The sequence below is a fragment of the Toxotes jaculatrix genome, chromosome 8, assembly GCF_017976425.1.
Source record: "Toxotes jaculatrix isolate fToxJac2 chromosome 8, fToxJac2.pri, whole genome shotgun sequence".
Classification (NCBI taxonomy): Eukaryota; Metazoa; Chordata; class Actinopteri; family Toxotidae; genus Toxotes; species Toxotes jaculatrix.
In genome coordinates this window covers 6,740,020-6,881,970 of record NC_054401.1, presented here as the reverse complement: position 1 = coordinate 6,881,970, position 141,951 = coordinate 6,740,020, and the positions used below count along the sequence as shown (strand labels likewise).

Sequence of the window (141,951 nt, the reverse complement as noted above, 5' to 3'; positions counted from 1 at the left end):
CCCAAAACAAGAATACTGCATTCAGTCTTTAATCTGACACAAGAAGTCGCACTGTCAATAACAAAGGTGATCAAATTAAGTTTTTGATTTGAAAATTCAATATTACCCGACGAAGGTAAAATTCTCATTAGACTGAACCGAAATGATTTTAAAATAATCACATCTTTGACCCATCGCAAGTGGAATAAACTTCTGAGATTTGGTAGCCTTTTTAAAAGTTGATTCCTTTTCAAAACAGTGTATGCAATGAAAATGGAAAAGCCTCTAAGGATATATGCAGCGCTGCACTTCCCGTCAACAGTCCACGGGAAGAGACAAGAGACTCGGTAAAGTGTGTTTTCCAATAACTTTTTCTTTTGAGTCAGGTAAAAACCAAATCCATTTAGCTTGTAGATAACAGTCAATCTTATATGAATGACTCTCCTAAGTCAACCTGGGGTATATGATTTTAGGAAATCGCTATTTGCAAATAACTTTCAATTCCTTTCCAGCTTAAATCAAGTTTTTCAGGAAATTCTCTTTGTGGTTTATTGCATCTGGCTGAGTGGCCTTTATTGTGCTGGCTCTCAGGTGGGCTTTTATATGGGAAGGCCGGACCCCGGGGTCCTGTGTCGCCTCCGGCTTATATTGAGACAGACACCGAAGTGACGATCTCCCCCAATAGCCTGACTCCCTCACTCAGCGAATCCTCTAAGTGAGTTACCTGTCTAGGAGGGTGGCTTAGATAGAATGAAACACTCACTTGTCACTTTTATTAACCCTCTTATTCCCCCTTTCCCCCCAACATCCCCCCACAAACCCCACAACCTAGTACTACTGCTCTAACCCTGTCTTCCTGCCCACCAAAATTCCCATCTTTCTTTTCTTTTCTCCCCTACATTAACCCGCAATTCTCCCTATCACACCCCCTGAAGCCAAAATCATCTCCATTTTGCATAATGCTCCATTTAAACTGATAGCGGTGACATGAGCGGGAGGGCGCTCGGAGTGAGTTGGAGAGAATGGGGAAGGGATGAAGCTTCGTCCTCTCTCTCTCTCACTCATTCTCTGTCTCCCTCCCTTTGCGGCGGGCTGTGACCCCTGGTGGCAGTTATTATCCACAAGGTCACAGTTGGTCCCTTGTCCCATGAGCAGGACACAGCCCCTTCCTAATGTAGTCCCCCACAAGGGCTGCTCCTGTGAAGCCATATACTCACTGCAGAACCCCTCCTCCTCCTCTTCAGCACACATACGTAACACACACAGTACACAGTATACCCTGCCCATCCATCTAGCAAGCTTTACTCTGTTCAGCCACTGCCTAGTGCTAGTCAAGTGTGGTTCCTGGAAGCAGGAGAAGTGATTTAGGGTGGGAGGTCTATTATGTTATCAATGTGATACCGATTCATCACATAACACATCATGCATGCATTACAAGGCAGTGTTTCATCTTTATTGAGTACTTAGGGGTTATTTACATAAAATAGCACTAAAAAGTGGAAATAAACATAATAATACTCTGACTCTAAGAGGCCACAAAATTGTTAGTCAGGGGTCACATTTAGTAATTCCTTTAGTATATTTAAGTCCAACTCCCTAGAAGTACATTTTAAAAAAAACTCCTTCTTTTGTGCCACCTGTATATATGGTCAGCCTTTCACTTGAAGGCAGTGACTGCTGCTGCTACTGATGGTGTTGCCATAACTATGATTATTAAGCATTATGTAAGCTGCTCTGGGTTAGAGCATGTGCCAGGTGCCATAAATGTGATTACAAACTTCAACAAGATTCTGGATATAAGTTTTACACCAAGCTGAAGTATTTTGTAAATGTACAAAATACACAGTTCATCCTAAATCAACTCATCCTAACTGTCAACACTCATTCTGTTTGTGTATCAGATATTACAAAGAACCAGAGCAAAAACCCAGAAAGAGACTTTTAGAAGATTTCAGACAGAAAACAATTACAGAAAGAAGCTCTGTGGACTATCTATCTATCTTTCCTCGTGTGACACATTCTTAAATATTCCAATCGAGAAGTGGGCAGAGACACAACACAACCTCATGAATTCAAATGGCAGATGCCCTGAATGCCAATGGTTTCAGTCTTTCCTGCTGCTACCAATTTATATTTTCCATATGGGTCCTTAAACGGCAAATGGAAGTCAGTCCGTGCCCTTCTATCCCTCCCTGCTTTCCCCCTGGGGACAAAGGCGGTCAAAAGTCAAGGAAATTCTAATTCCTCAGCACAGCACACCAAGGGCACCTAAACACAAACCAAATAGCTCCCACAATGCCTCAGTGTTGGCAAACTTGGGCTCCCTCCCTCTGAGATCTACTAGTATTCTAAATGGTAATTATTATATACACAACCCCCCCCCCACACACACACACACACACAGGCAGGTATGCATACACACTACCTGGACTGTACAGATGAAATGCAAAAGACAAAGAGGAAAAGGGAGGAGTTCAGCAAAAAGAAAATGAAGTGTAGTAAGAAAAAAATGGAAGAAGTGTAACAAACCAGAAAGAGAGAGAAAGTAGAAAAAAAGTAGCGGTATGTAAATGTGGAGTCAGAGAGTTCAGGAGGAGAGGGGAGGTATAATGTGCTGAGCTGACCTGGGGGCCGCGGGGCTGAGTGTCCAGGGGCCAGTGGGGGACGGTGGCCAGATCTCAGCGGTTATCATTATGTTGAGGGGGGAGGTATACACCCTCCTTCGCTCAATCCCTCCCCCACATCTACCTCAGACTCTATTTCTCTCCCAGGGCAACGGTGAGGTGGCCTGGGGAGCGGCGGAAGGTTAAGGGTAACACAGGGCAAGCTCGGGGTCGGCGGCTGTCGTTAGCGATGCAGCTTGACCTGCTCACCCATAACTTGAAGTTTTACTCCCCAAGTTTTTTTTTTCCCATCCTTTTTGTCACGCACTGCTGTTCTCTCACCGCTGCCAGACCAAGCTGGGATAGATGAAATGTCCCCTACTGAATTTTAATAGGTCAAATGTTTCATTGAGGAAACTTGCTGGGGGAAGTTTGCCAAAAAAAAAAAAAAGTCTTGAATAGAATCAAAAAGATAGAAATTTTCTTTTCTAAGGATTTCTTACAAAGGAAATGATGACTTTAATCTGATTAATTTGGAGGGGCAATGTTATGCATGTTTGTTTATAAATCGCTGCATCTATATGTGTCTGCTATAAAGAGAATATAAAAACACAGTATAGTTCTGTCTATGCACAGAATATATAATGTATGCTATGACTTTTTGCTGTGCTTGAAGATCAGCATCTATATCAGCAGCTGAAATGAAACTTGATGAAACTTCTCATTTTATCTCATCTCATTTACAGTTCTAGTGCTGATTGATTTTACAGATTCTGAATTGTAAAAAAAAAAGAAGAAGAAGATACTGAAGCAAGGAGTTCAAGTGGGAGATGAGAAGGGAGAAGGACCCATACACCTTAGATCTATGAGATCAAACACACACACACACGCATGCATGCATGCACACATGCCCATCTAAAACACATGGCACTTACCACAGATTAGAAATCATCTCAGTTTACAAAAGCCTTTACAAAAGGTGTTCTTTTCACAGAGACGAGGCCATCGGCGCAAAGAAGAGCCCCAGGCCCTTTCATTGTCAAGCTCTTTCTTTTCTCTTCTTTGCCGCCAACAACACCACCCTCTTTATCAGTGCAATTACAGCACAAACAGACTCATCATTGGCCCAACTGTCCTCTCCTATCGCCTCCATTTCCACAAGCAACCTAATTAGTCCTAAAGAGAGAAAAGCCTATGAGCAGAGGAGAGTAGAGAGGCAGAGAGAGAAAAGACCAGCCATCATGTCCATTTGTGTGGGTTTGGAACAGCAATTGTACGTGTTTATGTGCGTCTGTGTACGGCTGTATTTTTTCCCCTTTCCTCCTCTTTTTGTTGTTGTTGTCCTCACTCTTTCTATCTCCTTTTTTTTTTCCAGAGAAAGAAAGCCTTCAAAGGAGCGATTGTGCAGAGCGGCTCAAGTGGTCTGTTGGTAAGCGGACAGCAGAGCAACACAACAAACATGGCTGGCACTAATCAGGGCCCCGGCTAATGTAAACAATGTCATTTTTTGCCCTTAATGAGCCAATTTTCCGCAGATACGAGAGGGCTAACAATTGGGGCAGCGCCTTTGATGTGATTCATCTGAAGGTTTGTTTGTGATCGCTTGGCACTTTTTGTTGGAAGCCCTGCGCCCAGCTGCTTTCATCTATCCCTGAAAAGGGAGAGCCACGACTCACTTGGGTACAGAGGGAGGGGGGAATAAAAATAATAATTTTCTTTTCTTTCCTTTTTTTTTTTTTTTTTTTTTTTTTTTTTTTTTTTTTAAAGACAACCATCCTCCTCCTTTTATTAGAAACTAGTCCTAATCAGCTGACCAGCCCCCTCCTTCTTGTCTCCCTCCCCTTTAGCCCCACACAAACACAGTGCTGTAAACACACATACATATACAACACCGAAGGCGCGTCGTCCACGAGGGATTGGAAAGAGGAAAAAAAAAAAAAAAAAAAAAAAAAAACAAGCATCGTTCATGCCGGGTGTCTATAGCGATCAAATAGCAAACTCATTAAAAGGCACCCCAGTGTGCGAGCGGTGGACACTGACAGGGCCTTCATTAACATGGTGCTGACAAAAGGTGAGGCAGACCAAAGAGGCAGCCGGCGGGCCAGGTGTGAGTGCCGCGGCGCCTTTCAAGATGGCACCATAGCCAGAGGCAGGCAGGCTGGCAAGCACACTCCGTCAAATGGCATACTGACCAAAAACAAGCTGGTTCTGGTAAGAGAGAGAGAAATAAAGAAAGAGAGAGACAGAGAGATATAGAGTTTTTCCAATGTGCACTAAATCTTTAAAACTTCCCATCTACAGTATGTTCAAGTCAAGCTAATCCTATCATTCTGCTCACAAGCTCTGATCTATTTTATAAAGAAGATTACAAAAGTCTCTTTATGACATTCCTGGACCAGTAGAACAGGTCTTGTGCTGATTATCATAATAAAGTGAAGTCTTCAAAGTTCAGTGAAAGGCCACAGGAACACACAAATAACAGAAACTAAACAGAAAAGAGGAGAGAGAGTGATATTGATGTAATGAAGGTAGTCAAAGGTAGTGACCACAGGCAATACATCGCCCCATGTCCAGGCCAATTCCAATCAATCACTGGAGCTGAAGTGAAGTCAACTCCAGGCAAGTCAGTCAGCAAGGCCCCCCATTACATCCACATCCACATATACATACATACACACACACACACCTCTGCCTGCCTCTCTGGCCATGAGTCAGTGGCCCTCTGGGGCCAACCACACACACATACACACACTGCACCTGCTGGACCCTGCAGTTACCAGCTGTCAACTCCACGTGTTCTGTGCCGTCTGTTTAGTGTGTGTGTGTGTGTGTGTGTGTGTGTGTGTGTGTGTGTGTGTGTGTGTGTGTGTGTGTGTGTGTGTGTGTGTGTGTGTGTGTATAAAGGGTAGGGTTGCAGCAAAGTTACATACCGCAGCTGGGCCATTAAGAGAGAGGAATAAAATGATGAGGGTCCTTCAAGGACATTTACCTGCATTCAACACATGTTCAAATAAAATTGGCCATCAACAGCGACTTATGGTTTATAACAATTCATTTTTGTGTTCATTTTATGTGTCTACTGGATAAAAGAAAAATAAAATGAAGATACATGTTTTTCACTGACAATGGCAGCCTCTATTTTTTTTAAACAAGAATGTTCCAGGAAAGTTTCCAAAGAACATGGCTCAGGTATATAATTTGCTTCCCTGGCAATCAGTTCTTCACAACAGCGTGCTGCTGATCTAATTAAATGAATCAGATAATTAACAGAAAATCAATTGAGTAAACTGAGAAACTCTGGGTTTTGGGCTGTTAATTGGAACTAAAAGCAATTTAAAGGTACCGCCTTAGTCCCCCTATGATGTAGAGTGCCCTGGTGGCTTGGGGGTTTAACACACTGACCGTGAACTGCAAAGCCCCCAGTTGTTAGTCCAGTCATGACCTTTGTTGCCTGTCGTACCTCATCTTTCTTTCCCCTCAATTCCTGTCACCTCTCTATTACTGACTATATGATAAAAGGAAAAAGGCTTTAAAAATGTGTTGTATGTATGAACAATTAACTAATTAATTAATTGAAAAAAAAGATTTAAAAAAAAATAATAACTTGCAGTCTTACATCAGTGAGCGAAAAATCACCACGGCTGTTAGAACATGAAACACAACAAAAAAATCGCACAGCTGATGCACCCTGTAACAGTACAAATAGTCATTAAGCAGTACAACGGATAGTTTTGGTAGAAAAATAAGACACATTACAGTGTTTACCTCTAGGGCATGACCTTAATCCTGAGCTCCCTCCACCCCTCTGTAAGGGACAGAGAGATAGGAAGTCAGGCTCAGACAACAATGAAAAACATGTCTGTTTTGGGGGGGAAAATCAATAATGTGTTGTGATGTGAAACTGATTCCCCACTGGATTTCGCTCTGCTCTGTGCAAGCCTATTCTCTGTGTGGCCCTGAGGTAAATAGTGTACTTTGTTACAGTGTGTAGCAGTAAGCCTTAGAGACCTGTGCAGCGATTAAGCCGTACTGGAGCACATTAGCCCAGGCCATGTCATGGCAGGCTGAAACAGGCCTGGCATGGAGGGGAAAAGGGATGAAGAGAGGGCTACACCAGAGGGAAAGAGGGGGGGGGGGGGGGGGGGGGGTTTCAAAAGAAAATAAAATGACAGAAAAACAGGATGGGAGGGCAGGGAGAGGAGAGAAATGTAGGAGCTGAAGGGACAGAGATAAAACCAAAAAGAAAATGTGACAGAGAAAAACGCGCGACAGAGACATGACATTTGTGAAACTTCATGTCATACAGCTTGTGCGTGCATCATCATACACGGCTTCATTCCTACACAGATGCATTCTCACGCCCAGAGAAAGACAAGATGTATAGCAAACCCCAGACGCTTCATGGAGTCACTGCTGACAGTAAAGACAGTAGGGATGGCAAGCTGGAGCGATGGAAGGGTGGAGCAAGGATGGGAAGAGGAAAACAGAGGCAGGACAGGGATGGAGAAAGTGACAAATTCCCTGCTGATGGCTATTTACAGGCTATTCCCTCTAACCACAGAAACCCGAGGTCTGAAGCCCCTTTCTCATTTTCTGCTCTTTATTTATCCCTCTCTTTTCTTCTGTGGTAAATTTGTCACTTTTGCATAATGGTGCTATACACTGATGTAGAGTGGTGTGAGGCGCTGGTGGAAGTGGGATGGCAAGATGAGCAACCCAAGGTGTGATGGAGAAAGTGGGGATGGTAATGGAAGAGAGGACAGAGAGGAGTTGATAGCAGCAATTCCTTCTTCAATCTCAGAGGGGAGAAAAAAAAAATCTCTGACCATCTTCCTGAACCCCCACCCCCTCTCTTTTTCTGTCCCCTTTTGCCCCCGTCACCAACCTCTCCCCTCCATCGCTCCCTCTCATACACCACCCCTCCTCTCTTTCTCTCTCTCCTTTCTCTCCTCTGCCTCTGCCCACCCCTCCACCCCCCCCCGCCCTCCATCTCTCCAGGAGGCAGTTGTCAATCAAGCGCGTCTCCCACAATCCCTCTGGAGCTCATTGTGCCCGCGGTCGCTGGCGGAGGCAGGCGTTGCGAGGCGGCGGAGAGCCGCAGATGGAGGGAGCACTGTCAATCATTGTCACTAATTATTAATTTCTGTCACTCAGGCCCCCGTGGCAGCCACGTAGCGGGGGCCTATCACTCTCTCTCTCTCTGTCTCTCCCTCCCTTCTTTCTCCATCCTCCTCCTCTCCACTCATTCAGCGAGTCGGTCTGCATCCCTCTGTCCCTCCCATGTTCAGTCCCTCTCCACCTCCCTTGTCCCTCGTTAGAGTCTCTGCCTCTCCTTCGCCTTTGCCTCTTCCATTCGGGTCGCCTGTTGTTTCCATTTCTCCTTTCCCTCTCTCAGGCTGCAGTCCGCTCGCTCTCCCCTCTTTCCCTGCTCTGTCTCACTCGACACTCCCCGGGTGAGTTGATTTGGTATGCCACCCCGGCCACAAAAAGTTCAACCTTTCATTATGTGGTGCACGTGCACTCAGAACTGCCCCCTCTCCCCTCCTCTCCTCTCCCATCACCAGGTCAGTCCCCTTGACTCCCTGCTCCCTTTTAATTGTATTCTGCCCTCCACCCGACTCTGCCTCTCATTTTCCCCCATCTGACCCCACCAACAGATCACATCAGACTCCTCCTCTAATTCCACAAGAATCCCAAAAAGACATTAAAAAGACCTGCTAAGCTTTTTTTTTTTTTTTTTTTTTAAGCTTGGACTCGGCGGGTCTCTGCCAGGGTTCTGATTTGATTCGGTGAACTTGGTGTTTTCAATTTGCAAACCGGCGCTTTCGCCTGTGATGTCACCGTGATGGCGGCTAATGAGGGAGTCCTGACCCGCATGTAGTTGCAACTGAGGACGGGGCCCGTCCACTCCGCTAAGGGTTCTGATCCGCTCCCACCCTCACCTCATTACCAGAAGTGGTGGGCTGGGAGGCAAAGGAGAGAGAGAAAGATAGAGAGAGAACGAGAGTGTGAGAGAGAGTTGGTATTATGAGTAAGAGTGCGTGCACACACACACACACACACTCACACGTCATTCACATATATTCATGATAACACACTACATTCACACAGGCCCACAACTAAATATTCCAATACCACATATGCACACACAAATGCCACACACACATCACATTGTTATACACACTCAGGTGCATTCATACTAAACACACACACATTTTCAACCATGCTGTATATATGCATACATTCATTTTATAATGTGCCCACACAAGCGTTTTCAGTCACACACGTGCATACGTAAACACACGAATATAGTGTCTTTTATCACATACCCACTCAAATAACACATGCACACTCATGTTTTTTTTTTTTTGCAGTCACATTTATACTAAGTGGATTCACTCCCCCTTACAGTCAAATTTACACAAACACACATAATATCATATGCACATAGTCAGGTGTGCTGACTCTTTTGAAACATGCAGACACACTATATACATCTTCTCCCCCGTCTCCTCCAGGATTGCGATTCATGACAGACCTATGCTGCTCTAATGAGGGGCCGAGGAAGAGGCCAGCTGGACACCACTGATCCTTCACCTCCCTCCTCCCCTCCACCTATCCCTCTCTCCATCTATCTATCCACCCACGCACACACACCCGTCCCTCTGTCCCTGCAAGCGCTTGCCTGCCCCACAGTCCTGCTCTGCATACAGCCATTAGCACCCTTCTACCCCTAACCTTCTGTCTCCCTGCACCCTGCACCACCACCTCCTCCTCCTCCCTCTCTCTCCCTCTCTCTCGTGCTTGTCTGCCTCTTTTCCTCCATCTCCTCTCCTTCTTTTCTCGGCACATGTCAATTTTCCTTGTCTTCACATCTCTGCTGTTTCCCCCCCCCTTTCCCTTCCTCCATCTCATCCTTCTCATCTCGTCTTACCTGTCACGGTCTTTCTCTTCCCATCTGATTGTCTCTTTACTCCTTTTATCTATCCATCCCTCTCTCTGTCGCCAACCTCCTTTCTCTCGTTTCCTCAGTGTGAGCGTGTTTGTTTGTTTGTGTGTGTGTGTATGTGTGTGCGTGTGTGTCAGCATTCAGCACCTCAGCGGAGACGGGGTTTATTGGGGTAATGCATTTATCACTGTTGCAAGCCAGGGCCTCACCTCCTTCTTTGAGCCAGTGAGTAATGAAAATGGGATCACTTCTGACAACACTCTGCAACACACACGCACAAACTCACACAGAGGCACTCCTGCGCTCACACACACACACAAAACACTAAAACACATATCCCTGCCTGTCGCTACAAAATGCTCAGATTTAACACACAAGCTCATGCACAACGACACCAATGCAACCCAAACCTCCAAAAACAAGCAGAACTAAACGACACTTGTGTGCACACACTCAGAGACACACACAGTATCTCTTTCACATCAGTTGGGTATTTCACATACGGCCTTTTGTTCTCTGTATTACATAATATACCTGATTGTTTGTGTTTGAGAAACTGCAGTAAAAACAGGTGCTTTGTAGTTAATTGATTACTCTGGGCAGCTAATTAACAGTGTTGCTTTAATTACACAGAGATGAAAGGCTCACAAGCAGGAGACTATCCATGTTAAATTGAAAATAATATGTTCTAAAATCCTCCTAAGCTATATTATCTTCTCATCTATCAAGTGTTTAATAGCATTTATTATGGCTTTAGATGGCAGAATAAAACATATAATATGGAACATTTTCAGGTGTGGTTAGATGCTAAACATTTCAACAAATTTAACCCTTTAAAATGCACCATCCCATCCGTGGGACACTGTGGTCTTGGTAGCAGGTGTGTTTTGTTCTGTGTCTGTCGGTTTAGTCTTCATAAAGCCTTGACAAATTACACATTGTTTGAAAGCTCTATATCTCCTGTTTCTGTCTGTGCAAAGCATCTGTGCAAAAGGATCCCTGAATCACTGTAACACAGAAGTGGTTCAGACTTGCGGCTATGGCTCTAAAGTGTTTTCCACACAGAAGGTCCCACTACAGGCCTCATATTCCCTTTATATGCCACAAAGAAAATAGACAAGCAAAAAAAAAAGTGCTGCATATGATATCTTCATATTGTTTCTACAGTATTATAAAGTTTGGGTGTGAAAACTGAATGAAAAATCCAAATGCCACTGGCTAACTTCTATATCCCCCAAGTCATAATACTGGAACTACTACTGTCCAAGAATATTAACCAACTAAATTAAAAACTACACATTTTATGCAGAATTGAGAGGCAACGTTTCCAACTATTTCAGGTGTGGTTTTCTAGGCAGAAACAAATCAGGTAAGGATCAAGTGTTAATGGCCAGGGGTGCCTGTCTAATCCCATTTGGTCTGGCGGCGTCGGGAGGGTGGGGGAGGTCTTCACCAGTTTAAAACGATACCATCAGCACAGGTATTCCAGCTAGGCTCTGATTGGCCTTGACAGAACAAAACATCGCCGCAGCAAACGACTCAAGCACCTCCCACTACATCAGACTGGAGAGGACAAGGTCAGATCAGCAGCGACATAAAGTTTAATCTTAGAAAACAAACTTCTCCTCAAACTGCACCCTTAAACGCAGTGTATCGTAGCAGAGGAGAGCATTGCTAATACACCAAGTGGTGCGTGGAGAGCTTAAGTCTGCAGTCAAAAAGACTGCTGACTAATGTGCCGAAATGGTTGAAAATACTCTATGGTATTGCAGATGGCAGAGATATTTGTTATTCATATGGCCCTCAAGGTGCATCCACAAGGCTTGCGTGAAAGTGTGCGTCTGCATGTGCAGAATGTCTATGTGTGTATGCTTTTGTGTGTGTAGGTGTGTGTGTCCTGCGCTGCATCCGCAGTGCTGAGGATGCCATTAATGCTTGCTGCTGATCGCCCTTCCACATTTAAATAACAATAGTGCAGTCAGAGAAAGCATCGGTGTGAATCCAACCCGCAAAACACCCAGGGGCTGCAGGCCCCACTCCTGCTGTGTGTGTGTATGTGCGTGCTTGTGTATGTGTGTGAGTTTAGGCACACTCGCTTGTGCTCAAACATCCACATACATGTGACTCTGAGAAAAGATAGTGAGAGCGAGAAAGACAGCAAGAGAGAGGAAGGCAGGCTACAGCAGAGTTTAAAAGACACAGAGTCACTGTGTTGTGCAGACAGGTTGTGCACGAGGTGGACAGAATATTGTATGTAGAGTTTCAGTCTTAATTTTCTCCACAGAAGTAATAGATAATTCAACTTTTCCTCTTCTAAAGTGGTTTCATCAATGCCATCTACTTTGGCGCTATATCACACACAGCAAGTGACAGCAGGAATTTCATTCAGCATTTCTGTCATTATAAATTCATTTGGACTGCTCATTATGAGCATCATCAAGCACACCAAGATTCATGCAGTGATCTCACACAAATAGAAAGCAGAGATGATACCAAGAAACAGGAAAATCAAACTACATTTATCCTACAGGACACAGTTATTTTAGTCCAATGAAACTTCTGCAAACACATGGAAAAAAAGCAGCACAAGAGGAAGGAGACCCACTAATTACCTGATGAAAAATGTAGCCACAATAAACAACTAGCATCAAATCTATCCATTCCTTTATCTGTTATTTACACCTGCTTATCCTGTGCAAGAAAGTAGAGGCTGGCGACAATGTCAGCTCATACTAGACAGGACACCAGTCAATCTCAGGGCTGGAATGGCCACTTAACCTAACCTACACATCTTTGCACTGTCGGAAGAAAGAAAGCAGACCACCCATGCAGACACAGGAGGAGCACGCAACTCCATAGTCTGAGCATGTCACCAGAAAGGCTCCAGCTGTAATCCATGACATCTCTAATTTTAAATTAGTCAATTAATTAATCAATTCCAGTACTTCTATAAGACATACACCAATCATTAGCCTGATGCAAGGTGAGAACACGTTTGCTTTTTCACCACAGACATTTGACTTGAAGAAGGAAAAGCTCTGATAACATTAATGGTGCATCCATTCTCCTCAGAAAGCCATGAAACAGTAAGCCAGCAAGCACAATACCAAAGCAGTCTGAAACCAAAGCAGCTAAATGGAATTCAGCCATCATTCATTTTATTATTTACACCTTTGTTTTTCCTACCGTGACACGTCCGGGGCACAAACTGATTAATCAGCTCAATAACATTGCGGACATAGGGAAAAGTGTGAATCCATTTAAGGAGACTTACCAAAAACGCATCATGTCGCCTGTTTTTAGATGAATTCAGTCCGTCAGTTCTCCAAGTGTCTGTGGTGTTGATAAATGTCCATCTGGTGGATGAATTTAGCGTTAGACTTAGATAAAAATGTAACTGTCAGCTGTACTTGAGCTTGATTTGTTATCTAATTAGACCTCTGTAGGTCTACAGGAGTTTAAGCCTCAAATTCACCAGAGGTAATGTAGCTACCTGACTTCTCATTTAGGACAGGTGGAGAGCAGACCCACCAAACAATTTTTACTGAACCTCTTTTTTTCAGCTTCATATTTTGTTGAATAAAGTACGCCGGATTCGCTATTAACGGTTCCTGTTTGCTTTGTGCAACTGGATGTACAAAGGCCTGTTAACGAATCACTGTGATAGCGAAGAAAACTTAAAAACGAGATATTTCTTTCGCAAGTTCTGCGGTCATGAGGAGCGTCTTTATTTCTTAAATTAGTAAGCGGGTTTATTTAGAGATAATTGTATCCACAGAAAGTTTAAGTCATTATGAATCTTGTGTAACATGTCTGCGTGTTCAGCTGTGACCGACTTACGACTCCGAGTTGAGGGTTTTAAAGTTGCCTACCTTAATTGCCTCCGTGTGCTGTGCAACACTGTTACTGCTACTGCTGGAACCGTTGACTGTGTTGACGGGCAGGTCAAACTACAATAACTAAGTTTCTGCTGTTTTTAGAACACCTACATACACCTGTCCCTTTCACCTCACATAGCGTCTTTGTCACGTTTCCTGCTCTGCACCCCTTCCCATCAGTTTTTACCTGCCCACTCAATGGAAAAGGAGCCCAGGTGCCCAGTCTGACATCACTGACTGCAGCCACTGATGGTCGGCGGGTGGGGTGTTTTCCTGGGAATTTCTGTCCATTTTCAGAATTAAGTGGGGATCCAGTAGTGTGCTAGCTGGTAAAATTTGTAGGCAGTGTAAAAAAGATATTTTTTTTTCAGGAATAATCTGTTGATTAGTTAGGCAACAATTTTGATAAATTATTTCATTATGTTCTATGTTCATTATGTTCTATGTTCATAAACCAAATGATTAACTGAATAACTGAGAAAATGAGATTATTCAATAATGTAAATAATTGCTAGTTTCAGCCATGTTTTTTTCAAACATTTTCTATTGTTTAAAATCCTTCTTCTTTTTATTGTCATTATGAGTGGCCTGAAGAGATGTTGTTTTGTTGTCCAAATGATGCCATGTTTAGCTGGATTATGCACAGATTATGAACAAAAATTAAAATATTCGCTTGACACTAAACAGCCTGATTTACACGACTTGTGTGCGTTGTGTCCCAACATAAAATAATAAAAACAGTTTTAAAATTTACCCACACTGCGGTGGAATTTTTTCACTTATTTTGTATTGTTATTTGTATTGTATCCAACCACATAATATACCTTTACATTCATATTTACATAACGTCTAAATAATGAGTCTTTCTGACCTTTAGACAAACAGCAACTGCACCTTTCAGCCCTGTATGCATCATGCCATTTGTTTTATATATAGCTGAGTCATTGTTTGTACTTTGGGTTGCCAGGAAGGTGTACCTGATAAGGTGAATTTTGAATGTGCATGTAAGAAGTGTAAGAAGTGTATAGTCTTGTGTGTGCTTTTGTGCCAGTGCATCCTGTGTTAAATGTAATACAAATCCACAAAACTCAAAAATCATTTCTCATGAATCCGTTACAATCCACTTTCACTGCTCTCTCTTTATAAACATTCTTTTCATCTTTTTTTTTCTATCCGTCCCACACATTTCTGGCCTTGCAACTACAACCATCAAGCGCACAAGCGCACACAGTCAGATACGCACACGCTCACTCAGATACAGCTGCAGGAAGCAGTCCATCTCTTCTTACCTCGCTGTTACACTTTCTGAAAATGTTGGCTGTCACAGAACACCCACTCACTGGCATGTACATTCACACATAGAAATACATTGTGCCTTTGTGAGGATATACACACAGCCTGACTGTTCCCACTCAGAATAATTCAAGCAGAAGTTCACATCACTGTGAAATAAAAGCTGTGGAAAAAAAATACAGCTCACAAAGACAAAGCAAGAAAATTTTCTGATGTCCATTTGAGGGCAGTCAGCAAATTAATTAAGAATACATGTTAACTTCTGTCCATATGCATCTTCTTTTATTTCTCTTGTGATAGGCCACAGCGTGATCCCTAACAGTCAAAACAGTGCATACATGACAAGCAGAGGAGGGAAGTAAAGAGAGGAAGGAAGCAAAGTGAAAGTGGGATGTGTCGGGAGACTTTTGAAAAAAAAAAAAAACTGAAAAAAAAGACAGAGACAAAAAGAGTGAGAGGCTGAGTCTAATAAGAACCAAGAGACGACGTGCTGGTATCTTGTGGTGCCATTTGAATACAGGGCAGCAGCAGCTGGAGTCTGTGTCGAACAGCTCTGCACTTCACACAGCATCACCATCAGGAGAGCATAGCGCTGCTAGTACTCTGCTGGAGTCTTACGCTGTTTCACACACTCCCACAGACCAGCCTGTGTGTGAGCATGTGTGTGAGCATGTGTGTGTGTGTGTGTGTGAATGACTTGGAGCTCCATGGTTCTCATTACTCAGCCACTGTAATGTGCTCGCCTTTCTAGCTTACCGTATTGGGGCTGGTGTTCCCACTGTTGGCTTACAGAAAAGGAAAGGACCGGCCTCACCTCTGTTCTGAATACATTAGCACACATCACATTTTCAATCTGGACCTCAGCATAGGTTCCCTACTGAATAGTAACAAAGTGTATGCATGCAGCTGTGTGTGTGTGTGTGTGTGTGTGTGTGTGTGTGTGTGTGTGTGTGTGTGTGTGTGTGTGTGTGTGTGTGTGTGTGTGTGTGTGTGAGAGAGAGAGAGAGAGAGAGAGAGAGAGAGAGAGAGAGAGAGGTTGCAGCAGAGTTTAAAAATACCCATACTCCTGTTCGGTGCTGATAAGTTGTGTTATGAGAAACTGCCGGGGCAGACAGCAGGGTCATTAGCATGACTGCCAGATTGAGAGGTAGAGAGGAAGGAAGCAGGGAAGGAAGGAAAAAGGGAAGAGAAGAAGGAAGAAACAACACCACAAAGTTTCCAAAGTTTTTTTTTGTTTTGTTTTGTTTTTAGGTAAACAAGCAACCATCCACTCATGAGTCTGCACATATAATCTAAAGACAAACATGATCCCCTGACCTCTCACTCCACACTTGATGATTGGCACCTCTACACTTCGTGACATCTGCCTACTTTCACCATCTGCCATCTCCAAAGTCCACTGTTTCCTGATGTTAACATCAACTTTCTTTATGTTTTAGTGGCAGCTGACTTTCCTTGAGTATTTCCATCTTTTGGTACTTAATACTTCTACTCAATTAAATTTCAGAGGGAAATACTGTACTGTACTGTACTGTACTTACTCTGGCGGTTATTATTTACTTTTCAGATAAAGATTTAACATCACAAAACACACTATAAGCTTATACAGTTGTTGAAAATTACATTGATGGTTAACAAACATTTTTGCTTGTGACCACAAAATATGAGTATCTATCAGTCCACGTCTGCCTAAAAATTCTCACAGGCCTTTTTGGCAGCTATTATGACACTAGTCTACTGCCCAGATTCATTCAGCACCAAAGAAGCTGTTTATTGTTTTAACAGCAGCTGCCTCTCTATTCTTTGTGCTGTTGGTCCCTTTAGGAACAACAAATAAAACTTGTATGGCTAAAGGACATGCGCGGGCTATAAAGAGAAAACATTTTTAAAAAGGCTTTAATGGAAAGGCTAATAAACCCAGTGTGTCCCAAAGTGTTGTGAAGGACTTAGAGCTGAAGTATCATAAACTGGTTAAGGATGCAAGAGCAAGTTTTTCTGAGATTTCATTTTGAAGAATTATCAAGGGTCCTTTTCAGTAATATTTACTCAGCTGCTAAACCCCACTTTCACTCACTGAACTAAATCCTCCCCTGAGAAGAGTGAAAAATGTTTAATATTCTTTGACCAAAAAAATGCACAAGACTCAAGATTTCAGCCTCCCCTGACTGGGACATTCAGACGAGTGGCACATAAAAGGAAACACAGTGTAGAAACTTAATGAATGCAGACGCTTCCGTACAGGGCACGAGGGGTCATGGAACAGTTTGATGAGTATGGAAATGATGCATTATGGCCTTCGCAGTTCCCAGATGTCAACCCGACCGAACATGTGTGGGAGCTTATGAACTGAGTTAGTGGTCTCCAACACTACACTTGTTGAGCTTGACAAAGAGCAGTGTTGGCTTATTGTAAACCAACACCTCAAGACACATTATGTTTGTTTTCCTTAAAATTTTCACCCATTTGTATCTGTCTCTGCAGTTTGTGTTTGTGGAGCTGCTTTTAAAATGTTTCTCCTCTGAAGCCAGTTGCACAATTTTTTCCACATTTGAGAATTAGAATCACAACATGCAGAGATTTATGAGGTAGAGATTAGTTGTTGCTGAATGTGTACACGCTGTAACGAGGTGTAACAGTGATTTTTCGCTTGCTGATGTATTTCTTGTTTAGAAAGAAGAGTGAAAGAGGTGGGACGTGGTCAACGCATCTCACTTGACACTTCATCAAAATGCTTTTTAGTAATGTTACATAATGGGAAGATTTTAAATTTTATTTCACAAGAATGAACATGTCGTGTAACATTATGCCAATAATGTGGTTAAATAGGACTAATGTCGGTTAGGTCAGCATAAATAGATATTTACCACTCATCTTAAAATGCATGAATACTATGAAACACAGATACATTTCTCCATGTAAGCATCTATAATTAAATCATAAAATGTAGGAAGTCACACCTGTATTTACAAAAGGCTTGGCAGTTCAGTTTAATATATCACACTACAAACTACAGCTGTTTCCAAGCAACCAATTTACACCTCACAACAGTCACTGATGAGGACATTTCCTAAGTTTTAAAAAAACAACCCCATTTTGGAAATCACTAATATCTGGTGGTCACTAAGAAAGACTCAACACATGCACATAATGATGAATGAAAAGCTGAAAATAACAAATTTTACTCCAAATTTAACTTGTTTGGTCACTGAGATTTTGGTTTTTTTTGGAATACTTTTCAGGCAGTCTTTGAAATCCTTGTTAAAACACTTTATGTGTGTGTTTTAGTAAAAGTTAGTTTACTAGTTTTGATCTAGTAAAGCAGGCAGAACGTATACCACCACTAAGAAAAAGACAATACTGTTCCTTGTGCCATGTGGGGGAACCATTAGAAGTAGGACATTGACCTGTTTTCGAGCACTATAAAAACTGGGACTTAACACTAAACTCAAAACCTCTCACACCAAACACGGGTACAACAGCAAGACACAACGTCATTACAACGTCACAACTGTCTGGTTTGTCCTATAACACTAATGAGCAAGCGAAAAACAGAGAGAGAGTACACTGATTAGTCTGGCAGCATCAGTGTCAGACACTCAGCAGGGCGTCCACAGCTCAGCGTGTTTTTCTGTGTGTGTGTAATGTGTATATTCAAGCATTTGTACAGCTGCCAGTCCTTGCTCTCTCTGTTTTTTTTTCATGCCATCCCTCTCTTTCTCACTTTCTTCATCTTTTCTCTCGTTCTCTAAGCTCCAAAAACTCTGATCCCCGCATTCGCTCAGTCTGGCAAATGACTGCAGGGGCTGACAATCCACTGTCAGCATGCGCCGCCACAGTCAATAACACTGTCCCATGTCACTGCACTACACTGGCTAAAGCTCACATTTCTTATCCCTCCCAAAAACTGCTGCTTAACAGCGCTTCTCTGCCTTTGCCAATCCTGCTAAACGCATCACCATGTCCTTCTAATATCCCCCCTCCAAAAACCCCACCCTATCACGTTTTTGGTTCCCCAAATGACCGGAACATCCTTGGGTGAAGTGAATGCTGCATATTTTAAGGCCAAGAGTAGCACCCAGTGAAATTTGGGACCAAATGTGATGTGCTTTTCACGATGCCCCTGAATTCTAAGCAAGTGATGGGTGACTGATCTAGCTGTCTCTCTGTAACAAGACGGGGTCATGTAGGCTATACTCAAATACACACAGGAATTGCATACGCGCATATACACACATGCATGCATGGGGTGCAGTGGAGCTCAGACAAGTGTTACCAAGAAATTGTAGTCTCCACGATAATCCACTTCTCCTCTATCGTGTTCCATTAACCTCACAGCTTGCACACACACACACTCCCTGTCTCAGCCCTCATGAACCTACACACACACACACAGACACACACACACACACACACACACACACACACACACACACACACACACACACACACACACACACACACACACACGCATGTCTGTCAGTGTCAGGGCCTGTGTCGTCCAGCTCCATTGTATCTGTATGAGGCTGAGATAATGGCATCTGTCGCTGCTCCTTTTGTCGCTGTCGTCCCCGGCCCCTGCTCACTGCTGGTCCCCATTAGCTGGCTGCTGGCCCGCTGGCCCCTCCGCTCCACGCTCTGCTGCCTGACCGAGAAAATACAGGAGACGGCTGTCCCTTCCTCTAACTCCTTCTTTCGTTAGTCTTCTCCCCTTCTCCTGTCCTCATCCAGCTCCTCCCACTGCTGCAGACTGAAGGTAGTTTGTTAAACTGGAGAGGTGTAAACTTAAAAAGGAAGGTGGCAGGTGTTGGTTTGATAACAGATTTCACTGTTACCATATCAGCTGTGCAGGAAAGTGCAGGGAGATTCTTTGAAAAACAGGACTTTCTGAGGGTAAATAATTTGTTTTGATATCACCATATACCTTGAAATTCCCCATCTTCTTATTCCAGCATTTTCCAAGAGATATTTAAAGTTTGTGTTGCAGATGAATCACCCACTTAGATTATTTTCAACTGATCTGCTAGTAATTTTTTCAGTTAATCATATGGCCTACTAAATGTCAAAAAACAGTTATGTGAAGTCACAATTTCTTGTGACTTCACATGATTGTTTTTAGATATTAAATTCATTGTCGCTTTTCACAAAAAAAAGTAGTAAAGCCTCACAACTGAGAAGATGTAACTACAGAATTTGGAGTATTCTTGGTTTAAACATGATTTAAATTGTTAAGATGAGTCATTGATTATCAGAATAGTTAACAATTATTTTCGTGTCCATCAGATTGAATAGAGAAGAAAAAAACACAGTTAGTTTAAATAAAGGAAAGGTTCACAAGAAGACAGGTCACAGAACAGAAACCCATCAAAAAACATCAAAAATACAGATTTACAATTTATGTAAGACTGTCCAAGTCCTTCCAAATTCAACAGCTAAAGCTGAATGTCTATAGACTGCTACTGTGATACCTACTTTTATGTGTAATCTTTACCTTTACCCTCGGGCATGTCACTAAGTATTTTTATATTGAGATTTAAAAGTCATTTTGTGGATATCTTGCAACAGAACCATGAAATCATTTCAAAGTATTTTATCATTGCATTTTGTCACTTTATGACTAACTGGGAACTTTGTCACGCCGCAGTGTCAAAAACGTGACATTTACTTGTCAGCTGTGTGCTGTTGAGAGCGCGGTTTGCAGACTGTGGTACAGTAATGTCAGACAATCTCTAAACTGCCCATCTCAGCACCAACTTCCCTTGTCTATGCAGCATAATTACACTCACTGGAGCTTCACTGCCTTACAATATAACAAATGAAGTCTGTATTACATTTGTCACCTATCTGAGACGTCTCACTTAGTCACGTCATTTTCCCCTCGTCTCTCATAAGCATGGCTAATAAAATGTAAAGATGGGAGATAATACACCACTGACTGAGTTTTATTAAGAACGTAATGGCAATATCATTGTTGTAATGATAGTAAGACATCTAAGATGAAGGGCGGGCCAGCAGACGGAAGTGAGCGTGACATCACAGCGAAAAGTATGTTCTGCTCGCTTTATTTCATTATTGGTTAAGCTTCCTTATTAGGGACAGGGGGCGAAGCAGCGTTGCCTTTGATAAAGCAAGGCAATTTCAGGAGCTGCTACAGTGCCAAATTACAGTTGTACATCATGCAGCTCACACTCTACTGCTTCCTCAACTTCTCTTCGGTCTTCCTTTTCTCCTGCTCTCTGTATGTGGAAGTAGGCTACTCTGTATGTGATGTTCATCTCCATGTTGCCTGCACTGTGAAGCAGAAAGACCGAGGGAGAGAAGAGTGATGAACAGTTGCTGAAACAGCAGACAACAGCCCCATCTAGAGACTGTACTCAGTCACTGTATGACTGAGTGGACGTCAGATGACCCAGGTGCACTGAAAGTCGACACTGTTGATATTAAAATGTGATTTTACCAATTTCTTATTTAGATTATTTAAATCTCTTTAAATTCAACATGGGTTGCTGATGTCACTCATGCCATTCAGTAAATGCTTTTTTTTTAAATAAAGAATGAACACACTTCATTCATAAAAATAAAAGCTTCTATCTAGTAAAAAAGGGCAACTACCTAGTAATTAGTTAGTGTGGATCAACTGGCCAAGTGCAACCCCTTGCAGTACTGTCTTGCATTATCATACACACTTCACACACTTTGTTTTTGCTACTGTAAGTGCAATGACTGTTTTGTAAGCTGCTAAAAGTGTTATCAGCAGACACAAGACACTTTAACCTCAAGTGAAATTTCTGATCCAGATGCAATTTCTGTAGTCAACTTTTTATCGTAACTTCATTGGATCCTTATTTTATTGTGACTACAAATGATTGTGTCGAAACACTTTATTCTATTGCTATTTATGTGGTTGAATGGTCTTTGGTGCCTTGTTTTTTTCTTTGTTTGTTGTTTTTTCACTTATATAGTAGATGTTCATAATATACTTAATACTGTAGTTTCTCTTGAATTGCTGCTGCTGTGACAGTTGAATTTCCCTGCACTGGATTATTAAAATTTTTATAATTTGTCCTAATTTATGTTAAAAGGAAAATAAAAATTACACTTGAATAGTCTTTGAGTAATTTCGCTGAAGGCCCTGCATCCACAAAAACGGCCTTGCACTGAAGCCAAATGACCTTCAAAACATCATAAACATGACCTCTCTCCTTCTCTGAATTTGAAGTGACTTGCAGATCAACAAACCATCAGGTTGACAGGCCAAACCTATCTGCCATTAGCCCGTCGAGATATCACACTTTGCTTTAATTCACCATCTTTCAGAGTGTCACACTTTATATTCCTTGGCATGGGTAGGCTACATGCGGATGCATAATTTATCTCAAATTAGCGCCTATTTGAGTAAGCATCAAAGCAAGGCGGCTAAGGTTGGAGGAGAGCTTAAGGAACCGCAGGGAAACCATCACCAGGATTAATGCGGGAGATTTTTATAAGAAATTACTGGCTTAATGAAGTGGATAAAAAAGCTGTCAGTGTTTTATTGCATCTAAATTGTGTGGAAGTGGTGTTTAGCTGTCTCGCCTACTCCCCACATAATGGGTCGTGACAGTAGCTGTGAGGCTTATTTAACTTAACTGGTGAATAACTTGCATGGCGAAGCCATTCACTGAGTTGTTTTTATATGCACTAAACCAGAAAGAGGATTTTTGTTTTTTTGCTTCCCCCATCCTCACTTATAATAATGCCATATAAAAAACAGCAAACTCAAGAAAACTGACAGTTAACAGTCTATTTGGTTTTATATTAGAAACATCACTGAAAATGTTTTTTTCAAGAAAATTAGCAAAGGTTAAAAATGCCCTTTAGACTGCTGACATATAAAAATATAGAGTCAACATCAACTTGACTTCTTCATAAATTAGATGTGAGGTAAAGTCTATGTTCCATCAATACTGAGCAATCCAATGTACCCTATGGTTACGCTCAAACTGCAGGCCCAGTTAATCAAACAGTAGTTTCCTCCTCTGCTCACCATGGTTACAAACACTGCTGACATTTATAGCTGAACTTTAACACGTTGTAAAATCCACCATACAGGTTCAGCAAATGTTTCATGCGTACTGTAAATTTAACAAGAACCAAAACCGTTACTGAGCTTGAAGGAAATTTAATTCAGTGTGAGGAAACACTGGAGCAGTCCTGCAGCGCCATCTTGTGGTGGTTTGTAGGTTTTCACTACAGACAACTTCTTCATTTTGGGTGTTTTTTTTTTGTGTGTTTTTTTATACTTTTGAGCCAATTATTACAATAAACAAAACAAAATTAAAGTTTTCATTTATTTCACACAGTATAGCTCACAATACATGAAATCAATCATCCATCAAGTTTCTGATGTGCAAGAGTTTATTTTCAGGTGACTTGATAATGACAAGATTGAGAAGATCTTGGGGCCTGTTTAAAGAAGCACATTCATTGAGTTATTTGAATATCTTTGTTGAGTAAAACGCAGAACACCTTCAAATCTGGAACACGAACTGCTCGGTTTTACTCTGCAAAGTTATCCACATAACATTCGTGAGTCAGGTTTCTTGTCTTTTGATGCAGCCAGCCTGAGTTCCTACATCTCACCCCTGATATAAACAAACAAACAAACAAACAAACATGAACATCTGTGTCACTGTAATGTCAAAAGTCAATTTTATCTTTTTCCTCCTCGTTTGTGTTTAATTTTCTCGATTAGTTTCACTATCACTTTCTCACTTTTAAATACAATGAGCAGTGTTAAGGTTGAGAACAATATAAGTTGACAACACACTGATGTATGCATGCTTGGAATGGGTACATTTTGTTTTTGTGAATCCTACGGATCAGAGCCAAACTAAATACAAAACATGGGTTAATAATTTTGGGCAGGACTGAAACTGTAGGTGGAAAAACATGCAATTTTCAACCAGTTCATATCATCGTCCCAAAATGTCTCTGACAGTCAATCTGGAGCGTGAACCCCTCCATCAGTCCTGCGCATCAACCAGACCTAATACATTTTTCTTAGATGGCAACAAATAAGGTTTTAATCATGACATTTTTTTAATTATTATTTTACTATTTCTGAATAATTTATTCGTTTTGGCAGTGCTTTTGCAAAAAAACAGTTCCAAATTTCCAAACAGACTCATCAGAAAGTCAATCAAAAGTTTGATTTTCAGTGGAACACACAAAGACTTTCACTGATTGAAAAGAGTTTAATTATGCTAAGTTGTTGTTTTTGAGAAGAAGGACATATACTCTTTCCATCAAGGTCCTTCACCAGGAGGAGCCCAGTCTGGGATCTAATCAAAACCTTTCACTGACACACACACACACACACCCACACACTCATACACACCAACTCACACATACATAGATACCTACATACGCACATAAGAGACCAAGTTAGTTGTCGATAGCACAATCCCTTTTCAGACTGCTCACAAAACCTTGTTTTCCCTTCACAAGTGAAACCAAAAAGCGAGTTTTGGGCAGCATTCAGGTAGGGTGAGGTGAGTGGTGGAGAGAGAAAGCTTGCACTGCAGTCAAGCTTTATCTACATAAGGCCATCTCTGAACATGTGTGGTTTAGGACTAACAGTTCACATCCACCATTGTTGTTTTTTTTTTAATGTTTTTTTTAATTATTATTATTTTTTTAATTTAATCAGCACAGAAGTGGTCGGGGTGGGTTCATCACTAGACAGATTCCTGCAAACTGTCATCACAGCTTGTCCATAGCAAGAGGTTACAACAAGGGTTTTCCCTCCTCACATTTCTCGTACAGAGAGACCAGCAGCTAAATATCACAGTCTCTGGCCGCTTTAGGAAATCCAAAGAGAGAGAGAGACCGAACACCTTTTCCTGTCCAGGTGTGGTTTTGCTCTCTTGGCTTCCTCACAGCCAACACGGTGCTTTGCATTCGCCTGAAACGGATGCTTGAATTTCTCTTCCATCTTAGCTATAGAAGCCTGACCCCTCGGTGCTCCAGTGCTGCTCCCACACTCTCTTGGCTCCAGCTGTCTCTCAGTGCTTTAGGTGCTGGGAGCAAGGGTTTGTGATTGGCGCACCAGTGAGCCCCAGTTTAGTCTCTCCTCTACAGGCTCCCTGGCCCTTTCCTTTCCTCTACCTTCTTTTTTGCGTCTTTTTATTTTTTATTTTGCATCAGTGTCTAGACAGTGTTGCGCGGCGTGCCGTTCAGTGCAACGGCCTTGTTGCAGGGTGAGCCCACAGCCTGTGGGCCCACTGGACGCTGGGTGGAAACGCCTACCTCGAATACTTCATGGATGGCCTTCCGGAAACAGTGGAAGTTGTAATCTATCAATCCTAAGGATGCAAGAAATATAAAACTGGTTAACAGTGTTTGATGACATTTGAACGTTTTGCTTTATAATAATATGTGCGAAGAAAATGGGTCAAAAGTTTGATATATATGTCATGACAATAACAAAAAACAATTGGGTTGAGCATCTCTGAGACAAAAACAAACAAACATTACAAACTTCAAAATGCAGAATTTACCACACCACCGATTTCGCCATTCTTTTCAAAATCTGTATTGTATTGTAAGTTCTCCAGCTTCAAGAACTTGCACATCAAATCCTTCAATTGTCCCTTTGATGTACTTAATTGCAGCACACTACAATGTTTACATTTTGACTTCACACATTCTGCATACATGTAGATGCGCACCCGGTGCAATGCTAGAAAAACGTGGAAGAAAGTATGAAAAACACTTGACTCAAGCCACAACATCATTAGCCAAATTAAGTCAAATGAGCTGCAGAGCATCACCGATTTCCCTGACAGCTCACCTTTGCGCTCAAAACTTTCTTCTCGCAGGATGCAGACAAGGGCCAGGAACTTGGTGACCTCTTTCAGGTACAGCACAGTGGTGTTGTTGAGCTTGATGATGGCCATGGACTCCTTGTCGTAGGCACTGCCGCTGCCGTCCTCCCTCAGGCTAGTGTGGCACAACAAAAACGGCATAATGTTTGGGGGAAAGCGGAAAATAAATTGCAGCTTGCCAATGATGTCATTAATTAAGCAAATAAATGCATAAATTAAGTTATGCCTCAATAAAAGCATCGTCAAACAACACATGGGTGAACTCTATATCTTAAAGCATTAACAAATTATAGAGGGAGAGTAAATTAAATATGTTTTTTTTCATTTGTTTTACTAGTTAATATGCAAATTTATACAGAAAGTTAATAAATCTACTATACTCTTCCCTATGTTTCCAACTCACTCATTATTGGATTTTTTCCTGTTAAATTGAATGAGGATGTGTGGAAAGCATTGACATAACCCAACTCTGACCTCTCTGATAAATTGCTAATGTGCAAACAAGCAAAATAAAACAACAACAACAAAAAAAACCCCACTCACCCGTAGATGCAGGAGACGTCAATGACCACATCGATCATATCACAGCACAGCTCATAGGACTGCATGTCTACAGGAGAGCTGTCTGTGGCGATGTAGATCTTACTGACCACATCAAACAGAAAGGCCTTTTCTATCCCTGAATTCTGTTAGCGACAAGAGAGAGGAGGAAAACAGAGGGGGGAGTAATAGGAAATTATAATGTCGTAAAGAAACACAGCACCACTATCTGATGGGTTACATTGGACCTGATAGAAATTTGGCAACTTCAGAGACATTTTTCATTACTGATGAATCATTTTCTCGATTAATTTTTCTGTAAAATGTCACAAAATTGGAAAACCTTCTGGAATTTCCTGAAAACAAAATCAAATTAATCAGTCAAATTACTTGTTTTGTCCAGCCATCAGTGCCAAATCCAAAAATACCCTGTTTCCAGTCACAGGAGACTAATATAACCAGCAAATATTTACATTTGACAATTTGGATCTGATGCATTTCTGGCATCTCTGCTTTAAAAATAAGTTAAAAATGAATTAATAAACTATAAGAATAGTTTCTTCTTAATGTTCTGATGCCTAACTGATTAATCAGCTATTTTTTAAAAATTTCTATACTGTTTATACCATGGCCATTATGCCTTTCATATCAAATGTTTTTTATGTATTTCCCAATACTAATGATGTAATTAAATTAACCTGATCTTAAAAGCAGCAGATAATGAATGGAAAGATTAACCAATGAAAAATTATGAATTTGTTTAACTTAATTTGATTCTTTGCTAAAACTGACACATTATGCTCTTCCTATGTTCTGTAGTTAGCAGCAGAGACAGTGTTTGTCACAGGTCTGATGGTTCTCACTGAAACTCCACAGAAATGGATTGAACAGGATTGTGCTTGTGCACACAAGAACTGTCAAAACAGTCCCACGATTTTATGCAACCTCTCTCAACAACCTGCTCTGATATGTTTCATAATTAATATTGCTGCCTATGGAAGGCAAGAGAAAATATTCAAGGCTTTAGTAAATTAAATTTAAGACTTTTTAATATCTCCTCGGGCCTTTTTTCAAAGAACTAAATTCAAGGCTTTTTCAAGACCTGCAGATACCCAGCAGTAAATCCTACCAAACTAAAACAAAAAAACATACAATTATTTACAAATAGTATGCGCGGAAGAACTGCTTGTTCTTCCTTGATCATGTCCTGAAATAAATCTCTATCAGTAGTCCTTTGGATGTTATCAAGAGTGACACGATACTACTAACAATGTGTGTGACTTAGAAATCCTTTGCCTCATGAAAAGATCAGTGTTACAGACAGGGGGCAGGGCACACACATGGCGTGTAAAGACTGTGAGGGCATTGGAGGAACTGCAGGCAGTGACTCACATTTAGTTTGTCACACATAAATCATGGTGCCGATGACAAAGTTACTAAAAAAAAAAAAAAAAAGGTTTATTCACCAAGAGCTCGCTGTTGTCTACTTACAGAAATGAAGATGTTTAGGAGGTTCTCCAGAGTAGGGAGCTGAGGGATGAGCTTCTGCACAACTTTGCTGAAGGCTTCAAAGATGGAGTGGTCGTAAATACTCGTCAAGTAAAAGCTGAAGGAGATAAAAGATTTAAAAAAAAGAAGTGAATATGTCGTTACTAGTATGAAACACTTCTCACTTCCTCAAAAAGCATTTGAAAGCAGGTAAAATTGCAGACAGTCACAAGATCACATGACAGACAGATGCTGGATGGTAGAAAAAAAGGTCTGAATCAAAGCATTTGTGAAAATAAAATGAAAATAAAACCGCTTGCAAAAGTGTCCTCATATGACTGCAGCAAAAAAAAAAGGGACACACATTAGTTATGGACTTTGGTTACTGAGATATATAAATAAAAGGTCAGTGTCTGAGGAAACCAGTGGCTTGAGCCAAATGGAACTGTCTGCATACACTTGGCAGAAGCTCAACTTTACAAAGCATTACAGTGAAGAAAACACCAGAGAGCCACAAGGTTAAGCAAAAAAAAAAAAAAAAAAAAAAAAAAGCCCTCTCAGCTCCACTATATATCCAGGACCGCTTTGGCTGTCTAAGTGAAATAAACAACAATCTCACCCACATAAAACACAGTGCAGCGTGTGCCAACAGAGCCTTAGCATCAACAGTAAAGCTGCTGCTGAGCTGAACGAGCTCAGCCAGGGACAGCCCGTTTAATGTGGTACACAACACATTTAGACTTTTCACACAGCGTGTCAGGGCAGAGGCTGCAATTAACAATTATTTTTAGTTTTTAAATTAGGGCTGAAACAAACAATTATGCAATCCTGAATCTAACTGATTGTTTAGTCCAGGGGTCTTCAACGTTTTTCAAGCCAAGGACCCCGAAACTGATGGAGAGATGGAGTAGGGACCCCCCAGCTCCATTTTCAATTAAGTTATTGATTACTCGATTCTATAATTCTCTATATGTCTAAAGTTTCCAGAGCCCCAACTGTTTTCTTCTTTTCATTGATCACTGATCATTAGTCAAGTACTCACATTTTAGTAGGTAATGACTACCTTTGTACTTTACATTAAAAATGACATCAAACTATTTCTTTAATCAATTATAAATTAACTTAGTGTCTACTGACTAAGCCATTAACCAAGTAATCATGGGGTTTGATGGGCTGTTTCCCCAGGTCATATGACATAGTAAAAGTGCCAATAATATTTTCCTCACTGAACAACAAACCAATCATTAAATCTCCTACAGCAGTGACAGTGTGAATTACTGTACAGCGACACAAAGGAACATGAATCACCTGACACAAGTGTACTTCAGCCTTATTTCTACATCTAACTTATGTCCACCCTTTGCAGCCTGAATCACAACAGCTCTGGTGTCTGAACCACAGGTCATAGTTTCTTTCATTAGGAAGTCAAAGAGGAATTTTGCAGTAACACTGAGAGTATGCAAACCATGCACATGCACAGGCTACTGTATATGTCAAAGAGGAAATTAGCATGAACACCTATCACAGGGTTTCTGCAGGGTTCATCAAGTTACGTCTAAGACATTTTAATACCATATTGAAGGCAAATTAATATATCTTTCATGGTCATACCAGTCAAACTAATTAAGTATAATGGAAAAACAAAGGGACAATAAGGTCCAGAATTACTTACCATTATATCATGTTTTTAGTACTAACCAGCGATATATATTTCCTAATTATCTAATTAATTAAATTAACATGGCCTGGACAAGCTGTTGCTTGTGTTGTAAATGTTTTTTTGTTAAAACAGCCTCTTGTACACACAATCAAAAGTCAAAATAATCCTTCCAGTTCATAACTGTATAATGTGCCCTGATAGCCTGCAATCCAATAGCCTTTTATTATCTTCTAAAACTTTTTTTGAGGAAACAAGGACTCTGTTCTTTAGGTTTTTTTTTTTTTAACTTTTTAAGACCTGTGGAAACTCTGCTATCAACTTTAAACACAATAATAGCTTCAGACTCAAATGGGTAGAAAAAAAGAGCTAAATTTACAGTATTTTCTACGGCCATACCATACAGATAAAAGCATCTAAATTTTCTTCTGCATCAGAAACGATGATCTTCGTCTACATGTTCAGATTCTGGTGAACAAAAAAAAAACGGGACATTTTATGATGCTCTGTCAATACAGTCTAATTTTCACTTTCAAACTCGACACAAATTTGGTGGGGTGAGAGGTGTGACCGGCTGGACTCTGCTGAGATGTTAACACCTACATGTGTTGTGGTAGCACAAATTTGTCGCAACCCAGAGAATTGCCGAGAAAAAATGCTGAATTTAAGTAGTTAACTTAACAACAGTTACAAATAACCAATCTGCTTCCTTGTATGTGTAACAACTACATTAAAAAAATCTGAAATATCTTAATCTGCATTTGTGGGGGAAAAAAGTGTGCAGATCTGTTTTACTGCTCTTGTTGTCGAATGTGTGCTCACATTAGGTTGGTATCAAGTTCTCAAGGTTCAAGTTTCCATCATACAGAGCAGGCCCTTCATCACACTCAGAAAGTGTTTTAGAGGTGAAGTCAGTGAACAGTCTCGAACTTACTGTGGGCCATCGCTCACAAGCATCATTTGGTGACATACCAGTATTGTGTTTAATTGTTTTGACATTGCCTGTGCTAAACTCGGGGCTCTGATATTTAAATTGGCAGAGACAGTGCTTATCTGCGTGCTTAGAGTGAGCTATAGGTTGATCTTTCTCTGCTGCTGAGTTGTTTACATCTAAAGAAAATTAAAACAGCTCTAAAAATTAATGCGCCATGTTTGAGTCTGTTCACCCGCTCCATCAAGTCAAAGCAACGTTATTACATCTGAGGGAGTTACATTCAATTACAGTAGCTTTAATGAAGTAGGCTTTGTAAACAGACTCGGAATGTGGAAATGCTTATTTCGAGCGGATTTGAGGTTTCTGATTAGCTGCTGTACCAGCCTGTTTGAGCTCATTTCTAAGCTGTGACTGTATTTTTGATAAGATTTGAGGAAATCTTTTGAGCAAAACAGCAGCATCACTGTAAGGATTTAATTCACTGTTTGCTATGACTCCAAATCCTGCTATGCAGATTTGTGTCTGGTGTATTGTTGACCTTTTTTTTCCCCCGTTACTGATGTATGAGTAGCCTCAGTTTATGTAAACATCCTCTCATCCTCATCCTCTCTCTTGCAGTGTTACTTTGTGTATCTGTATTTTTTTAGTAATTATTTTTAAATATATATATATAATTTTTTTTAACTGTCCACTGGGTACCTGCATCTCACCCATTATCGTATAAATACTTTTCCTTCTTTATAAGATGTTCTAGATAATCTTTATATTGAGGGACTTATGAGAAAAGGGAGGAGCTGCTTTCATGGCTTTTATAGCAACGCAGTAATGAGAAAAGAAAATGAAACTAAGACTGAACATGCATGAATAACAGGTGTGAGGTAACTTATTTTGAGAACAGTGTGTCTGCCTTATACTCATGTGTCCCAGTGCATGTTCACTGAGTGCACAGGTAGCAGGGAAAAAACGATTTCTTCTTTAGCCTTGTACAGATGTAGTAAAGTAGTAAATAAAATAATGAAGTGTAAAAAACACCGTACCTGAGATGCAGCTTCTCTAAGCTAGCGTCGGCCAGATCGTCATTGGCTCTCTGGTGGATGTCTCTCTGGGTCTCGATCTTGTGATCGTCTGAGAGGCCGTCCACTTTGTGAATAAACACCTCGAAGTTAATCTCTGGATTTACCCTGTAGGCCCGTGATACTGTGAGGTGAAGCCTACCCAGAGCCTCCACATAGTCATCCTAAAAGGAAGAAAGTAAAACGCATATTGATACACGTATGCACGATGTACTTCTGTACATCTTTACAAAAACTGAATCATAAAACTGCCCATAAATGAATTACAAAAATCAGAACTTCAAGTACACTACAGTCCTCATTTTAGATGACAACTATCTTCTGAGATGGCACTGACGCACACAGTCACCATGTAATTGTGTACATTCTCATCCGTTTTAAACCAGGTATGAGGAAATGAACCGCTGCACTGTCTTCCAAAAACAGCAAGACGAAGGCAGCTCTCCTCTGATATCGCTGTGTGACCAACTGCTGAAACAAATTGAATCTGATGGACCTCCTTGAGTACAAATAAACCCTGCAATTAGATCAGCTGCAGCTTACATCATAGCTGAGATTACTTCTTGAAAGCACTTACGGTCATGTGGATAGCACTGGCATAAAAGCCAAGTCATGCAATTGTCTTTTATTCCAGCTGCTCATCATTGATTTCATTCTCGACGGCTTCAAAGCGCTTCTAAAGTACTGTACTCTGCCTTTCATAAACAGCAACCACTAAAAAAACTTAGTTCTTCGTGTGTAGTTATGAAATGGAAAATATATAATGTGAAAGGGATTCAGGGTATCTTCTATATGTGAAATGTCCAGTCACTGCTCACAAGGCAAGACAAAAAGCAAAAATCTGTATTTTTAGTCAGCATTTTTGAAACATGACACTGTTCTTTTCCATGTTCAGAGCAAGTTAAACAACACAGAGTGTTGCTGTGGAACAACACGGTCGCTTCCTCTGTTTATGACTACATCAAATTAACCCCTTCTTTTCTGCTCACTCTTCACCTGAGCATCGATGACAAATATCAAAGCCCCGGTTCCTCTGAAGATCATCTCGTAGTCAAAGGTGGGATCGAAGAAGTCGACCTGGCCTGGGAAATCCCAGATCTGGAAGTTGACGAATGAGCTGCTAGAGATGTCGTCCTTGTAGATTTTGTTGGTGCTCTCCAGAAACAAGGTCTCGTTGGGAGACATTTTGTGGAAAACCACCTAAAATCAGAGTTGGGTTAAAGTTTAAGTAAAATAAATGCAGATGACTTGTCTTTCAGAACTTATCAACATGGAAACACTAACACACTGCAATACATTTGATCTGTTATGAGAAACAATGACAATTTTCAGTAAATAAATTTAGAGCTGAAATAGCTAGTCAATTAATCAATTAGTTATCAATTGTTAACAATCAATTAGTTGAGAAACAGAAAAATAATCATTAACAATTTTGATACCCATTTCAGTCATTTTTCAAGTAACACTTTTGAAAAAAGTGCCAAACATTTTCTAATTTCAGTCACTGAAATGGGCGAATTTGATGCATTTCTCTGTCATATGTCATGGGAAATTGAAAATCTCTGGGCTTTGAACTGTTGGTTTGAAGAGATCTGAGGACATGACCCTCAGCTCTGTGAAGTCAGATTCTGAGCAAGCAGATAAAAAAAAAAAAAAAGTTTATGAGATACAATTCCCTGCAAAAACTCCTTACTCAAGCATTTGGAGCACTTCCCTTGCTCACCTACACCAGACAACCCCAAGGTTTGGAGTGAGACACTTTACTGAAGAAGTGTTTTTATTCACTATTTATACAAACAGAGATATAATGTAAATGACTATCTAGGAACATGTTGTGTCTTGCAAAATTATGATTATCAAAAATAATATTGTTTTCATGAGAGAGATTATCATGAAAGAACTGTATTTTGACCGATGCTATAATTCCAGCACAGAGACATCATCCGGACGTCACATGCAGAACAAGAGGGAAAAGGGCAAAACATTTTAGACTCGCTGGTCTGATGTAACACACATCACTCCACATTCAGCATTTTTCAGCGGCATGCTTTCAAAAAAGCAGACAATAAAACTGTAGCTGTAAAGTCAAGTGTGGTTTAGGGTTGATCGGGGTCTTGGTCTACTGGATACAGTAACAGGTAGAAAATAAGTTGCACTGCGTAACAGTGGAGGACCTGGGAGTGTTTGCTTCACCACTGCCATTTTGAATCAGTGCGTAGGCCACTGGGGTCACAGGCCAATGAACCAGCAAAAAGCCAAATCACATGTTTTTCAGCCCATACTGGAAGCTTACAGGGAAATATGAATCAGGGACTTGAGGGTGTGCAGATTATAGAAAAACAGAACAAGAATAAAATGTGCACTTCAGTACAGAAAAGTGCAATTCTTTACTTTTATTTCCTCCAGGCAACGTCTGTAGCGTAGACTCCTGACGTGTCACACTACATCCAGCCTGATTCTACTTCCCCCTTGAATTTTAACATGAATAATAAAATATCATAGAAGGAACAACTGTATCTCATCTATTATTCAACCACAGTGGCAGTCTGAAAGTGGCAGACTTGAAGAATATGACGGAGACCGCTAACCTCGCTGTAGGTGGTGGTCAGATCATGGAAAAGAAAAGGCCTTCAATTCAAAGCCGGGAAAACAACTAAGTAAAGTGGACAACAACTTAGAGGGCCCCCCAAACCCCAGGTTCATGTCAGTTGGTTTTGGTAATCTGATGATTAAGTGCCAAATTGTTAGAGATATTCCACCACTCAAGTACAATATCAACTAGGCCTAATTTTATGTCTAGTTTGAAGAGCATTTGTATTTTATTTTATATTGTGTTCATGTTATTATTATATTATCAATAATGCTGTATTCAATTCATTTTCCTGCAGTGTTTTGTAGCAGAGGTGGACCAAAACGTTTGAAACAAAGACCACTAACAACATCATAAAAAATGATTGAAACTTTAAGCTTTAGGGAAAAAACAGAGGTGCAATTTCCCAACAGTAAACACCTTACATGTAATGAGTGTGACTATTATTTAGGGCATCATCTACTAAGTAAACTGATCCGAAATAAGTCACAGGGTCTCTGTGACTGTCCACCTCAGGTAAACACTTTTCTGTGAGGAGACCCTAGGACTACTGATTGATCTGGACTAGAGTTCAATGATTAATTGTTTGTGTCCACTTTTAAGCAAAAAGGCTAAATGTTTGATGATTTCAGCTTCTCCAGTGAGTGTGGGTTAGCAGCTTTTACCAATCTTAAGCTGTACCAAACCGAATATCTTTGGGTACAGGGCAGCTATTTAAAAACGGCATCCTTAGGCTATGGGAAATTATCATATAGACCAGACCAAAACATTAGTCAATGACTCAAATTAATTGCAGCCCGACTCTGGACTTGGAAATAGGTTCACTTGCAGTGAACCTATTGCAAAGAGGGTGCTTAGTGGGGGGGACTGTGGGGGCCCATCAAGTGTCTATCGCCCAAGATAGAAACGTGTTAATCCGGCCATGATTTGAATACACAGGGGAAGAGGATGTCGTCCAAACCGCAGGTGCTGCACTGATTTTAAAGTGTTAGGACACACTTCCACAATGGAAGGTGTGGTCGCCTGGCGATCATGTGAGAGCCACACATCAGACCTGCCCTATGCCTCACGCCTGGGTGGGACTAAGATATATTTGGTATGTTGGACAAGTTGTTAACCTAACAGTCACATGTTGTATATCCACATATCGGCACAGATGCACCGAGCCTCTCTGTCCTCCTGGTTAATAATTCACTGCCACAGCTACACTAAGCTACCCCTGAAAGCTAACTAGTCATTAGCTGCTGGGAGAAATGCTTTTTATTGCGCTTCGTTCCCTCTTGTGTAGCTAGACATGTTATCTGCTGGTGTATTGCTATCATCACTTTCGACATGCTAAACTAACTCGCTAGCTCTTCTGGCTAACATCCCACTGACTTGCGTGAAGCCGAGGAAGGCGCCGCTCGCCTCGAAAGGCTAACACTTTAACGCCTCTCCCTACCTTCTGTATCGACGATTTGCCACTTCTTCTCAAACCCATGAGCAGGATTCTGGGTTTGCTGTCGGACGGCGCCGGGCTGTCCTCGATGTCGGCCTCTTCTTCACCATATCCGAAATCTTTGGGGAACGAGTCCGCAACCCCGTAGCTGTCAGCCAGCTGTTCCACATCGTACTGAATCGACATTTTGACCCAACGACGGTCTCTTCCCCTATTCCCCCCCTTACTTGTCGGTCGCCACGCCCGTGTTTATATCAGATGATCGGTATGCACCAAAAACTAACGCCAGACAATGAAAACAGTTTGTCAATAAAGCCCTGGATACTTGCAAACACAGAGCGTGATCCCACACATTTCCTTAGGATTTCCTCTCCCCTGAAAAAAAAATCACCCACCGCTCCCGTCCCTTGATTCTGATTCGCTGTCCGGTTTACAATTCGAAAAGCGATTGGTCAAACCAACTGTCATTCTACCGTGGTTGGTCGCTGTCACCTGACTAGTACTCAGACTTGTTTTGTGACCTATCACCCGAATAAGAAGCAGATACGCACTCTTATCACGGCTGTTTAAAAGCCGTTCAAGTTTGTTGCAGTAATACACGATTCAGAATTTTTTATTTGTTGTAAAAAAAACAAAACAACTGAACGTTTCACGAACACTACTTGAAATGAACCAAACAGAAAGTGGGTAGTTTGTGGCGTTACGCGATGTCGCCAGCAGATGGCGACAAACATCCACTATAGTTAAATTGAGACTTTCAGTGTCTTCAGAAAATATCGGAATGATACTAAGAAATCAGAAAGGAGACGCAACAAAGTATTATCAACGGGAAAAGTTTTGTAAGAAATGAGAGTTTAAACATACTAATTAAAAAAGATTCCATGAAAATGTTGTAGGGAATATGTAATACGTATGCTCCATGTGTAGGAACTCTTTCCAACAAATGAAGGTGGCGTGTTCATTTGTACTTTGTAACCTCTGTACAGTGTCGTAGCCCGGATTGTATTATTTTTTAGAGATACTGAGGTTGTTTGAATCCAGTTCTGTCAAGAAAATTGAAACTAAAAGCCACCTAAAATTTTTACGCTGGTCGGTGGATGTGTTTGACACACGTTATTATTTTTGGGGGGAACACCTGAAGGCAGCAGCTGTTGCCTAAAGGAGGTTGATAAACGAAACTTAACTTTTCCCACCGGCACTTTACCTGGTTTTCGAAAATAATCGGTGCGGTTTCAAGTGGGACACAACACATAGACTCTATAAGAAGAAAGTCAGCTTTACAGCCTGCATCATTATGACACATCATAGAGTAAGTGTGTTGGCTTTCGTCTTATCTTACACTAATGTTTTGGGAAGCTGTTTCTTGTCAAGCAACTGTAGGTTAGCTAAGCTAACGTTAGCAAGCTAGCGTTAGGAGTTGGTCAGTTGTTAGGCTGGTCACTTGTAACAGCTAATGTTTGTTTTTTATAACTGCTGGGGGTTGTACATGTTTGTGGATAAATCTAAATTGAGAACCCATAAGACAGTGTCAGCAAGCCAACTACAAACGTTTTTGACATCATTTTCTGCTGCAAGTCATAAATTGACCATGTTATACCCAGTGAGCAATTGGAGTGCTAACAAACAGGACCTACAAGACAACTACAAACAGATGCAAAACACGTACAGAGAGATGCACAAAGAGACGCAAAACAACTAACAAACACAAGAAATGCAAAAGGACCTGAAAGAGACACAAAATTGGTATGATTAAGCACAATATGACTACAAAGCCACGCAAAACGACCACAAAAAAAGATTCAGTACGATTAAAAAGAGATGCAAAAACACCACCATGAAACACAAAACATCTGACTGTGTCCGGGAGGCCATGGTCTCATAATCCGCCCATGCCAGTAGGCAAATTAAAGACAAATGACAAGTTCTGTGTAAAGTAATGTTTAACTGTTCTGTTTGGCATTTATATTTATACAGGTATTCTAGTTATCTAGGCCTGGTAGTTGACAGTTTTGTAAACAGTTGTTAATAAAATGGCTGACTTTTATTCCCACAGGCTTCAGACTCCAAAAGGGAGCAGTTTCGGAGATACTTGGAGAAAGCTGGTGTTGTTGACAGTCTTACCAGTGGTATGGAACTTTTTTTTTTTATGTGTAAATAATTTCTCTCTCTTTGCTTGGGTGCTATTCACAGACATCCTAACAAAAGCCACTAATGAAAAGCAAATGAAGCAAACCAGGAGAGATGTAGACAAAATTACAGCTGAAACTCACTATCTTTGTACAAATTATAAACACATATACTCCTTTAACAGGACTGAACTGAAAATACCAATGAATATCAAAATACTGAATTGCTGTGATTAGAAAACAATATCAAATTATGGTCTAATATGGCACTTAATTGAATCATATGAATCTGTATTCATATAGGTAGGTTCTAGGTATTTAGTTTGATACCTAGCTGTATTAGAAAGCTTAGTTCTTCTGTAATTTTCTTTTCTTCCATTTGGTTTCAGTTCTGGTTGCTTTGTATGAACAACCTGAAAGGCCCGGTAATGCTCTGGAGTATCCTTTTATACACATTAAGGTCTTCTCGACACGCCCAAATAATTGTGTGGTTCATAGTGAAGTTGAGCACACGAGTCATCCATTTCTGTGGGCACAATTCAATAGATAAATGAAACACTTGCTCTGTAGATTCTTTAACCAGCTCCCCCCCAGATTTGTGAAGCAGCATCTCGGTGCCGCTGGCCAGACTTCATCAGACACAGAGGCTCTGCAGCAGGAGGTGATTGACCTGAGGCAGAGGTGTGCACGTCTGGCAGAGGAAAACAAAGACCTCAAAACAAGGGTAAACTTAATGCCTTGAAAAAATGTGTATCAACCCAACAACAACATACTGTTTAAGGTGCCTAACATAGATACACTTTTTTTCTCCCTCTAGCTGCAATGTTATGAACCCGTATCAGAAGATGGAGCCAAAGCTGAGTAGACCACAGCAGAGCTTTGGGTTGATAAATGATTCTCTGTTTTTTTTTCCCTCGACATTACTTGCACTTTGAATTTCAAGACAAGACGACGCTGTTAAAGTGAAAGCCAAGAATTTTTATATTGCCCTGCTGTTTTTGTAAATCTTTGTTCCTGCTTTGTTTCTTAGAATCTAACTTATTCTGTACGTATATGTATATTTTTGTCTTGCTAATTCAGTCCTTAGTGTAGCTTTACTGAGAAAGTGTCTTCTGTATGACTGTGGACAAGTCGCTTCTTAACATGAGACGTAATTTTTGTTTTTGTTTAGTTTTTTTTTTTTTTGAGAAGTTGATGAAGGGGTTCCATAACCAGTATTTGATTATACTTCTGATAATTTTTATTTTTCTGACATTGTGATAAAAATGCATTATAAAGACACGCTTACGTTTTATTTCAAAAGGTGTAAGTGAATGTTTGTAAAAAGCACAAAAATGTATATCACATGTAAAATAAAGCACAGTATTATAATTAATGGTGTCTCACTGATCAAACTAATTCCTGACTGTGATATTACACAGCAGCCAGTACTTGACATTCTACACTTAGACTGATGCAAAATGATCAGAGTCTCCCCGGGAAACAAACCGAGTATAACACTGATACAGTGACAAGCGAAGACCTCAGGGACCAGAGCACAGCTACTTTTTTTTTTTTTTTTTTTACCAGATTTAATAGTTTTCAGTTATTTCATCAGTGACGGAGTCAAAACTATAAAGAAGGACATAAAACCAGCAGTATTCTTGCTGGTGAGGACAGTGCTCTTGTGTTAGCTGATTATTGATACGCTCAGGAAGGGGATGCTGAGACAGAGCACATATTTGTCGTTGCAGACTAAAATGCAGCTATTGTTTCCACTTTCCTCTCTATAATGGTGAGCTCGTTATCTCCTCTCCATTCGAGAGATGACTTTAATCTTCCCCTGCTAATTCCCTAACATGTAGGAATAAAATGACACTGCAGACTTAAGATGAAATCTCTACTCCTGTTCTGTTAATCATCATAATTTGACACATCTGCAGTGCTAGTAAATTTAAAAAGAGCAACAATTATGTGGGTTTTCATGGAAGTAAAACTGCAATGGGCAGCCTATATAGCAAAAGTTTAGATAAATTAGAAAATGTTTACGTCACACTACTATGAAAAATGCCAATTATGACAGGTCATCTGTATTTGGCCCTGTACATGTCTATCTAACCATGTACTAGACCATTAAGACCCTTAGCTCATATTTCAACCATGGTTATTTTATTGTTTCATGCTAATTTGGTAGCAATATATGTACTTAGTGCCAACAGAAAGCAAAGGTTTATTCCAAAATGTGTCGGACAAATACAAAAAACATACGCTATAAAGTTTTCTGTTGTTTCTTATTTTAATATGTCATCAAAAGCAATTATTGCATCAGTTGAATTGCAGTGGGTTTTTAAAGCATGCCACAGTAATTAGATTGAATTGTTAACTGTTGAAGTTTTAGAATGAATAAACATTAGCAAACTCTCACCAGTTAGAAAGCTGCTTACAGTGCTGTCAAATCCATAGGTTCAATATAGAACTGAAAGTCAAATCTGTAATACAGATGTCTGAGTGACAGTAACGCAAATGAGGGAACTGTTCAGAGTTTAGATTTGTAGGTCCGGAGCTCGTCTGCTGCTCATGTTACTTGCCACTGATGTTTTGCAGCTGGAGGAAGGTGATCTTGGGTTGTGCCTGGATCCTGAGCTGGAGTCATCCAGTGAATCTGGGGTGGAGGGCCGCCTTTGATGTTTGTCATCTGATTTTGACTGAGTTCGACTGGAGGGAGGTCCGCTACTGCCTTTTGCACCCCCATATGAATCTGTGTCAGAGCTTTTACCCTCTAGCACTGTGGAGCATTTGAATGAGCCATGAGCCATCCACGGTTTCCTTAATGCGCTTACCGGCAGTGTGGGGTAGGAGGAAACATGAGCTGCCTTCTGTGGGCATTTTGGAGAGTCTGGGCTCCTTCTTTCACTGCTGTTTTCCTCACTGTCTGGGGGAAGATGTAAAAAGTCCTCGGTCTCCTGCTTTGGATTGATCAGGGAGTCACAGCACGGTGAGCAGGGCTCATTGGTAGGCGAGGTGCAGTTACACCCTGGGGGGCTTTGAGCTGAACATCTGCAATCATCCACATCCTGCTGAGTGGCCTGCTCACCCTGGAGAGGTAGAAAAGTTGAAGATTTGATAAGGTTTGGGTACATCATTGTGCCCTGCGCAGTCTCCATCAGGAAGTTGTAGTCACTGGGTGCAGAGGCAATTGTTGCCTTTCGGGCTGCACTGGTGCATATTTGCACAACGGATTCTTTTTTATATTTGTTGGCATAGTAGTCATCAAGTTCATCTCTCTCGTCTCTCAAGTGAGGGTAGAAGTCCAAGATGGTCTTTTTAATCTTCTTGTAACCCAGATGCATGATCTCCAAGATGTTTAGGAAGAGAGAGATTGCAGCTATGCATTGCATGAACACCATGAAGACACTTTTCTCTGTTGGTCTGGAAACATAGCAGTCCACCGCATTTGGACAAGGATCCCGCTCACACTTAAAGAGCGGGTAAAGGTGAAAGCCGTAAAGGAGATACTGGCCTGTCATGAAGGCCACTTCAACAACAGAGCGGGTTACGATGTGAGCCACATATGTACGGAGCAGAGAGCCCCTCAGGGGAGCTTTGTTGAGCTTCCCCTGATCGAGCTGTTTCATCTCCCGCTCAATCCTTTTCCTGGCTTCTGCCAGCTCCACATCAACCATCTCTAGTTCCTTCCTCAGCAGTGCCTTCTTCTTCTGCCGTGCCTTCTCCAGGGCACGGAGCCTGTAGAGAGCATGGCCCATGTAAACCAATGAGGGAGAAGACACAAAAATGACCTGCAGCACCCAGTAGCGGATGAGGGAGATTGGGAAGGCCAGGTCGTAGCATACGTTTCTGCATCCAGGCTGCTCAGTGTTGCATATGAAGTCAGCCTGCTCATCATTCCACACATCCTCTGCTGCCACCCCGAGGACCAGCATACGAAAGATGAACAGGATGGTGAGCCAGATCTTGCCTACCATAGTGGAGTGGATATGCACCTCCTCCAAAATTCCCCCAAGGAAGTTCCAGTCCCCCATCTTCACTCTGCCATTATGACTTGTAGAAAGTCATTAAGAGAGATTAAACAATTAGGGAAGAAAATCTGATGAAACAGTTTAAAAACTGATAGATTGATGGATACGTAAAAGTACAATGGACATTCAGTAACAGGAGGAACACATATGAAGAAGTTACTTGGATTTTATACAGACAGCTAAGACATTTCAGGCATTTCAGATGAAATGACAATTGTATAAAAGAGTCATATTTGTAATAAATAAAGAACTTTTTTAGTTTAATTTTACAAATCCCAGTAACAATGGAAATATTAGAAAATTACAGTACCTCCCAACTGGAAAAATGAAACAACAATAAGTAGAAAACTTGTGGAGTAAAAATGCAGAATGCAATCACATATTTGCAAAAAGATATATTAAAAGTAGACAGAGGACTCGTGCATCCAGAGATATGTTTCCTAGTCTCAGCAGTGGTCCAGTTTTGTCATAATAAAACTGTTCCCCTCAGCAGAGCCATTATATAAACCAGGGCAGAGTTCTGTGTCGTTTCCTTTTACCTTGCAGCAGCATGGACAGACTGCCGGTGGTGACTTAAATCTCCTCGGGTCATGCAGCCCTGACGCAGTCACCAAAAAGTTTTAAAAATCGTTAGCGCCCTCCACATGAGTCCCTGCACAGCACCCAAACTACCGTGACCCGCCTCTGTTTCGGTGTTGCCAGAAACAAAGTGGGAACAACTGAATTGTTGACGGAACAGTGCCAACACTACTCTGACCACAGAAAGTCAATATCAACAGCTTCGCCCATGCATTTAGATCATTGCCCCACAGTGATGGGGGTTGTAACCAGTTGTAGCACCAATACTGACCTCAATCTTAGCAGGTCAGGGTTTTCTGTGTTTGTCCTAAAATAACTGCATCATTTAGACTGTTTTAACCTTTAACACAGCAAGGTTTCATACATTCAAGAGCACAGACAGTGAGTACTGAGCATGTTTTTTGGTGGTTCATTTAGGTGTGTGCATCAAGCATCGGTTTTAATAACCGAGCTGTTTCCAAATAGATGCTCTGCCAGTCTAGTCTACATGCTTTCAGTTAGTTAGCACTCAATTATTCAAGTCTGTTTGATCTATATGTTCAAACAAAGAGAAGGAAATACAGATACTGTGGTTGGAATCCCCACATTATCAATACCAGTCAGTTACCCACACAGGCCCTGTACGATCAATAGTTTTCTACTGTAGTGAAGTAATCAATGAGTCATCATGTCCAATTTCATACTCTGCTGCTCCCCTCTGGATGTAATTAAGTTCTCATGCACTTGACACATTATTTATTTATTATTATCCCATTATTATCCCATTTACAAGAAATCTATCACACTGAATTAGTGTGCTTGCTAACTGCTGGTTGCCGACTTCACACTGTCCAATTAAAAATACCATTAAACGCCTGTGTGAGAAATATGCTTGGGTCAATCATGATATTACAGCTTTGCATGCATGTCATGAAATGCTTATTAAATGTTATACTGTTCTCTAGCCATGTTGTGCACAACATTCTATCTACTAGGGTGGGATTATTTATGATCAATAGGAAAACCCACCAGCTCGGTGGGTTCAGTGCAAGACATTTTCCACGCATCTGTTAATTTGAAGCTATCCTAAACTGAACTTTTCCCCTCTGACCGGAAATCTTCCATTCTGCCCAGCAGAGCAGGATTGATCAAACCAGTCCAGTACAAACACATTAGGGGTACAGAGGGTCACACTGGGGTAACATCAAACACAAACTCCCAGTGCTATTTCCTTTTTTAAAAATCTACTTTCTACTTCAGCCCCTGTGTCTAAATTAAGTGGCATCAGGACATCTGATGGTCCATTGTTTATTAGCACAGTTCATCGGGCTTCAGAATATAAAATTCATTTTTGGATCAAACTGTGCCCTCAAATCAAATCAAAAATTAAAATCAATTTAAAATGATGCATCTTGATATTAAATATTCTGCTAACAAACATTAAATTAAATCAGAATTTGATGTCACTTTATATAAAGTAAACACAAGTTGTTCACAACTCTGTTGTCTTTGAAACCTCAGGAACAGAACCTTCAGGGCAAACTAGACTGAATTAAGGAACCCAGTGTTTATTTTCAATATTTAAAGATGATGATGATCCTTGTTAAAGCTTCTAATATAAAACTACACATAAGAAAAAGAGTAAAACACCAAATCAATAAGGGTTTAGCGGCCAATATTGTGTTTCAGAGTTGAGGCAAGCATAGTTTGTAATAATTAAATATTGATGGACTAAATTAAATTGATGTGCTGGAGACTATGGAACTTTCCACATACTATAAAACAGCAAAAACAATGAAACCGAGTCCCTGCTGCATCAAACAACTATAATTAGTCTGTATAGATTCATCAAATAATTTCAATAGTCTTGACTTGTTTCTGCAGAACTTCAGATTCAATTTCATAGAAAAACATAGAAAAACATCAAACTTCAATGTTAAACATTGAGCTGTGGAAATGCAAAACCAAACGTAGGAGGTCTCAGGTTGATCTTTGGTAGATAAATGAAGCACATTTTCAAAAAATGGCACCCAATGCTCCTTGTAAAACCAAATATAAAACAGTAATATTAAAGAGTTTGCATTTTTAGGCCTATGGAACAAAAAATGTACAGTTACTAAACTATAACTTACAGTTAGTGTTAAAGGTAATTTAGCTAAATACAATGTCAATTCTTTAATTGTACTAACAAGTTACAGTAGAGGTTATTTCAAAAAGCTGGATGTTTATGTTTAAAGCCATATAAACTTTTTGTATTTCCAAGGTTAAAAAACAACAAGAACGACAAAAAATTAATCAACAGTTTTACAACTCATCATGTAATCAGCCATGTTCTGTCAACAGGATGCGACTGAAACAATAATGTGGCATTAAGCCAAGGTAAAACCAGCTCTTGTGCTTACAAAAGGAAAGGGCAACACCAACATTTTTAGCATTCATTCCTTTTCCTGAGACTTCTTTGTAAACTCTTTCTTCTTATTAGTGCTGTCATACAACAACCAACCAACATGACTGAACAAATGTGATATCTAATGTCTAATTTAGTGTTCAATGTGGTGACAGACTTCACCACGTTTAAGGCACATGGTGAGGAATACTGGAATTCCATAACAGTCCATGGTTATTCAATAAAAAAAATTGTAACAGCATAGAGAAGCATATTATTATTCCATACGGGAGTTTGGCCATTATTTCATATTAAGGAAAAGTGACATGAACTCAGACCAGAGTGTTCAATAATATCCTGATTATCATGAAAAGTAAAAAATCTTACAAATAAAACAGACAAAGCAATAGTAAAGATCATATCCATAATAAGAGAAATATCAGTTAAAAATTATTCACTTTATAAAAGGCACATTTCATTATCAACCTTGTCTAAAATCAAAGACATGCCTTCGCAATGCTACGTATAAACAGCAGGGGGCACCCCCTCCATTAGAACTCACAACTTTATCTCTACGAAAATTTAATAGTAAAGGAAAACACCCTGAACACTACATTCACAACATCTATGAAAAGCTACTTTGCTCTGAACACTGAAAACATTAGTACATCAGTAAAATACAGTTTCCTGAGTGTGACATTAGGGCTTTTTCTGTTACAAAAAAAAAAAACAAAAAACAGTGCAACTGGTGCAGCTGCAGCCTTATGGTCCTACGGTGCTGGTGAGAGAAAAATATTGAAGAGCACAGCAAAGAGCACAAAGACTATATAACCCACTATACACAGCCAGAATCGTGGGTCTCTGAGTAGCTTCTTGTTGTAAGCACTGAAGAAGACGTAGCCGATGGTCATCCCCGCCACAATTCCTCCAAAATGAGCCACAAAAGACACCTGAGAGGAGAGAAGATGAAGTCAGGTCTTAGATTTAGCCTAAGGGCCTAATCATTGAAGTTACACTGAACACAGACCCCACACTACTGTCATTCGACCCCCCTGAAATGCGGTAAACACCCCAAAACTCGCAGGACTGGTTTAACAGACAAAAGGGTAGTAGGCGAATAGTGGAGATAACAAGGCAGGGGAGGGAATAAGGAACCAGGTTTTTAGAGTTTGTAATCTAGAAATCAGTTGGAAAGACAAACAAGTTTCATCAAAGTGGAAGACGATACTGTATGCTTTCAGCTGTTTTATTCTTCCAAACTGAAACTAAGATTTCTAAATGTGGATCAGTGATTTAAAAAAAAAAAAGCAGGTTGTGTGAAAGCTGTGTGGGTATATAACATCTGTCTATTAGTCATGCCCATCAAGAGAGGTATGTGTGTGAATGATTTATCAATTCCCAAACAACAGCTGCTGATCTTGTCTGTAGCCACAAACAAATAAAGCAGTCACAAAAAACTGTCAGATTGGGGGAGGTTAGCAGGATTAGCTTGGTCGCTCTTGTGGCTCTTTTTCTGTCTGAGAAGGTTTAGAAAGACCCTCTTTATATTTTGCCCTGCTAGATCAATAAATATATACTTTATTCATCTCCAAGGGACATTCACAGTTCCAGCAGTATCCACAACTTGAAATGAAATGAAAAATAGGCATGCAATAAGTAAAAGCGCAGTAAACAAATTAAAAAAAAAACATTATATGCAAGCAAAATTGTACCTTCAAAGCAGCGTCACCACTGACAAATCTTCTATAGAAGGCAAATCCAAAATCTGTGCCGACTGGAAAACAGAAAAGGGTGTCAAATCAAACATTTTTAAGGCATGATCATAGCAATTAGAAAAATAGTTAAACAGGCTGGTATCACACAGGAGAACCTACCAATAATCACGATGGCAAGGATACGAAATACTCCAAGGAGAGGAATCATCTCTCTGAAATTCTGTGAATTAAATCAGTCACCACCGGTAAAGAACACTACTAATATTTTAACTTTCAAAGTGCATAAAATAAAAACAGGTCCTGAAAACACCAAAAGCCAGTTTCATTACACAAAACAGAAACAAAAAAATAAAAGGACAGTAACGAAGAATGTATATATTCATCAGACAGAATTGATAGTCTTGTCATTTCCTGGCTCAAGACAAATGCAGCTGATGTTTACACCAGCTCTTACTATTAAAGTGAACGTAAACTTACCACCACTGCATTCATAAAATAGCCTCCTATCAGGGCGTAAACACCCCCAGAAGCCCCCACCAATGCACTGAAAGGATCAAAGATGGAGCTGGCCAAAGAGCCTGAGGAGAAACAGCCACAGAAATGACATCAGTGGCATTTCTGACATCCAGGACTCGCTTTGCCACAGACAAGAAAAAACAACTTGAAGGCGAGTTACAGTATGTCAGACATCTGAGTGCATAGCAATCATGAACACTAATGAAGTCAAGTTATCTTAGTTATCTCTTTCTTTGCTGAACTTAAGAAAGAAAAGCTGAGAGCCAAACAGAGATGGGTGTTTTTTGTTTTTTTTTACCAGCCAGGACGCCGGAAAGGTAAACCATTCCCACTTCAAACCCTTTATGGACCAGTTCCAGTGGGATACCCAGCAGCAGCTGCATCACCAGGTTGCCGACAATGTGCTGCACACTAGACATACAGAGGTGGGGAATGAGGAGAATATACTTAAATGAACGGTAAATGCCACATAAATGTATAGGGTGGTGGACAAAATAATGGAAACACCAGCAGTATCTTGAAGCCCTGCAGTAAGCATCAGCTGTTTATTCAATCTGATGAGTAATCTTTGAAACATGTAGAGTTTTTAAATGGTCAGGTGATGTTTTCCATAACTTTTCTATTGTTAACAAACCCATAAAAAGACAACAACCGGCAATGAATTAACATCCCTCTCCCCTGTCTCTGCCACTTAGTCCCAAGCCCAAAAGTCACTGTCCCACCCACTGGATGCTTTGGCCTTGGAGCTCTAAGTATTTTAGGCTCCCCATATCATTGCAACAGCCGTTAACACAAAATCCTTAATTTTAAAACATAGAACTTAGATTCCTACCATTTTGTGCCTCTGTGCCTTTATTTCAGTATCTCTTATAGTCATTCTTGGTCTTTCCATAAGATATGTTAACAGTAAAAAAAATATAGAACATCACCAGACATCATTTAAACAAATATCCTGTCTGGTGTCTTTCCTTGTGTGTTGGTGAAGGACTGTGACCACTCTTCCTCTTTGCTAATCTAGTTTTCCTGTGTGGTTCTGTGCCATGGTTTTTGATTTTCCTGTGTTCCTGTGGCTTTTGTTTTCATAATTTTAAGACATTTTTGTTTAGATAAAATGTGCCAGCAATTCAAGTAACAACTATCCGTCCTCTCTGCTCTTCTAAAATTTGCCTGTATGACCCGCCTCTAGTAACTCTGTGGTAACTCTGGCTTGCAGAGGCTTTTGGTGCTTCAGTCAAAAAAAACACTGAATGAACTAATGCAGGGGGAAGTGGCAAAATTCTGATGAAATACACCAAACACAGTTTGAGCAAAGAGGTGCAGTGCTTAGAATATGCAGTCTCACAAATGACCACAGAAATGAATCAACATCTCTACATCACAAAAAACCTACAAAGATTATGAGCTTCACCACACTGGTGTTTACCACAGGGCTGTACTGTACTGTACTTGTGTCTCTGGGGTTTTGACCACTTCTTGCAATGACTCAGGCTTTCATCATGTAATGATAGTATCTTAAAGCCCTGCCCAAGCTTACCCAGCATGGACAAACATGTAGGAGATGAAGCGCCATGCTTCCTGCCTGCACTCAGGCTTGTAGGTTAGGGGGCTGCCCCAGATGCCTTCATCGAGGGTCACCCACTGCTTCTGAGGCTTCCACACAGCATAGTAGATAAACACTGCCAGCTGATGAAGACACAGAAATTGGACTTGAAGTACAGGATCCAAAAAAGTTACGAAAACACTTTAGAAACTGTAGGCAGCTAAATCCCAAACAGCTGAGTAAATAACGAGAGGAGAGACTTAGACATGCAGATACTGAGGTATGCTTTACAAGACGTCTCCCACTGAGTTGGCCCCCACACCCCAGAAATCACCCAGAGTGATCATACAAAGCAGCTGAGATGCTTGTATTTGCAAATATAAGTCAAGGGAGCGCTGAGAAAGAGCACAGAAGCTTGGTCCCTCTTTTCTGGGTAAATAAAGTATTCACAGACATTCAAATGCAGTTGACACTGGACGTCTGTGAGCTACAAAGAGTGAGCTGTTCATTCCCAAGTATGAATAGTTAGTGCGCAAAATGTGTAGTGATAAGAAAGACAGTGTCAGTAAGAAATGACAGCCTTTAACTGAATCTGACATTAACGTGAGACCAATAGACAGAAGTTTTGAACGTATTTCCAAAGATTTAAAATACTTAAACACATCAATCCATCCCCCTAATAGTTATAATATATGGGGAATTTGTATATTTTTGTTCCCCAGTTTGAGGCAAGCAAGTTTACAAAACACAAATAATTCAGTCACATGTATGAAAATGATCTGCGTCTCCATTTTTAAGCACTATGCAAACATTTAACAAATGGTCAATCTACACACAAAGTAAACTGACCATCTCTTGTACTGGGGCTGTGTAAAAGTTTTATGACTTCTGAAATAAAACCAAACTCCCCTCTGTTTGTTTAACAAAAGGCAATCTTAAACGCATTCCTGATAGGTCATAATAAATGACACGTGTGGGGTCATCCATGCAACACAAATAAATCAGTATACCGCCCTTTTAACCCATGATTATGGGGAAAATGAGTCCACAGCATCCCCCATTTTGCTATTTCAACAAATCACCCACTCATCCTCCACATTCCACAAGACATGTTTATTTACCTGAATCTAAAAGTGAAAAAGACACGACGGCTTTTCTGTTTGCACATTCAGGAAAAGCATCTCTGCCTCCCACCAGTAAGGATCAACTGTACCCAGTTTAACCAAAGCTACGACTCATGAAAACAACTGTTTTCATTGACACCATGCCTACTGCCTGCTTGTGAGGACTGTACTTGATGAATCAGGACATTCAGATGAGGTGGTGCAGATGCCAGAAGAGACAGAGAGAAATAAATGAATGCTCATGGCTGCACAAGAGCTTCTTAGTTCCGAGCTTGGTCATTGTGAAAACCACAAATTAGCTATAAATAGTCAAATTAATACAATTTTTGGGGGGAAACATTATGATATAAAGATATTCCACCTATACTTATATACTCACCTCAATATCTGCTCTACTAAATACAATTAAAGCAAATCTATACAGTAATTAACACTGTGGCAGCATATAAGCCAAATGTAGGCTACATGTTGTATAATTAGATCACAGAATCCATATTCACTGTCCCAGTACTCATACAGTATGTGTGTCGTGTTTATTCAGGGCAGAGGTACCTCTCCAATACTGATGAGGATGATGAAGATGGGGGGCGGGCAGCAGTTGGTACGTTCCAGGTACGTGCTGCGCAAGTCTTCTGGAAGCATCCACTTGGAGACAGACTGCTGGAACCTCTCACAACATCCCAGCTTCCTGTCACCATCAGGCTGGTCTCCTTCAGTACTGAACGGTCTCCCATCTCGGTCCACAGGAAACGGCTCCTGCTGCTCGATGTCTATGTTGTCCATCACTGCTGCAGTGCTACAGAGCAGGTTGTATATTCTGAATTAGCTGTGGGCCATATGATGACATATAAACCTCGAGATGATACATACTTGTCTACCAACAGGTACATTTGTTAAATAAGTACAAATGAGTTAAGATTTAGATTTAAAACAGTGGCTCTTGGCCATAATGAACTGTACATTATTAAAGGTTATGAATACCATGTATACAACTTTAAATATTACAATATTGGTAAATAGCTGCCATTTGTAACCTACAACCATGGACAAGTACAATATAATGTGCCCCATACCCCCCCTACAAAGGACCAAGACACCCAGGCAGAAAGAGACACAAAACATTTTGTCACAGTCTTACTGTGTCTCTTAGTTGTTTTGAGTTGAACTGTTGTCCATTTTTGTCTCTTTTTAATCCCTTTACATCTCTTTTTAGGTGTTTTCTCATTTTAGTCATTTTATGTGTCATTTTGTTTTACTTCTTAGATGTTTTGTGTCTCCTTTTGGTCATTTTGATCCAGCTAGGCGTGTTCAATCCGTGATACTGATAAGAAAACTACATACTGATATCGTGATAGGTCGTCCAGACTACTCAGTTCAAACTACTTTAAATACTGCAGGGTAGCTTGATGTAATAGATCATAATTTTTTGATCATGTTTTTTTGTATTCATTATCTGAATCTGTAAAGTAACTAAAGCTGTCAAATAACCGCAGCGCAGTATTTGCCTCCAAAATACAGCAGAGAATAAGTATTAAGTATCTTAAAATGGAATTACTCAAGTGAAGTACAAGTAACTTAACACTGTACTTACTGTAAGTACAGTCCTTTGTGCTTAGTTGCCTTCCACAGTTAGTTACGTTACAGCAGTCCGTTAATGAGCGTTTCCTGCTGCTTGGTGATTTCAGGCAGGCGTCCAAAACTCATAATAAACTCTAACTTGAGACTCCTCGCCGCAGTAAAGTAAATTTAACTTCTATCTGCTTTAGCTTTCAGTGACACGAATGTTAACTTTGCCCTACTCACCTAAACCTTAAACAGGAAGAGTGCGGATGGCTCCAAGCGTTCCCAAACGTATAAATGGACTATTGATTCGACTAAACTAATTCACACAGTTCAATGTGCGAGCTGAAAAGTGCATGAGTTCATAGACTGTATCTGAGTTCAAAATAAGTTCAGAAAGGTTTTCAACGCCATTCTTCCATGTATTCAGACAACCCGCTGAAGCCTCTTCTTCAAACGCGACCGTCCCTGGGAGATCGAAAGAAAAGCCGCTTGGAGATAATTATAGCGCTTTCATTGCATTTTCCTGCAGGACACTTCCTTCCTCAGCCCAAACAGACCTCTGATGCTTCCACTCAGCCACAGTATATAAGTTTTTAAGACCCGTCTGTCAATACTGCTGTCTTATCTCCTGCCCGCGCGATACAACAACAGCCTACCTGTTTCCTCCCCCGTGCCACACCTGGGATCAGTGACGTCACCGACACAGGAGATCCGTATTATCCTGAGCAGCGGTGGATCAGCTTTAACACCCCCCCACCACCTCCCTCCCCCACGAAGCCCCGAGAAAAAAATAGCATTAAATGCGACCATCTTTGGTCCAGGGTGTCATATGTTCTAATAGATTTAGCAGCGTCTAAATCTGTAATGTTCACCAAGGCTGAAGTCTCACTCTGATGTAAATGCTACGTTACCAAATGTGTACCACCAGGTGGCGCTAGAGGCCACACTTAAGAATAATTCAAAGGCGTCAAACGTTGACATGGCAGGTTGGTTGGGAAAACTATACAATTGCATCCATGCATGCAAACATGAATAAATAAAATAAATAAAACAGCAAAATTATATTGTGCACAATTTTAATAACAATGAACATGGGTCAGAATTCCCTCGAGAAAACAAGTTTTGTTTTCTTGTTTTTTTTTTGTTTTTTTTTAATTATTACCATATTCATCCAGAACAGCAACCTCATGTCAACCTGCAGCTGACAATTAGATTTCTTGTTTTGTATAAAATTTCAGAAAGTGATGAAAAACTCCCATTGTAGTCTTCCAGAGCAAAAGCTGATGAGTTCAGATCTCTTGTTTTGTCTGAACAAAAGTGCCAGGGCCTAAACATTTTCATTTTACAGTGATGCAGTGGCTGAAAGTCATGAAGGAAACTGCTTCTCTCTCAAAATGTCCAAAGAAAAACTCGTCTAGCATAACCTTCTAACAAACGATGCAAGATTTTCTTTTTGACTCACTTTTTATTTATGTAGCCGTCCATCGTTTTTTGGTCAGATTTGAGAAAGCTTGAGAAATGACTCAATTAATAGATTAAAATAACACAGACAACAGATTTTAATCACAGAACTTTTATTTTTTTCAAAAGGGAGAAAAATCCACATTCTCGGGTAAAGAGTTGTGAGGAGGGAGGGGGTAAGGGGTGGGGGGCAAGAAAGGAGGGACAACGTGAGAAGTAGGAGCCATTAAATACAGCTGCTGGAAGGTTATACAGAATGATCATATGAGCCAATAAGCTTTTTCTACAGCGCCGGCAAGAGGTGTGACACAGATCTGCTTAGGTCAGGATTTCAAGAAAGAGCATATCAACAAGAGAAAAGGGCAAAAAGGGCGGGCTTCATACATAATCTTTCAGATTCTAACTTTTGGCCAGCAGCAATAGTTCTGAAATAAGAAATCAACTTTTGGATTAAAAAGTGGATAAACCATGGCACCCAAACAGTTTGCGATGGAGGGGAAAAAAACAGGGAAATAAAATGAAAATCAAGTGGAAGGGGCCAGTGGAAGAGCAGTCGTCTTGTGAGAGGAAGCTGGGATCTAATCCATGTGAGTTCAGGAGACATCTGAAAAACATGAAATGATTGATGCTGTATATGACCATCAGATTACCAATTTTCAATCCAATGTGTACGTTGACAGAAAAAGTGTGTCTTTCTGAAGAAAATGGTTCACGATACTTACAACTAGCAGGCCGAGCTCCGTATCTTCGCATGATCTGGTCTTGTGTGAATTTCACAAAAGATTCATATTGTTCTGGAAAGAGAAGAAGATGGAGGTGAGGGCTTTGTGCTGTAGATTCAAATACCAGATGGAGCAGAGGGCTGAGAGTATGTCCACACTAAACCGCCTCATTTTCAAAACACAGGTCTTTGTCTACACTGAAACACCTGAACAACAGGAAAACTGATAAATCTTTTTTTTTTCTCACTTGGCAAACAAACAAACTGCAGATCACGGCCTGTATCTGGTAAAACTCCTGAGTCTCAGCTGGTTAAACCTACGTTCAGTCTCCTGCTCTCTGTGATTACCAATACAGTATTTTCATACAGTTCATTCCCTGCCCATTTACAGTCTTGGCATTTAGAAGCTCACATAAATAATGTTTGAGGAAACCATGGATGCCAATACTGCAGATGTTATATCAGTCAAGTTATTTTATAGCAGTTATGCTGTGATAAGGGAGGGGGAAGGATGTTTCTCACTACAGTGACATTTTTTACTGATCTTCACTGTTAGGATGTAAATTGTGAGTCTTGATATTAAAGTGGATGTACAGTTTTTATTTATTTTTATTTTAACAAGAATGATTTTTACCTGCAAGTTTTGTGTTAAGGATCTGTTCATACTCCTCCCGGATCTTCTCCTCGTGGTCTTTGAGCAAGCGCTCACACAGGTAGCTCACCTGCCTCAGTGTGAACGAGGGCTGGTCCTTCCTTGAGGCACCTGCGAAATACAAAATCAGATCAGCTATAAAAAGGCTGAATCGCTAACATCTCCTGTGCCGTGGCAAGTTACCGAGACAGAATCGACCTCTCTCCAGAAATAGGTGCTTGGCGAGGTGAAAATTTACAGCTTTGCTCTCGTTCGTCCCTCACCTCTGTAAGACCAACAGGGTCATGCAGCACTAATGTTGTCCCTCTCTCTGAGTCTCACCAATGTCTCCATCACAGTACAACTGGAGCCAGCTTTCATGAGGTGATTCATTATCTAGTGGTCTTTGAGGTCTGATATGAGTCGGTTAGACTAAAATGTTTATAAATCACATGCGAGGCTGGCAGAGCCAAGGACGAAGGTTTAACAGCAGTCTCAGAGACAGAAAGAGGCAGAGCTGGTAACAGTGCAGTCAGTGTGATCTATGAGACTGCTCTGCAGAGTGAGAGGAAAGAAGCACAGGAGCCTTAAGGCCTGGGGCTTGGATTACATCTCACTGCTTAACTGCAAAATTGCGCTTAACATATCAAACTACTCGAGTGCAGCACAATAAAGTAAATGTACCATGTTTGTCAGATATGAATGCACAAACACGCTGTAGTTTCTCTTTTTTTTCTTTTAAAAGGGCACACACACAAAGAAAGATTGGACTAAAACAGTAAATCTGCCACAGTATACACACAACCACAGTGCCTCTGTAGATGGCAATTGATAGACTTTTGGATGTAAGTTGTAAAAAGGTATATGAGTTCCATTTTTAAAGAAAAGGAAAAAACAGTCATCGTTTGCTGACACTGTCAACCACCAAGAATTCAATTACCATTTGCTTTTATGTATTTAGTCTTCTGACTGTGTCATCTCTTCTATTTTTGAGTTCTTCAAATTATCACAGTAAAAATTAATTATTCCATTTCACTTTTGCACTTCAAATCAGTTTGATTTTTTTTTTTTCCTTTTAGATATGAAAACTTGAAGGTATTGCTAATTTGGAGTTCCATCTGAAAGTATACTTCAGAACAAAGCAGTGATGTTATCTGATCACCGCCATCTTTCACAAATACCCAAATGAATCAGAATCCTTGTAAACTGTCATTCATAAACAACTAATATGTCATGGCACTCTGCACTCAACAACAAAATAAAGCCCTAGTTCAACCAATAACTGACCTTACAGAACATATTCATTTGTAATGGTGGTTCAAGTGATCCTTACATTTGCACCAGTATGGTACACATTACATCAGTACAAGACGAGGAGATATGGTGTCTGGAGTTGTAGCACTCACAAAGAACAGTGTATGGACTTATGCACAGTCTACAGTAATTTCTCCTACCTGGTGGGGAGCTGGGAGCGTTAAGGGATGAACTGGGACTAGGGGCGTCACTAGAGCTACAGGCCTCAGCCTGGTTGAAGGCCCCTTCCAGCTGCCGCCGCCTCTGGATCCGGCTGTACTCCTGACGGAGGTTCTGGAAGATCTGCTCTGTGGGGAGCACACGGGAAAAAGTTTAAAATAATAAAAAAAAAAATGAACAGTGGACACTCACTCACATATGTTCCCACCAGTTGGAAATTTGGTGATATGATGGATGGGCCCAGTGGGCTCCCACTGAAAATGCATTCCAGGCTCTCTCACTTAGCTTCAATAATGTGAGACATAATAACATGCAAACAATAATGTTGTGAACTTCTACTTAATACAACCATCATATGGTGCATAATGTGCAATGCTGTGTTTAAGTCTTTATACTGATCAGGAAAAGTTATGATTTTTTATGGCTATGAAAATCTTATATTCAATGAGTTGAACAGTGATTCACTACAGGAACTGAACTACCAATAGTTTTTTTTTTCAGTACTACACCCACCACAACCACATTCATAGAGTGCTGAATGTATTCCTGCATCAACAGGGACTTTTACAGGGAGACGTAATCGTCCGCAGTGTTCCCCTGACAAACTGCAGCTATGCTCACTTCCTCTGTGCTGTCAACTAAAATGGCTTCCAAAACAAAACATTCATCGACAGGAAGTAGGTCTGAAATTAACATACCAACTACAGCTGTAGAAAACACACACAAAGCTGACTTAAGACACACTTTGTGATCTTGTGACTGTATCACTTTCATTTCTCTTCGCAAGTTTTTCATGACACCAGCATCATGCCAAGCTACAGCTGGTGAAATGGCTCAGGCCTAAGCTGTAACATCAATCGGTTCTTTACTATGGTGTGACAAAGTAAAAGCCCCTTATTCCTCTGAGGCCTGTGTAGTGGTTGAACAGATTGTTGAGCTTTTTGTTGATTGAAAGCGGATTTGTGTAGGAGGATCTGTATGATACTAGACTTCAATGTAAACCAGGACAATACTTGCCTACCTATATGCTATACTTGATTATCAGTGCTTTTAACCTAACTGAAAGACGCTAAATACATCTACTAGACAGCTAAGTAATATATACGTACAGCCCTGATAAATCGTGTACATTCATTTGAAAGTCCACCTTTCCCATTTTCCCGAAAAGATGCATACCAGTAAGTACATGTGCTTAAGACGATTATCTGCTGTTATATTTAGGATATGCACAAACTTCAATTACCATATACTTTCATGGTTATATTTTAATGTCACTCAGACTTTGTGACTGAAGCTGGAACGTAACACTGTAAAAAACAGAGCAGTTCTGGTAGATTGTTGTACATCCTGGGATGTGACTTTCCAAACTGACTTCATTGTCTCTATTCACCTTGGTGTCACAATCATTTCTTATACCCAAGCAGTAAATAAGAACAGAAAACAATTTAGAAACTGGCCCCAAAGCCCTCCTTTAAAAAGCTTAAGATGACACTGTTAAGCAATATAAAGTCACAGTATGGGGGTTGGAGTTAATGAGGCTCTCTGAAAATGTTCCTCTTTGTGCACTGTGACAATTTTTTGGATGTACAATTGGTCGAACAAAAGAAAAATGACTGGCAACTGTCTTTGTTTAAGTCATTTTGCAAGCAAAAATGGCAAACGTTTGATAGGTTCATGTTTTTAAATTGCTGCTTCTCTTTTTTATTTAATTTATAGTTTGTTTTTAACAGATACATTTATAAAATCACAAGTATGGACTTAATTACAATAAAGACAATACAGGTACATGTCCATTAAGCTATGATGGATCATAAAAATAAGGTCTTTGCATAGTGGTTAGCCCCTTATTTTCTCTGTATCATGTTTCCTCATGAGGATGAACCCTGTACAACCCTGCTGTCCAGTGTCAAAACAGCTTAAACATGGATCACAGCTTGCACCACACATGTCTGATTAGAAAGGTTAAAGTTCAAGAAAGTCCTGGGAAAAACAACCAGAGCTAGTAACCAAAATGTAGAAGAGGGACTTTATCTTACTCAGTTTTGGCAGGGGGTGAAGTCACTGTAGTTGCCCCTCTATCTAGAAACTGTGCCTCATTTATCTTGGGTGGGGAGAGACCAAGAAGTTGGCCACTTCAGCCAGCTTACCAGTGAACTTAAGCTTATTTGGATAGTGTGGAAAGCAGGATCTTCTCCACAGGGCCATTTTATGCTATTTCTCTCCACTGGAAATCATTTTGTGTCCCCAGCTTGAGAAGTGCAATACAAATAAAGTTCTTCTTCTTCCTAATATTATTATTATTTTCAGAAAGCTAGGTTATATGTGGCTGTGCATTACTGAAATGGTGCCTTCACTGAGACCCTTCCTCTTAGGTGGCCACTGAAACCTTCCAGTATCAACAATACAGGGCAATAATCTGACAGGCTCTGTTTGTTTAGCTACCACTGGCCTTTTCACTCTTAACAGAGATATGCCACTGCCGAGAGATAATCAATCTTTCAAGCAAGAAGAAATACCTAACATTCACAACCTATACCAGAGGTGTCCATACTGTTCCAAACTGTTCCACAAAGTCTCCCCTACTTTTCAAGTAGGGGAGACTTCCTATTTATTTCCTAAAACAAATGTGAAGTTCTGACTTTCAGCACTGGGAAATTGTAATGGACATTTTCACTATATTCTGACATATATATTAATATAGTCTAAACAATTAACTGAAAACCCAATCAGAAGATAAACTGAAAATCACAGGAAATGATAGTTGAATCCATACCTGCATATTTCCATGTTTTAACTGTGTGTTCTATCGCTATTAATGACATCAATGTCTAAGACAATATAGGTATTGTTTAGAGTAAGATAAGAGAAATTAAGCCTTGGTGTCCTAGAGCATCCCTGAATCATCACACACTTAGAATATAAAGACAAACTTTAGTTTTCACCCACTGATTAAGCACATTTATTATTTATAGTTGTATTAGTATAGTTGCAAACAGTAGGGGGACTTTTGTGTGTGTAGGAGGTACTGGAAGTGTTTTGTTTTTTTTTTATGTACGGGGTGGTGGGGGGTGGGTGTTGCAGATCATACCACCGCTGCTTACCATTTTCCTGGGGAACCCTGTAGTGGAAAATGGGAACCCAACATGATAGTTTTTCGTACAAAGACTATAAGCAGATGGGCAATACCATGATTCTATGTAATGCTGCAATTTAGTCTTGACGTGAATAAAAGATAGTTGCAGACTTCAGTCTCTAAATGCAGACAAGAAGAGATTAACCAGTGATAGCTGTCTCATATGAATGCATCCTACTAATTGACTGTTTATCTCCTGTATGTCAAATGTATAACTACATTTACTAAACGTGAATGTAGTTATTTCTGATTTAAGACAGTGGAAAACTGATAGACATTCATTTCTGATGGACAGCTGTCAGTACTCCTGGGTTCATCTGACTGACAAGTGAAAACCCTCTCCAGCTGCCTGCCACTTCCAGTTGCTGCCAACTACTAGTAGCTCAACTGTGGGCGTTGCTTGGCAACAATAACCCTGTCACAACCAGGCCAAGTAATCAATCACAGAGACTTCCGGGAGCCAGGGGAACACAGTGGAGAAAGCCTTGGCTAAAAGGCTTAGGCACAGGCCAAACACTGAATACGACAGGAGATCGGCCAGATAGATTGGACATGGTGGTGCAGAGAAAACAAAGCTGACTCATTTCATTTCACCCTCCACTGCTACAGGATTGAGGGGGGAGGTGGGTTTCGAATGTCCCAACTGCCAGGAAGTAGGTGGTGATGTATTATCATGTCAGCTTAAGTTGCCCTGTTGCAGTAAAAAAAAAAAAAATGAAGAGTGACCGCTATATAGTTTAAATACAGCAGAAATGGGAAATACCAACTAAACAACAGACTACAAAGAAGCTCACCACAGAAAAGTAAATTATTTCCAGACATGTCGGATGAACTCTGGTGGGGCAAATGTAGCATTTAGTGGTCCAAAATCTGACAGCTTTGGTCTTTGTCCACCTTTAACACCATTATCCACTAATGATGTATTAGGTTTTTATTAGCAACCCTCCCACCTCTACTTTCTACATGCTTAATAAGATACCACTGAGATGTTTTTTTTTCCTGAGGAATAAACCTCAAATTATATTCTAAAACAATAGCAAGCCCAATTTAGTCCACATAAGACTGGTTTAACAATATAAATGAAAGTAGTCCAATGCCAAATTCCTCAATTCATTCGGAACATCTAGCAACAGCAGAGTTGGTGATATAAAATTTTAATTTGGAAAAAAAGAGAGTACCGGTATCAAACTGATAATCAGTATTGGGAGAGAAAACGTTGGATCAGTGCATTCCCAGTTATTGCTAAATGAAATTACCAGTATACTGTTAATAGATTTCTCTGTATTGCCCAGTTCTAATTAGGGGTTCATCCATGTCCAAAATCCATTTTTGATCTATCATCAAGAGCTTGACCACAGAGCAGGCAGTGTTTAGCCCATAACACTTGCACATTTTTGTAGCCTGACCCACATTTTAGATCTGAACTATGACCTGCACACCTTTCCGTCCAAGCTGTAAAGCTGACAGAAGTCAGCCAGCCCAACCTTCCAGGTAATATTGTGTCCAAGGAAAACACCAGGCTCATCTGTCATCTGGGAGAATTTTACCAGAGCACAAGCCCAGACTGGCAGCCCAAGAATGAGGCAGGGGCAAACAGAATGAGTGATCCCATCTAGACTATGAAATAATAACCTAAAGATATATTGGTGTTATATCCGTGTGTCTCACCTGCTCACCACAAGCAAACCTGACTAGCTGGAAAGCATGTGTGGGTAGAGACGAGTGGGAGGGATGACAGCTGGCCTTTTGCTAAAATACAAAACTGCTTTCACTTGGCAGACCACAGCAGAAAGGCAGGTTTGCAGCACCAGTCCCATCAGGGGCCTCTTTCTGGGTGAAGGTGAGTGTAATACCTGGTATCCAGACCTCATGTCTACGTCAGACAATCTGCATTACTTCACCCATGCAGCTGCTGTGCTGTAATTCAGCTAGGCATGTCAGGGTCTGAAAGAAATTAAGCACACTACAGGCCTGTTGGATTCTTAACATTAAGTCCAGGCTAGATAAGCAACATCAGTCCAAACAGCCTGAAAAATCCTAGTGATTCATTTTGAGTGCTAATATACAACATAGCTACACTATAAACACCACTCTGTAGAAGATACATAAGAAAATATGTCTTCACCTCCAGACATCAGCAACTACACGGAATTGCCTTGCACCTCCTCAGGAACAATACTAAAAAAACAAAAACTAAATGATGATGACCCTTTGGCTAAACAGGATGAGAGTTACACATTTCACCACATGCACAAATAAATGCATTTTACATGATGCCAGCTGTGGCGACATCTCCATCAGCACCTACATCTGTGTGTGTGTGTGTGTGTGTGAATGCTCTCTGCAAACCTTCCCTGGCTTTCTCTATGAATGATGTACACTGCCCCCCAGCATCATCTTGCACTGATGTGCACCATAGAGCACATTTTTCCTTACAGTGCAAAAGCAGGAACAGCAGAGACCAATACTTTGCCCTTAGTCTTAACAAATAATACATAAATAATACACTGTGCATATTGGGACTGGGCTCTCGTTAGTTTGTTTTAATGAAAATAACCTCACTAATAGCTTATATTTCACTTTCTTTTTTCAGGTAACACAAGTTGCCTCCATCTCGGATGTATCTTCCATGAACAACACACAATGAAACCCAATTCAAGGAGAAAGGCTCAACACACAGCCACTGATTAACTATAAGGGACTGACCAGTCCTAAATCAAAATCCTTCTTTTCCAAGCAGTTCCACACCAATAAAAACCAGTTGACCAGTTATGAGGAATACAATTTCTGATTTCTTTCCTGTCACTGCAATTGTCATTACTTTGTGGCAAGATGGAAGACAATAAATTTCACAGCAACAGGAGATTTAACTTGCACCAAAAGTAACTATGCTCTTTATGATATGCTGTGCTGTAGGCAATGAATTTCTAATGGGTACACATAATGTCAATGTAGGAGTTAACAACAGGTTTAAACACAAGTAGTAGAGATGTCTCAGTCTTGTAATCCCTTCGCATTTCACAGTAATTAAATGGTCAAATAAATTCAATGACATCCAGCAATGTTTTAATTAGATTTCAAAAAGCAAAACGATTAGGTCTCACTGCTGTCATTCTGTTCAGATCTCAGTGACTGGCACGTACAATAAGCCACTAGATCGCAGTGGAGACATCTAGGTAATTATCTCATGTCTACTTATGCGCCCCACACCGCCCAACGCTCACAGTGGAGCTGCATTTTCAAGTCAATGGGAGAGAAGAGTACAGGCATAAAGGAAATGAACAATGCCTTCCAGGCCTGAGGAGGAGGATAAATGGTTATAGTGCATAATGGTAACCCCCCACCTCAATGCAAGACAACTGTGGCACTAAAGCAAAGAGACGTCACTCTGGCAGCTCCTAATTAACAGCCTGCTATGATGTGCCCGCTGCTGTGATACCATTTGTCTTGTCAGTATATCCAACAGGCTAGGCTGTCGCCCAGGTGTTACAGAAAAGGAGGCTCTTTTGTTTAAATCCAATCCGTTCTCAAATGAATGTTTAATTGAATATATTAGTGTCTTTAATAGCCGTGATAGGCCACACTAGGGCTGGAGGTTGTTTAAGTAAAGCTGATAAGGGCAGTCATGTAGCTATATAAACTTCCCCAATGCCAGAAACAGTATTTAGTTTAGCTAAGCAAAACAAGCAACAAACAATTTTCATTAACAAATCGACATTAACCTGTGTAAGCTAATTCAGAAAACTATGCAACAAAACAATGAGCTGGCAAGATGCCACCGACAAATGCTTAAAGAGCAACTTCTACTTCTGTGCGTCTACTGATTTATTATTATTAGCAAAATTATCTATGTCGGTAATTTAGCGACGGCGCTCCCCTTCCTGGCGTTAGCTTAGCAGTGCTAACGTTTAGCCTCCAACCCCCATTCTGATTCTCTCAACAAGCTAGCTATCCATTCCACTCCGCCCAAACCCCCTCCCCCATGACACCCACCCTAAAACGCAGAAAAAGGCGTCAAATATGGTTAATTTCATACCTGGGGTAAGCCTGTGTTCGCCTCCTATGGCCGGAGGGGACATCGAATGCGTTGGGCTGTCGACTGGGGGACGGAGGTTGCATCTTTGCGGGGACGGAGTGCCAGGAGTCCCCGGTAGTGGATTGCACCTTCTCCGCTTGGGAGACTGGGGACTGAGGAGGGCCTCAAACTCCATCGACCGCTTTAACGTAGCTCCACAAGCCATGTTAGCTCAACAAACCGGGGAAACAAAGTAATCTGGAGAAAAAACGACACGCAAAACTTGGGGCTGAACAGTCGCACTTTCAACGTTTAGCTTTCCTCGAATGTGTTGAGAGTTTCTTCCTCTCCAAAACAACGGATTTTCTTCTCTGAGTAGTAAGCCAACGGCCGAGCCTGCCTGCTGAATTTTTAAAACGTCACAATGGCAGAGCCTACCATTACAGGAAAGAGGGGGGTGTCAATATTTAAAAAAACATTTTTTTCATTTGTCAAATTAACTGAATAATAATTGTTGTTGAGACTTTCTCCTTTTAACGTAGTACGTAATAAATACTAGAATCATTTGTGTTTTTGTGATCTTCTCTGCCGTCTTCACGCTGCATTTTCCTGCTGCCCAACCCTATTGTTGTTGTCGATCGTTTTCCGTTGAACTCAAATTGAAGGTTCACGAGACGTCTGGTGGTGGTGGTGAGGTAGCTCAGGTAGGTTAAAGATGAATTCTTTAGAAGTTAGACTAACCCTTTTTAAAATTTTTATTAACACCGGCAAATTTCAAATAATTAAATGTTCAAAAGCAATTTATTGAACAAATGAAAAAAACGTATGATCAGAAAGCTGCACTGGGGTTAGTGTGATAGGGTACAAAGATCTTGCTGTATTGTACTGCCCCCCCTCTTTTTTTAAAAAACACTTTTCTTACATTGTTGTCTCTACAGTTGATTGTAGACTGAAATTAATTTCAGACTTCAAAGAGAGCTTGCCCACACTATATACAATGACTCAAAAGAGGAACTGTATTGTTCTGTATGCACTGCTTTAAATGTTTGTATTGCACATAGAGATAGTTTACTTTCTGACCTTATCTTGCTGTTTTATCAGATATATGTTCCATACCACTTCTGTCCACTAATGAATCACCCATTAATTTATAAGTGCTGCAGTCTCCACTACTGGATATTCATCAGGCTGTGACAGTTTGTTTCATGTTCAAAAAGTTTTCCTTGCACATAAGATAAAATGATAAAATAAATGGAACTCTAATGGTCCCTTGGAACAAAATGTGATGAAACTTCCTCATTAAGAATCCTTTTTAATGGAACATCCTTGATTATTAATTCATAACAAATTGAATAAATACAAACAAAACAGAACTGTATCCAGACATTACTGTTATCAAATAACCTATGGAAAGAACTAAATACTCAAGCAGACCGTTATGCAATGATTATACTAGCTTGTATCTGCAATACCTTATACTGCTTTAAGGTATTCTCCAATATCTATTAGCTAGGTTGCACTTTTCCTTGTAAAAATGGCAGAAATCAGTGAAGATTTTCATTGAGCAGATGTTTTTTTGCAGAATTTATTTGTTTATTTACTAGAGGGAAAGATAGGAAATTTACGGGACACAAGCAAATTTAAGAACATTGCAAGAGTTGGAAAACAAAATCATTACAACATATTAAAGAGAAAAACTACACACACACACACACTTGTACTCTTTCTGATCCATGAACATCTGGCAGCAAAGATCCACTCAGAAGACTGACAGAGTCAGATACAATTGAAACTCATTGCAAACACCACACTTCCATCCTGTTTTGTCACTTGATTCATAATGAGATGAGTAAAATGAGTAATGGTTTTTTTTTTTTAAACAAACACATAAAGAGTCAAAACAGGGTATGGTCAAGTATTATTTTTAATAATATTGATATAATGGGTGAAATGTATTCTGAATACTATCCAGTGACCTAAGATTTAAGATTTTCATGATTCTCGATTTTGTTGCCCTATGTGTGACTATGACTTTAAGCCCATATCAGTATGTGCATTACTGCAGCTGCCAGTTGTCTCTTCTGCAAAGAGTGTTCTAGTCCCTGTGCTTGTTTGCTCTTCCTGGCATGTGCCTCATTTACCTCAGCACACTGCTTGGATTCATGTGGTGAACATTGTGCAAAATCCTCCCATGCATGGGGCTTTTGTGGAGTCCTCGCATTCATGTGCAGATAGTATAGGCAATCCACAGGGTCCTCTGTTCCTGCATGCTCGGGGACAAACACTGTAGCATTAGCAAGCATATGAACAACAAATTGTAAACTCAAACATTGAGTCAGCAGTTCACTGTACACAATATTTCATAGGAGTGAGAGCTTTAAAGCAATGGCATGGGAGGCAGTGAGGTCAAAGGTTACGGGTTAGATAGCCACATTACATCATCTCACTTAAAAAAGACACAGTAAACCTTTTGCTTGACCTAAACAAATGCCTGGAGATTTATTTCCACTGACGTCAATAGTCCAGCCAGTCCTAGTTATTATCACAAAATGCTTAACAAAACCTATCGTGCCTTGCAAGTAGGGAAGTACTGAAATCATACCATGTTGATCATACTTATTGATAGTACTAATGGTTAACGGTTAACAATTAATCCTTAATGTTGTAACTGTTATGATTAAACTAATGTGTAAAGGTGACAAACTAGTTTCTAGGGTTAATGTTTCCTAACAAGTTTTTTTTTTTTACAGTTGTAATTGCATGTAAAACCAACCATAACCCTGCATTTCTTAGACGAAATGCAGGGTTAGTTAGAGGTGATGATTTTGATCAGGTGATGATTTTTGATCACCTCTAACTACTAACTTTATTCAGGACTTATTGTTTAATAGTTTTTGCCAAATAGTCTTGTTTCAGTCTAGCCTTTTGATGACAATGAATCCTACTATTGGATACTGTAGATTTGATTCTTAATCTACAGTAAAGTTGATTTGAATCACCATCTTCACCAACAACACACTGCCATAAATATTTCTGATCTGTATAGCTAAACTTTTTCAAATTACAGCTCTCCACCTCCTTCATTTTCTGATGTTCAGCTGCTGATTGTTGACCATTCCTGAGACGGAGTTGAGTGGGGTGGTTCCGAGCTCGGGCAGCTCGTCCTCAGAGATGGCAGTAAAGTTGTTTTCTGCAGAGGGTAGTCCTGAGGTTAAATCCTCTGTTGCTGTTTTACACCTCCCAATCTCACACAGCGTTTGTAGTAACTGCACCAGAGCAACTCTTAGCTCTCTGCAGCGCAGGGCGTACAGCAGTGGGTTGACAGCAGAGTTAACCAGGCAGAGGGTGCTGCAAAAGGCGAAGGCTCTCTGTTGGGCGTGGGTCAGGATCACAGAGACATCAGCTAGCATGAAAGAAAGCACAGGAAGCCAGCAGCTCACCAGTATGAGTACGATCAGGCCAAAGGTACGAGCCAGCCGGATATCCATCCTCATGCGTGCATGGCCTGTCCCTGCTGCTCCCTGGAGGCTGGTCATAGACGATTCATGACGATGGGCCTTCCACAGGATGAGAGCGTAAGCCCCCAGAATAAGAGCCAGAAACACCAGGATGAAGCTGGTCCAGCAGCCCAGATAGTCTTTTCTGATGTAGGGAAACAGATGTGAGCAGGTCATAGTAGAGGGGCACCTCCAGCCCATCAGAGGCAAGAAGGAGATGACGATGGTGGTGCTCCAGAGAATCAGTAGGCTCAGCATGGCTCGCCATCGTGTCAGCAGCACCTTGTAGCTGGAGGCATGGTAGATGCAAAGGTAGCGATCCAGAGCAGTCAGTAGTAAGCTTCCCACTGAGCTAGTAAAGGCCATGGTGACACCACCTAACTTGAAGAGGTAGGCAGTGGGGCAATCGCTGCGATGAAAGAGGTGAAAGTCCAGGAAACTGGTGGTGAAGAAACAGCTGGCAAAGACATCGGCCAGAGCAAGGCTGCCAATGAACATATAGGAGGGCCGCCGCCGTAGAGAGGTTGTTGCAGCAATCACGACTAGCACAAGTGAATTTTCGAGCAATGTGATAGGACCTGCCAGGAAACAGATGGAGCCAATGGCTTTCTTCTCTGTGTCACTCAGAACCATGTAGGAGGTCAGATCCACACAAGACCTGTTAACTTTGAGGAAAAACACAAATGCGTAACATGACAAATCTTAGTAGATAAGTGACCTGAAACCAACTGAAACTTTTTTTGCATTTGATAAAACATGGAAACATAATTTTGTAAAAACAAGGTAATGTATTTATCAGTGGCTGCATACCTACTGGTGATGAGGTACTGGCCTGAGTGGGTTCTGAAGAAGTAGGAACCTCCCATGTCTCCATTTCAATGATTACCCTCTGGACTAATACTAGATTTCAAATAGGAAATAAAGTTAATTATTATTTAAATTTGTTGTTCTTTTTAAAATAATACCAGTGACAAATGTCTCTGAAACAAAATTGCTAATGAAAGCATTCATCGGGATTTCTACACATAAATATTAACAGAAATAAATTTAAAGTAAAAATGTATTTTCCCAAATTTTCTATTATTTCCTTAACTGCTATCAGTGAACGAATCAATGAAATTATTTTTCAGAACAAAGAATTTGATGTTTACTTTATGATTACTTTCCTTTAAAAAATGAATGTTTTCCTCAGCAAACTACATAAACTGCATAACAACAACAATGAAATCCACAATCCAGAATTTGTAAGCTACATGCCCAAGTATAATGACAAAACAAATTAAGTATATACAATTAACAAGAAAAGAAAATAAGAGCAGTAATACAATCTTTAATAAAAATGCAAATGGTTTGTTTTTTATGTCGTGACTGATAACAAACCTTCTCTGAGGTTTTTACATGAAGTCATGAAGACAAGAAACTTCCTGTTGAGAAAAAAAAGAATGTAGATAATGCGGTTAAGCAGACATTGTGATTACTTTATTCTCTTTGTCAATATTGAACTTCCCATTTAAAAGGTACATTAACATTTGTGAGTCAAGACAGAAAGTTATTTAGAGGTCAGGGCAAACAGACAGTATCAGCTGATGATTATATTGGAGACATAGTTGGAACATGCATAGTAGATCAAAAGCAAACCGTAAAGTTCTCCTTGAGGAACAAAGATCAAATTTCGTTAAAAATCCCAGAAGAACTTAATCTCTTTCCTTACATATGTACTCTATTATATAGACCAAAGTAATACAGCCAGTTAGGTACCTGGATTCAGAACCAAACAGGGTGAAGTTGCTTTTAGTTACTGTACTGCACACAGTTGGGACCAACTTATTGGAGATCTTGATTCCAGCCACTTTCAAATCTAAATTTAAAACTCTATGGTTCTCATGTACCTTTAATTGATTGGTTCCTCTACAACATTTTATTTCCTTTGTTGAATTTGGAACCAATTAATTACTGCACTGTAACTGCACAACTGTGTTTTCATTTTTTAAGTCTCTTTTTATTTTGTCTTAAATGATCTGATTCTGGTTTTTATTGTTTATTGTTTTTGAATGTCATTCTGATTTTTTCCTTGTCTACATAAAGCATTTGAATGGCCTCTGTGTTTGAAATGTGCTGTAGAAATAAAGCTGTCTTGCCTTTTATCCCAGGTTCTGTTGTATAAATGTCACGTCATGTTTAAATGTAGATGTAAATGTCTCATGAATGTTTAAGCACCTAAAACAATAGTCTGCAGCCCACAGTACATCAGGAAACTTGTCGTATTTGTCACTACTTACACAACTGTGCCCTATGAAACTTTCAATGCCCAATTCAGCAAGAGCTCCTTTGTAATTTAATTTATTGTTCTGGTAATTTTAATGAACTCAGCTCATCCATATAATCAATGTTTAATTTATATTTCCCCAGTCACTTTGGCTGGGATTGTACTCTAAGTGCATTGAGCTCTACCTGCAAAGATCGGTTAAGCCATCTAAATATCACATTTGAAGACTGCCCCCTTTTGGAGTTAGATGGAATTGTACTCTAACAGGGCAGTTAACCGGTGGGTGAAGGTCAGCACGGAGTTGAACAATCTGCTGTAGAGTGCATCACCTGTATGCAATTAATAAATTAAACTCAATGTGGGAGGCTGACATTAGAGGATTTGATTAAAGTAAATAATGCTGTGAGAAACTGGAGTGGCCACCTATAACTGTTTGCACAGAGTGGCTTAAACATGAGGAATATTTTTTTACATGCAAAACCATAATGCAAAAAAATAAAATACATGTAAATCACAATAATCTTGAAGGAAAGGTTTTCAGAGAAGCTTTAGAACATTGAGTAAATTACATAAAAAAACATCAAAATTGATCAAGGAAAGTAGTCGGCTTATATGATGCAGTAAGTGATTACTGTACTAGAAAGTAGACGAAGGGCAATGTTTTCATCCAGCCAGGTTACTCTGCCCTTCATTCCATTGTTTTCCCTTTACTCTGTTTCCAGTGACAATTCTTTCTACTTTTCATCACAAATATGACATTGCCTTATGAATGCATGGAAAATATATATGGGCAGAAGTGGTGGACGTAAATTACTTTCTAGCAAGCGTCTTATTGACTTGAGGGACAATATTTCTCAATTCCACTGTGGGTTATATGGGTGCATGCACTGCGTATATTACACCACCTCAGGCTTTCTCTTTTATCATTTGTGGAGAAAATCTTGATTGACAAAGTGTTGTGTTTTGACTCTTAAGAACCAGTGTGCCTTGTAAAAATTATTGCCTTTGAAAGCAGTCTCAGCAGTGCTAAAGAAAATTTTATTCATGGTAAAAAACACACCAACAACCCATTTTAGTCATGATGTAGCAATAACCCCTTGAGTCACTGTTGCACCCTGCTGCATTGTTTCAAAATATCAAAAGCTGTTGAGGCTAAATAATGAAATCTGTATTTGAAATCACCGGTTTTGATTTAGTAACAGGAAAAGGAAGCATTTTAAAATAGGTCAAAAGTTGCAGATCTTCTGAAGAAATACACCTATTGAATACAAGTGAAGCTGGTCAAAAGTAAAAACATGTTTTCTTGTAATTTCTAAAAAAAATCAGTAAATTGCATTTGCAAAGAGACATTGTTCCAACACAATTCAAAGCAAAATTAGTAAATAACGTTTTAAGACCTTACCTTATGTTCTCTCGTGTCAGTGGTTTCTTGGTTTAATAGTGTGATTTCCTGTCTGTTCCAGCAGCAACGCAACCAGCACATGACTGTACAATCGACAGACCAGTGAGAAAGTGCATGAGTGAGAAGAGAAGATATGGAGGGTGACTGTAATGAGAGGGGGGAGAGAGAGAGAGAGAGAGAGAGAGAGGCAGATGGCGAGGGAGGGTTAGAGAACAGAGAGAAACAGATAGAGAGATTAAAGATGACAAAATTATTTTTCTTTTCAAGTATTATGACTACAGCTGGAGTCTGTGATGAAACTGAGAATAAAATGATAGTAGTGAAATCCATTTTTGTTTGATTTGTCAGATTGTTTATAACTGAGGTGTTATGTCCTTCAGTGTCTTTTAAGCAGATAGGGTCATGGACTCTGGGGAGGAGAGCACTCAGAAAAGGTACTAGGGTGTCGAATGCTCGGTGTGAAAAACATGTCGATAAAAGAGGAGGAAACCATGTCCACATTAGGTTTTCAAAGACTGAAGACAGCCTCTGAACTCTTTACTCTAAACATTTCCATCAAGCATAAATTTACCAGTAAGTGAACACTGAGTTTAGATTATCTTTTATCAAACTTGAACTTTCATGCTCAATTTAATGACCCCATTTTTAATGTTTTTTTTCCTAGTCAACATAACAAAGACAATCTTGGCTTCTATTTATGCAACGACCTTCCATCTCTTTTCCTAATTACTTTCCACCTTCATCTTCATTTGAGAGACAGTATCTACCATCACACATACACAAGCACATACACACCCTTTCCTTGTAGGCTCACATGGTTTCTGCTATTTTCATGATATCTCTGCATGGAAGGACTGGCAAGAAAATAAAAAGGGGGTTTTAATCATGTCTGCTTTGTTAAAGATTTGACATTTGTCATTCCTGATAAATGCCAGAGTGTAATACTACTTGTAGTACAACAGGGGGCAATGCTAAGCAACCCTGAACTAGTGGACAAAATAAATGACTCAATAATGTGTCAGGGTGCATCACTAAAATGTAGCTGAGTTAAAATGTTGTTTTGTGTTTTAATCTTTATTATTCCTCATAGATGCAAACTCAAACTTGCCAAGTAGTCCACTCTGCAATCGAGGCAGTTTAATTTAGCTCATGTCCCTCTGGTAAAAAAAAAAAAAAAAAAAAAACATTAGTAATTCAATAACAATTTAAACAGGTCACAAAATCACATACCTGAGGCATTCTGAAATAAATTAGTGACCCATTTTAGCCTCTCAATTTAAGAATAGTATGATTAACAACACAGTAACTGGGACCAACAAATATATTAAAATTACATGGCAAGAAAATAGGTCAGAAAGAGGTGTTTTGTGACATGTTTATATTTAAAGATTATTCAAATAAATTATTGATTTGAAATGCAAAATAAAAAAACAACTGGCCCTGAAACAAGACAGTGATATCTGGTGCCCTGGTCATGTTTTCTCCTCCTCTGACCTGATAGATCCAGCAGACCAGAAGGCAGGAAATGTAATTAGGAGCAGACAGCACAGCTTCAATAAGATTTCTTCTCAGTCACTGCCAGGTGCAGCACAACAGAGTAGACAACAGGACAAAATAAAGCCTGAAATGTTCAATTATCAGCTGTATTACATCATCCTGTTACACAATCCCTTTTTAGAAATCCCCCTGGACACAAACATCAGGGCTCTCTGTGCTGTTTCACACTGTTTCAGGTAGAATCCATTTATAAGATTTTCTCTCCTCATTTCCAGATCGCCAGACCCTCAGAGAGAAGCATCAGATTGCTGATATGAGAAACACAAATCAAATTGCTTAATGCTAAATGGCCAAATAATGCTTAATTATTCACTGTACTGTACTGTTTTAAATAATAAATAATATAACTGTAAAATAAAAATGTATTCACAAATTAAAAGAGACATTCAAATTTACATATTTGCCAAGGTAAATTAAAAACTCAAAATGTAACATCTTGAAGAAGCAATTAAATAGAAAGCTGCACAAACTTTACATTATAATAACTTATAATACTATCTATAAACTTCTTAAATAATTATATTTCTTTTGCCATTTCTATTTTCCATTGACAGTATTCAAATAGCAAATTGTAAAAGAAAGGAGTGGGTTGTCTGTTTTGTCATTCTGCATTTATAAATCACAAAGGTTTTAAAGGGGTATGAAGGAGTTGTGTTGACTTGTACTGGCTTGTACTTGTACTCATAGCCGCAGGCTTTTATAAAATTGTAATGTCATCTGATCTGCCTGATTTTAAAAACAGAGATTAAGGGGTATCTTGTGTGGGTTTTAGACTATATTGTATACAGTTATTTAATCAGGGCGTGTATGTGCCATGTATGAATGTATTCAGTCTACTTTGTGCTATGTGAAGGTGTCCCACCAAACCAGATGAAAAAAATAAATTTCAAAAGACTTGGCAACAAAGAAGAGAGATTTCATTTGAATGTGTATGCTGGTAGGATTTAATGTCTTTGTTATGGGCCCAACTTATTGCTGAGTGGTGTGAAACCATTTCTACCTCTGTTCTTTCCAACCTCACTTTGTGTGGGTGTGTTTCACTACACATTTCAGACTATTCAAATTCATGCCAAACTCCTTTTATCATTTACTTTGGAACCTTTTACACCCAATAACCTCTGTAAATAGCCAATAAAAGAGAGAGAGTGACCAAGACAGTCAGTCTGAATATCTATGTCTTAAAAAGAATGAACCTGGTAGTTTTTGTACACCAGTGTTATTTTTAATGTATTTCTATTTTACTTTCCAGAATGGCCCACTGTACATTCATTACATCTATGACACTCCATGCCTTTGCAACTAGTCAAATATGGAGATTTGTTCGTCTCCTATGTTCTGTACGACCTACAGAAGCCTCTCAGTGACCTACTTTCCATACATAGCTGACTCTTGATAGGCACAACCCCCCCTTCAAAAGTTGCTTTGCTTTGGGGAGTGTCTTTCCATGGCCTTCAGCTGTGAGCGCCTGACACACTGTGTTGTGCAACCCTTTGAAAATCCAGATACTTGATAAACTGCAGGGAGGGTAACACTGACCATGGACTTTATAATGAGTTAATCAGTTACGACAGACGTTTTGTATTCTTTAGACTTGGACCTGCAGACTCCCATAAAAGATGCTGGAAAACTTTATGGTATGAAAGCCATTGGTAATGTCTTTAAAATGCTTAGGAGGGAAGTAAGGGGAGCATTTTTCAAAAGCAACATAAAGAAGCTGCTGTAAGAAAGCACAAAATATTGAAAATTCATTGAAAACATGATATATGAAATCAGAATGAAGATAAAAGAATGAAGGTTCAATAAAATAACAGAGCAAAAATGACACAAAGGACAAGTTTTTAAAGAAACAGTTCAAAACCAGATTCTGCCACTTAACATATTAGTGTGGAGTTCAGTAATCTGAATTGGCTCAAAAGAGTTTTTTTTTTCATCTTTTAAATTTAGTGGGTGTATGTGTCAAGCATGTAAATTCATTTTAATATTACCTGCTTCTATTCATACTTAATTTTGTCTTTAGTAACACACACACACACACACACACACATGCGCTCTAGGACTCCACCGTTTAGTTCATGGTAAACCATGTGAGGTGTTGTGACTCTAGGTTAATTCAACAAAACTTTGGGGAGGAGGAAGGTTCCCACTCAGTAACCCTGAGTGACTTTTCCACATGTTGCTACAGATTTAAGAAAGTATGACATTTATATTTTACTCATTTGCATGGTTAGCTCTGAACTGGGCCTACTAACAAAATTTATTTGTGACAATGGGCCACGAGGAAATCATTAATCTAATCTTCAACATGGTACTGTCTTTTATGAGCTTATAATATGTTTTCATTTATGTAAAATTTCATGTTAAAATCTTAGTCTGAAAAGTCGCTACGACTATTAAATAAATCTAGTGGGGTGAAAAGTATAATATAAATGTAGTGGGGTACCATAAAATGGAAAAACTCAAGTAAACTACACGTAGTTTAAAATTAATACTTCGCATTAGTTCTAAGGCATATTATTTCAGTAAATGCACATATCCTAATTACTTTCCACCACAGGGGCTAAATAACCGATTTCTGTAAAATGGTCAAGGTTTTGTTTTATCAAGAGGACAGATAAGAGATGTGGGGGATGGGTAGCTTACAGACGAGCTGCTGTGTATCATTACAGCCTGTTGCAGCTGTTTCAACTACATACTGTGGATTTAACCCAGCAGCCTAACAGGTTTAACCCACGCAACAAAGAAGTGCGGTACGACGCAACTGTTTTCCTCTGGCAGCAAAATGAAGTATGAAGTACTTTAATACATCTAAATTGTGGACGTGTTTACGTTGTCAGTTGAAGGGGGATTGATATTACATAACACCAAACTACCTCTATTGTTACCAAAAACCTTCATACGACGCTGTATGTAATACTGGGGTTAGTTCCCATGCAAAACAGCTTGAAAATGGGAGGTTTTACTGAGTGGAAGTGATTGTTTTTTTTAATTTTCTCACTTCTCTCAGGAAATTCCCCAACAAAGGAGAGGAGAGGTGGGTCGTCGATTGACGTCACCAGTCTGGCAACAGGCGTGAATGCGTCTGCCTGCCTCTTCGCTGATTGGTCGTTCAGTGTGTACTCGGTGCGTGATTGGTCAGAAATGGGTAAGAGCGAGCTACATATCGCCTCTGTAGATTCCATTTTGTTGCAATTCAGGCGGAGTGGGGAGTGAGAAGTGGTGTTTGTTAACGGCCACTTTTAACACCACAAAATCTTCGAGGGAGACGGATTTGTAGGAAATATAGCTTGCTGTGCTTCCTACACAGTCCGACGAAGGATTTCAGAGTATATTCTCATATTTTTCTTCTGACGAAAGGCTTCAACAACCAAGCCTGAAGAAGTCGGTAAGAGAAGCAGTTTTGTTCCTCGTCGCCATATTGAGTTCACTCTTCCTTTGTTTTGGTTTGGTGCCAAAGCAGTGTAACCCAGATTGTTGTAGCGTTGTTTATTCAACCAGTAGTATTAACAAGAGGTCACTTGCACCGAGGTTATTAATATCAGCATTTTTGTTTACACTGAAAGTCGTGGCTAAGCCCCTTGGCAGGACAAAGCGACTGCAGTTAAGCCTAGCCTGAGGCGCACAAGCCTAAGTGGGATAACGTCGCAGTTTGCTAATGCATTTTATCATGATAACTGCTGGCATTACATTATATTTTTTATATAATAGCGTTATTATTACGAAATGCTCGGTAGCTGGCGTTTTGTTGTTTATGGATTTGTGCAGCACAGGATGCAATGACGCACTCAGAAATACACGTCCCTCCGGTCTAAAACGTTAATAATGCTGATAATCGATGAAGGACATGTGGATAATTTGCGATGCCTCTTTCCCCCTAATCAAAGGTCTAAGGCTTCTTGGAGCATCGTGCGCCGAGGTGAATTGATGTTCAGCTCGGCTCCACGAGAAAACAACGCTCATTGGCACATGAAAACCTCAGACCTTGCTGGACACAAAAGTGCAGCGAGAAGTAGACAGAGAACTACTTCGAGGACCTGGGGCCCGATTGGAGGTGAAAGACTAAAGAGAGATCTCTGCTTCGTCAACTTTCTGGCAACAAAGAGGTGAGCCGAGGCTGTTTTGACCTGGGTTGTGTGTGGGGGAGGGGCGAGTCGGGCATGTCTGGTGTTTCTGCACGTAGCCCGCAGTGCTTGTTTTTATTGGGGGGCGGTGGAAGTGTGTGTGTGCGTGCGGTGCCGATGGATTAGGAAAGCGAAGTTTTTCGCTGCCAGTGCATTCCCAGCATTGCAATGCACTTTAGTAATAACATATTCTCATCATGTAGGTGACACGTAGTGCAAAAGCAGTATGGGAGGTGGAGAGAGGTACAACATTCCAGTTTCCCACCCTGAACGCCCTTTGCCCAAGAAGAACCATCAACTTGGCCGGGCTAAGCAGAGAAGCCGTGACCAGAACGGAGCAACAGCAGCAGCATCTGCAGGAGGGGCAGGGGGCCTTCACCATCATGGCCACCGCAGGAGTGACAAAGGTGCAGCCTACCACAGGTCTCCAGAGGCGCGGCAGGCCGCGTCTGCAGAGAAGAATGCTTCTGTCCGTTTTGCCACCAACTATGATCAGAACTGGGAGGGTGCAGTGTCTCACCTCAACACGCTCCTGGCCACCCAGGGAAGTCCAAGCTACGCAGGGCCTAAGTTCAGCGAGCCACCCTCGCCAAGCGTGTTGCCCAAGCCCCCCAGCCACTGGGTGTCCTTCCCAATGGGCTCCTGTGACAACAGGGAGATGATGGCCTTCCAGCTCAAGAGCCTCCTCAAAATGCAGGCCTGAGAGGGATACCCACATTTGATTATTTCAGAAAAAAGCCAATGCATGAACTGGGACTCTTTTGAAGGCAGCCACCTACCAAGAACACTGCAATGCTGTAATTCTTTTATCTGTTTTTTTTAGATTGACTTCATTGAGGGTTAGGAGACATTTAGAGCAGCATTTTGCTTTTAATGTTTACACCCATTTTTTAAAACTAATATTTCAGTATGTTACAGCCTTGCAGCCTTGTTGGTCGGTGAAGCCTTTAGAGGAGTCTGTGACTAATGATGAACTGGATATTCTTTGTACCTCTGTTTTGTTCTTTTTAATGTTGGCTATCAAAGCAGATTGAGTGTGTTTTTGTCCAAACAAGGGTTATAGTGTAGGTCAGGTAAGTTCCCATCACTTTTACGGTCCATTTCTGTGGACAGACAAGCCTCTTTATTTCCAAAAGTTGATCCTTTGGAGTCGGCTCTGAAGCTTCAGGTGCTAAAGCAAACTCACATTTGTAGCATTTTCTTTTTTGAGTAAGACCCACCATTGTTTTCTTATAAGTATCCCGTTCCTTGTTTGGGTTGGAAAATACACTCAACTGCAGTTCTGCAGGGAAAAAAAAAGCTATCTTACTGTAGATAATAAGCTGTAGTCAGTAAGTACAGGTCAGAAATATAACCTCAAACTGAGACCATGGCACACAGGCTTTGGGCTGTCAACTCCTGTACCCTTTTTTAATTGCGCTGTGCGCACATGCACTATAGGAGTTGATCTTGTCTAAGGCCCACAACACTCTATCATAGCATTATTTTGTACAAGTCCTTTTTGTTGTGATTGACATATGTATGAAGTGCTGTGAGTAACCAAAGCGATGTTCCTGCGGTAAATTCTTATTTTAGACATCCTCAATATGTGGTTGGCATTATTGCCATTGCCACTTAAACCATGCCAGCCTGAGCGGTGAATGGGTCAGAGCCCCCAGGGTCACTTATTCATCTGTTCCAATCAGCACTGTTATTGCTCCTGAGCCTCTGCCTATTCAGGACAGTGATGCAGCTTTTGCGGAAGAGGGCCATGCTCAGACATGGGACTTTTGAGTTTCACTTTCTTCCTAAGTCACATGACATGGTCCTGTTGGCTGCATGCATTTGTAAACAAGGTCAAGCAGAGCTGGGGAAGGTTTCTGAAGTAAAGTGGCACAAGGGACTCAATATGAGGAAGGAGGCTGGTGCTTGTGTTTACAAAATAGGTCTTTGGTGTTTGACCATCCCATAATCAACAGGCGCCCGCTGCCTCTTTCCTCTGCCTCTTGTTTACCCTCTTGCACTGCAATCAGACAATTTTTTTTTCTTCCATAAGTTACAGGCCATGATGCTATTGAAGTGAAGGAGGCGTAAATGACTATCTCCCAGTGGATTCTGTGTTTTTGTGACTCAGTCCTCTATTGAGGCTATTTGCTTTCCCTTTGCAGAATTGGAGCTGTTTATGGCCAGCCTAAAGATGACAAAACAAAGTACGAGAGCTTGTTAGCGTGTTCAAGAGCCATGTAAATAATGACATGTATAAAGTACTTGTAGCATATGTACATTTGCAGACCACGTTTGAGGCCTGCCCGACAAAAGTATTTTTAGTAATAACACTGAATGTATAAGACATGCTAAGGACATGTCTTGACTTCAATACTGAAGAATATTTTTGTTAAAAAAATCTGCCTATAGCATTTGTCAGTACCCCTGCACTGTTATCTTTCCAGAGATCTTGCACATGTTTTTTATTGTTTTGTATTATGCAGTGTAGGGTGAAACATGCTAAGTGCAAATTAAGACTATAACAAATATCAATTGGATCTTAGGAGACTTGCATATGTATGGATTTGAGTTCTGAATGTGCTTACAGTTTGTAAGCGTGATGCTTTTAATCTTGAGTTGACCTGTTTGTGCCTAAGTTGAAACCCATGCTGCAACTATTTTCATTAGCAGGTAATGCCACAAATTGACCAAATGTTTTCATCAGAACCACTTTCAGTTCTCGGCTGTTCTTCCGCCAGCTGACAATTGAATTTGGCCCCATGCTGTTTTAAGTATTACCCTCTGTTGGTTGTTCATGTAGACAGTTTCTTTCTTGCTCTTGATTGAGTCATGCATGGCGAAGTCTCCTTATTCTAAATTTGAAACTTTTAATGAATTGGCTATGAATTTGTCCTCCCCCGCGATACAATGTCACTGAAGATGAAAAAGAAAATGTGCCCTGTTTTTTTAAGATTGGTATGAATTGTTTATAACAAAAAAATTGAATTGGGAAAAAGCAAATGTTAAAAAATGCACTCATTGAATTAATGACAAAATTTTACAAAAAAAAAAATAAATCCCTTCCCCCTCCCCCTACTTTTGTCTGTTTGAGTATCTTTTGATTGGTGTTTTGACTAAAGTGTAGTATAGGATTTGTATAGCTCAAGAATGGATGTTGAGCATGTTGAAACATGGATATAAGAACTCCTATGCCTTGCAGTGCTAGTAAAGCTTAGGTGCTAAAAAACCCACAAGAACAGAGAGAATTTATTTCTTTATTGATAAAGCATATGAAGTTAAACCATTAAAATGAGGATAACGTTACTAAGGAACACTTGACTTTTTCACTCACTGATCAAAGTACATGAGAAATAAATGCAGCACATCTTAAACATACTGCCACATAACAAATTAGGGGACAAAAAATTAAGTAGCAGGTGATGACATCCCATTCATCATCTATTGCCATCGTGACTACAGAAACCACTACTACAGTTTGCCTGTTCTGTCAGTGCCCCTGAAACCAGGCATGTAGAGTCAGGGCAATTAGTACTGGTAATACTGGCCTGAAGTTCAATTTCATTTTTATTCATCTTTACATAATACACTGAACAAAGACAGGTATCAAACAAACAATTATATGACTTTAAATATTGCTGACTCAAAGTACAAAAATATTGGCAAAGCCAAGCCATAATATCTCCACCTTCAACAGCCCACATTACTCAAGTCCAAAATAAACTCAACCTCGCAAAACTTTCCAGGCATCAACTTAGCTTTCATTCCATAAAAACAAAAACATTTTGCACTATGCTTCAAAAAAATATCTCAGTTCCCGCTACTTAAACTACTGCCCTTTCCTTTGGCAACAAATTATTTCATGATTTGATGAAAACAAATGCAAACATAGAGCATAACACTCTAGCTATCATAAGTTGAAAGCTGAACAGAAACATCCTCAGAGACTGATAAATAGCGGGCTTTGGAAGACCGGACAGTCAGTGACCTCCAGATTTACGTCCAGCCCAGGATCTGGAGCGAGAGCGTGATCGGGACATGGATCTAGAGTAGGATCGGGATGGAGATCGTCCCACAGACTGTTTCTGGGAGCTGGAGGTTGGGTTGAACTCTTCAGCTGGGCTGTGGGACCTGGACTGGCTCTTTTTGCCTTTGGGCCTGGATCTGGAGGGTGAAGGGGAGCGGGACGCAGAGCGGCTGTGTGAGCCTGGTTCATGGTGTGTTCTGTGGTGGTCGCGAGGAGGACCTCTGTACCTGGTGGGATAAACATTATTAATTATAATAGATTGCCATACTTCTTATTTAATTACTGCTAGATAACAAATTATCCTACTTGTCATTTTCATGGCTTCTGCTCCGTCTATGTCGACTGTAGGACCGAGAGCTGTAGAGGGAACAAAAATAACACAACCGTTTTTCAGGGTGTCACTTGCAGTAATATCCAGGATAAGAGAACCATGTGTTCTTGTAATTAGGTAGTGTATGGCTTCGGCTCATTTACTAACACTAGTGGTTTATACCAGTTCCTGGTTCAAACAGTCAGCACACACATTCAGTAGAACCTCCTCTCTTGCTGTGAAGGTCAAACATTTTCTAAACATAGTAAGTAACAAAAAGTAAGGACTGAATAATGTTAAGTTTCAGTCTACTGATATTTTATTCTTATTTGTGTATTGGGGAATAAACAAAAACGAAATATCCCATCTAAACTAAAACCTGATTTTTGAACAGGCATGTGAACCTGCATACACACTGTCTTATAATGGGACAATTAACACTCAAAAAATGGACTATAGTAACCTATAAATCATTGTTTAATAAGTGTCTAAATGAAAATGAAAGGGATTTTTTGTGGTGAGATGTTTGTATAATTCTGTTACCTTTTCTTGGGGATCCTTTAAAAAAAATTAAATCACAATGCTAATACGATACCTGAGTTTCAATAGTGATACATTTTCTGATGCTTTAATCCTTTTCTTTCATTTTAACAAAATATGCCAAATTGCTCAATGCATCAGTGTTTCATAAGGAACTTAAAAAAATCTAAATCAAATATAGTCCAAAGTTAGAAAAGTTCCCCGATTTATATCTGACTTGTCTGAACAAGAATATGACCAAGGATTCAATGCCAACTTGATACTTGCTGCTATGGACACATTTTGGTTTGTATTCAGGTTTGATACCACCCCCTAATTACTACCCACATTTACAGTGACTGATACAGCACAGCTTTGCAGCACTAGAAATCACAGGCTCTAATAAATACTAAGTAAAACTATTTAGGAAACTGTAGTTAAAGCAGGGTTACCAACAACTCACTCTCTAGGGCTCTCAGACCTCCGAGGGCGGCGTTCATAGGAGGGGCTCCGGGACCTGCGGCGTTCATAGCTGCGGCTCCGGGATCGTCTTCGGCGGCTATCCCGATCATCGTCATAGCGGGAGAAACTGCGAGGGGAATGGCGCTCCTTCGCCTTCATCTGGTTTGGGGCTTGATGAGTAAATTTACATCAGAACATTAGGGGAAACGAAACTATATTTCCCTAGCTAAGCTGCATGAGGATTTATAGTTGTTGTGCTCAGACAGGAATGCAAACTGTTCTTACTCTTGCGGTCTCCCTGGGCAAACTGGATCTCGATCTGACGTCCACAAACCCATTTACGGTCCAGGTTGTGAAGAGCATCTTCTGCATCCCGCACATCTTCAAACATGCTGAATAGTTAAGGCTTTTGATTTTGAAATTTAGAAAACTTGGACAGAAGCCTGAACACAAGCATAACAAATTACAAAGAAAAGGCTGCAACGCAAGTTGACAGCTCCAAAAGAAAACACACACAGCAACTGGATTAGTGTGGCGAAAAATCAGTTATTTCAGGTAACAATTTAAAAGTGAAAATTTATAATAATTATTCATTCTCTTGGCATAATTTATTAAGTCATAATTTATTGTCTTTAGTAATACCTACTGCAATTACAGTACATAAAATTGAATCAACAGCCCCATTTGTGATTTCAGATTGTGAAGACAAAACAAATATTGATGGTGATCAGATCTGGTAGGATACAAAAAGTTTGGCTTGTTACCTTTAACATGCTTGACCTTTGACCTTCAGCTTGATCTTTATTGTCTTGGCAGAAGAACTTGAGGTTTCCTGCTTGTCTTTGCCCAATAAACACTTTGCTTTTCCTCCCTTTGGTAGACAAATGGAAGCCTGGGTGCTCTCTGTTCTCCTCTTTGTATCTTCATGCTTTTGCTCTCTCTTTATTTTCCCAATTCCACTATTGCTTGTCGCCTGGGTGTCTTTGGCTTGAATCTACTCTACAACCGCCTTTCAACTTTCTTTGGTGTGGGGTCTCCAGAACAGTATCTTTACCATTCTAAGGCAACAACAGAGGAAATATTGGTTAGGAATAGGTTTAAATTTGAATACAGTATACTAGATAACAAATAACACTTATAAATAAAATTACATGAAAAATATCAATGGGATAAACATTTGTGATATAAAAACAAAAGTGACTCCTCCAAAAACTCAATGACACGTCAGGTGTAACTGCACCCAGTCAGATTTAGTACTTTATAATTCCTGAGTGAAAACACCATTTTCAAATTAAAAGAATAAAGGATATTGAATGTAAGCAAATCCTCTTGGTCGCCGTGTATAGAAGTCAAGTGGAATGTAGACATCTACAATAGGCCCATAACGACCAAACTCACGTCGTAAATCCTCTGGCCTAAAGTGTCATGAAATAAGCACATTTATTCTGCTGGCTACCATATGAATTTAGCTGGAGCCCAGTGTGCAAAGTATACACAAGATCAGGTGCCAGCATTGGTGACAGCATTTGACAATTCTTATTTGCAGACAAATCTTATTACTCTCCCACTATTACACTCCCACGGAAGTTTCCTATTCAAAGGTGTAACTGTACAAATAAAAACTCAGACATCCAACTTAACACATCCATAGCAGCCATAAAGCCCAGAAATGGCATGCATCATCTATTTACAGAGGTGGCAAAGTCACAAGGGTTAGTTGCTTGAAAATGATCACTGTTGAATTTATTACAGTAACATTTCAGTCTTGGAAAAGAAGCACTGATAAAAAAAAAAAGTCACTAAATGTAACAGAAACACTTGAAAGCGTGACAGTGCTTGCTGTGTTCTGTCTACTATCTCATCTGTCAGCAATTCAAGTATTTGCATGTGGTTATAGTGCAACTGGAACTATGTACATGAATTGTTGGGTAGATGCATAAAACTGCATTCTTATTCAGGGTTTGGGGGTGGCAGCATGAGACTGATATCTCAACACCAAACAAATGTTTGCCAGGCATTAACATCACCCAAAGATGCTACAATTCCACATTAAATGCTAAATCCAAAAAGGGTTTCTGAGTATATTATGCGTGCTCACTTTAAAGCCAGAGAATTAAAAACAAAATAAAAACTGGATTGATATTTTAGATATTCTAGTTTAGCTATTGGACAATATTTAAATGGACAGTAACCTTAATGCTACTTTCATGTTAGCACATGTCTATTTTCGGCTGCTGTTCAAAACAGTAATTTGTTAACTTATCTTCTTACTTAGTTTCTGAACTGTTCGTATAAAATAAATAAGCCCTTCCTGAACATAATCAATATAGATTTGATAAAGATACAGATTGTACTAAAGGCATATTCGAAGAGAAAGGCGTTAAATAAGATTCAAACATCTCGAACATCTTGTCTGAAATTAAAAAACTGGATCCGATGCATATACAGTTAAAAATAAACTGGTGAAAAATAGGTTAGACAGACGCACTTCACACAAAACAACGGACGCTATTAATGCAGTATCACTATAACATGAATTTATATCCACAATATAAAAGCAACTGGCTTTTTAGGATAGTAACATTACATTCAGGTGCAAGCTGAATGTAACGAATCTTAGATTCTTGTTTGCTAGGTAACAGCAAACCTTATGCCGGTCAGTGATTCCTGCTGATAGCTATCCGGAGAAATATTTGGTTAAAAATAACCCACCAAGTCTACCCCGCCTCCCTGCTAGGGATCGCTCCTAGTTAGCCATTTTGATGCAGGCAGATATGTTTGCTAACTAAATAGCATTCCGTTAGCTTGACCATGCTTGCAAGCATGCTGGCTGGGTCAAAAATGAGAACATACCTGGACTCGTCAGCGATGTTTCTGACGAAAAGAGACGTATTAGGAGGCCTCAGGTACCTCGCCATTTTCAACGGCCCGTTACAACTGTTTGGTGGCCGTGGATTTGTTTATTGCAGCTGCTTTTTTTTTTCCACAAACGCTGATGCTGCTACGTGGTTCAAGCGTTCTCGTCCCACTGCGCATGCTCATGCACGAAAGCGAGCTCAGGGCTCTTCTTCAATTCAATTTCAGGCAGGCCGCACACTGTGAAGCACACGGCTGCCCCCCACAGACAAGGATTTGTTGTTAATCATATATTTTAAAACGAGGGTCAGTTGATTTTAAGATTTTTATGTGAGAATACAATATATTGGGCTGTTTCCAAATTTCCACGCTGGTATAGAACGTTAAATAGCTGACTAGACCACAAATGCCCCAGTCTCAGCCTAGTTAGAACATCATCCCTTCTCCCAGACTTTATCATCTGCCTCTTTCTTTAAACAAATGAGTCCAAAGAGAAATAATGCCAACCTCCTCACTTTTCTTTCCATGCTTGTCGCCACTGAAGCTCTAATTTTTACTTGCAAATGCTAAAGCATTCATGATTTCCCAACAAAACATTCAGATAATTCAGATAGAAAAAGTTGCCCTGATATCAAGTCATGAAGATCTTATCATGATAAGAAGATCTTAACATGACTTGATAAATCATGCGCAATCTCTTCACTGAACAACCTGGTCCAAGGCCTTCTAAGTATGGCAGAAGAAACGAAAAATATTTCCCCTCGCCTCCAGATGGCGCCACCATCCTCAAATAAAACTTCCCAAAACATTAGTGAACCTTTTGAAAGATGTCATTTCTCATTACATGAAAGAGGACTGGACAAATGACTGAGCCTTAGGGGGTGTACCATTTTCAGTGTCAACAGTTTCAGAAAAAAAAAAAAACTTCAACTCTCACCTGAATAGACCTATCAGTCATTCATCAATCATCAATAATTCTTTCCTTTACTTTGGACTGAACATAAAATTTACTTTTTGCACACACACAAAAAAATTTACTTATACTTTAGTAAACTTTCTTTTAAGCAGCAGTACTTTTACTTGAGTACAATTTTCCAGTACTCTTTCCACCCCTGGCCAGGGCAAAGTGAGGAATGTGTGGGCATTTGCACAGAAAGATGACACAAACTTCTCCTATTAAGCGACACTTTTATTTAAATAGACATTGGTTTCTTCACTGCCAAGTTTACATCTTTTTGCTCTTCCTCACAAGAGTTGTTGAGCCCATGGTCAATGTCTGAAAATGGACAAGAGAAATGGAAACATGTTTAATATGTGGCAATGAGATTCATTTTTAAATTTAAATTTTTCGTCCATTTTTTTTTTTTTTTCAAGATGTGTGTAAGAGTGAGTTCTGGTGAAAAGTACTGTACCTCAACCATCTCTCCTCCCTTGAGTTCTTGGATATGGCAGAACTTGCCGGTTTTGCAGACCAGTTTGCCACCCTCCAGATTGACAACGCACTGGTGTTCAGAGGAAGAGACAATACATATCATCAGTTCCCCAAAACAGGCAGGAACCCAAAAGAAAATGAACAAAACACTGCTATATGCATCATCACTGGAAATTTCAGAGACATTGTAGGCTCACTACCAAGCCACAGTATTTCTTTTGGAAAATGACTACTGCCTTAAACATATTCAAGCTGCTATGTTTCTTGCAAAATAAAAGGTAAATCAGAATGACAAACCTTGAGCTTCTTGCCGTCCATGGTGGTGATATCAGCCTCCTTGCCAACTGTAAAGGAGTTGGTCACAGTCTTTCCAGGGGTTTTGGAGGTGACAACAAAGTCATTGCCATTCTGCTTGATCTCAGTAATTGGCTTGATGTCCTTGGCCATCTTGATGACATCTTCTGGGAGTTCTTTTGAGAAACATACATATGACTTGTTATGTCTTGAACAGTGGAAATTAAAAGTAAGGACTGATCAACTTCTGGACAGCAAAGCTGTGTTGCCTTTGTGGTTATGAAAAACATATAGTTCCTATATCCTATAGTTTTCTTTTACATGCCAATCTATATTTTTCTCACCCATGACCCTGAGGAACTCCTCATAGTTCTCCTGAGAGTAAACCTGCCATGTTCCGTTGAAGTCCATGTTGTCTAGAAAGTCTGGGATCTCCTTCACCAAAGTGGGCTGGAGGCTGAGACAGCTGTGTGAAGCTCAACACAATGTGGAGAACGAGAATGTGCTCCCAAACCTTCTTATAGTGGAAGACAAAGGGGTCCCAGTGCTATGTGTAATGAGTAACAAACCCCTATGAAGTAATTAAGGTTGTTTGAACAACCTGGAGTTCACTTACTCCTGTTTGGCCAAACCCCAGCTTCCACTGAATACAAAATTAGAAGGTAATTTTTGTCAAGTGTCTGCAAGACCTTCAAATATGTACATATTTTTTTATCTTGCAAAGTTAAAATGATACTCGTTTACATGCAGCCTTTATGTATTGTAGTTATATTATTTCTGATAGATGAAAGGCAGGATGCTGGTGGCATAGAAAACAGCACACAAACAAGGAATAAAATAATTGCCATTGTTTGTAAGATTCACAGAGCTAAGAATGGAGTTGGATCAAATGCAGAAAATGCTTAATTGATTCATTTAATATACTATAATAAGATGTGTATTTTATTCAAGGGTTCTTTTATTTTAAATGAGATAATGAACTTTATTCATGTCTGCAGGCTTCCCTCAGTTTGCTGCTGACCCTCCTAACGTGAATTTACCTGACTTACTCGGGCCCAGTAGTAGGGTGAATGACACTATGGACTGTTTGCTTTTAAAGTGCAAGATGTAATCTCTGCTTGCAAAATCACCTACAAAGAAAGCTGCAGTCCACATTTACAACAATATTAGATCATGGATTGGAATGGAAGTTTACTGAATAAGAATATGAAGCTGAAAGAGTATTTATAAAAACTCCTAAAAACAATACACCAGTGAAAATGTATTATTTTGCTTTATTCACCACACACACAAACAAACAGATGACACGTCTGATTCACTAAAAGCTCATTTCAGCAGCTGAGGCTTTTGCAGTTCCTAACAGTTGCTTTGTGAGCATTTAAAGTTAGCCGGTTATGTTAGCAGAACAATGGCCACTGTGACCACAATTAGATAAGGGTAAATGCTGTATTATGTTATGTAACAGTAGCACAAGTAGAGTAGAGTAGAGTGAAAGGTCAGTTATAAAGCACTATCTAAGTACTTATCTAAGGCAATTAATTCGTTTATTAATTTCATCAGCTAACATTTGCTAACACAAGCAACTAGTTACCAGTCATTTATAGAAGCTAATGTCAGCTATATGTAAGCTGATGTAAGCTACTGTTAGCTAACATTCACTCAGCTACCGTAAAAGTGACAGGTGACTGGACAGTGAGGGATTGCATTTTTGACTTCATCTCCCCACATGAGACACCATCACATTATCTCATTCTCATTTTGCCATCTATTCATCCACATTCCCTTTCCCTCTATGCAGATGTTTATTTTGGATTATCTATCTATCTATGCATGTTTAAATCTCAATCTGAAGCACTGAAGCATAAAATCCCAGCAGAAATGAATTTCTGAGTCAATTTGCAGTCTTAACCCATCTCTACTACATTTGCTGGAGGCTTCTCCCCATGCTTGTACACACTCACAGTCACATCAACTGTCTCAGAACCATACTGGTTGCGCACAAAGATGCTGTATTTTCCAGAATCTTCCACGCTAACATTATTGACAGTGATGGTGCTGCACTTGGGTTCTTTAGTGATGGTAAACTGGTTCTGATTAACGATTTCTCTGTCGTTACGAAGCCAGAAGATCTCGGGGGCTGGTTCACCTTCGATGATGCATGTTAGACATAAAGACTGAGGAGAGAACAAAGAGGAGTCAAGAAAATATGAAATGATAGGCTAGAGAAAGGATCAAATCTACAAAAAGGAAACTGGTACACAGTAGGATTCCTGCACACCTGCTTCACACAAAATGTTGACAATAGTATCACAACATTGTAGAAATGTGTATGAATGTGTCTCCAGAAGTAGTGTCTGCGATGCTTTCTTGACAATGACGTACCTTGCCTTCCATGATGGCTACCACATCAGGAAGACCTTTTGTCACTTTAGCCCGATCTGTAACAAAAGAAACAAAAACAACTTCCTGTTGACATCCACTGTAAAATCTTTTAGTATTTAGTGTGGACTGAAATATCTCGGGATTAACACATAAACTGTGACTCACTTTTCTCAGCAATGGCCGCCTGCCTGAGGGATGAAAACAAAGGGTCAAATCAATATAACATTGCACAGTGTCAAGCAACAATAATTTGTGTTTTTCAGCGACTAGTTTTCAAATTCAACAACTTCTCAGGTGTAGGACTTAGTAGTCCTACACCTAATAGTCTGTTACCTCTGACTCCTCAGTGTTTCCTGTTAGTGTCACAGCAAGCCATGCTAGATGCATCATCTACTGCATGTTGTGCGGCACTTACTTCAACCTCTGGTACTCCAGCAAGGCATCAGTGAAGGCTGTTGAAAGTTATAATAATAATCAAGACAAAGACTGACCAATTTAAATCTAATCACATTTGCTTTGAAATCTTATAACAATCTCAACTCGCGCAACAGATGCATTTAAATCAAAGCTGTAAACCACAATATTATTCATTATACTTACCTTGTCCACACAGGTCAAGATACCGTCTGTGTGTCTCTTTGCCGTCAAACATCTCCAAGGTGTATTTGCCTTTATCATTCTCTGTTGGGTTAAAGATTTCAATCCAGATCTTCTGCATGCTGCTGCCAGTCTTTGTTCTGGTTTCCTGGTCAATCCTCTTCTCTCTACAGTGGAAAGAGTACAGATATACTGTTTTATACTGCTATGTGCACTTTACACAGATATAGAGTTACCCTCACCTTATTTGCACATGCGTGATCCTCCTAAAAACATGTATTCTCCTGCTTTTGCCCTTGACCAAAGTAATGGTTTTAGTCCCAGAGATGGTCCACTGGGTACCAGTGTTAGGCTACCCAATGTTCCCAGTAGTTATAATGGGTTAAGTGTCAGGTAATGTTTACAAATTCAGTTGGTAGATAAAAACGACATCTTCCGTCTTATCACAACCCAAATCTTTTTTAGTCAGAGGTGCATTACACGAGTAAGTTTGTTTTCAGATGTTCACTCTTTTGCAGCGACCCTTCTTAAAAGCTCCAGCAGGTGGTGCTAGTAGCTTTACTAAAGAAACCAGCTACACATTTAAGCATGTCATAATCATGTTTACTATACATACAATAGTTCTTTTAAATAACTGCAAAGGTATTAAAGCTAATATAAAAGAATCTTTCATTATGATGAAACATATGATGCACACGTACGTTTGAGTCTTTTAAAAGACAGACCAGCTAACAAACACTTTTCTGTCATTCAACAATTCATCCAGTGCAAAGGCCTTCCCTTCCTCTTCTCTCTCTCTGCTTTTCTCTGCCTGACAGTACGCTGCCTGACAGCATCTATAACATATTCTCTATCTGCTTGTTCCAGCTTTCCACTAAAGCTTTATTATATTTACACTGTGGCAAACAAACCCAGAATTTCATGGTTTCCTTTTTACAGACATTATGTGCATCATGTAAGAAACATTCCTCAAAATTCAGGCCAACATATTTGATAAGTATGAAACTTTCGGTTTGCACAATGTTTGGCTGCAGAGCACGATGTGCAGTTTCCTGTTAAGTTCTGAATACATCATTCTGGATTGCTAGGTCAGAGAAGTACTCTGCATGTTGACTCACTTGAAGTGCCAGCTGGTCTTCAGGTAGCTTGTGTAATATTTGAGTGAGCAGTAGAGCTTGAAACCTTCAGCGGTGCTCTGAATGCTCAGTGGGCCAGCTGACAATGCTGCAGAGATGGAGAGAAGGCATACATTGGAGACTCTGGCAATTTAAAACACTGTGCTTTTTATCGTGGGAGCTCAACACATTAAAATTATCTGAAACAACACACACCACAATTAACTGGCATGGCTTTCAGCTGTATTACCCTCATCCCAACAGAGCACACCTGGTTTAAAAATCAAGTCACTGGTACATTTCACAGAGGTTGTCCTCTGAAGTAGAGCTTCCAAATGTGAATAACTCACCACACTGTTTACTCAGCTGCTGGAGTAGCTTGTCATACTCTGTAAATAAAAAGAACAATTACGTGTTCATACAGTGCTTTATATAGCTATTGGAACTCAATAAATACTAAGTGCAAGATTGGAGGTGGGAAGCTGAATGCTGAAAACACATAATAAGATAAGAAAAAAAAAAACACATTAACTGCCTCATTTCTATTACTGATGGAAAAATTGTGTTAACTGAAATGCACACAGGAACAAATGGGGATTATTGTTTGTGGATTGTCAGTTGATGCTGACAAGGTCACGTCTCACCGTTATCCAGTAAGTCTAAGGTGCTGACATCCTCTCCTCTCCTATCTAACACCACGGCTCTGTATGAACCTTCCTCTTTCTTTGTAACCTGAGGAAAAACCATCCACCGTAGTTAAACATATTCATAACTTCTCAAATGTAATATTGACATCTTTTTGTGAACACAGAAATACTTAAATTCACCTTTTATTTCCAGGTCAACCTTAAAATACACGTCAAGGTGAAATTGGGGCCGTCTCAAAATAACACAGAATAAGACACGTCCAAACTTAATCATTTAAACATCAGCTTTCTGTCAGTTTGTTTGTCCTGTTTTTCTCTCACTACACCGGCTACCGCTTATGGATGCTGATTCACATTCATCTGAACTTTTAACTCCCCTCCCCACATCTAGTAGCCTGAAAACAGATCACAGCAGAATAGTTTTGGGTACCTGGGGGATGTTAAGTGTGCTGATGCCTGATGACTGGTCGTAAACAACCTGGGTCACCTCCACGCCTTCTTTAAACCACTTGAGAGACGTGTCCTTGTTTGTATTTGTCACCTGTGTGAGGAGAGATGCACCATATCTGTAAAAATGGATGTGTTAAATTCAATAAGAATTCACCAAGTTAAATTTAAGACCTTTTTAAAACCACAAAAATAGTATAGACTTTTGTAAACAAGGTATAAGACTTTTTTTGATTAAACTAAATTCAGTGCCTTTTAAGACTTTTCAAGACCTATAGTCTACTTTTTAAAAAAAGTAGTCCTAGTAGTTTAACATATACTAAGGTCTGACAGAAATGCTTTAAAATGCTTTAAAAAGCTAAAAATTCTTTAAATGTCATACTAGAACTATAACATTTCCTGGACTCTAATGTTTCAAGTTAGTTTTGCCATTCCTATCAGCAAACTTATACCACTAAAAGACATGCTTTGGCTAGTACTTGTAAAACTATAACATTCCTTGGGCTTTTATTATAATGTTAGACTAGTTCTGTTATTGTCATTAGCAACTCTATTCTGTAAAATGTAAAAGTACCTTGCACTGTATGATGAGCTCACAATCTTCATTGATACTCCATGACAAGTATTCCTGGAAATAGGGACCTTAGAAAACAGAACAAACTATTATTCATCTATGCTGATCCATCACAATCAGACAATCTGTTATCAGAGCAACAAATGACACTGTAATACACAATAATATGTCAATTTATGGACATTATGGCAAGTTTAGGCTGTGTGATAAACCACTAAATGAAAACGGATTGGAGTATCTATAACAGCATACAGTGGTTATAAAAATGTGTCCCACTCCGTTAGATATGCCCTGTGCATCGTTGTTATGAATATAATAGAAAATTTGTTTTATGTGGACTTTGAGTGTCACATGGACTTTGAATAGTGGACGTGGTGCGAGATGGTCTGTTTGAACAAGGACACTGGCCTCTACACGCAAAAGAGCTGTGCGGCTTCTCCTTATCACATCTGAGGGCTCAGTTGATGAAAACATGTAGTTCAGTGGCACAGGAAGTTTCCTTTCTTTCATTATGTGACTCTTTAGTTTCAAGAGATTTGGACAAGACAAAGCAGCTGTGTGATGAAATGCAAAAATCATCAAAAAGTTTTGGCAACCATCAGATGTAATATTCACCCAGGAATGAGATGAAAGAGACTCATATTTATGTATTTCTAAGCAACACAGTTATTGTTTCAGCAATAAGTTAAACACAAAGAGGATCTACTACAAAGAGTTTGACTTTGATTTGAACACATTAGGGCCGTGCTGGGCCAAGCAGCAGAGGCTCTAATTATCTTTAGTGTACGTTTCTGATGTTTGAAGATTTCTCACCGGACTTTCTCTGATGGTCATGTCGCTTTGCGTCTGCCAACGCCAGCGTCTGACGAAACTCTGACAGAGAGAGATATAATAAATGTCAGATTAAGTGCAAAGTAGACACCAATGCACTGCACAAAAGTAGAATCACAAAGATCATGATGCAATTAAGTAAAGTAGATCTTCAGCATCCAGAAACAATGGCACCATCGAAGGCCAACTTTAAATCCAGAATAGTGTGTTTCATTTATTCATTAAATGTCTTTGGTGACATGTCTGATTTTCGTGTCTTCCTTCAATCTAAGACAATTTTCTCTTTTGGGAGCACAATAAAAGAAACCTTGACTTTGATGTTTTTTTTTTTAATTAACTGTCTTACATTTATTCACTGTATAAAATAAACACTGATAAACATGGAATTTTCCAGTATTTAACCAAAAATAATGAGACCTATGTATGTCCCAAGCTAATGCCCTGTTTCAAAGGGAAATACATCAGAAGTAGAGATAACATTTAATTTAAAATGTGCCAGTGTTAATCTATCTCAGCTGATGTCACATGTACATTGATGTCAGCTATGCTGTTTCTTACTTGCATTTTTCATATTTTATTCATTTTCATATTTTTAGTAAATTTTATTAGGACAACATGAATACCTAAATATTGAAAGCCTTTTCCACTCTGCCAGGAATAAAATGTGGTGTGGAAACATTGAATTGTTGATTTATTTGCCTAAAGAAATCACATTTAAACAGACTACATGCCTACATGACAACTTAGTGGCAGCTGAGTGAATGACTTACTTTGATCCACAAAGACCAAAGTGAACTGGTTCTTGGCGCGGCCGTCCCTCAGCTGAGCCGTGTACGAGCCCTCGTCCTCCTCAGAGAGCTGATCAAACAGTATCTCCACCAGACCTTTGGCCTTGTCAAAATTGATTTTCCGGTGCTGCAGAAGAGCAAACAAGCATTGCCACACACACAGTACACATCAGCTCATTTGCAGACAGATGACTGCAGATGGCAGGCAGACACGCTGTTTCGTATAGCGTATAGATGGTTAGTCAAACAGAGGGAATGTAGTGTGAACCAGGGCATGACTAGTATCTGAAATGATATGCAAACTGTAGATGAAACATTACTTTTTTTCCTAAGACACACACACACACCCACACACAAAGAAGCACAAACAAACACAAAGAGGAAACAGCCTTTGAGCTCATTTTCATGGCTTTTATGTTCATCAAGATAAGTGTATGCCTTGCATGTTAATAGGCATCAGTGGTGGATGTGATTTGTGATGTATGGCAAGCCTAAGGGCCTTAATCAGCTAAATGGCTTTTGAATTTGCAAACCTCAGCTGTGATCATTTAGAAATAACGTGTAATCAGTACTCTTCAGATGGAACTTTGATATTGGGAAATAATGGAACAAATGAAAATGAAATACAAGCGATGAATGGGAGCTGCTGAATATAAAGCAGTCGCCCGTTTCACACAAACACGAGCACAAACACAGACACACAAAATACAGCCGACAGAGTTGTGACACCACATAAATATACTGTGTTGTATTTTATTTTTTCTCTCTGTGGACACATTGGCGCATGGTTCAATAACCTTGACGAGGGTACTGATTATTTTTAGCTTGGTGTCATAATATACATCAGTGCTGAGGAGGTTTGTTCACATTCAGTTTATGTTCCTCGATGATTATAGTGCTTCTATATTTTAGATCATCTGACTTCAAATTGCTCTTTAAAATGGAAGGTGAAATCACCACCGTGTCTCTATTTTCCATATTCCTTCGCTCTGTAGCATTACATTGCTTCAGTAATAATGGTAAGAATGTTTATGAGCACCTTTTGTTTTTGTTGCAAATGGTTATGGCTTTCACTGAGCCGTTTCATGAAAGTAAATGAATGGAGGTCATTTTTGAGATTATGTGAACAACATATTAAGTTCAGATATATAAATTTCCGCATGACTGATGTCATAGGAAACGCACTAAAAGAAGGGATGTATGTTTATCATTAATATGTCCTAATATATTTCACATATCATGCCTTACAGTTCTAAAGTTTTCAATTTCAAAGGGCCATTTCACCCTGTACTAGGTAGTGACATACTGTTGGTTTTACTACCCAGAAGTTGCCCAAATTGTCTGTTTATTCCACCTTTACTTTTCTTTGGCATCTCCCCAGAACTGATCTATTTACCAGATGTGGGCTCTTTCTTCACCTTCAGCTCATTTGATCCTCCTCCCAGACTTTGTGAAATTAGCTCAGCTCCCAGACTTTTCTGCTGTCTTGCACACCTGCTCTTCATCTTTGCTGGCAGCCTCAATTTCCTGCCTTCCAGGATGTTTATTAAAACACTAATTGCTGTTTTTGATTCATAGTGACTTGTTATAAAGACAGATGCATGCAGCCACACACTAATGTTATGCATTAGCATTGCAGAGTTTCATGACATTTGAATTTTCCTACTTTTTGAGCACAAAAAATTTGTTGTCACTAACATGAAATGTAAATGTGTTTCCATGTTACATAAATCAAAATGAGAAAGTTTTAAATCACGGTCAATTTTGTGGTGGGCATGTGGAACATAAGGAAACCAGCACGTCCTGACAAAACCACTGGTTTCCTTACAGACAATTGTAGCTTTGAATTATGAACAAATTAACTCAATTTCATTAGTACCATTTGAAAATGTAGTACAGTATTCAGACTCTCACAGACTCTTCAGCAGAGGTTTCCAACTCAGGGGACAGGACTTGCAGGGGGTATACTTGAAGATACTCCTCAGGCCTCCAGATGTCTAACTCTAACAGGCTTTGTGACATGCTCACCTTACCGAGCAGCAGTACCAAAGGATAGCCGGTTCTTACCGGAGTGCTGGAGATTTCCCGGTCATTGAAGATGAGACGGAGTTCAGCAGCGTTACTCAGACTCTCAGTCTGAAGCCAAAGGCGTACGTCACCTTTCTCAGAAACCTCCACCTGCCAGCCCGACTTCAGAGCTATCACTGCCAAAGGGATATTAAACACAGGATATTACAGGCTAAGCTGAATTAGTTAGATGATTGTTTAATCAATGAAGAATACTTAATGTGTGTTTAAACTACTGACTGGTGTCCATCGTGCTGTGTCTCTACACCACAGACAAATCCTGCTGTTCTGGTACAATATGTGTCAAAATATATTGTATTTGCACATCAGTACTGTACATTAGTGTACCATGACCATTTCTGGGATGTTTATCAAATCTCCTGATGAAAATTATTCTGATGCTAGCTGATAAAATCACACAGTGCAGCATTTTTGTGGTACATACGCGGATTTCTGACTTGCCAGCTGAGTTCTTTGAGTCGTTCAAGGTCTGCAAAAAAAGTTAAACAGCAGCTGAAAGTTAATCACACTTTGATCAGGACTCACATTTTGTAATACCTACACATTGCCAAAGTACAAGCACGTAGAACAATGGCTCGCATAGCTCTATATTTATAGCTGCTAAGCTGGAAAGTTGATTGAGAACATGCGCTTAGTTGCACAAGTGACCTTGTGGAAGTGGTTGTGAGGGGCATAATTATTTGGTTGAGAGAAAAGCTTGATAACCCTTAAAATTAAAAGTCCTACTATTCCTGCTGCCATCAGCTTCTTCAATAACACAAGTGACAACTGAGCTCAATTGTGTTTCTTCATTATGCCTAAGGTGAAATATGAAATGGACGAGACAGTTTCCTAACACAAAACTTCTATTTTATTTTGCTGCTTTCGCACATTTCAACAATAACAGTTTACCTTCAGCGGTGAAGTCGTAGCTGGATGACAGGTTGGAGTTGTCACTCATCTCTACCGTGTAGAGACCCAGATCCTCCTCAGAGGGGTCGGTGAAGGTGAGGACTGACCTGATGGATGAAATGAAAAACAGACAAATTCATCTAGACAGCATCTCCAGCCTCATGTTTGTCTGTTCACCCTGCAGCAAAGGCTGCTGTGGCTGCTGCTTTGTGCTGTCAGCCATCAGAGCTCACAGTTGTTCCTGTCCCAATAGATTTGACCTTATGCCTTCCAGCCAACTGAACTTAAAATGAAATTAATTTTTGTTTTACATGCAATGAATGAGGGGAACAGAGTGAACGTGAGACCTGGCAGGCTAATTTCCCTCAAGCTCAGAAATTGGATAATACAAAGAGGTTGGCATTCAGTGCAAATCCCAGAGACAAGTAATCACAAAATGTCAATTTACTAAGTGGATTCAATTAATTAAAACCCCATCTAAGGTTAACATAGCCTGTATTTAAATCCCATTCTTTAAAAGTGTAACATAAGGAGGCTAATTTGTCTTATCATATTTTGTGCATCAACAGTTGTGGTTAGTAGGGTCACTGCTGAAAAAACAAGAGATGGCACTTCAAGTGTGAAAAGTACAGAGAGGGTTCAATGTCTCCACTGAGACTGAAACCAGATATGATTTTTATGAGGTTTTTTTTTGCATCCACCTAATCGCAGGAAAAAGAACGTACATATAGTCCATGTCACACTTGAACAACCTACTTGTTCTTCTTGGTTTCTGTTTGGGCTCTCCCGGCGTCAACGGGCTCTGTGTAGTTTTTGCTCCAAAGGAACTTGCTCTCGTCGTTCATCTCATTTGCCTCGTAGCCCAGAAATATGAAGCCATCATCATCCACACCAATCTCAATGTTTTTAGTGCCTGAGGGTCAGAATGGCCGTATGGTTCAGGGGTTTCCATCAGGTAATATAATCATAGCCATATAATACAGATGAAGAAAACTCAGTATGTTAAAAAATGAATTAACTCCATTTTTACACATTGTCCATGCCCTTTCTATTTTAAATTTACACTTATTTTCTCCTGAACATGCTCTCATTCTTATTTGTAATTAATTTCTGCTTTTAGCCATTTGCACCACTGGAAAGCAGCACATTTACAATCATATAGGCCTACTTTGAAATATATCACCTCCAACAAGCCTTGGAGGTGATTTTTTTTTTAAAAATTACAATATCTGTATATCTGGAATCATGATAGCTGACCTGGTTTAGTCAGAGCTGTGACTGGCTCAGAGGGCAGGGACGCACAGCCCACTCCAGCCTCATTGACAGCCGACACACGAAGACGGTAGGTTTGACCTGCCTCAAGACCTGAAACCTGGATGTCATAAGAAACACATTAACTATTCTAGTGTCCTTAATTCATTATAATTACGTAAACCTTTACACCCACAGAAATATGAAGGACTGAAATACTGGCACTCTTCGTCCTTCTGGCAACTGGGGTTGTAGAAAAATATTTTACTGGCACAGTTATTAAATGTAGTCATACTTAGCAAAACAGAAATTATTGGCTCTGTTAAATCAGGTTACTGACAAATTCTAATTATTAGTTGGGAAAAAAATTGGTCTTTCTTTTATCTTAAACTGAGGCTCCACTCACCTTATAATGTGTGTCGGAGACCAGCTTATCATTTAAAGCTGTCCAGTCCTCTGATTGGTCATCCTGACTGATTTCCAGCAAATACCCAGTGACAGGGCTTTGTCCTTCATACAATGGAGCTGCCCACAGCAGGACCAGGGAGTTGTTTCTCACCTCCCTGAGCTCCAGGTCGTAGGGACAACCTGAGAGAGAAGAGGAAGGCGAATGGACATACCTATCAAGGTCAATGTTTTTGTGCTGAGGAGCTGTAACTGCACAGGAAACGAGTGGGAGTTTTTCAGTATTTCACAATTAAAATAAACTACAAGAAAAATAAAAACAAGGAAAAAATATTGGTCCTCAGTGACCATATCCAAACGAACCAAAGAGGACTTTTTTTGTCACGGTGGGAAGTCATAGCAAAGCAAACCAGAAATCACAGTAAAGTCAAAAAGAGTACAGCGACTTTCCTTAATCTACCCCTACTGACTTCAAGGCGACACATATTAGTTAATTTGCTTAATGATTTTCAGTCACTTTTAAATTATTAACGGCACAGAGGAAAGCCCATTTGCCAAGATTAATGAGCTGCACTTTAGAAGTGGCATGTGTGAGAGAGAGCCTCTCTCCATTTTCGATATTAATGTCACAAGAGCCTGATATGAGCACGGCCAGAACAGCCAGGCCTGTCTACTGAGCCACCACATACTGGAACAACCTTGTGGGCAGGTCTGTGTGTGTCTCTGGTTGTGCTTGTGCTTGTGTGTTTGTACTAATAATGCAATCACATTTCAAAATCCTATTTATGTCCCCCACATTTTTATTGTTTCAGGTTGAATTTCTTACTATCTCTTGAAATATTGTCCTCTTACTGTCCAGTTCCAAGATGCTGATAATCTGAGTCTTCTTTAGTTTTTACTGTGCTCTCAAAGCAATGAGCTTAATGAGCAGCAGCAAGTGCTTTCATTTTTAGTGCTAGATTAATATGTAAGAAGAGTAACTGTAATTAAAAATACAGGTAAAATTATGTATATTTCTGAAACCAAAACCAAACCTACACACTTGTAATAATAATGCATTGCTTGTGTGACTCTTTCCTGATCCCTGAAGTGAAAATCAGTTTTTATGTGCCACCTTTTGGAGCAGTTTCACATGCTGACTGCATGTGAAGCTGATAGTGGATTCAGTGTCTTGTTCAAGGACACTTCAGCAGCAGAGACAGTAGCCACCAACCAAGGTAATGTTAGAGGATAAGTCATACATATGTAACATATAATGAATTCCACTAACTACCTCTAACTCAAGGCTATCATTTTAGCTATTATTTCAGCTACGGTATTATGCACTTGACTGCTGACCTCTGCTTTTACTCTGCACTTTAATGGCACAATATGCAAATAGCCTGTTTTTATTCTGGTACTTCGTATTGACCTGTCTATTTTCTTGTGAAATGACCATGTGCACTTTTATTAGTGTCATTTTAAATGAAAATAAAACAGTAGTAAGTGGTAATGGGTTCTCCAGTTGATGGATGCCCTTTGTACCCATCAATCTCACCTCCCTTCAAAAGCCAGGGTCAACAAACTTTTTGTTATGTGAACTCAAAGCTTTTAGTAGAAACCCCCAAGTCTCAAATGCTCAATGCTCAGAAATAATTGCAAAGTTTGAAAATTAATTTCTAAAAATGTGTTTTGATTTATGTTGCTTCACTTGAATGTTAATGCTTCACCATCACTTAGTGCTCAACTTAAATTTGAGTTTAAAACATGTTTGTATGTACAAGATTTTGTGTCATAACTACTCTGGAAGCCAAATGGTTCATTAGACAACTCACACAAGCAAGTGTGTTCATAGTGAAGTGAAATCTTGTGTCCAGTAGTTACCTGTGTGCTCATTGGTTCTGATATTTATAATGAGGCAGAAGGGGTTGGTGTCATTTTCTAACCAGGGTTAAGCACAAAATATTGGTGTAAAACATGTCAGGGAGGGATCTTCAAATGAATATACCAGCAGTAAGCAAGACAGAGGCCAGGGCTCTCCTCTGATGCACCTCTCACACATTCAGATCTGCAGGGACATTTTTTGGTCAAGTATCTGGATTTTAAAGGAAATCTACCCTCTTGAATGAACTGATTTTAAAGTGAGCCGACGATTTCTCCTTACCTGGCTCTGGCATTGTCCACTTCTCGCACAGGAAAGCTTCACTGGCCTCAGAGGGCTTCCCGACGCCGGCCATATTGGCAGCAAACACACGAAACTGGTAGAAGTGCCCACTAGACAGGTTATAAACCTATGGAAACAGATTGCGTGAGATGTGTGATTTGGGTGAAGTGGAAAGTGGGTCAGTTTTCTTTTGAACTGCACATACTATATGTGATGATTTCATAATTTTGAATTTTCCACTAAATGGCTTGAAAAAACTGTGAAATATTCTGGCAAGACAGACTATTTAATTTGTATTTATTCCAATTTCCCCAATTTAATACAGAACATGTATCTCTGATTTTTCATGTACACATTAAAGGTCTGATTTTTTTTTTTTTTTTTTGTATTATTGTTTAATAATGTGAATGAATGTGAGTATGTGCAGCATTCTGTATCTGGCTTACATGACAACTTAAACTTTATTCATTCATATGAATCAAAATTAATTTACTCAGTTCATTCTGGCTGATTTCAAGGACATGGATCAGCTGTCAACTCATTTGGGAACAAAAGTTCCCATAGATACACTCCTCCTGACTCAGGCAGGCATTTTAGGAGGTATTACCTTTGCTGCTGCTGCTGCCACAGCATTTTTTTTGTGCTAAGTCCCTCAGACACTTTTGCTTTGGGAAGAGAGGGGATTCAGCCTTATTGATCTGTTCATTGATCTTCCTATTCACATCCACTTAGACCTTAAGGCCCTTATCGCCTCTGTGAACAGTTGTGAACTTCTGCCGCTGCTCTCGGCTCTCCCCCGGCAACTAATTGACACAACCAGAGGGAGCTTATTTCAGAGCAATAGTAATAGCTATCTAAAATCCAATTTCCCCACACCTACCGCACTCTTCATTATCTATAGATCCTTTTCTAACCACATTTAGGTGGAATGACAACCTTTTTATCAGATCAATATACAGTTCACCTCAAGAAATGCAAAGGTTTCCTGCCAAAATAAGTGGAACGAAGTACAGCTTTCATCCACTAGATGGCGAACAGACTTCATTTGATTGCTTTGACACATATTTTTCATCCTCCTTTTGCCAACCTTTGCTTGGAGTGCAGGGTCCACCTTTTTGTTCACTGTCATGTTCAGGGAAATATGAGCAAGTCTGGCTGTTGAAAGACCGAACACATTACCTGTGCTTCATCAACCTTAATAACAATAAAGAGATCCTCATGCCCTATTTGTATAAGCTTTAGCACGGGTGTACTCTACATTTACCCAAAAGTACTTTACACAAAGTACATATTTGCAAATAGTCAGCATGCAATTGGGATTATTTGTTATGTTTCAGATGTCTACAAGTTAAATAACGATAACTAATAACTATATTTGGTATTTTAAGCACATTTGCAGATAATACTCCTGTACTTTTCTTGTACTTTTACTTGTATTATGAGTGTTGTATCATTATAGTACTTATACTTTTACAAAAGTAAACGATCTGAATACTTTCGATCTGTTTGTTGAAATTGCTCGTTTAGCCCTAATGGGAGAGCTATGTGCTCTGACCAGAGGTTTTTCTCTGGGAAAGGGGTTTCCAGTCCTCAAGAGTCAGCACTTCACAATGTGTAGGGCTAATCTTGATAAACAGTGTCACAGTCATTTTCTTTCTAATTGGCTTTGTCTTTGTTTTTCCCAGGAGCTAAAAACAACTACTCACACATAACACATTTGCACAATGTCTAATTACGGAACACCGGTAATCTGCCTAAGACAGGTTCCAGGTCTCCATGGACACTGCTTGTTGCCTAGTGACACATGTGGATCAGGGAGCTTTGGTCAATATTGCCATTATTTTAAAGTCAGCTACTAAATGAAAAAAACTTATATTAGCTTAATTATCTTGAAAGTCCTCATTGGTAGTGATGTAAACTCTCTAGAAATAGAAATATCTTAGTTGCACTTACTGCAGGAATTTAAATAAATTATTTTTTCCATGTTTTCATCCAAAGTTGCACAGACTAAAACGTTGACCGGGACAATTCATCCAGAGAGGGGCATGAACGCGCCTATCAAATTTCAAGGCAATCCATCCAATAGCTGAGACATCTCACCAAAATCTTTCTGGAGCATGAATATCTGTCAGCAATTTCTTGGAAGTCAACACTGTAATTGTTGCGATATTACAGTCAGGACCAAACTGATGGACTGACCGACAGACCAACCTTAGAGCAATGCTGCTGGCATTGCTAAGAGAAATAAATAAATTTATTTTGTCAGAGCTTTACTGACCCTAAACTGCCGTTCTTTTACAGGCTTGACGTTGACCTCTCGCCACGTTTTCATTCCCTTTTCCCTCTGGTCCAGATAGTAGCCACGTATAGGATCTCCCCCATGACAGGCAGGGGCCCTCCAGCCCAACACCATCTCTGTTCCAGTGCACAGCAGCAGGGTGATGGCAGAGGGAGCAGAAGGAACACCTGGAACAACCAGAAGGTATTAAAAAAGGAAACAACACAAATCATAAGTACGAGAAGAGAGAATCTCAGCAGGCACATATTCCTGCTAAATAGACTAAGAAATGCCAATAACTCCTTGACAAGTTCTGTCTAAAGTTGCAAACTCATAACTCTTTGCCTATGAAAGAATTATTCAGCTCATATTCTGTTTGATGAAAATGGATTCCCCACAAAGAAATGGACTTCAGCTGCTTATCCCCAAGTAATGGCAAAGTTGCAGTATAGATATGAGAATATTCTGGCAACAAAAATGAATCATCCTTGTACTGTGCTGCAGGCTAGGGGGAGCACATTATCTGAAACTATAACACAGGAAGTAAGAAGGTTCAGCTCAAGGTTTGCTCTTCAAGAGGTACATCACCACACAGCTTTGAACCAGATACATTAAGACACGCTGCCTGATTCATCTGGTGAAGGTTACATGAAAAAACATTTGAAGACTGACATGTGAAAGAAGCACAATCTCAGTTTGAATATGATACCAGCAACACTGAAAAGCATTGTGATACGTTAGAAGCTTTTCGTGCCCACATACACTTTTCTCCTTTGTTTGACTTGAGTAAAACTTTTTTTTCTAAAAATGCTTTTTAGTTTCCTGTAAAGCTGGAAATTTGGAGGACACACTATGACAAAAGTTTCCATATGGTGCTAGTTAGAAGGTATTTTATTGTACTTACAACGTTTTCACTTTGGAGAGCAGGCATGTTTTATCGGAAAGGACTCGTGAGGCTATGAAAGACTGCAAACATGAATAAGTCTATTTGAGAAGTTTGCTTTACAATTCAGTTAACACTGATGGTTCAGAGTTTCAAGGTATTCGGAGCAAAGTGGTAAAATATCCCTATCTTCATCAAGAAAAGATGTTTTGTTCTAAATCTAACCTACATTGACCCAGATCTGTACGCTTTAATGCATTAATGCTGGGAAGCTCTGAGAATAATAAATCTTTACAAAACCTTCAACAAAAATGCACCAACTGATAGATTCAATATTTAAATACTAAATGATTAGGGAGTCTCAGATTCTTGAGTTGTGTCCTGAGAGAAAATGACATTTTATGTCCACTACTTTGTGTGTGGGCTGGCAGTTGCACTCACAAATGGCTGATTTGACGACGATGGGGTGAGACGCCTCTGAATAGTTGCTGTTTCCTGCTCGGCTCACAGATTTCACCCGAAACACGTATTCTCTTCGAGACTTGAGACCATGGACAATAAACCTGAGGAGGAGAGACACTGTTTAGGTGAAGTGAAAGTTCATATCTGAAATATTTTCCATTCAGAGATATATTCTATTGTAACCACTATTACCTCTTATTTAGACTATAGAGACTCAGCAGAGTCTAACAATTCTTCCCATAACAAACCAGAAACATGATAATAAACATACACCACAAATAAAAATGTTTAAAAATCCATCCCAGTTACCTGGTTTTGGTAACAGGCTTGTTGTTAACAGTCTGCCAGTCTTGTTTGCCAGTCTCACTGTAGTACAGGTAGTATCCCAGAATGTCCTCTTTTTCTTTGGGCTCCTCCCACTGGAGCAGCACTGAGGTGTCTGTGTCTCTGATTGCCATCAGAGAGTGAGGAGGAGCTGGCACAGCTGATAGGAATCAGACGGAAACCATCAGCTAAAACTATGAAAGCCAAAATGATCAAATGAAAATCAGCCACAATATAGAATTCATTCAGCTGGTTGTTTCATCTTGGGAAAAATCATTTAGTACTATAAAATATGATCACACAATGAGACGCACAGAAATTGAACCTGTGATGCCATTAGACAGCGTTTCTGAAGGTGATCTGCTATATAGATAATATAGACTGTTACAATATTCAATTTTTATACTTAAACAAGTCTTTGAGGTGTCCTTTGGAGCTTTTGACCACTAGCAATATGGTGATATTCATATCAATTAAAAACAACTTGAAGTGTCCAAATTGAAATCTTAATGCAGTCAGCTACAGGCAACGCAAATACAGATGATCTGACAGGTTGTAAACAAATCCCCAGAAAACCAAGACGAACAGCCCATAATGTCCCTTAAGATCATCTTTTGTATTACAAAACTGTGTGTGTGTGTGCAACTATGCAGTAAGGTACAGCACATGAGGTAAATGTTGAACCAGGAAGTAACTCTTCAAAAATCCAACTGACCTTTCCAACAAGCCGAGTAATAAATGGATAGGAATACATGACATAGCACATTCCCTCTCACCTTGTGGCTTTCCCAAGGAGATTGGCACGCTCGGCTCAGAGGGGTCACTCACACCGTACTTGTTGATGGAGCGCACTCTGAAGCAGTACTGCTTGCCCTTGACCAGGTCAAACACTGGGAACCTAGGAGAATTTACCACCATGTCCAGACTGGCCAGCTCCCAGCTGCTCTTCCCCACCAGCGACTGATCCAAGTGCAGGATTAGAAAAGCAATATCATTTCAAAAGCGCTATCTACCTCAAGGACATGATCATTACCCAGCATCCTTCAAATATGCTGAAGGACCTGCACAAGAGTGAAGGACTGCCGAGGATGCCAAATAAGCTTTAAAAAGTCCCATATTTCATTCTAATTTGGTACTATCACTTACTCTGTGCTTAACTGGCAGTTGTCAAGTTTTGGAGCAAACGACTTAATGTACAGACAAAGACACAGGATCACAGGATCTGGCCAAAAACTGGACATGCAGGTAGTTTGTGGACAATCAGTGAAGAGATATATATGTATAGATATACATATACATACTGTATATCATATATATACACGTATAATACTCTGCTTTCTATCCTGCATTTACCTTTTTTCCATTTCTTCATTTACTTCTGCTCTGTATTACAGTAATTTCCTGCTCTAACTCCCTGTTTGAGGAGGAAAATCTAACAATAGAATGGGGCACGTCAAAGATATCAGTGATTATAAAGTGTATGCTCAAGGGCGAGAGGAATATTTGAATGTTCCCTTCATTATATAAGCAGAAGTGAAGCAGCAGACTTCAGTAATTTCAGATGCCTTTGACAGATTTGACAGTTTTATTACCTCAGTAACTTATAAAAGTCCAATAAAAATCTATTTCCTGTGGCAGTTTTCTGATTATTGGAACTAGAAACTGTTGGGTGCTTGGGCTGATGCTGGAGAGCTGAGGCCCTTTATTGTTGTAAAGAATAGGTCAATCCCCACACTTTGATATGTTTGAAGAAAACCTTTGTTATTTTGGAATCATTTTGAACTTGGAATCTAGCCCTGGGGAAAAAAAAAACTCCCTTTTTTGAAATTTTAGCTGTTTTCTTTTACAGAAATTACACTGAACGCATAAATGAAATTCTGCCAGTTATGATCAGAATCTTAAACCACAAAGCCTTCAAATTTCAGATCCAGGTGGTGTTAAATCACCAGTTAGAGAGTTTTAAGTATTTCAAGTATACAAGAGAGAAAATGAAACCCCCAATGCCTAAGATCATGTAATGAAAGAGAAACAACAAGGTCTGCTTGTCTTTAATGAGTTCGCAAATTCCCAGTTAAACTGACACCACAGTGGTATAAGTATGTTTGTGTTTGTGTGTATTTTTTCCTCCTGTCTTTTTAATTAGTGCTGTGGTCAGAAGCCTGCTGTTAATTTGGCTCATGTTCCAGCATCAGACTGAACAAACCCAACAACCGACTGGAGGAACTGATGACGCAAGAACATTCACCCTTGTGCTCAGTGGATGTGTATGTATTACTAATTAGAATAGTGCTTTGTGTTTGAATATATTTATGCCTGTGTCTAATTGTATTAGTATACTGAATACTTGTTCATATCTCTTTGTAGGTTTTTTGTAGTCTCTTTAAGGGGATTCTTATGGACTCAAGTTTGTAGAAAATACATCGAGGGTTGCATGTTTTCGCCTATTAAGTAAAAATCCTATATCTCTTACATTACTGCTGCCCATTTTCCAAAGTTACCATAAAGTCTTAGACTTACTTCCCTCTTTTAAGTCTGCCACTGGTCTCACCCCAATTCAATATGGTATGAAAATCAACTTGCAGAAACCTAAAACTTGCATGACAGGGGTAATCAATTAGTCTGCTCTATTTTTTGGTCACAGTTATGTTGGTTAGGTAATGCAGTTGTGAGCGAGACGTGTTTTCAGAACAGTCTCCCAGGTGGTCTGATGTCTGGAGAGACTTGAATTTAAATCACCAGTCTGGATTTTTTATTGGAGACATTTTGCTGTTCAGGCCTTTTCAGTCCTGGAAACAAACCAAATAAGCAACTGAAGAAGCAAATGTCAAAACTGCAGAGCAGGGTCACGATAGAAGCCTGGTGGTGAGAACTTACACCATATGATACCCTGATTTAATTCCAGGTTGAATTCTCCACTCATTTCCTGTCACCTCTCAGCTGTGTGTGTGTGTGTGTGTGTGCTGTTGCTACCGTTTTGGCGTGCAACTGTCATCAGCTCTCTACTTTCCAGTTTTAAATAAAGCCAAAATGCCCAAAAAAATCATTCAAAAAATCCAGTCCAGATTTGGATTCAGATCTTTCCAGACATCATACCACACTACAAAAACCCAGCATTACTGCTTAAAATAAGTAAAATTATCTGCCAACAGAACAGAAATTTGTTGTGCCAAGATTTTTAAAACAACTAAATATATCTAGTCTCAAAGAGTCCACAGATATCTTAAAACTGTGGCCATACTTAAAACAAGTACATTTGTCTAGATATACAGAAAAGATGTAAGAATTTGTTTTGTTTTGTATGTTGGAAAATGTACTTAAATTTACAATCCAGTGCTTTTGCAATCGTCTTGAAATAAGGCTATATACCCTGGCATGCATTTTGTGCTTAAAATACGAAATCCTGACTAACATGATGAACCCTGGCAAATAGAGACTCAAATTTCTGTGGGAATGTTTAAGAAAAATCTACCTGATGGTTTATACAAGAAAACACCGGTATCTGAGATTTATCAGAAATCTTTTTGAGGGGTTTTGGCATAACTGTAGTCAACAAAGATCCTGAGAGTTATTGTAATTCAAACATTTGTGTGTAGATGCGTGGGAGGAAAGACTGACCCGCTCTATGTAGAAGTTCAGCGGCTCCCTGCCTCTGGGTTCAGGCTCGGTCCAGCTTAGCACCACGTAGGTGTCGCTAACCTCGCAGGCGTGGACATTTGTGGGAGGGAAGGGAGCTTTGACCTGACCTGCAGAGCAAAGAGAGGAGGAAGAGGAGGAGGAGGAGGACGGCGACGATGAAAGGAGAAAAAAGTTAGAACAAGGTCAGTGAGAATGAAAACAGAGTTCAAAAAGAGCTGGCTGAGATTCGGCTTTTGCTTCTCTTTTTGTTAAAATCTTTCTATCAGGAATTTTCATGCTTTGTCTGCTGGATTTGAGTAAAGCATAGAGGGAGTAAGATTTAACTTACTGCCCGAATTTCACCTCCATTTCTAATACATAAGTAGTCCAGATAACATATAGTCAGAAAGCTTGAGTCAGCACACTTTCAGTGACACTCCAAGTCAGTCAAGGACAATGGAAGTACTCAGGGTTATTCAGAAATCTTGAGTTGTTTTTTTTTTGCCTCCCTCTCTCTGCAAGTCTCTGTTTGTATCCCCTGAAGAGTTTAGCAGAGCTGCAGTGTGGATCAGACAGGAACTCCACAGCAAAGAGAGTACAGTGAAATGAGAGATGCTGATCTGGTAAAGTCAGCAAGCCTGTGTGTTTGTGTGAGTGTGTGCACAGTGCAGTCTGGAAGAAGAGAAGCATTTTTCATTGCGGTAGCTCTCTACTCCAGCACAACAGATATGAAATGAAACCAACCATGACCATGACGTTTAAATGCTGATATTCAACTTTAAAAGGTGTTTGTGGATGTTCACAGCCATATTGGGTGAATAGTGTAGGACTTGGAGTCCTTTTATACACAGCCCACCCAACTGTAGATAAACACAGCAGGACAACTATCCTAAATATGCAGTTAGAGAAACCTGGGAGATAATCAAGGCCAGTAAGTGAAACTGTTCATGACTGGTCAAGTTGGTGATGGTGATTATTATCAAATCACATGGCTCTGGAGCATTGGGACAAAACAGCTAAGAAATGTATCTGTCATTTTATTTACAGACTTCACTGTATGTGTGTGTGTGGACACTACAGAAGTTAGAGACTACACTACCATTAAACTTTAAACAAGCGTTGAGCAGTGGCAGAGTCAACAGACGACTACAGATTGATGAAACTGAGACACCTGCGAATATTTTGCTCCATCTCACCAGTCAAAAGATCTATATAACCTCTGTACATATTTGGATCTGTTATACAAGTAATGTAATCTCTGGATTTAATATGTGTGTGTGTGTGTATCAGTGTGAGTTATGCGTACTGCAACATGAGCAAGTGTTTGATGGATAAAGACTGATCTCACTAAATTGCTTCAGTGTAACTCTGCGTTATGCTCTTTTTCTTTTGATGACCATAAAAGCTGCACTCACATGCGTGCATGCTTTCTCTTTCTCTCTAAACCTAAAAGTATGACTGCATTTCCTTCGCTACTTTTATTTTCTGGTTGCCTTCTCAAACACGGATTTCTGTTCTTTTATCTCCCTCTGTCTGCGAGTTACATTGCCAAGGTTATCAGGCCTCTTCACGGACACGCACGCTACCTCGGGCCATTATGTGCATTTACCAGGACACCGCTAGGGACTGTTCGTTCTTTCAACGTCTGTAAAAGGAACAAATGCTCATCGCCTCAGCTATACAATTACTGCAGCTCATTGTTAAATATAATATGAAGATGCATTAAGCCACAAGCCTGAGGCAACCTACAGGCGAGGAGGCTGTACCATGTGTACCAATAAAATATGGATGCTATATGAAATTAGGGGTGAAAATGGTATCTTTTTATGAAAAAATCATACACTGAAATAAAAAGAAAGAGAGCATTTTCACCTTCCAGTTCATCTTTTGTTATGGTGATAGTCCTCCCTCTGTCCACTTTGACCACTGAGAAAGGAGAAGAAACAGAGAGGTTGGGGGCAGAGGGGAAAAAAGAAGGAAGAGATACCATGGTAATGAAGTTATATGATAACACTATTAGTGTTAATGTTAGAGGAGCAGCCATTGGTAAGAGAGCCATAGAGACACAAAGGGGTGAGAGAGAGTGACATGGAAGGATGGAGAGCAGGCCGGAGGCAAGTCAACCTTCTGTCTGTCCTTCATCTGTGTTTAATGATCCACAGCATCTGACCAGAGCCCATCTGTCCTCCCTGTTACACACACACTCACATTCCCACACACACACACTACTTTACATCCCATTGGATCGCTCACATCCCTCCACTGTATAAAGTATCTAACAAAACCTATCCCCTCAAAAGTAATCTTATAAGAAACCAAGTGGTCCACTCCAGGATGCTATTAAAAAGCTGTCGAGGTAACGACAGCAAAACCCCAGGGCTGTAAAAAATGAGATTGACACATCTACATCTGTTTTCCCTGGCCTCTGTTGCAGGTGTAACATTAAAACTGAGGCAGGTGAGATGAATTAAGAGCAGGAATGAGCTGCTAACAAATTGCTGCTGCTGTTTGTATCAGCAGATGAGCGAAAAATTAAAGGAAAAAAAATCTGAATAAATGAGTGGAGAAGCATGATGAATGCTGATGCCTCAGTCCAGGGTACGAGGGGGTCACTGGATGGTTTGATCAGGGTGAAAATGATGCGAGACAGATGCTATGAGCTTCACAGTTATCAGATCTCAATGCAACTGAACACCTATTGAAGATTTTTGTTATTTTGTATTCACTAAATTTCAGTTTTTACATGATGAATGGACAGAAATAATAATAGCGGTTTAATAGTGTTGTAGGTTTTGAATTTATACTAAAATCACATATTTTATATCACAAACTTTCATGGTTGTATGTTGTTTGTTTTTAAATTTGTCACCCATCTGTCTGTCTGTAGCTGTGGTGGTGTAACATTTCACAACTTTTTATATAGCAGTTAAACTGTCAGTGCATGTAAAGTGTTACCCATGGTCCTGGTGTGTTCCAGGGGGTCTGCAGTGAGAACGGGCTCTGTGGCCATGGATGGGCGTCCTGGTCCAGCCTTGTTAACAGCACGAACTCTGAACTGGTACAGAGTTCCTTCCTGCAGCCCAAACACTGGGTAGTGGCACATTTTCTGAATATGCACATTACAGCGCACCCACTCGCTCTGACCTATCTCATATCTGAGAGAGAGAGAGAGAAAACAAGAAATAAATCAATCCTGCAGATGAACATTCGTGCAGTACTGAAGAGAGAAAGAGAGATATCTGAATAAGAGGTAAACAAAGAACCAAATGCATGATGCTTGAACCACTTTGTGGGCAGTCTGCACAGTGCAACATTATAAAACCAATTCCAACATTATAAAACCAATTGTAAAGCATTTTAACCTCCATCTAAGTCAGTAAATACCCCACCAAGACCTATAATTGTGACCAAAGACCATCATGTGAAAATAATGGGCTTCCCAACACAGTAAAAACTGATTTTTAAAATAGACTACAAGCACAAATTATACAACATCGATAACAAACTGTTGCCACTTGCAGTAAACAAAGACAGAAAAGAGTGCAGTTTTCTACCCACAGGGGGGTTGCCAGGGAACTGGGAGGTAGCTTACATTTTTCTTTGCTCACTCAATAGCCAATAACACTCAGGAGTTGTATCTTCTACACTGAATAAAGAAGATATGCAAGAACAAACACAACAGCATCCAGAAATCCACACACGATTGAATACCATTCAACAAAAACACACACACACACACACAAATGAATGCACTTATTCACAAATGAACATGGACACTTACAGAAATACGAACATGATTTCTCTTGCTCTTTTCACACACTTGCTGACACACACACATACAAACACACATATAGGATGATCCTGATTGATTGGTGATAGTGATAAGTGCAGCACCTGTTCTCCTGCGGGAGTATTTGACTGTGCTGTTAACATAGTGTCGAGGGCTGATAATTACCATGTATACCATCCATCTCATGTGAACTCTGCCAAATGGATATTACACCTCTGCTGGTCGACAACACGGCCATCTTTATCTGCCTTAATCCAATTTCCTCACCAGCAGCACACACAGCAATTTGAGCTTCAACAGCATAGCCTTAGTATAGGTCTGCTATTGAATTGCAATACAGGAAATTGCTTTAATTCCTATCTAAAATAATAATCTCCCTAATTTTTTAGAGCATCAGTATTTTTATGTTTCATACACCAAGCCATTAGTCATTTAATCAAGAAAATAACCTGCACATTAACTGATCATGAAACTGATCATTAGTTACTAATTTTATTATTCTATAAAATAAAATAAAAAGAAAAGTGATGAAGTGAAAAGAAGTCCTTAAAGCATTCTGGAAAACACAGAAATTTTAAGATGATTTTAAGAAAAGATGATTGTGAACAGCTGCTAAATGGACCTTGTGGTGGGAATTATCTTGTTTCAGCTACTGTTTCAAGGTCAAGAATCAACTTTCAATCTCACCATTTCAGTTCTCCAGACTAATCCTCACCTTTCCACATAATAACCTTCCACAGGTGAGGTCCCATCAGCACTGGGTGGTTGCCAGGTAAGGAAGATGTAGTCCTTGTTGACGTCAGACACCTGGACTGACAGAGGAGAGGCAGGACCTCCCAGCACTGCAGCTGATGCATCTGAGGGAAGATGGAAGAAAGTCTATTAGAGAAGAGATGATGAAGTGGAAAATTGATGAGAAAGATGGAGAACAGAATAAAACAGGAGGAGGTGACATGTAAAAATCTAATTTGTGCAAAAATAGGTAATTAAATTATTTGGGTCACAGTCAAGGCAAGAGGAAGTAGAGGGAGACACATGTTACTACACACTATTGGAACTGAAATAATTAGTCAATTAATAGACTGGTTGACCTGCAAAAATGACCAAAGGATTAATTGATAAAGAAAGAAAAGACTCATTAGTTGCAGTCATACACACTCAGAACAGTTTCTGAACAGACAGTATACTATATGATCAAGAGAGGGACCTCCACGGAATGGAGCTCCACGGAGCTTTGCAAAGAGATTTATTTTGCATTAAAGCGTTTGTGTGCACATGTGAGTTTGGTCTGGTACATATTAATTGTTGGTGTATGAATAATTCATGCACATTGCACTGTAACTGCAGCAGTTTAGGCGCAGTATGTACACGAGTAAGGACTGGTGTTATATTGAAACACATGCGTGTGCTGAGCATCTTTGCAGAGCTGCCTGTATACATTTCAAATGTTTGATGAGTCAAGTGCAGGTTATTCTGTGGTATATTTGCATGCTGCAAACAATGTACAAGATCCTGCAGAACAGCTTGATTGATGGTGCAATTTCCCTGTATGAACCAGGGTAGGTTGCTGACAGGAAATTAAAGTAGAACCAAAATCCAGTGAATACAAATTGTGTTTTGAGCGAAGGTTTCAGTCAAAATACAATTTATCCAGCCTGGAACAACAAATGAGAATTCTAGTACAGTACTAGGTTGTAATATAATCTGCAATACTGCAGCATACACACAGCATTCAACATATGCACAGTATTAAACAGTCACACACTTGGTCCATGTATAAAAAATATAGTTTGGATACTATGACATTTTGGGAAATATGAGGCAGTAACTCTCTGGAGTCTTTGTTGGTTACCTGACAATCTCACAGTGACAACAAGACTGGAGAAATTGCCAAATTGCTTGTAAAACCAGGATATAACTTTCTTCACAATAATGTTAGTTCAGAAGCTTCTTATATGTTGATAAATGTCAGAACAGGGGTATAAATCTGAATACAAACTCTTAATATTGGTCCTCACCTTTAACATAGACAAAAGCACTGTGTTCCTGGATTCCATCCCAGGTCTTCAGCTTGGCAGTGTAAACACCTTCATGCTCCTTATGTGCAGCCTTTAAAGTGATGGAGGCCATATTGTCAACTGTTTTAATGTCCACAGTGCTGGACTGATGCAGCTGCATACCTGTGCAATGAAAAAAAACAAAACAAAAAAAACTACAGCACCAATCCAAATGGCAAAAATTCTGACTGATATGATTCATCTTTCACAGTACTTACCATCTCTGAACCAGCTGATATCCTGCTGGAAGGGCAACAGAGCTGAGGTGAAGGTACACTGAAGGGTGAGGCTGTTGCCCTCCTTCACCCATGTAGGAGGGAAGGAATTGCCAAACTGGGCCTCCTGGTCAAGTTTCAAGGCTAGAAGAGATGGAGGAAGAGGACAAAGTTGGGAGGTGACATGGTAAGAGTGAGGATGAAAAGAAAAACGTGAGGGGAAGGATGAGAGATTATGTAGAATTAGAAGAAATGAATGAGTGGTAAACAGGAAGAAAACTGGCAGACTAAAAGTAAAAAGGAAGGTGAAGGGTTAAGAAAGAAAAATGAAGAGGGAAGCACTTTTCATCAGTAAACTGCACACATATTTACTTTCCTCACAGGTACAGGGCAGAGATAAAACTGATATTGAAAAGTAGGTCCAACAGTACTGCTCCCAAAAACTGTTCCAGACCATAATAACATTGGGTGGATGTTGCACTATAAAACTGAGCAGACCTCCCTTGGACCTCTACAAAAGGCAGAAAGCATGACAGGTCAAGACGAGAGGAATCAGAAAGCAGAGGATATGTAGGAGGAACGTGGCAGGAAGGAATCAGTATGCTGATTCCTGAGGATAAGAAATGAGAGCTCATTCCATCAGCATTTCCCAAGATCTGTTACCAAGCCTGGTTTAGAAAGTCCCTGATGTCTCTATAGCATCGAGTACCTTTGTGCTATGACATAAGTTTCTCATGCTCTCTGCAAGATAGAGGTAACTCCTCACTCAATTCATTTCAATAGTGACAGGAATTGAAATTGAACAAGGCGAACCATGCGAGCTTAATTAACTAAAAAGACCATCTTATGCAGACTGGCATAGCCATAATAGACAAAGACCCTCTGCTTCATCCAAGAGAGCACAGAGACAATGGACAGTCAGGAGAGGCTTCCCCTGGAGGAAACAACAGAGGACAGCAGAGAAGCTGAAGATGTGACAATTTCTTTTTTTATGAAAGTGAACAATTCCTGACAAGTTATTCCTTCAGCTACTATTCTTTCACTTGTCAAAGCACTGAAGCAATACAGTCTGGAAGTGAAAGATATGTGTGCCATGAGGTCTTGTCAAATCCCATTCTCAGGGATGAATCTGAGAGGCTGTGACATGTTTCTCATAATGATCTTGTTCTGCTTAGCAGTCCAGACTATCACAGGAATATGCGTGGCTTTATTAAAATACACAGCTTAGATCTTTGTTTCCCATCATTCAAACACTCAAACTCCTGCTTCCCTCAGCGCAACAATGATTATGATAAATTCACCACAGTTGCGCTTTTGTTTATTGAGTTATACGTGTTGGAAAATATGATCTGCGCCATATGAGATTATCAATTATCAGTTACATAAAACCAGCAGCATGCAATTCTTCAGCACATTTTTGCAGCAAGTAGGCCCTGATGCCATTACAAGCTAATAAAGATTCATTCAAAGTGATTGCCACTTAATTTCTGAGTGTGTGGGGAATGTATTGGCTGGTACCTACACAGCACTTCTGCAGAAGCAACAGTGCAGCAGTAAAATGTGGTTGTCCACTCAATGATGGCTCCAGAGGTTAAGCTAACAAAATTAACAGTAGAATAAAAAAGCCATCCCAGCATAAGGAATAAGAAGGCTTACTGTATACACTGGTCCTAATCAGATGTATGCAGGTTGTCCTACCCATTTATAATACAATATGTGTCTGAAACATTGATTGCTTTGCAAAACTGCAAGTCTGCATAGTTATACTGGCAATTAGATCTATACGTCCAAGATGAGCCAGAATGCATCACAATAAAATTAGGAAATAATTTAAAGGTTAAAAGGTTTTTACTTACAAATACCCGTAACTGCTGAAGATTATATGGTTGAACAATTACACTGATTATATTGTCTGACAGCTTGTTTGTTTTTCTATTGTTTCTATTGTAAGCTGTAAATCATTTCTTAAAAGAATACATTTTGTCAGTTGCCTTCCAAGCAATCAGTATTTGCTTATTTTGTTAGGTACTGTTGACTCCTGATAAGAGATGGGACATGATCGGCCATTTATCCTGTCCAAGTATCATCCTTTGCGGTCCTACCCATCTACGCTGAGTTTTTGGGCACTATGACAATATCACACTTCTTGCACCTTTGCCTTTGAGAGACAGCAGGCATAACTCATTTGACCACAAGAGGTCCTTCTCAGGTAAAGTTACTCAAAGGTTGATTTAGTGCATTTAAACAGCCAATGCTGTTTTTCTGGTGAAAATAGTGTCTTAAATCTAAGACAACTAGCAGCACAGCTCCACTAGGGCCACAAACAGTAAGTGTGATCAGATACTGAGCAAATTCTGACTAAAAATGTCCTGATCCCTACACACGGTGGAGGATAATCTAGGCCAAAGAGTGCCACTGCCAGTATGAGATGCTCTACAGCTTGAGGCAAAACGGAATAAATCCCCTGCTCTCCCTCGAATGAAATATACATGACTGTCGTGTCTGCTCATTTGGAAGCAAGTTTTTCTATCCCTGTAACAACTATCCACCGCCTTACTTACATTCGTACATCCATGGACACGGACACCCACACAGAAACATAAACTCCCATGGCAAACAAACACCATCAGCACACTGCTCCATTTCAAACCATCCTTATCTTTCCTCATGAGGTGCAGCAGCACACCCTGCTCAGCAGCGCAGTGTTGTGTCACAGTCTTCAAAGCCACCCAGTCCACCCTTCGTTTACCGGTGGAAGGAAGAACTTCAAAGAGAAAATGAAAGGGGACACTTTTCATTAGGCGTTGGCGTGAAACTTACCGGGGGTCTGCCAACGCTCTGAACCAGCCACGGCTCCTTGATATGCTGAATCGCAGAGCGGCAGAGCACAACAGATTGGAGAAAGACAGGGACGGTCAGAGATGGAGACAGAAACAGAGAATGATATTGTGAAACTGGAGGAGAAAGAGACAGAGAGACAGCAGACAAATCAAACCTGGCGATGCCACATTAATGCAAGTCACATCTAATACTCCCGTTAGCCTATTTTTAACAACCAAAAAAGCCTGTGAAATATAGATGGCAAGGAGAAGCTTTGACGTGTCTCATTAAAGGCCTGACCACCTAATTGATCTACTGCGTTAGGAAACTTTACTGCCAGGCACTGAGCGCTTTTAAGAAAGGGTGGGCCATTTAACAGGTACCATGATAAAAAAAGAACACATTATTATTATGAATGTTTCTGCCACAGAGCCGTGAGGCCATGATGCTCACTGTAGATGTTATTAGTCACGAGTACACTCACTGTCCTCTTTGCAATTCATTATGCATGAGTGCCGCAGTGGGATCTGTTTTTCTGATCATTTTAGTCTGGTGTTGATTCTCATCCAAATGTCACATTTATATAGAAACAAGGATAATGGGGGAGAAAAAGAGAAAATAGCATCCAGCCTTTGGGCTTCCTCAAAAAAGAAAATAGATCTGACTTCAGCAATGACAAGATTGGAGGCATTATGAAGATGGAGAAATGTGATCACATTTGGCCAAGACAAAGTCAGCACCCTGAGGACATTAGTGAATGTCTGTGCCCTTGCAAAACAAAGTGAAAATTTGAAATGCAAATTTTTTAGCCTGACTAATACTGAATTTCTGTGGCCAATACCAATATTGATATTTGAAAGTTTAAAAATCTGATAACAAAAAAATCGGATTAATTTATGGATAACATCAAACATTCTGATTAAGATTGTGGGATAAGCTAATTGCCCAATATGAGCTTATTTGAGCAGTTTATCAGTTGGGCTTCAGTCTTGGCCACTGGCATGTAGTCAAAGCCTCCTAGCAGCTGCAGCTGTTGAACACTAACACAGTAACTGTTGTTTTATATTTGTCACAATAAAGAGATGCTCACATTTTATCCTCTAGCACAGTATTTGGAAATTGTTTAGCCAGGGTGGTAAGCCACACAGATTCTGACACATCTCCTTTCATGATCCATTTAGTTATTGTGTGACAGCCTAAGCAACCGACACATTCATTAAATACATGGCATCTGGTGTGTGAAATAGCACCTCTGCTCTTTTTTTTCCCTGATGGTTCATGTTTCATTTCATAAAAATTAATTCATTTCTGTGATTTTGGTGGCGGTGCAGGTGACACACCTCTGCTGTGAAACACTATGGGAAAACCCAGCATTTAGCTTTGAATGTGAACAGACTATTTCTTGCATCTAAAACAAGTTTAAAGCCAGTGAGTTTGAGAGTGATGACAGGTTCTAATCATGTGTTTAAAGTTTAAATACTGGGGCTACTTTTTTTGTATGCATCTGAAGAGGCTCAGACAGAACTTGCCTGAGAATCGTCGCGTTTTTACGTTTTCTTCAGTATCAAAATAATTCAGTTGAGTTTTCTAAGCATCCAATTGTACATTGCAAACAGGAACTGCTAGTAGCGAATTCGGCGTATTTAATTTTCCAAAATGTTAACAAATATAGACTAAACAAAGTGGCTCATATTGGAGTCCACGGTCCATGTTAACTCAGTGAATCCATGACAACATTGTGCTTCCTGTCTGTTGTGAAAGTTTATTTCTGTGCATATAAGTGAAGACTATAAAGGTTTAAATCACTGGTGGCCAGAAAACCCTTTACTGAGTCAAAATTAAAGACTGGACAACCTTCATGAAGAATCTGCTCCTCATTTATTTTTCTCGTGACTCAACATCTAAATCTACACCTGCAGTAAGGAGGTCAGATGTTGAAGCACCTGTGCGGAAAAACAAAACAATCGGGCGGAAAATCCACGGAGTCTTTTCACTCCTGAAGCTGCTGCTTAAACGGCTAATGGATGTCGGACAGTTTCGGCCTGCTAACCCCAGTCCTCCGTTCCCACAGGCTTCCCTGCTGCCAGTTTAGACCCTGGATATGTTTTATTAACAGCGTGCCCCAAACTATTTATACATAGCCTAAGTTAACACCGCTCGCTTGTGAAGGTATACGGACACGTTTTCCGAGAACATCAGGATCCGTATTGACACACTTCCGGCCTTCAAGAGACTTTACCTGCAAGAACACAAATATCTGAAGGATATTTACCAGAGGCACCTCGACACCGCCTTCAGCAGAGGGTGAGTGAGACTTTGAATATTTTACTTATTTGTGTACGAATCCGTCTGTCAGTCTGTTTAGAGTTTGTCGCTGCAGAGTTGTGCATGGCATAGTCTGCGCTGGGGTGTATTTTGAAGGTTGCTGCTCTCTGTGGTGTTTAATTGAGATGTAAGCGTAACATTAGGTTAGGGGTGTGCGATATGACAATATTAGATCATAAAGGATTAGAAAGTCAGAGGAGCCAGAGGAGAGAGATCGTATTACCGTCTATACGGCACATTCTTTCAATTGCAGCTCTACGCTTGCGCACAGACGCACGAGGATTTTTTTTTCCTTGGGCAACTAACAGCCCGCTTCACGTGACTATGACCAACCAATCACGGCGAAGTACGAGCAGTTTTTTTTTTTTTTTTTTCGCTGTTTTAGTCAAGGTGTAGCTGGTAGCCATGGCCGACAACGGAAGTGAAAGCTTGGAGTTGGTCCCGCAAAAAGAGCTCCACTTCAGTCGTATGGAAGTGGTTTGGGTTTTCTCCAAACGACAGAGCGCAAACAACTGTCATTTGCAAAGTTTGCAAAGAGAAGGTTCGCTCTTCGGATGGCAACACAACGAACCTCTTTAACCACCTGAAGAGGCAGCATCCGGAACAATTTGCTGAGAGCCAAGCAGCGAGGCCGACCACACATCAGCCAGTGGTAACGGCTAAAGACATTACACAGAAACAGCCAGCTATAACACAAGACTTTGATAAAAGCACGCCATATGAGAGAAGTAGCAAACGGTGGAAAGAGGTGACTTTTTTGTCTTTAGGGCTAAGTTTTTACATAGAGAATAGTTTGATTCTAAATTAACTTCACTGTAAAAAAGAACTGATAAAATCGTGATCGTGATTTTACCATTAAAAGAATCGTGATGTGATATTTTTGCCATATCGCCCACCCCTACATTAGGGTGTACACACAGGATGTGTGTTTTGCTGTCTTTCTAGTGTTGCTGCTGTTCTTGTGGTTGTGCAGTCAGTAATGCAGTTGGTTTGGTCAGTGCTCATGGTCACCTTGCTGATGAGTTATTCCTCCATGTTCAGTTCACTTTCACTGATATGTCTTCTCATATAGAATGCAGTGTTATGATTGCATGTGTAAAACCAAAGTCACTATGAAATGGAGTAAGTGGCACATCAAATATAACCTAATTAAGACTCTGCCCTAAATGAAACGTCTAGTTTCATTCAGGGCAGTTTCCTGATAAATTAATTAGTATTTATAGATCTCGTTACTCAGATCTACAAGTGTTGATATTTAGGAATTTCCACTTTCATGCAAGTTGCACTGTTCTATGCAAATTAGGTGCTTTTGACTAGAAAAGATGCCCATTATATAAATATAAAATATGCCTAATACTCAAACTAGAAGCTGCTGTGTGTGCAAACTGAATTTTAATTCAGTTTGCAGTTGAAGTTCAGTTTGTCTTCTGTCAGTGCTGACAGTTTTTGTTCTCATCTAAAGTAAATGATTTTATCTGAACAGACAGAATAAGACGGATATTTTGGGATTTTATGAACAGCAAAAAGATATTCACATGGCTTTAAAATGCAACATAAGCTATTAAAACTGTAGTTGAACTTGGGGGCTGTGTCATCAGTATATAAAGGTTTGAGTGTGTATATTTTCAGTGGACTGATTGTGTCTGGTGGAAATCCTGTCATGTAAATGCTATTTGGCCTTTAGTCCCATAGATCTTCAGATGATTTCTTTTACTTAAATGTTGTTGTAGTGTTCCACTGTTCCATTACCACGTTCATGAATGAAACTCTAGTTCCAATCTTTGTGTTATCAGTAATAGTTTTCCAGCAAGGTGGAGCTGGCATGAAACAAGAAACTACTCACAGTTCACCACAAGTGTTGCAAAGGTCGTAGCTTCACCCAGGGGACTCTTGGCTACCGCTTTATACTCGCCAGCATCATCAGGAGAGCACCTTTGAAGAGGATATGGCATGTTATACTGTGTATTTGCCTGCTGAAGTGAAAGGCAGTTGAAGTTGTAGCTGAAAGAAGGATGTTTCTATAGAGTAACGTAGCTGGGGCCTTCACTGGCACTGACCTACATCACTTTGTTGTTTTGGCTGTTAAAGATACAACATGATACAGAGACATACAAAACACCAGCATTCGTGTCTCAGTTTAACAGCTGCATTTTATCTAATATTTTCTTAACCTTTCCCGCAAGCTTCTTAAGTATTTAATACATTTCCTGATTTTCTTTTTAATGGCAAGTCCATGCTGTCCACTCATTATGCACACAACCACCATACAAGTCTGCACAGAGATTTTCAGCCTTAATCAGGGATCTGAGCCAGTGACCTACCTTCTGATTTCCAGTGAGTTAAGACCAAATTTTTGTTGAAGACTGTAATTCCACGGTTGGTCAGACAACCTCAATGGTGCACCATCTTTATACCTAAAGTAAAAAGTTAGAAATAGATTGAAGTGTGTTATTTGAAGTGTTTTTTTTAAGTGATCGACAGGCTACATGCGATTGCCCACTGATAACTTATGGACTTCTTTCACTAATCAAATGTTAGTTTGGCTGAGTCTATAACAGCCAGAGGGCGCCTTTGATCTCGCATTCTGCCTTGTGCGGGGCATTGTTGAGGGCAGCCTTTTGCAGCTCATTGAACTTGATGGGTCCCATATGGGATGGTGAAACCCACGAGCCGCAGGTTATCTGGATCTCAGCTTGGCTTCATGAATACTGAGCACACAGTCTTTTCATCAGCTAGTCTCTCAGCAGCTCAAGTATCAAGGTCGACAGTTTGGCACGTTGCCTGAATTAACACAGGTAGTTTCATATTAATATAGAGGTCGATATTCAAGTCAGGGTCCTGAACTGTGATGTCACGACTCCTATACTTTTTCCAAGCATCTCATGGATTTTGAGTCTGTCTTTATATTCACCCATTTACCTCTCACACAATATTCAGCTCTAATACAGTGTTAAAGTAAAGTATATCAGGAGTGCACATTATTATACACCTTGAAAGTTAGAACTTTTGGTCATGAGACTTCTTCAGCTCTGACCCACTCCAGCCAAGCGAGAGATTAAATTAAAATGACACCAGTCTGCAATACGACCCCAGCAATAGAATTTAATAGAAAGGATTCACAGTAGGGCAATTAAGGACAAAAGAATGGAGTGCTGCATAGAATTAAGTTCTTACCACGTGACCTTTGGGGGTGGACAGCCTTCGACGGTGCAGGAGAGTTTGACTGTCATGCCCTCCCAGACAGTGTGAGCCCTGAGAGGGATTGGAAAGTCTGGGGCCTTCTGACTCAGACGCTCTAGGTACTTCATGTGGGCAGATGCCTTCTTTTCTGCCTGGAGCATCGAAAGATTCAGGAAAGGCAAAGTTTATAAACAAGTTTGTGCAGATGAGATGAAAAGTAACATACTGATAAATACATTGTGTATCTTTTTAAGTTTATTTTCTACCTCAAGCATCTGAGTGCTTCACAAGTCATTAAAAGAGAATGAAAAGAAATTGCAGAGATTTGCTCTGTATGTATTTCATTCAGTGTACATGAATCAAGAAGACACGTCTAAATACGCATTGTTTTGTTGTTTACTGAAGAGTCCAAGACACAAATCTTGATGACTGGAATTCTTCATCGCAAAAACCACAATAACTCGTTAAAATTTGGAATTCTTGATGTAACATAACAGTTTAAATAGTTTTATTTACCAAACAGGATGGAATTTATCCCCAAAACACCAGCTTACATGATAAATGAGAAGCAAAACGAGAAAGAAAACAAGCTGAATAAATGTAATTTAATTAGTTGTAATTAATTGTTAGTCGTTCAGTTTTCATACTAAAAGTACATGTTCTAATTGTGCAGAGTTATTTGCACATTGTTTGTGTAAACAACAGATTCTGAACTATTTATCAGTGAGACCTAAGATTCTGCCAGTGTTCACTCCAATAATTAATCTCCTCTGCTGCAGTGAAACCCGCTAACTCTTAAACCTTGATGTTGCAGGGTTGAGAACATAATGAACAAGGTTGAGAATAAAAGTACTGTTGTGTTGACAAAACTGAATACAAGGTAATCCAGAGACTTGACTTGTACCTGTTTGCGAAGGGCCATTTTGTCAATTCGTGTGCGTAACACATGCTGGTTCCTGATCACGTCTATCTCCACTTTCTCAGCCTCATTTCCAAAGAGGGTCCACTTATCTCTGTGATACTCTTCATCAGCAGCTAGAGTTTCCTTCAAGATTTCCCTGATGGAACGCAGAACAAAGGATTTAATATAAAAAGGGAAACTGTTTTTTCTATTTGTGTTATTATACATACTTATTTTGCAGACACACAACTTAATATAAGTGCAACAATATCCAAGATACCAACTGAGAAATAACATTGTTGAACAATAGTAGTAAGTTTGAAAATATGCCCATTTGAAGTGTTTTCTGCTACAGAAAATATTTGCAACCCATGCCAGACAGGAAGTAATTAGCTTCATTTGAAAATTTTGAGTGGGCTGTCACAACAACCCATACCTCAGTCAGAGGAGGTGACAGGGGCAGAGACAGCAATTCAGACAAAGGTTTGAGCATGATTTGTAACAACGAGGGTCGACCTTTGAGAGAAGCAAAACAGCAATTTTTATATAGATTTTTTTTTTTTTTTTTGGCACCTGAATGTTTCACTCTGTCCCAGTCTATTTACAGACAAATGGTACGTTCATGATATTTGGCAGTCTGTCGTTTAAACGGCTCAGCGATGAGGTTGGTCGCTTGCCGCTCCATTTCATACCTGTGTGTCATTTCACATGAGCACCATCCTCGCACGCGTTCAAAGGTTTTGAGAAGTTAGTGTTTTATGAGTGGAGTCTCAAGCCTCGCTGCCACTGCTGATTCACATCACTGTGAGGACGTGCAGTGCTGGTGCCCTCACATCTCTCACATGATGATATGTGCTACTCCAGGAATCTTTCAGGTGTGGACAGTTCAAAGCGATGCCCTGTCGCCGACTGTGTGACATCCTTGACTTCCCTTTCATCGAGTTTGCTGTCATGGTGATGGCAGGTGGTTGTGATAGCCTATTCGCTCAGAAGAAACAGTTTTTTTCTTTCTTTGCCTAGGCAGCAAGGTGGCATAGTAAGTAGGGCAACTGTGGACTGAGGTTGAGGCTTGTTTTCGATTTGCATCCTCGCTGTACAGAGGTGATTAAGCTCCACAGCTGCTGAACCTGCACTCGGAGCTCATTGTAAAGGCTGTTAAACAAAACCGGAAGTCCCTTACAGACATTAGAGAAACCCTGTGGTGGTCTATAATATATATATATAAACACATTTACAGTATACTGTAGCTGTGAATAGATTCATATGTACATGGAATGACACATATGTTTCATCCATATGCATGGAAATATACACACTCCAACACTCAGATTCATGAATTTTGCCTGAGTTTTAAATACAACATTTTAATACTCCTATCTCTCATCGCCTGAGGGGTGTGTATCCTGAACCGTCTTTTGATTGACATCCCCAGGGCTTAATTATTTGAATACGTACTAAACACACACATTGCCACAACAGAGAGACAGAATCTTAAATATTCACAAACACTTCTCTGAGCTTTGATGGCCACTAGAGCATGAATGGCCCTACAAATGCTTGTGATAATTCAGTGGAATGCACAAACAGCATGAATAAATATGCAAATAAATACGGGCATGCATAGATGCATATGCAGACAAGTGTGCGTACCCAGACACACTCATACTGCTAGGCACCCAGAAACACAGTCTTGACTTTTTATGCCATGGGTGCATTTAGTAAAGACTGTGCCTGTCAGGATTTTTAATCTCCATGGGCTCAGAGATTTTAAGCCTTGAGGGAGCTGAACCATTGGAACACATCAAGTCAGCAGAGATGAGAGGGTTTATGGCTTAATTATTGCTCCAAATGGAAGTTTTAATATTGCTTATTAGTGCAAAGAACAACCAGCCCCTCCTGCCAGGAAAAAAAACTGGAGTGCACAAGTGAGCTGCATAATTTACATGTTACATTTACATTTACCGTAAGGAGCAGATAGTGGAGAAACCGTTATGTGACTGGCGTAGTGAGGTGCAATGGTAGCCGCACATGTGCCGGTGCACAAAGCTCTAGTGCATTCATTTCCACACAAATCAAAACAAATGTCATGCTCCCCCATCTTGCAATACTCAGGCCTTCCAGAAATAGTGTTCCAGTCCTCGAGAGCTTTCAACTTCATCCTTCCGTCCTTCCTCTCTTATCCTGGGAGGAGTCAATCATCTTCTGCATCACTAGGCTTTCAGCCTAAAATATCCATCCACACCATATTCGTCTCGGCACTTCTGAGGGGGATAAGACTTTAGAATTAGAGCTGAGCACGTTAGCGGACGGGATAGACTGTCGTTGATGAGATGGAGAGCTGTGGTGGTGGTGGCATGGGAGAGGGCACCTAATGAGAATGCCGAGTTGGCAGGGCCACATCGCTGCAGCTGAGGCTCATTACTGTCAGATGTGTTTTGTCTTTGAAGAGGGTGTGATTTCACCCTCGATGACTTCCCCCCCCCTTTCACTCTCCCTCTTTAGCAGCTCTATCTTCTAGTATTGCTCATCTTCTCCTTCAGTTCTCATTGTGACCTCTGTCCATCCATCTACTTAGTGTTGGCAGCCACTTGCCAGCCAAAGGTTCCTTTCATTGCTTGGAGAGGGATGTATCTGTGTTATTTATAGCACTGACAAAGAAGCCAGTCAGTCACATACACTAGAGATGTCAAATCCTTTTTGACACAACAAGGGTCTAATCAGGTTCTGGATGAATTGGAGAACAGGAAAGAAGCTGCCACTAATCCTCCAAATGTGAAAGCGGTATTGAGTCCCAGCACAGATACTGTGTGACCCAGACAGGACAAGGTCCCCGTACAGTAGAAAAGGGATTTTGGTAAAGCAAATTATGTTACAAGAGGATTCCTGTTCTCTGTGTGACCTAAACCTCCCTGTTCTGGGACTTTTTAGATGTATGACATCGTCTTCACGGCAGCTGAGTGGTAATCCTGTCTTGGCAACATGATCCTAAGACACTTAGAAAGTAAAAGATGGCTCATACATGTCATCAACAAAATCCTCTCATATTCTGATTAATACAAGGTTAAACACTTTCTGTACTGGCAGCAAATTAAGTCCAGCCACATGCTGGCTTTTTTCTTTAACCGTTTCACCTATGTGTCCTGATGCCAAAAATTTTGAATTTATTGTAATCTAAGATGTAATGTAAGACAAAAAAGCAGCACTTTATCAAACTAGAACCAAGAAATGAGTTGAATTTTTACTTAAAGAGTGGCTAGAGTAGTTTTCTGTTGATTTACTAATGGATGAATGGACTAATACTTTGGCTCTTCTTTCTTCCAGTAGGATATGAGACACCTTCCTCCTCCCTATCAACACAAATGAACAAGGTTCTACTGCATGACTCAGTGGAAGGGTTATGGCTTATTGGCTTCATGACATCTGCGAGACAGCAAATGATGGGACAAGTCCCCAGCTGGTCTTTTACAGACAGTCAAGAGTGAAGAAAGGGCACTGATTTCCGTTGTTTATTAAGACTCTGTTGGCATGAAAGCTCTCCACCAGTGACATTTGGCTCACTCCTCTTTCTCAAACAAACTGGAGAGAGGGGATGTGTGTATGTGAAAATCTCAGGCAATCAGCAGTTTCAGAAATACTCAAACCAGCCGATCTGGCACCAACAATCACCCCAAGGTAAAAGTGACTGAGATCACAAAGTGCTCGGTGAGTGTATTTGGCTAGATCTTGTGCCTCACCATGTCCTGTGGCGGGGGATGTTTTCCATGTTCAGGATCTCCTTGACGGACATCAGGTCAGCGGGGATGATGGGATAGAAATCGGAGTAGGAGGCTTCCTCATCACTGTGGCATCCAGAGAATGTTGGGGATGAATAAAACAAAGCCTGATTAACACAAGATATCTTGCATATCATCAAATGACACAGGTGAAAGATTAAAAAATAGATATCTTCCCTTGTCATCCTTCACAGACATTTATTCTGTTGATGGAAGGACTGAGTGTTCATATTAGCATGCCTATTCATTTTGTAATGGTTTATGGCACATTATCCAATCTCAAGTTCATCAGACCATTATTCTCCTCTGCCACTAGAAAGCAGCAGTGATTCTCCTATTCTCTGTCTGAACAGTAGAGGAGGCCATACATCAGAGAGAGCTCCAGTAATGCAGGCAAACATTACACACACGAGGTTTCATTTATTCACAAACTCCAGGGATTCAGTTTGAAACTGGCAGCTCTTATCTTTCATCCAGACAGAAAACAGCTTTAATGGAAATAGTCTGTCTCCTCTTTCCGTTGTGAGGAACTAGCAAGGTAAACAATGACAAACCAAAAATCAAACAAAACAACATAAACTGCAAAGAAGAGAGAATCCATGAAAGGAAGTCGCTCTTTGAAATACGATGTTCAGTAATGCTCGTCGCACTAATACCCTCTGTCAATCTGCGCAGCTCAGGGGTAAGCGACCAAGTGTGGCTCACTGTGTGCCACAGCAGATTTGTCACTGCTCAGTATAAACACACACTCCCATGTAGTCTAAAATATTACAATGGGATTAGCAGATCCAGATCGTATTCAAACACAAAATTCAAAATCTAATTTCAGTTTAGATGAGAAAAAAAAAGACAGTTGAAAACAAGATATCAATTACAACAGTAAAACTGTCAGTGCTTGCTACTGTTGAATTCCACAGCTGCTGGGCATAAACCGTGCATGTAGTCTCTTCACTTTTTCCTATGTGGAGTGCAGTGTACAATATTTTTGTTTTTCTCTCAACAGTGAGAAATGTTATGACCATAATCAGCTGCTTCTGCTCTATCAGTGTTCCCCTTTTACTATGTACAAACACACGCTATTGTCTATAGGGTGCTTATATAATCAGGAGGAACAGGGGCTGCTGATGTGAGCACAGACAAATGTTGTCAGTGTGTTTATGAGCCAAACGCTCTTGGATCTAATTCAGTAGGTTGTTCATGGGACAATAGCAGTTGTAATTGTTATGGCATCATAGCATGCAATCACCTGCAATGTTTAGTTTTTAATCCACAGTGTGTCCACTGGTGGCAGAGCTGTTTGTGTTGCAGTTGGTGTCACTGGATGTTTACAGTAAAGTGATTCTAAATTAAAAAGGCTGACAGGTGCTGTCTCTTACATACACATAATACAATGGACACACGTGTGTAAACCTACACTGAAGCATGTTCTTTCCTTTTAAATCACCAGCAACAAACTGAGCTGACCTTTTCTATGTACATCCCCACAAACAGGAGAGGGGTATTTGTTGTTAGCAACAAGGTCACTTGAGGCAATGACATTGAAAGGCATTTTTGTAACAGGAGAAGCATTAATTTTTTGCTCTCCTTTTATCCACAGACGGCTAACGACACTTTTAACAACAGTAATTACAACCTCACTGACAGGATATTTTAAGTTTGAATGCTTGGCTTGTTTTTGTGTGTGTTATTAAATCTATATTTACGGTACTCTTTTGCCAAATGTTGAAGTATAGTACATTACAATACAACACAGCTCATTTGTAAAGGATATAAACAAAAATCTCTATTTGTGTGCTTGAACTGTATATTTACCCAGGTGTGTGTTTACACACCCCCACCTACCGTTACTGCTACCATCTAGCCTCAGGCATTACTTTCAATAAGCCATCTTGGCAAATGGCAATGCAAATTGTCATGACTTCTCCTTTTCTTTTGTTTGTAAGCTGGGATATTTCCCCATTTCACTGCACTCAGAGGACAACTTCTGCTTTTGCCATCTTATTTTTCTTGTTTCCTTTGTTTTAGGTTCCCTTTGAGTGTGCTCTGAGAGGATTGGGCCGTTGAATAATGTAGTGCAGAGCCTGCAGCTGGGCAGTGTCGCTCACAGTACAGCCCACAGATACACACACACACAAGGACAGAAACACTGAAGGCATGTATATGAACATGAACATGCGCAGACTTGTGCACCCAGACACGCAAACAAACGCTTTAGAAAGAAATGATATTGCTACTGTGCGGGAGAATGGAGGTTGTGCGTTCATGTTTATAAACAACACGCTTCCTCAAAATATTAACTCGGTGCAACAAGCAGTAGGAAGTTAAAAAAAAAAAAAAAAGGAAAACTTCACTTGATGATTTGCCCTCATTGTTGAATGCATGTCAACAACTTGTACTAAGAATAGTTCTGAACCTGTGAGCTACTGCACAAAAAAGAAAAATTGGATTCCAGAAGTGCTGTATGCTAAACTGTTCTGTTATTTTGAATTTGTGTTTGCTAAACCTTCCCAGAGGCCGCTTTGTTCAGTCTAACATGGAGATAAATTTGAGTGTTCTTCCACTGAGGATGTTCTAATTATAAATTTCACAGTGCACCTGCTCTGTCTCTCTCGCTGCTTTTTTTAACAAAAAGAGACATGACCTCTAAGATCAACTGAACTAAGCTTGATGGAATAATTACTTATTTTCATTGTCACTAAGGAGAAAAATGGATCCAGTTCCCTTCATTCTCTGATGGAGCTCGAAGACCCACAGGCTAGCCTATAATTTAATAAGTCACTGCAGCAAGGGGCCGGTGAAAATGAAGGCAAATTTGACTTGAGACTATTAGAGCAGGCCAGAAGTGATTCCTATTAGATCTCACTGGAATCATCTGGGAGAACTGGTGTGCCTGCTGTGTGATGTATTTTTTTTCTTGCGAGTGTATGTGAGTGAGCGTGCACATTTGTAAGAGGACCCAAATATCCTCATGTTAGAGGAGAGTAGACTACTCGCACATCAGTTACTTCAAACTTAGGTTGGAGGCTGCCATCGTGTTTTCTAGTGCGTGTGAATGTATTGGAGTGCATCCAGAGTCAGTCCTGGAGAATGATCAGGGCTTTAGTGAATAAATTATAATGCATGTAAAGGATGTGACTTCCACTGAAACTTCTCCTTCTGAGAGGCAAAAACTTGCTGCTGATGAAAACAACAGACTTGTTTTTTTGTGGGCTGATGAGGAGACAGTAAAGTTCTTCAAATTAAAGCATGGAAAGAAACCATAAATCCCGTCTTTCCATCATGTTTTCCATCAGTTTCATTCATTTAAAATTTGACTGGCTCTTTAAATTACGTCATCTTATTATGCCCTCTTTTTCTGCAGTGGTATCAAAATAAGAATATCCGTCACTAATTGTTTATCTCGATGTGCCCAGTTCATAATATTTGCATAACAGTAGTGCATAGAAACACACATCAATCCACATTTGCTTTTGCTAGTGTGTTTGACCTAAATTTCTAGGCCTACAACAGTTTCAACTCAAGGCTCCTTCAGTAGCTCTTCTGGAGCTTTAAATCATATCACATGATCTTCATCAGGAGATGCACTTTACCCATTTGTCATGAAATTGTAGATGAAAGTTTCTACTTTTTTTTTTTGAGCACTTTTAAGGACTATTGAGAATATTGAGATTTTGAAGATTCCATATATACATGGACACTAAAAAATTAGTACTTGTGCATGTTGATTATTTTGTATCGTTTTGTACATTGAGAGCTGCTGTGACCTGCAATGTTTGCGTTAGTGCAGTCTCTTCTGCTGCTTTCTGGTAAACCACTGGTTGACTGGAAAACTTCCTATTTACTGGACTTGACATTTCAACTAATTGTGCATATTGCAGTAACAGCTAACCACAAAGTAATTCACCTGCAACTGTACGTTGTCTGTGTTTATTTAGTGCCCAGCTCCACTTGTTACTGTGTGCGTATGCATCTTTCACCCCTGAAATGTGCTGATAACTCCTGAAGTATAATGTTAGAGTGAGATATTGAAGCAAAACCCTGAAGTATAACATTGTCTATTTGAGAAACACTGTGTGCATGTGCAAGCTTGGTGTGGTTTGTGACTGTAATTGTGTGTGTGTGTGTGTGTGCGTGCGTGCATGCGTGCATGCGTGTGTGTGCGTGTGTGTGTGTGTGTGTGTGTGTGTGTGTGTGGGCTTTCCATCATCCCCAGCCGCAGATACCTTAATACCAGAGATAGACTTCTCTGTGGTGGAGTGGGTCTCAGTGACATGTGTTTGTGAATACTGTATGTGAACGCATTGTGCTTGCAGCTACTGCCGGTGGCCCACAGGGTGTACTTGAGTGAATGTAATGCCTCATTGTTCTCAGACTAACCAGCCTGCCATATGTTTCTCTTTAATAAATACTTAATGTCACCCGTCGACTGAAAAAACAAATCAGCTGTGATCAATCAGGACAGCTTTTCATACATTATGCAACAACATACTAATTAAATTTATCTACTTTGTTATATAGGTATAAATTTAGGACAGAAGCTGTAAACACCACAGAAGAATAAAGGATGATGTTTTCAGATGGTAAAATGTGAGTTTATTGCAAAACAACTGCAGTCTTAACAAGCAATTTAATCTCTTAATCCATCTTAAAACAGAAATCTGCCTATAGTGTGAGATAATTTAACCTGGTTCAAATCAGCTTGTTTGACAAAGTTTGTAGCCCAGAGTGTCTTTTTGCTGATACCAGTGCAGCGACTTTATTTACCTTATTTTGTCCTGAAACAAGAGACACTGCACAGGAGTAAAACTGGATTATCTCAACACATTGGGATTGTCTCTTGTTTTAATTAAAATCAGGGTTAAGGGCTGAATAGAAGTTTTTTTTGTGTGTTGTAAAATTACAGGTGAAACCTCTGAAGCGACGACTGAATAACAGTGATTATAGAGCTTCTTTTTACTCAGGAAACACACAAGCAATGTTTTCCCAAAGGTGATGGGACTGTGTTTTATGATCGTAAGGTTCGCTGTTTATATTCCCAAAGCACTGGAATTACTGTATGATATCGGTGGTAAAAATAAATGAGCCAGTGTCTTGTCCTCCCTAACAAACACCTTTCATGTGTCAGTGACTGTTGTGCTTGGTCACTGACCACAGTAAATCGGTGTAGAGTAAATCCTCTAAACTGTAGTTGTAACTGGAAGCCGACGATTTTGAGGATAACACCATAGTCTGTATTTTTCTTAGTGTCCATGAAAAGACCTAAGCCAGCGATGCATTGGGTTGCTTCTGAATACTTTGTGACTTCCCTAACATGTCCTCGGCACTCAGACCCAAACCAAATTTGTTAAAAGAAGGTCACAAATATGTAGAGAAATATGGAATATCACCAGGCTCATCCTTTAAAAATAGCATGCATTCTCAGAAAAGTCTCAGAGAAGCATTGCTCCTCTACTGTGTCCTGCTGTATGTGAGTAGTCATGTTAGCACCTGGAAGTGAAGGTCCTCTTCTTGATCTCGGAGGACAGTTGCATGCTGTGAGACATCTGGGATGACTGCTCCTCCTGCTCTCGCCGCATCACTGTCCTGGTTTCCATGGTAACCTCCCAACCAGCACCTGTGGAGGGGCAGGGAAGTGAGGAGTGGAGGATGCAGAGGTATGTAGGAGGCAGTGCGATACAGAGTCCACGAGAGGCAGTCAGACACTGAAGGCTCTGTGGCCCTGGCCAGAAGCATAACAACATTATCTTTGTAAGGAGTCAGCAGACACTCATATCTGGAGCAACTCAAAGCCGCATGTTTCATATTGAGTGTGGATGAGCTGCCAAATTAATGGCCACTTTACACTGAAGACACTTCAGCCTTGGCGACAGGCACAACTGTTTATTTTCTGCTTTGCATTCAGACGAGACCTTAGAGTAACATTTCTACTTCTTTGCTCAGTTGAGGCGGCTAAGTAATGAGTGTTCCATACCGTTGGGACGCAGAGTTGTAAAATCAGTCTCCAGCCTCATCTCCAGAGAATTATAATTGAGCCAGCGGGTGCACTAGGTGTATGCAAGATGTTAACTGTACCATTTAGCTCTCTAATGAATTAGTGCTATCTAAAAGGACACCAGTCTTCTGGTATTTTAAAGTGTCAAGGGACTAGTAACCAAAGTGCATGTAAAGACAGAGCAGGGTGCCATTAATATCATAGTGTTTCTGAACGGCTCTCAGCCGCATTTACATTCTCGATCAAAAAAAATGTGCCTCCAACTTATGTCAGCCTCCTGATTTTCATTTGCGAACAAACACCAAACAGAGCCACCATAAGTGGGGTTCAATCCAAAATGTCACTTTGGCAAGGAAAATTGGGGTCTGAAATTCAATAGATCCCACAGTGAAGTCTTCATGTCTGGTTTCATCTGACCAAGAGTCCAAAACTCAAAGACTTTAAGTTTACTATCATTGAAAACCAGTGAATATATTCACTTGAGACGCTGCTGTCAGTATTTTTTTGGCATTTTTGTTTGAAAAATTACTTTTAATTATCAGAATTGTTGCTGATTCATGTTTTATTGACTGATCATGAATTTCTCTTGATGTCTTGATGTCTTTTTGCCTTTTTTCAATGGAGTCCATTTTCGTTAGGTGTGGAGAGGAGGCGTGCTTCAGTCCCACATTAAATGAATCACTCCTTTGTGGGCCACTGAGGTGCTAATAATTCATCAGTTGGGGTCCGCCATGCTGCTGCCCACACCCTGCCCATCATTAATCATGGGGCTGCTCTGGGGAAGTGAATGCAGAATGCGCCCAACAAACAGAATCAGGTCACGCCTGAGTGATAGCTTCATTCACCCACTCCCAATAGCAACCACCTGTGTGAACGCCATAAACAAACGCAATGTGTTATTTCTTCCCATCTCCTTCAATTACGTTGTGAAAAACAGCAGCGAGTTAGCTAACAGGCTAGCGGGCCAGCTGATTCCCATGTTGCTTTTCTTGTGGCTCACTGTTGTGCAAGGGGAGAGGTTTGTTTGAACACTGTTAATGGAAGGTCGACCTCTGGCACATTAAAATTGATCAGTCTCCATGGGTAGGCCAGATCCTGGGCCCCCGGAGGGAGTGGAGCAAAAAGCAAAGCAGTGCTCTTTTCTACACATAGTGCAGCTTTTAGTCTCTGGAGTGAAATGAGAGCTCAGTGTGCCGGTCTCTATATTAAAAAAAAAAGAAAAAATCAACAGAGGAAAAAAAAAAGGAGAAAAATGATCGACTGTTCTGCTCATTGAAGGGAGAAACATTGTCTGAACATGACACAGGCGTACTTTATGCCATCCCCAGAGAGTAATTAAAAGCTACATCCACTGAGGCCATCAAAAGACAAGACCATTAAGAAGCTGAGCTAGCTGGAGGAAGGACGAGAGAAAAGAAGACTCTGACAACACAAAGACAGACTAATAATTAACAGTATTAAGCAGATGTAGTGTAGTGGCGCAGTGTGTGCATTTTATCCAGGCTTAGTGTTGCGGTTTTTTATTTCATTGAGGGTTATCTCTGCCTCAGTAACCTGCAACTGATGAAAGGCAGCAAAAAGCAGTATGCCATTTGTGTTAGATCTAGATAAAGGCTGAGTAAAGGAAATCCCACTCACGCTTTCTTTAAAAAACAACTGAAGTCCTCTGCGTGTCAAAGATCTGTAGGACGGAAATATCCCTCTTCCTTTCCTGTTTGCCTGTCTGTCTCTCTCCTTAAAGATATTGTTCAGTCTCACCTCTGTGTATTACCTGTCACTGTCTGTCTGCGTCTGTGTCTACCTAACTCTCTCTCTGTCTGTGCCTCTCTTGATGAACCTGTGAGGGTGACCCTGAACACAAAGTGTCCTTCAGTGCCAAGTATGTGGACAACACAATGCTCTCTCATTCTTAAGTTGGTAAATATAGACCAATGACACCTCCCCTGTACACACACACACACACACACACACACACACACACACACACACACACACACACACACACACACCACAAACCCTCAGTCATACATGGACACACAAAATCACCACAGGCACAGACACAGATCATTGCCATCACCCAGATCGATTTACAGACAGCTCCACGGACAAGCAGCTAAGAGATAACACAATAGCTCCCTGCACAGTAAGAGAGGCCTGGAGCAAATGACCTGAGCAGCTGAAAGGAACAGCTGGAAGAATAACTGGCTGCTGCAGTGGAACTACAAATGTCTGCTCAATAACCCTCACTAAAGGATATATATATATCTATGTTTCAGCCCTTTCTGCACTATCCCACCTGGGTACAAAGTGACAAGCAGGAAGACAGAGGGCTGAAGGGAGAGAGGGAAGATGCAGAGAGAAAATGAGAAAGAGATGAACAGGGCATCAGAATGGAAAGGATCAAGTCAGCTGTTAAGTACACTTTGGTGATAGTCTGAGAGTGAGATTCGAGCCATCTGGTTCCTCGTCATTACAAATCTGACCTTGGACTCTGTTGTTTAAAGGCAGGAGGTTAATTATGGTGGAGATAACACCTGAGACTTCCCACCTTTCGTTCTACTTCCATTTCTTTCTTTGTCTCCAACTTTCACTGTTTACATTTTGTGTATAATCCACATACTGTATAATCCTGCTGGCTTTTTTTTAATATCCTCTACTGTACTTTAAATTGCAGCTTAATTACTGTACATTGGCTAAAGTTACGGCATAACTGTATTGGTTTAAGTAGTGGTAATAGAAGCGGTAGTAGATTTGACTGGAACTGTTCCTTGCACTTTCACCTTCTTCTTATTCTCCTCTTGCTTCCCATCTCCATTTACAGTGATCTTTGGTTAGTTCAGGGAAGTTGTTCTCTTTTCTGTCTCATTAAGCAGGGTACTCAGTCTGGCAGGGTTCATTAGAACTGTGTGTGTTTGGGTGATATCTATTCAGTCCCTCTGAAAAGTTTTCTTTTATTTTCACTGCATATGAAAACTTGAAGGAAGCCCACTTCTTTATTACAGTATAATTATCACTGTTGTTCTGGCTGTATGATTGTGTGTGTGTGTGTGTGTGTGTGTGTGTGTGTGTGTGTGTGTGTGTGTGTGTGTGTGTGTGTGTGTGTGTGTGTGTGTGTGTGTGTGTGTGTGTGTGCTGGAAAGTTCTTACTCTGCAAGTCATTTTAAGGAAGCCCACATTTTATTATAATTATATATCTGTTGCATGGTTTTGTGTCTGTGCGTTTGTGTGTCCAGTATTGCTGACTGACAGGGTCTAAAAGCACACGGGGTGTGAGGAAAGAAGGCATCATTCAAAGCCACAGCATTGTATGGAAGGATGGGGGGGGGTTATTTATAAGCTTTTAGTGGCCACACCTGCCTCTGGAATATCAGCACACAATACAAGCTAGGGTTGCCAGGCCTTCTCTTCTCATCATACATCAGCAGTGACTGTCAGACTAAGAATAACTACTGGGACAAAGCAGCTGTGGTCCCCCTTTATTAGTTCCTCTTCATTTGGAAGACTCCTCAGCTTGCTAGTCCCCCCGCCCCGAAACATCTCATGCCCCATACTGTACTTTATGTCTTACAGAGTGTAAGTGTGTTTTGCTGAAAGCTCTGAAGCAATAGAACATTTTCAACACTTTAACTCAGGTTCAGTTTCAGAAGTACTTCTGTTCTTAGACCAGTTCACTTTCTTCCATTTTAGTGCCGGATTTATTTAGACAGTTTGCATGCAAATCATTTTGGTTGCAGACTTTCCCACATCACCTGAAGCACAAAATATGTAATGAGTTTGTACGTGTACCAGGTGAAACATGTATGGCAAGCCAGCAAGGAATAAATATTTGCTGCACACACAGAACATCTTACTGTGTTTTATTAATCATTAATGCTTATGCACAATTCATGCTCACTCTGTGGTTTTACTTGCATAAATTATGAATTAAAGCAAGAGTGAGTGTGACTGTGTGGCAAGCATTTATTCCTTGTCGGATGTTCTTGCGTTTTATCTGCATCTCATAGATGCAGAGGATATCATACCCTCAATGTATGTATGAGAGAACACAGTGTGAAATCCCAGTTCTGTTTGATGCCACATTCAGGCCACTTTGTGTGGGACAGAGTGTCGGGTGATGGGACTGTTTGGAGGGGTTGACATGCATCACTTTTTGGATTCACTTGAATTAAAGACATGAAGCATCTATACGGATCTATAACAGATTTTAAGAGAGCTGTTTGTATTACTTTCAATGTATTTTCTAATTTAGATTTGTGTTACCTTGAACTGTTGACTTCTGTGGGTTTAATGCGATGTTTGCAGCCAGTCTTGTCAGTTTAGTGAGAACAAGTTGTGACAGTCTTACATCTCATAGCACTGAAAATCCCCACATATACTGTTTGTAATTACGACTTGGAGGCTAGTCTTAATGTTTTTTTCTTCCCTCAATTTGCAGCTCGTGTTTACAGTAAATCTGGCATGACATGAGCCAGAGGCCAGGATATGAAGGGATACCAGACACTTTATTATTGTAGACATGGCATGACTTTCTTTGATGTGGGATTCTTCATGGTTTGACAAGCAATAATATCACTATTTTTTATATGTGGTAATGAATGTGAATCAGTTTAATCTGTAATTTCTATTAAGCTTATTCTCTGACATTTGAGTTTCTCTTATGTCATCTTCCTAACCTGTCGAGCTCTTACACCTACACTGTACCGTCACTATACTGTATATTATGTGTGATAATACATTTTCGATTTAGAAGAAACAGATTAGGTATCCATCTACATAATATTGGTATGCTCAGACTGGACACACCTCACAGTGTTCAACAGCCATCTGTCAGTTTCGAGGCTGAAGAGATCATTGTTCCACGGGGAGTTGTCTTGGTGGAAACTAAATATTGCTAAACTTTCTTTTCATCTTCTCACCCGCCGGTGATTGGGCCCAGAATAGACCTTAATGGACACCAAAGTCTCCGGGATGATCCATCATTTCCTGGCCAGCCTTGACAGCTGTTTTCCTGCCTTTTTTTCTAATCAAGGACCCATTAAGAGCTCATTAGAATGCAAGTGAGGAAAGGGAGGGGGTGATGTGATTGTATCCAATTACGTGTAGACTCCAATTCATCTAGTGATTTGGTCTGGGAGGAAGGTGAGGTAGGTAGGTGAGGTAGGTGCCTCTTAAATGGGGGATGGCATGGAAGGAGCATGATCATTTTATATGCAGTATCACTTAATAACAGAAATGGATAAATGATGCTGAGTAAAGCTTTCATTAGGCAGCAGCCGGTTATCACCTTTTGAATCGAAGGGTTTCACTTTCTGAATAGACATCCATATTTGTTTAGAGATCCAGACAGGTCTGGTCTTGTGCTAAATTACGGCTCTTTCCACCAGTTGGAGAAATCAGACCTTAATAGGTGAGATTAAGAATGGAGACATCATCTTCCTCCACAGCTGGCTAGCTACCTGCTAACTAATCGGCTGTACAGATTGTTTTAACCTCTTTCTTTTCCGTATCTTCCCTCAGCTTTACATGGGCTAACTGATTGTTCTTACACTATTTCCTAATATGCCTGCAAGTCCGCCTTAACCACCTAGCATCTCATACGGTCCCTCCTGTGTGGAAACAGGACAGTCTGTTCTGTACTTTTTGTGTCAGTCTTTCAGTAGTCACACGATTTCCTTCCATTATCTCATGAGAGTGAAATGGCCATAAAATAATTGAATGGTGCCATATCAAAGAGATCAGGGTATAGCACCATTAGTAATCAGTCATGCTTACATTTCAGTGGACCCAGTTAACTCTATGCACATTATCATAAAAGGTAAATTTAGAAAAAAAGATGGCTTCAAAGGTGATTTTTTGTTTTGACTAGGACACTGAACTTTTCTTTTTCAAGTCGTCTCAGTACCTTCAAACAATTTCTATTTGGGGGTATAATTTCTTCAAAAGATGTTTTTTTTTCCTTTACTACTTTACTAACAACTCTCCATGCTGGAAATTTGCCTTAACATGTTGATAGAGTATAATAAATTAGGCAATCATAACTGCTTATGTCCTAAAATAGCCTTCTGAAAGACTGCTTTTGAGTTTAAACCTCAAAGGAGCCATTAAATGGTAATGTGAATCTCTACCAATACCCTATATGGGGGAGAAAATCAAGGGCATATATCAAGTTTCAAGGACACTGCAGCGTGTGGTTTTTTTATTCTGAGGGGAAGAAAAAAAAAAAACCCTAGTCTAGATTTTGAGCCAGCCTTTAACTTTTTTGGCAGTGATTGAAATGAGCATTTCCCTGTGGGAGGGTCAACCCTAGTTGCCTTGCCCTTGTGCTCTCAGTAGTAGAAATGACTCAAGTGGCCAGGACTCTCAGTCCATCAATATATTCATTGATCCAGGGCGGACACACACCCTCAGCTGTGATTGAAATTGTGTTTGTGCAGAAATGTTGTGTTCACCAGAACGACTCCCTATTCAGAGTTCTACACAGCACTCAGGAGGGTTTTCCCTGCAATCTCCCATTCGATCTTCTCAGGACTTGGAGAGTTGAAAGAGGAGAAAGACGGCCTTCTGGCAGATAGAACGAAAAGAACCTGTCAGTTCTACCAGCCAAGTAAAGTACTTTTTTTTTTCCTACACCTGTCTAAAGAAAAGCCAGATGGGAAGAAGGAGAAGAGCACAATGAAAAGCTGGACAGCCCTGTGCCATGCCTTCCGTTTCCAAACACACCAGAGACCTGAGACCCCTCTCACCATGAAAACACTCTCTCCTTTCCCCTGCAGTGTGTTGTCAGAATGATTTGCTGTGAGTTAAAATACACTTTTGTTTTCTTGGTTCACCTCTCTTCCCCATTTTACGTACTGTTTGAATCTCTTGGAGGTAATCGTCCCAAATTTGTTTTGACTGGATCTCACCCAATTCCTTTGTGTCTCTACCTCCCACTTACTCCCACTCACAGGAGCCTTTTCACGTATTCATTTCATCAACGTTTTTTTTTCTGTTAGTCGCAGTAGTGAACTTTGCTGGTACGTTGCCAGTTTTATCTCTCCGCTCATGTTAAATCATCCTTTACAATGCCTACTTTTCTCTCTGCTCTTCTATCAGCCCTATTCTCACTACAACCGCAGAGCCCACTCATATGTCAAGGGCAGCATATTTGACTTGTTCTCAAATAGCAGAACAGAGGCATCATATTTATTGACATGCCTGGACTTTGAAGAAGGTCACAGAATGCCTGGGGGCTATAAAACATTACATGCAACATACTGGTTTATAGTGGTTTGCACAGAACAAGATAGGAAAATTTTGTAACCGTTTTAGTGTTTTGCAAAAAATAAAAACAAAAAATAAAATCCCTATACATATTCTGCAGGTTCTGTAAAAGATAGAGAGCAGTTATCAGTCCAGAAAGTCCCCCTTAGGTGGCTGCTGTCTAAAACGTGTAGACCTGGCTTGTGTGGATTTAAAGTATAATTTGTCTTTATCCCAAAATTTACCTATGGAAGTTGAATCTTCAGACAATATTATTTCATGTTCATGTTGAGCTTTTGTGCTCCTGTGTTATTAATGTGTGATGGTATTAGATATGTGTAATTTCTGTGAGGCAGCCTGGTAATAAATCTGAGCTCTGACATGCTCATGTAAAGTTTATTGTTGATATTGTGTCATAGGATGTATTGATTCAGTTTTGCCATCATTTGTCATGGTGTACCTTTAGGTTTGTAGAATTTAGCTATTATTCTGCAAAATGTACTGCATGCCTATTCGTGATTCATGAAACAGGTCCTTTAGCCGTACTGAATACTTTTCCTGTTTTTGTGACTGATGTATCTGAAACTCATAAATGCAATTCTTGTTGATATTCTATGTGTAGCTGCCACTGTAATTATTATGAGTTACTTACCGTTAAAAAAGGTATATTTCTTATTTTTTTCCCCGTTACCTGCATATAGGTCAGGCTTTTACTGTATAATGTTCCATCGGGGTATCTGGTATCTTGCATAATCTAGCATACAATGGGTATTTAACCATAGACGCACCCAAGGCTTATATTATCCCATGGAAAACGTCACATGGATGCAGACAGCTACAGTTTCCCTCTCTGTGTTGGACAGTTAAATGGGAGGATCACTTCCTCATTTAGCTTCTTGGAAAGGTAAGGCAAAGACATGAAAGGATCCCAGTTTTAGATTATAGAAACCCAGTACCTTGATACAAAAGCTGGTCTGTGTTTTTGAGATAATTATGTGAGATGGGCGCAGTTCACCCAGAAGCACGTGTTTTAGTGTTCTTCCAAACCATTTATCCGTTGTTAGCAACAGGCTGTTGAGTTGTACTTTGGATTCTTTGCACAATCCACCTCACCTTTTTATTGTCTGAGACAGGTAAATGTTTACAGTACATAGCAAGGGTCACTGCCTTTTTAAATACAGCCCTTTAATATGTTAGACAGGTTCAAGTTTATTGTTCTGGCATATTTTGTTCACCTCACCTGGAGACTGTTAGTGTTAGACTCAGTGTTAGTAACTAAGAATGTTTTAGTTGACCAGCAGGATGGTTTCCGCTCAAAAGTCAAAGATTTCAAAATCCTTTCACTGCCCTCTCCAGCTAATGTAATAAATACACAGAACAATAGATGTTTCTGAATGCTGCATTTAGAGAACATCAGTTTTGAAATAAGAAATTAGTCATTTAAATAATATAACTTACAAGTTTTATTAAAATACAATGTAGTGTAATTTTTTTTTTTTTTTTTTTGATTGTTTAATATCTTATCTTGGAATGCAAGTCAGCCCTTCCAGGATAAACCTTCCAACATAAACATTTAGTAGTGTAGAAAGTCACAATCTGGAAATACAGAATAAAACAAAGTTACAACTATAGTATAATTTTTTTAACATTCATTTAGCAGATATATGTGTCCTCAGTACAGACAAATGTACAACATAATGTAATGTGCTGCATAATGTGTCCATGTGTGACTCACATCACACGGTTTCAACACACCTGACATTATTACTTTACAGCTGTGTATGAGAGATTGCATTCAGGCAATTAAAAACCTAGCTGTTATCAGCGTGGCTTTAGTTGCACCATGACCCCACCTTCTAATATATTTTTTACACACTGTATTTTCTTACCCTGAAAGAACAGCAAACAAAGAAAAGAACAAAATGAGTTCATGAACTTTGAGCCTGGAAAAAACAAACAAAAAAAAATATACATTCATTCATAAATTACATTCTTTTACGTAAAGATGGAATCATTTATATATTTCATACATTACTGATAATACTGACATATGTTGGCGCCTATTTAAAAATAGGAATATACTCATTTCTAGTAGAAATTCAGTCATTTTAATCCCCATTTCAAACAACTCAAACCGTGACAGTAGGCGTCAGAGTGTGTCTAATGCTTTGCTCAGCTACAAGGCAATCAGATTTGTTTTCATAACTAATCTTTAAGGCTGACTGTCCACATTATAATTGAAAGGTGACCAGACTGAGTTTGTGTATTTAGGGAATGTGATAAGTTGCAATAATGTGTTGTTATAGTGATGGCACACAAATGCACATGTGGACTATGTGTGAGGAGTTTGGGGCTGTTGTTTGACTGGATTTTGTTTTCTATCAGTGTAACGAGGAAATGTTGTTAATTTACACTTTTGGCAAGTTGCAAATATGTTGATACTGAACATATCGTTCTCAGACAGCGTATCTGTTTTCCGCCAAAAATATGCAACCTTGCAGTGCAATACCCACTTGCAATGACTACAGCATTACTAAACCTTTTCCTGGTTATGTTTAGGCTGTAGGCACTTTATTTACAGTAAGGGAAAGATTGTTGTCTGGTTTAAAAAAAAAAGAAAAAAAAGCTTACAGTAACTACAGACAGGTTTTTTTTTATTTATTTACATTTAACCATAACCATGATCTTACCATGAGCTTAACCAAAGTGCTTTTGTTGCCTAAATCTAACCACAGACAGAAATGTGGATGCAATAATATATAATGCAAACAAATCAGACTTTAGCTGTCCAAACACAGCTTTAAACTTTCATGACAATGTAAAAGGTACTACTGTTGGTGTGAAATTACTGATATACTGCAATATTTTGATTAAGGGATACCTTACCTACCCTTTGTACCCTTTGCATCTGAGCACAAGGTAATCCCTAATCTACAGTTTAAACTATT

At 40.0% G+C, this 141,951-nt stretch overlaps 11 protein-coding genes across 19 annotated transcripts in view; 2 read left to right on the top strand and 9 right to left on the bottom strand.

The window, feature by feature from the left end:
• Positions 1-24,349: 24,349 nt before the first annotated feature.
• On the bottom strand, positions 24,350-35,651 carry rragca (Ras-related GTP binding Ca). Its single transcript, XM_041044618.1, has 7 exons — positions 35,291-35,651; positions 32,256-32,459; positions 31,224-31,423; positions 27,599-27,713; positions 26,111-26,253; positions 25,534-25,682; positions 24,350-25,045 (listed from the first exon to the last, which is right to left on the bottom strand). Exons 1-7 carry the CDS (start codon positions 35,471-35,473, stop codon positions 24,891-24,893), a joined length of 1,149 nt encoding a protein of 382 aa, XP_040900552.1. The 5' UTR covers positions 35,474-35,651; the 3' UTR covers positions 24,350-24,890.
• Positions 35,652-36,435: 784 nt separating this feature from the next.
• On the top strand, positions 36,436-38,788 carry LOC121186033 (c-Myc-binding protein-like). 2 transcript variants are annotated; one of them, XM_041044619.1, is made up of 6 exons: positions 36,622-36,885; positions 36,942-37,030; positions 37,341-37,413; positions 37,803-37,851; positions 38,008-38,137; positions 38,231-38,788. In XM_041044619.1, the coding sequence occupies exons 1-6, from the start codon at positions 36,741-36,743 to the stop codon at positions 38,276-38,278; spliced, it is 534 nt and encodes a 177-aa protein (XP_040900553.1). In that variant the 5' UTR covers positions 36,622-36,740; the 3' UTR covers positions 38,279-38,788. The 2 variants fall into 2 exon arrangements, with proteins under 2 accessions (XP_040900554.1, XP_040900553.1); XM_041044620.1 differs by lacking the exons at positions 36,622-36,885; positions 36,942-37,030 and adding an exon at positions 36,436-36,596.
• A 1,147-nt stretch (positions 38,789-39,935) lies between these two features.
• gja9a (gap junction protein alpha 9a) lies at positions 39,936-41,432 on the bottom strand. The gene has a single exon (XM_041044450.1). The coding sequence runs from the start codon at positions 41,430-41,432 to the stop codon at positions 39,936-39,938; it is 1,497 nt and encodes a 498-aa protein (XP_040900384.1).
• Positions 41,433-43,535: 2,103 nt separating this feature from the next.
• Positions 43,536-51,500, bottom strand: rhbdl2 (rhomboid, veinlet-like 2 (Drosophila)). 5 transcript variants are annotated; one of them, XM_041045243.1, is made up of 8 exons: positions 51,488-51,500; positions 49,821-50,064; positions 48,139-48,287; positions 46,903-47,015; positions 46,566-46,666; positions 46,248-46,308; positions 46,086-46,147; positions 43,536-45,323 (listed from the first exon to the last, which is right to left on the bottom strand). In XM_041045243.1, the coding sequence occupies exons 2-8, from the start codon at positions 50,049-50,051 to the stop codon at positions 45,144-45,146; spliced, it is 897 nt and encodes a 298-aa protein (XP_040901177.1). In that variant the 5' UTR covers positions 50,052-50,064; positions 51,488-51,500; the 3' UTR covers positions 43,536-45,143. The 5 variants fall into 5 exon arrangements, with proteins under 5 accessions (XP_040901177.1, XP_040901175.1, XP_040901173.1 ...); XM_041045241.1 differs by lacking the exon at positions 51,488-51,500 and adding an exon at positions 50,860-51,480 and having other exon boundaries at positions 49,821-50,094; XM_041045239.1 differs by lacking the exon at positions 51,488-51,500 and adding an exon at positions 50,860-51,480.
• An 894-nt stretch (positions 51,501-52,394) lies between these two features.
• On the bottom strand, positions 52,395-62,669 carry akirin1 (akirin 1). The gene is made up of 5 exons (XM_041044096.1): positions 62,287-62,669; positions 55,099-55,245; positions 53,648-53,776; positions 53,015-53,086; positions 52,395-52,896 (listed from the first exon to the last, which is right to left on the bottom strand). Exons 1-5 carry the CDS (start codon positions 62,489-62,491, stop codon positions 52,886-52,888), a joined length of 564 nt encoding a protein of 187 aa, XP_040900030.1. The 5' UTR covers positions 62,492-62,669; the 3' UTR covers positions 52,395-52,885.
• Positions 61,707-69,532, bottom strand: cnr2 (cannabinoid receptor 2). 2 transcript variants are annotated; one of them, XM_041044094.1, is made up of 5 exons: positions 69,431-69,532; positions 67,143-67,186; positions 66,573-66,662; positions 63,981-66,427; positions 61,707-61,717 (listed from the first exon to the last, which is right to left on the bottom strand). In XM_041044094.1, the coding sequence occupies exons 2-4, from the start codon at positions 67,168-67,170 to the stop codon at positions 65,346-65,348; spliced, it is 1,200 nt and encodes a 399-aa protein (XP_040900028.1). In that variant the 5' UTR covers positions 67,171-67,186; positions 69,431-69,532; the 3' UTR covers positions 61,707-61,717; positions 63,981-65,345. The 2 variants fall into 2 exon arrangements, with proteins under 2 accessions (XP_040900028.1, XP_040900029.1); XM_041044095.1 differs by lacking the exon at positions 69,431-69,532 and having other exon boundaries at positions 66,577-66,662; positions 67,143-67,172.
• A 4,632-nt stretch (positions 69,533-74,164) lies between these two features.
• pnrc2 (proline-rich nuclear receptor coactivator 2) lies at positions 74,165-78,165 on the top strand. Its single transcript, XM_041043596.1, has 3 exons — positions 74,165-74,369; positions 74,869-75,087; positions 75,309-78,165. Exon 3 carries the CDS (start codon positions 75,332-75,334, stop codon positions 75,806-75,808), a length of 477 nt encoding a protein of 158 aa, XP_040899530.1. The 5' UTR covers positions 74,165-74,369; positions 74,869-75,087; positions 75,309-75,331; the 3' UTR covers positions 75,809-78,165.
• Positions 78,166-78,335: 170 nt separating this feature from the next.
• On the bottom strand, positions 78,336-84,286 carry srsf10a (serine and arginine rich splicing factor 10a). 3 transcript variants are annotated; one of them, XM_041043592.1, is made up of 6 exons: positions 83,259-84,286; positions 81,716-81,820; positions 80,691-80,794; positions 80,407-80,575; positions 79,421-79,471; positions 78,336-79,341 (listed from the first exon to the last, which is right to left on the bottom strand). In XM_041043592.1, the coding sequence occupies exons 1-6, from the start codon at positions 83,321-83,323 to the stop codon at positions 79,068-79,070; spliced, it is 768 nt and encodes a 255-aa protein (XP_040899526.1). In that variant the 5' UTR covers positions 83,324-84,286; the 3' UTR covers positions 78,336-79,067. The 3 variants fall into 3 exon arrangements, with proteins under 3 accessions (XP_040899526.1, XP_040899527.1, XP_040899529.1); XM_041043593.1 differs by having other exon boundaries at positions 79,421-79,456; XM_041043595.1 differs by lacking the exon at positions 81,716-81,820 and adding an exon at positions 81,151-81,463 and having other exon boundaries at positions 80,691-80,786.
• A 146-nt stretch (positions 84,287-84,432) lies between these two features.
• On the bottom strand, positions 84,433-85,495 carry fabp10a (fatty acid binding protein 10a, liver basic). Its single transcript, XM_041043597.1, has 4 exons — positions 85,332-85,495; positions 84,991-85,163; positions 84,674-84,763; positions 84,433-84,537 (listed from the first exon to the last, which is right to left on the bottom strand). Exons 1-4 carry the CDS (start codon positions 85,396-85,398, stop codon positions 84,487-84,489), a joined length of 381 nt encoding a protein of 126 aa, XP_040899531.1. The 5' UTR covers positions 85,399-85,495; the 3' UTR covers positions 84,433-84,486.
• A 768-nt stretch (positions 85,496-86,263) lies between these two features.
• myom3 (myomesin 3) lies at positions 86,264-133,452 on the bottom strand. Its single transcript, XM_041044479.1, has 37 exons — positions 133,400-133,452; positions 131,257-131,383; positions 125,731-125,835; positions 122,000-122,153; positions 121,090-121,247; positions 120,237-120,329; positions 119,759-119,847; positions 115,591-115,635; positions 112,774-112,914; positions 112,517-112,678; positions 111,214-111,355; positions 109,664-109,863; positions 108,581-108,634; positions 106,709-106,836; positions 103,870-104,053; positions 103,079-103,253; positions 102,749-102,870; positions 101,425-101,612; positions 99,147-99,273; positions 97,005-97,186; positions 96,605-96,719; positions 96,104-96,260; positions 95,348-95,454; positions 94,881-94,925; positions 94,436-94,572; positions 92,351-92,495; positions 91,563-91,622; positions 90,750-90,817; positions 90,159-90,269; positions 89,726-89,813; positions 89,432-89,470; positions 89,085-89,190; positions 87,970-88,133; positions 87,785-87,821; positions 87,535-87,557; positions 87,370-87,425; positions 86,264-87,161 (listed from the first exon to the last, which is right to left on the bottom strand). Exons 2-37 carry the CDS (start codon positions 131,361-131,363, stop codon positions 86,892-86,894), a joined length of 4,284 nt encoding a protein of 1,427 aa, XP_040900413.1. The 5' UTR covers positions 131,364-131,383; positions 133,400-133,452; the 3' UTR covers positions 86,264-86,891.
• A 7,012-nt stretch (positions 133,453-140,464) lies between these two features.
• The window catches only part of ifnlr1 (interferon lambda receptor 1), an 8,406-nt gene continuing 6,919 nt past the window's right edge, over positions 140,465-141,951 (bottom strand). Inside the window, exon 7 of the mRNA XM_041045071.1 lies at positions 140,465-141,951. This exon is cut by the window's right edge and continues 1,427 nt beyond it. The gene's annotated coding sequence lies outside the window, so the exon portion shown is untranslated.

Excerpts from the sequence above, each read along its gene's own strand:
- rragca (XM_041044618.1), bottom strand. The coding sequence starts at position 35,473 with ATGTCGATTCAGTACGATGTGGAACAGCTGGCTGACAGCTACGGGGTT. Across the intron at positions 32,460-35,290 it reads GCAAATCGTCGATACAGAAG|GTGGTTTTCCACAAAATGTC; the intron begins GTAGGGAGAGGC and ends CTCTGATTTTAG. Across the intron at positions 25,683-26,110 it reads GACGTCTCCTGCATCTACGG|CCTGAGGGAGGACGGCAGCG; the intron begins GTGAGTGGGGTT and ends GTGCCACACTAG.
- LOC121186033 (XM_041044619.1), top strand. The coding sequence starts at position 36,741 with ATGTTTGTTTTTTATAACTGCTGGGGGTTGTACATGTTTGTGGATAAA. Across the intron at positions 37,852-38,007 it reads AGGCCCGGTAATGCTCTGGA|ATTTGTGAAGCAGCATCTCG; the intron begins GTATCCTTTTAT and ends GCTCCCCCCCAG. Across the intron at positions 38,138-38,230 it reads ACAAAGACCTCAAAACAAGG|CTGCAATGTTATGAACCCGT; the intron begins GTAAACTTAATG and ends TTCTCCCTCTAG.
- gja9a (XM_041044450.1), bottom strand. The coding sequence starts at position 41,432 with ATGGGGGACTGGAACTTCCTTGGGGGAATTTTGGAGGAGGTGCATATC.
- rhbdl2 (XM_041045243.1), bottom strand. The coding sequence starts at position 50,051 with ATGGACAACATAGACATCGAGCAGCAGGAGCCGTTTCCTGTGGACCGA. Across the intron at positions 47,016-48,138 it reads TACATGTTTGTCCATGCTGG|TGTGCAGCACATTGTCGGCA; the intron begins GTAAGCTTGGGC and ends CTGTATGTCTAG. Across the intron at positions 46,667-46,902 it reads CCTTTCCGGCGTCCTGGCTG|GCTCTTTGGCCAGCTCCATC; the intron begins GTAAAAAAAAAC and ends GTTTCTCCTCAG.
- akirin1 (XM_041044096.1), bottom strand. The coding sequence starts at position 62,491 with ATGGCTTGTGGAGCTACGTTAAAGCGGTCGATGGAGTTTGAGGCCCTC. Across the intron at positions 55,246-62,286 it reads CGAACACAGGCTTACCCCAG|AGCAGATCTTCCAGAACCTC; the intron begins GTATGAAATTAA and ends TGCTCCCCACAG. Across the intron at positions 53,777-55,098 it reads CGCTCCCAGCTCCCCACCAG|GTGCCTCAAGGAAGGACCAG; the intron begins GTAGGAGAAATT and ends TGTATTTCGCAG.
- cnr2 (XM_041044094.1), bottom strand. The coding sequence starts at position 67,170 with ATGACTTCATGTAAAAACCTCAGAGAAG. Across the intron at positions 66,663-67,142 it reads ATGTAAAAACCTCAGAGAAG|TATTAGTCCAGAGGGTAATC; the intron begins GTTTGTTATCAG and ends TTTGAAATCTAG. Across the intron at positions 66,428-66,572 it reads CAGTACCTCATCACCAGTAG|TTAACAGGTCTTGTGTGGAT; the intron begins GTATGCAGCCAC and ends TTTTCCTCAAAG.
- pnrc2 (XM_041043596.1), top strand. The coding sequence starts at position 75,332 with ATGGGAGGTGGAGAGAGGTACAACATTCCAGTTTCCCACCCTGAACGC.
- srsf10a (XM_041043592.1), bottom strand. The coding sequence starts at position 83,323 with ATGGCGAGGTACCTGAGGCCTCCTAATACGTCTCTTTTCGTCAGAAAC. Across the intron at positions 81,821-83,258 it reads AACATCGCTGACGAGTCCAG|GCCAGAGGATTTACGACGTG; the intron begins GTATGTTCTCAT and ends ATGACACTTTAG. Across the intron at positions 79,342-79,420 it reads AGAAGCCATGAAAATGACAA|GTACAGAGGTCCTCCTCGCG; the intron begins GTAGGATAATTT and ends TTATCCCACCAG.
- fabp10a (XM_041043597.1), bottom strand. The coding sequence starts at position 85,398 with ATGGACTTCAACGGAACATGGCAGGTTTACTCTCAGGAGAACTATGAG. Across the intron at positions 85,164-85,331 it reads GGAGTTCCTCAGGGTCATGG|AACTCCCAGAAGATGTCATC; the intron begins GTGAGAAAAATA and ends GTTTCTCAAAAG. Across the intron at positions 84,538-84,673 it reads AGGGAGGAGAGATGGTTGAG|ACATTGACCATGGGCTCAAC; the intron begins GTACAGTACTTT and ends GTCCATTTTCAG.
- myom3 (XM_041044479.1), bottom strand. The coding sequence starts at position 131,363 with ATGGAAACCAGGACAGTGATGCGGCGAGAGCAGGAGGAGCAGTCATCC. Across the intron at positions 115,636-119,758 it reads TGCAACACTTGTGGTGAACT|CATATCAAGGAGCCGTGGCT; the intron begins GTGAGTAGTTTC and ends TCTGCGATTCAG. Across the intron at positions 89,471-89,725 it reads CTTAGACTTACTGGATAACG|AGTATGACAAGCTACTCCAG; the intron begins GTGAGACGTGAC and ends TTTTATTTACAG.